Source organism: Cuculus canorus, chromosome 2 (genome assembly GCF_017976375.1).
Source record: "Cuculus canorus isolate bCucCan1 chromosome 2, bCucCan1.pri, whole genome shotgun sequence".
Lineage (NCBI taxonomy): Eukaryota > Metazoa > Chordata > Aves > Cuculiformes > Cuculidae > Cuculus > Cuculus canorus.
This window is the reverse complement of record NC_071402.1, coordinates 111143662-111248527: the sequence shown is the minus strand read 5'-3', so window position 1 is coordinate 111248527 and position 104866 is coordinate 111143662. Positions and strand designations below refer to the sequence as shown.

At 40.7% G+C, this 104866-nt stretch overlaps 1 protein-coding gene and 1 long non-coding RNA gene across 4 annotated transcripts; both read right to left on the bottom strand.

Annotated features, from left to right (window-relative positions):
- Nucleotides 1-18900: 18900 nt before the first annotated feature.
- On the bottom strand, nt 18901-43958 carry LOC128851327 (uncharacterized). Its single transcript, XR_008448669.1, has 3 exons — nt 43801-43958; nt 36428-36500; nt 18901-20608 (listed from the first exon to the last, which is right to left on the bottom strand). It is a non-coding gene; the product is annotated as an uncharacterized LOC128851327 (long non-coding RNA).
- Nucleotides 43959-53498: 9540 nt separating this feature from the next.
- On the bottom strand, nt 53499-90491 carry DCLK3 (doublecortin like kinase 3). Of its 3 annotated transcripts, none has more exons than XM_054058254.1 (5): nt 90320-90491; nt 74415-76294; nt 66804-66936; nt 65750-65917; nt 53499-64901 (listed from the first exon to the last, which is right to left on the bottom strand). In XM_054058254.1, exons 1-5 carry the CDS (start codon nt 90378-90380, stop codon nt 64708-64710), a joined length of 2436 nt encoding a protein of 811 aa, XP_053914229.1. In that variant the 5' UTR covers nt 90381-90491; the 3' UTR covers nt 53499-64707. The 3 variants fall into 3 exon arrangements, with proteins under 3 accessions (XP_053914229.1, XP_053914228.1, XP_053914230.1); XM_054058253.1 differs by having other exon boundaries at nt 53500-64904; nt 90320-90488; XM_054058255.1 differs by lacking the exon at nt 90320-90491 and adding an exon at nt 89619-89638 and having other exon boundaries at nt 53500-64904.
- Between the last annotated feature and the right edge of the window lie 14375 nt (nt 90492-104866).

The following is a 104866-nucleotide window of genomic DNA, read 5'->3' as shown; positions in this document are numbered from 1 at the left end:
ACAAGCACAGTTGGGAACCAACTTCTAGGCTGTTCCCAGTGTGCCCAGCCCATGCCAGAAAAGCCTCTTTCCAGCCGCTCATTCTCCCAGAGATCATGCCAATTTTGTTGCTGGCTGGCCAGTGCTTGCCCTTCTGTCCGACAGGAGAAAATAACCAAAATTATCCCAAGCAAATGGAAGCCAGACTAAGGAACCAATGTGGCAGCAATCCAAAGGTTTGGATTCTGGCTTTCAACTGCATACCCCTGCAGTGTTGCAAATTACACCGTAGAAAATAGTCGTTCTTTGTGCCTCCCTGCACTATGTTGCTCCTCTCTGGTGCTAGTGGTCCTTCTCTGCAACCTGGGCAAGCTGCAGTGCCCTTCTCACTCACACACTGGCCATACACATTTTACATCCACTGAGTCTCACTCTATCTTGCCAGGAAAAACCTTTCAGGCCCATGCATTGCATTCGCTCTGTAAAATATTTGCTGTTAAGCAAGTTGCCCCATAAAAGGCAAGGCTGGCCTTGGCTCTAGCTCAGCAGCCTTCCCACCGAGGCATCTTTTATGAATCAGATGGAAAACATCATCCAAAAGGATATGGGTCTGCTGTGAGCCACATCCTCTTCAGCACTGGGGATGGAGAGGATCTATTCCCTTGTGATCAAGGATGGAAGGGGAAAAAGAGATGCTACTTTATCTTGACTCTTTGGGAGAAGTCTGGGTCTCTAAAGCCCAAGTATAAAGCAAGTCATACTAAACATAGGAGAAGAAGTTCCATTTTCAGCCCACTCACTTTTTTTATTACTCTATCTCCTCATTTTGGCTCAAGAAATGCAAAGTGAATGCAGAGCTCTTCAACTCTCTCTTTCACTTACTCAACATCCTAATCAGCTGCTGCCTTGTGTCTTTGTGCTCAGCCTTGCAGAAGTCTCTCCTCCCTGGCTTTTCTCCTCCTACCAAAGGCAATATTTCCTGTAGATATTAGCCAAGGTACAGTGAGAAATTCACCTGCTGCAGGGTGTTGAGCCCAGACTTTTCTCAGTTGATATTTTCCTCTGGTAAGTAGCAGTTTCCTGCAGACACCCTTGTTCATGTCATGGACACCAACACCCAAGCAGAAGGAAGGGAGGGAGGACAATAATCTTCATTAGTTTTTTTGTGTTTTGGGCAGGGTCTGGAGTGACTTGACGCCTGACGTCCAGCTGGGCAGCATCCAACCCCATTGATGTACATGTACCACAGTCAGGTTTGAAGATGGCCAACATAGAAATCTGGTTTGCAATTCATTCCTGCTGCAAGGAAATATAGGGTCATGTTTGGTTTTTTAAAACCATAGCGGACCACTTAACCAGAAACCACTAGATCTCAGATGAGTACTGGGAAGTTGAATTATTTGATTAGTGGAACTGAGTATGATCAGGCTCCTAATCACCTGCAGCAGACTCACTTGCCATTCTTTCGTGCTTGTAGACGGGCCTAAAGTACATCATCCTAGATTAGTACGCACAGGGGAGACTAAGCTGACAGTGCGTGTGGTATGATGTATTATCTAAGCACAGCTATCCACATTGCTAAGTATTGGCTGAATTGACTAAGCCATTTGAAGCTCAGTCTTGCCAGGAATGAGGTATCAGCTCCACAGGGAAGAGGTAAGTCCAGGCTATTACAGTGTAAAGACAAGGCTACCCCATAAAAATGGAATTAAAATTCAGTTTCTTGCTTAACTATGGACAAGGTCATCCATCTAATAGTTATGGAGCTAAAATGAAAGTTAATGCTGTGGTGGGACAGTCTTGAAAAGCACACTGGAGCAGATACATTTTTTTCAGTGTATATATGTATTTAGTTTGCATCATTTTGCTTCGTAAATAAAATGGTGAATACACAAAAATAGCACAAGACAAAATTATTAGCTTACTGCTATCCATCATCTTATACGTGCAGCTTTTAAACCATCTGCTCTAGTTTTTCTGTAGAGTTCTGTGGCCTCTAGAGGATGCTGTAATAGGAATTATTAGTACAAATTGCAGGCAAATCCGCTTTACTGACATCCTCAAACTGACTCACAGGTGTTTTATGGAAGGAACAGAAAATTGGTTTAATTCCTGTACATAAACTTTCATTGGACAGTAAGACATTTCCTACAGTCTTGCTTAGAAGGGCAAAAGGTCCCACATGCTCAGACTGGAAGAGACAGATTTCTTCTTGAAGACTGCAGCACCAAGATCACTGCTATCCTCAACATAGCTTGCAAGGCTCTGCTCTTTAGAGACATCAGAGGCACCACAAAGAACCCGTGCTGGCCTGCCATACAAATACCAAGAGCGCAGTGGGATACACAAGCCTGCATGCAATGTTAACTGGGACATTTATATGCACTTTGTGACCAAAAAAAAATTAAAGTCTTGGTCATAAGCTAGGTCTCAGCTGCTTTGCCGCACCATTGGTTCACAAGGTGAATCCTAACTGGGCAGAAAGCACCACTTCCCATTCTGTTTTCAGGTAGTGTTTGCTCAATGTTGACCATGTTGTTTTCACAGGTCACAATACTCTAACTTGGTTCCTCCAAAATCCCAGCAGCCTTTGTATTGAGTTGTGCAGTATTACTACGGATTGTAAAAATACAGTCATCTTCTCTGCATAATGACCCTCGCCCAACACACAAACCCAATTAACGCATCAGCTGAGAGATCAGATATTGGAGCAGACATGTGGTTCTTCATCTGACAGCACTGTGTTCAACTCAGACTCCAGTTACACATAAACTGCTAATTGAGAAAGAAGCTCCATAATTTCTTGAAATTTAAGAGCTCTTTAAGAAGTCTTCCTGCTTTAGTGCCCCAATTAACCCCCTCACAGATTAAGCACAGTAGTCACACTTAATGCTACCAATTAATGAAACAATCTGCAGCAGACCAGAGGGATTAAAGAAGCTTCTTGCCTGCAGTGCCATATCTGTGAGTGAACTACTCTGCCTGACAGATCAGTGCAGCTGTGGGTGGTGGAGGTAAAAGGAATAGTCATTTTGGCTCTTGTCCCTACACAGTGATTCCACCTCCTGACTAAGCCAGGTTATCCTCAGCCCCAAAGAATGATTTTTGCAGGCAGGCATCACCATCTTTGGATGTTTTATCTTAAAAACCAGGATGATACTCCTTGGCCCTTCACAGTAATACCACTCTCACAGCCAGCTTTCAAAGATGTTATCCTTTTGTAAATAAGATTTCACCGTCTTTTTAAGCGGCATTACTGTGGTTTCGGACCCAGACCAGTAAAGGAAAGACTTGATGGAGCAGCATATAATGTAATGTTCTAGCCTCTGAGTTTCTCCACAAAAGACAAATATTCAGAGCCTGCTTAGTGAAAATCCAGACACAGATGGGGTAAGTGCCTTCCTCACATTGTTTTGGGAGCAAGAGAAGGAAGAGCTGTCAGTGCTAATGAGATATAGAGCAGGTGATGTAATTATCATCTGAGAGCCTGAGTAGGATGAGACAGATGTTGTGTTCAGGATTCATTGCTTTAGTGGTGACACCTGCTAACCGGCTTACATGATACTCCCAGATACAGCCTAATATAAAATTAACTGGTTTGAGTAAAGCCAAAACACACTAGGTGGTATCAAAGTTATACCTCACGCTGCCCTTAAACAAAAGGAGTCTCAGCAGAGATTGAAAACGGAGCCATAAATTACTCTTAAAAAAAAGTAAATATACCGTACCTGTCTTCTGAGATCCTGTCTCCAAGCTTGTACATCACCACAAGTCATCTTTTCCCAAAACAGGATCTGAACGGAGCTGCAGAGGAATGGTGACTCTCTACTCATCTGCAGGCTAAGAGTCAAGCTAAGTAGCCATGGGTTTGTGCTCACTGTGGGAAGGGGGGCCCAGCCGACATTAACCTCATCAGATTAAGTGGTGCTGAGGAATAGAGGCATCTCTTGCAGCAGTGAGAGTGGCACAGGGGGATTGAGGGTATGTGAAAAACACAGCTGCATGTTGAATCATAGTCAAATACCTGCAATAAGGCCCAACATGACAGATTATCACACAAGTAGGCAGGATGTGTTTAGGAACCTGGTTTTGCCTTAGGGAAGGTGAAAGGAAGCAGTAAGAACTTGTGGACCTATTTAAACCCCTGTGGCCACAGTGCAATGGCAGAACAACAACTATATACTGTGTTGGATCTGTGTTCATGTAAGTTACTGAGTGCTGAGAACAAGTGGACAAGGGTGATAAAAATCCATTAAGCATGAGACAAGGTAAGTGATTTGAGACTGTAAAGTGCTTTGCGAGTTGTACCACCGGAGCCCAAAGTGTAATCTCAACACAGGCGTCTGGCAGAACCTGGTGCTCTTTAAATCACTGTAGACTGAACTAGATTAACTCCAAGGCGCACACTGATAGGTCTAAAATCAGACACAAAAAATGTGTTGATCTTGCTCTTGCTGTTGGTCTGGCTGGATTGTGGGGAGCAACATAAGATCTTACTCAAAAGGAGAGGGTGTTAACAGTGCACAGAAGAAATCTGGTTTTGGCACCAGCCCAACTAGACAAGAGAAAAGAACCATTTTCTTTTCAAGTTGTGTTTGCTCATTTAAATATTTTCAGGTAATTAACATGGGGCACCAACAAAGCCAGTGTTCCTTGCAGAGTGAAACATTTATTACCCTTCTCATCTTCCTTCCTGAAATGATTGAGGTGACAGAAAGGTTAGAATGAGTGTATTTTCTGGGTTGTCTTTTTTCTCTCTTGTCTTTCGTATTGATTCCAGGAATGGAAAGTGATTAATCACCTATCAAGATGGCAGATAAGAATTGCCTTGGGGTTAGCAAGGATTGAAAAAGATCATTTAAGCATGGCAATTAATTGAAATGAGAAAAAAGGGGGCAGACTCTTTATTCAAAGTAAGTAGCAGGTGATAGGTAACAGTTTTGGGCTGCTATTAGGAAAAATTGAGTGAGGAATCTTAGCTGACAAAGATGAAAAGTAGAAAATTAGCTATAAGGTAAAAAGAGAAAGAAGTAAATGAATGGAGAAAAAGGCTTATAGTGATAAAAGTAACTTATTTATTGTTTTAAATTATTCAGCTGGAAAACCGGCTCTACCTTTCCCCTTAGTTATATTGGCCATGTCAGCACTACACAAACAAAGCAGTGGGAACGAAACATCAGCCACCTTTGAGAGTCCAGAAGAACACTTCAGACAATGATTGCATTATGCATGTCCATGACAAAGTTTTCTCTCTAAGTTAGACTCCAGGGACACTACACATATGTATCCCGGAATGCAGGAGCTGTATAGTTGCATGGGTTCTTTTGCTGATTTTATGCATCTTGTGCTTTTGGCACAGGTGCCACCGTTCCACCAGTCTTCTCATATAATTCTTCCTCTGTGTGAAGGAGTCCCTGGGAAGAGTATTCTACCCACTCGTCTCTCCCAGATTTGGTGTAGACTTACAGCGTTGATTTACAGGGGCAGCCAATATCACCAAACACCTTCTGCTTTTCTATCTTTTCTGAAGGAGGTGCAAAAAGCTGATGAAATAGCCTGCTTTGAAAAGGCAGCACAACACAATAAAACGTGCTCTCAATCTGAAAATACCTAAAAGATTCATAAGGTCTTTCAAAGGTCTTTCCTTTGAAAAGTCCTGTGGTCAGAACAATTGGGGATGAAACACTTTTTACTATATGAAAAACAGTAAAAAGCAGCAAAAGCCTGCATTCATAAAAGTCTCTGGGAGCTATGATTTGACAAACATACAATCTTCTTTGCAATCGGTTTCCACATGGTTTACTTTTACCACTTCGCTAAGATCAATACGTTCTCTACTAAAGAGATTTCCTGTTCTACACCCATGCAGAAAAAATTCCTGATGGCATATTCAAAGTTGGAATTTCATCAAGCTAAGTAAAATCTCAAATCAAATGCTGCAGTTTCTACAAATTGCCATTTTTATGAGAAAAAGGCATTAAAAAAATTAACATGGCAAAAGATGTTTCTTATATACTTAGATGTTGTTGAAGATGCAGTAGGGCCACAGGGTGTTGTGGTGTCTCATGGCAGGGTCTGCCATGCTTGACTGTTGGATTTTCAGCCCAGGTCTGGTGCAACACAATGAAAACACACTGGATAGTAAACAGAATCCCAGTGCGCCATTAGAGCTTTCAAAACAAAAAGCCTTGATCTCTGAGGAAGTGAAAGATTTCTAGAATGAAAAATTGATCAAAGTCACAGATATTTCAGTGGGCTACAAATTGTTACTCCCTAGAAGAAAGGAGGACACAGAACTGAAATTGCATTTCAGAAACGGTCTTATGTTCAGAAGTGAAAATTCCTCTCTTGGCTTTTACTGAACAACTCATAGTCTTTAAGCTGGGGCAGAGGTAGCCAGGACTAAGTTTTCAGCTTCCTACTGCCCAGATTGTTCATTTCCTAGTGAATCCTGACATCCAACTGCCAAAGCTCAGGGCCTGTCAAAAGTTACACCTTGGAGCAGACTTTTGTCCTGGAATAGTGGTTTCCAGATAAATTAGCAGCCTTGAAATGGCACTGTTCATGTGACAGCTAGCAAAATAAAAAAGCCTTTACCTCCTGCAGATGAAAACTGATCCCTGTGCCACGTGTTAAGCATACAGCTATGACTTTTTGATTCTTGCTCAATAAAAGAGAAATTTTAATGAATCTTTGATGCCTCCTGATCAAAGTTCAATATTTGGTGCAATAATTTTTTGGTATAAATATCCTGTTCATCTGCTAGCTGGAGCATGCGGAGCCAGGTTGATCTAAAGCATCAATCTTCAGGAAATTGGAGAAGTTCATAATAAGCTCTCAGTCAACTCAACCTGTGAATCAAGATTAACTCCATGTCTGCATGACGTGACTTAGTCTAAGACCAGGAACACCAATAACACCCAGAGCAGCTATGATTAAAGTTCACGCACTGGGCTGTCATTTAGTGGAAGCTGTACTAATTACAGTCCTGCTGGCTTCAGAGAAGAATTGTTCTGCTGTCTTTTAAGGTGTCAAGGCTGTTGTAATCACATGTATTCAAAATAAATCTCAAAAAAAACTGAATAAATCTCAAAAAAAAAATTGTATAGATTCATCAAGACTGAGAACTTGAAACTAGCTCTGCTGTAATAAGGCAGATTCAACTTTCCAAAAACAATGTTTTCTTCAGATACGCTGGCTGACACAATTCTCTCTGCATGCACTATTACTGCTCAGTGTATGAGGCATGACTCATGATCCATCACAACACAGAGTGATAGCTAGAGAAAATTGAGCTTCTGAAAGCTGAGATTAAAGGGGAAAAGCCACAGGAATAAATAATACAATAGACAGATAAGGCTGGAGCATACAAATGAGATGTCTCAAAATAGGTTTTGGCCTGTCATCTAGCCCCTGGTAGTGGGCTGTGGACATGTTTTAATCTTCCTAACACCCTAAGTGAAGTGCGAGATAATTAAAAGATAAGCATGAGGCCACAAGCCAGTTCTACCCACTTGCTACCTGCAAGGAGAGACAACTATAGCAATTCCCCTGCGACTCCGGTCTCAGGACTGCAACCCATTCCCCAGACCAACCTTTCCCTTGGTTTCTGCAGCTTTGCCCAGCGAGCTGTAGATCCAAGCATGGCCACCCACCTTCCCGTGGGAGAAGAGCTGCAGTCCTACTTTGCCCCTTCAGAAAAGATAATGTGTTACTTCCAGTATTTCATACTCCTCCACATCTACAAATGCGTGTGCAGGGAATGGTGCAAGAGCTGATCAGAGCACGCTTTACCACCTCTGCCGCTTCCTTTTGGGAACAGAAGACATAGCAGGTCTGGCAACCAGAAGGAAAACAAAAAAAGGGATGGATAATTATCAGCGAGCACAGAGAAGAAACGGTCTTCTAAAATCTCTTGCTGCTGTTCTGGCTCTGCAGATAAACATACATACATAAGTTAATTATTGGACCTTTTTTTCCCCGAATTACTCTCTCTGTAGTAAGATGCAGAGGCTGATATTATAAAAGCATCAGTGTTTTTAAATTAAATTAAAAGAAGACAATAACTTCATAATGGCTTTCCCGGAACATAAGCAACCTTCCAGCAAAAAATAATTTGATGTTATTGTAAGAGATGTTAAGATTTCACACCCAAATGACCGCAACATCGCAAACTACATCCATGCAAGTCATATTGTTTGATATTCTTAGCCTTACTAGCTTTGCACAGAGCATGCCACCTGCCCTTTTGTTCTGCCCTGCATTCCACAGTCAGAGGCAAACTGCTGAAATACATCTCAGAAATGCTGGGATATATGTACCCAGGAAAGTGATCTTGTGTTGGCCCACCTACACGCCCTCCCACTTGACAGACATCTTTTGTTAAATCAATACCACAGAAAAGCCAGCAGAGAAGATCATATCTTTCCTTGTGCAAGTGTACGTAGCACTTCAGCACTGATCACCTTTGAAACAACCGGGAGCAAAGTAACACTTGCAACAGCCTCTGTTCCTCCCGAAGAAAACAGTGGTGTCCCAGAGAAGTAAATGAAATATCTACACTCCATTCTTATTTTCAAATGATGGCCTTCGTCCCCAGTGATTTGCGTTCCAGCAGTGCTGGAGAGGTTTTGCGTGGGCAAAATTGTTTAACTGCCAAGAACTCATGGTGGGATGAAGGTCAGATTAAACAGGGCCTAATCTCATTTCCATTGAAGTCAATTAAAAGACTCTAATGGAGAATCTGATCTGAATTCTTGCCCCCTGTGTTTTAGCGTTGAACAGAATTAAGGAACAGGATAAACAAGACAGATTAAGAACAATTAAAAAAAAAAAAAAATAAAGTAATGGATGAGGGGGAGAAGGAAGGGACAGACACTTTAAATCCCTACAGCATTCTGTGTTTTATGCTCCGAGTCAGAGAAACTACTAATCTTCAGGTCAGGATAGTTAGATCCTGAAAGTCATTGAAAATTATTTAACCTATACAGGTTACCCCTTCAGTATGAAAGAAGCTTCAGCAGGATGCTATAGGGATTTAAAAAAAAAATAAAAATCTTAGGATATATTAAAAAAAAGAAATAGGTGGCCTACTAGACATTGTGTTACCTGTGCAGGTAACAGAAATAAGATGAACAATAGATACAGAACGTGTTGCAATTCCAGGTGCTGAAAAATCTGATGCTGGAAAAGACATCAAAAATGGTACCAGACACATCAAAAATTACTTTCAGTCAGGTATTTACCTCATAAAAAGGATGGTTTCTGAGTAATTTTTTTACCTGATGTTATTACTTTCAGAGAGCAGGCCAAGGACAGTGACAATTTTTTTTAGTCAAGAAAGACATAAGAAAGCACCACCGACAGAAAGATAAATGAGGCAAATTTAGACCAAAAATAAAGCCCATGTTTTGAGAAGCAAGAGTACCTGACTGGTTGAACAAGGCACTAGAAGAATGGCAGAGTTTCATTCTGAGAAAGAGATGACTGGGAAAAATAACTTTCACCCAGCACTGAAGCTACTAACCTTGAGACAGCAGAAACCTTGCAAGATAAGGAATAACCAGGAGATGTGGAAGATGATGTAAGGGTCACTTTACCTCTTTGAACCATTGTTGAACATTATTGTTATTAACCTGAATTATAAAATGAGAAAGAATAATTTAAACTCTTTGAGAGGCTTTTTACTGTAAGTAGGTATCCTTGCACTAAGTTATTAAATATACTTCAAAGAAACAAAAAGGAGCAATTGTGCTATCCAGAAACAAGGAGTTGACATTATTTTAAGCATTAAAACTGGCACTTCATTTTTCAAGAAGTGTTGCCCAACTGCTTGCAGCATTAGTCAGAGTTTTCAATTGTCTAATCACAGTTAATCTCAACCTCAAAACCCATTATTAGTCAGCCAGGCGCTGGGAAAAGAGAAGAGAGGAGGGGAAGGTTTTGGTATCACACAGGTGTCAATTCAAAGCAACACTAAAAAGCCGGGGCCACAATAATATAAAACACAGGAGGAGGCATGTTCTAACTGTGGGGATTGCATCCATGTCTGTGAGACTGGCACATGAACGAACAGCAGTGAGAAGCATCTTTGCGTGTGGACAGACACCTGCTCAACCAGTCCTATAACATGCAAAGAGCTCCCTAAAACCCACACTGCTAAACAGGGAGTGACAGCAAACACTTGGAAAAAATAGCATATAAGTAGCAGAAACTAATCCAACAGTCACTTGTGCTCTCCCATACCCTGAGGCACTGGTTTTTCCTAGGAGAAGATGGTAATTTTCCTCAGTGGCCAGCCCTGTGACCACATGTGGAGTCACGACCACCGTTTCAGAGATCCAGATGCTAACTTGGGCAGATGTGAACCTAGAGTAGAAGGGCACAAGGGGAATAATAGTCACTGTGGGTCGGGTACATGCACATGCTCCTGTCACTGATACTACGTGTGCCTTGAATAACACAAGTGTGAGTGAGACTAACATTTGGGTAGTGCCAGTGTATTAACTTTGCATCTAAATTTTGCAACTCCAAATATTGATGACCAAAACTGGGAAGCTGATCTATGCTAAAGGAGCTACCACTGACTTAATCTTTTAGCGTAGGAAGACAGGCCCAAAAGGTATGACCCTAATTCTTCCAGCGATAAACTTACCACCTGGGAGGAGGGTTGGAAAAAAACATTTTAAACTACCCCATGAAATCCCACCTGTTTTTTAAATCTGGGCAGACCTGACATGTAGTGATCAGCCATATGAGTCGATATGTGAGCAGAAGACATGCTGGTGTGTGTCAGAAATAACATTCCTGATCAGCTTTGAAAGTAGCTTTTCCCCTCCTCTATATGACTATGTAATCTTTTAACATGATCCTCAGAATTATCCTTTTTCCAGTACCCCATTTGACTTTGTTGTTGATGTCATGGAAAAAAAGCAGTCGATTGTTTACCAGAGAATTTGATTTCTTATCAGCAGATCTGGCTATGAATAATTATACCACATATTAATACCATAGTAAGCCATCTAATGGGCTACAGATGCCTAACAAATAACAGGATGAGAGAAGAAAGGGCAGATTGGCAGGAGGTTGTTTGCCTTTGTGAGGGTTGAATTATAGAACTGGCTGGGCTTCAAAACTATGAATCATTAAGAACATGCACACAGCAGTTTTACATCAGTGAGCTCTATTGACTGTAGAGGAGCTAATATTGATCTACTAAACATATGGGAGTGGGGAAGCAGGTCCCACATAGTTAAAAACGTTATGTTTTAATATCTGTCCTTTGAATTGGGTTGGTTTCCTGAAACGCCCATGCATTTCTGACATCACAACCAGACCTTTATCCAGAGCCTTTGAAATGATAGTTGTTCCTTTTCAGGTTCACAGAAATATGAAATATGACTCAACTGAAATACGATTGAAAAAAAAAGATGGTTGTGAGTTACCATGTTTATCATATCTTCTATCTCCCTTATCACATTAATTCAGTTTGCAATACCTACACTGATGTCTATATTAATGGAGATGTTTCTAAATGTCACAAAATGCAGGACTGACTTGCCTGTCCTTAGTGGTTGGGATTTATCTTAATTTGGGCACATAGGGCAAAAATATTGCCTCAGAGCTTTTAACTGTTGTATACCATCTTCCAAACTATGAAGTGAGCAGCAAGGAGCCACTGCACAGAACTTCATTCTTCACTCCTGCGAGGAAAGAAGAATGACCATTGCAGAACATGAAGCTCTGCTGACCCAAGGGAAAGGAAATCAGGCTATGTTTGCTTTTCTACCCATAAATACACACCATTGTCCATTATAGGAGATGGCACAAGTTAGCCCATTGGCTTCTAGAGACTCTTTCATGGGGCAACAAAAATAAAACTTAGGTAGAAATTATACTTAACCTGGTTTATTCATGAGACTTAGAGACCTTGGACCAACATCAAACGCAGTGTGACCATATGGGTTTTCACTAGTTTGTTTTATAACATATTTGCATAAAAATGACACACAAACATTTTGCATGCTGGCTAGTAGTGTGCAAACATTTAATTTAAGATCTTAACTATAACATATGATTTTTCTTTATGTTCTCAGTTCATGCCACTGATCATACATGCCTATTTACAAAATATTTGCATCTCTAACTGAATCTTAACATTTTCTTGAATTTGGTCATAATGCCTCTTGGTAGAACCATCTCCCATCCCTACTGACCTGTTGCTTACAGCCTCTGACTTTGTTTTTCCAACTACCGCAGTCACATCCCTGTTACTGTGAGCTATAGCATGGGGCTAAAAAAAAAATGGAAGCTGAACACTGTCCTCTTCCCTCATTCTGACAAGCAGGCACAAAACTACAAACACTTAACTGTCTTGGCAGCCTTCAGTAATAATAATCAGACCTGCAGCCTATTGAAATACAGGTAAGACTCTCTCTGCAAGGTAGGGTTACATGAAATACAAGACATTCTTCAATTCAAATGCTGATTTTCCATCTCTCCACTGTATAGAAGTAGAAGGTGTGTGATATGTATCTCTTTCAAGGAAAAGTCTGTTTGCAAGATGACCTCCACACATTGTGGCCCATGCACCAGTAAACAAAATAGGTATGACGGAAATCTATCATTTCAGGTTTGGCTATTGAAAACCAAGAAAGTGTGCAATTTAATTTTCAGCTGTCTATGAAGAGGATGAACAAGGCACATAGCTCTTTAATTTCTCGTTACTCCAACCCCACTCATGGAAAACCTGATCTGTGGCCCTTTGTCATCCTTTTCCTTCACTTTTATGTAAGAGAGAGGGATACAAGAGGAAATTAAAAAAAAAAGAAACAAGAGAGATAAAGTGATGTCTCAAATGACCAAGGCAGTGAAAAAAATTCAAAACCAGCATCTCACCTTGAAGTTTCCAAGTCTACAGTTCCTCACATGCTTCCAAGGAGCCAAACTTCATACCTTAATCCTTAATATGGTGCACAACACTATTGGCCTCTCCTCCTTCAGAGAAAGCCCATGGGGTTTAAAACAATGCGAGACAAACAAATATTTACTCCATGGTTAATCTTGAGAGCAAGATCTCAGAGAAGGACAAATTTAGGGCTGATTGGCTGCTTGCCTTGCTTGAACATTTGGTAATTTAAAATTTGATCACTCTAAGTCACTCAGTGATAATAAAACTGTAGGACAAATTACATACTTTTTTTTCCTTAGAGTGCTTTTGGAAGCAAATGAGATCACTGAAAATATAAATTAGTGCAGAATATATAAGATATTTACAATCAATGTATGTGTGGTCAGTAAATTATTCCACCACAGGAAAGAAAGTGTAATCTAATGCAAACAGACTGGAAGTGACAGAAGCCTTCATTTAATATCAAGTGTATTTAATACAACTATTCTATTTCATACTTCTGAATGAAACTCTGTCTTTCCAGCTGCTGTTGGCCTGCACCTACACAAATGAGGAAAAAATCTGGCTTACAGAGCAAGGTATAGAAAAATAAATAGAAACTCTTATTTCCCCGAAATAAGCTAGTATACTTGAATCTTAAGGAAAGTTGGCAGCTTCCAGTAATTGAAAGTTATTTATGATACTTATACAATGATCAGGTTCGCACCTTTTCCTTTATGATACATTTTTTTTATCATTTTCATTCAAGACCATTTTAAATAAAAAGCAATCTTTAGTTTAGTGTGAATTAATTTCTTTTGAATGGGACTTCTAATTATTATTGTAATAATTCTAGCACCTGTTAACTGTCTTCTCTTCCAATTTCACATTCTTCAGTTTAGACAAAATCCTGGTAAAGTTTTCACATTGACCCTTGACAAGCATTGTGGCTGTTGTAGTTTAAACTACTGCACTGCATTATACATCCCCAGCTTAACAGGTTGTGCACCTGCTGAAACTTGAGCAAGCTCTATAGAGGAAGCCAAGTCCAACAGGAAATGGAAAATTGCTTGGGCTATAAGTTATCTTCTCACACTGTGCAGTAACTCGGCCTGCTGAAAGGGAAGAACCGATGGTGGGCAGAAACTAGAAGAGTAGACCTTCCCTGTTTTGCAGCACAAAGCACTGCAGTCCTTTAATAACCACAGGGTTGGAGAAAGCTCAATTTAAAAGGGATACAAGAATTTCATAGTTTCATAGAATAATAGAATGGTTTAGGTTGGGGAAGACCTCTAAGATGATCAAGTCCAACCCTTAACCTAACTCTACGAAGTTCACCATTAAACCGTGTCCCTATACATGCACCATATCTACATGTCTTTTAATAACCTATAGGGAGGGTGAATCAACTGCTTCCTTGGGCAGCCTGTTCCAACGCCTGACAACCCTTTCAGTGAAGTTGTTTTTCCTAATACCGAGTCTAAACCCCCCCTGGCACAACATGAAACCATTTCCTCTTGTCCTATCACTTGTTACTTCTGGGAGAAGAGAAGAGACCAATACCCACCTTGCTACAACCTCCTTTCAGTTAGTTATAGAGAGTGATAAGGTCTCCCCTCAGCCTCCCTTTCTCCAGACTAAACAGCTCCAGTTCCCTCAGCCACTCCTCTCAAGACTTGTGCTCCAGACTCTTCACCAGTTTCATTGCTCTTCTTTGCACACGCTCCAGCATCTCAATATCTTTCTTGTAGTGAGGGGACCAAACCTGAACACAGTATTCAAGATGTGGCCTTACCAGTGCCAAGTACGGGGACATGATCACTTCTCTAGTCCTGCTGGCCACATTATTCCTGATATAAGCCAGGATGCCGTTGGCTTTCTTGACCACCTGGGCTCACTGCTGGCTCATATTCAGCTGGCTGCTGACAAACATCACAGGTCTTTCTCCACTGGGCAGCTTTCCAACCATTCATCCTCAAGCCTGTAACACTACGTGGGGTTGTTGTGACCCAAGTACAGGACCTGACACTTACCCTCATTGAACCACATACTGCTGGTCTTGCCCCATCAATCCAGCCTGTCCAGATCCATTTGTAGAGCCTTCCTTCCCTCAAGCAGATCAACACTTCCACTTAATCTGGTGTCATCTGCAAACTTACTAAATGTGCACTCAATCCTTTATTAATATTAAACAGAACTGGCCCCAACACTGAGCCCTGGGGAACATCACTTGTGACCAGCGACCAACTGGATTTAACTCTATTCACCACAACTATTCAGGCCTGGCCATCCAAATCATCTGAAAGAAGAACCAAGTGTTTGAGTGGTCATGAAGATGTGAAAGAAAACAAAGCCAGACACTTGCTCTGCGCTCTCTGAGTTCCGGATACCATGAGGCTACACCGTTTTAAGTTTTGTCTTTCTCACCATCAGTTTATTCAATGCTGTTTGAAGTAACACAGTCCAGTGAAATACTATATCCTCACTGTTTCTTTTCACACTGGTCCTGCACTCTGCTTTGAGCTCAGATTTCAAAGTTTTATATTTGTTCCTTGCACATAGAGTTAATTACCTTGGCTAGATGACAGACCACATTTCTCGCAGATCGACACTGGCAAACTCAGTGAATAAACAGAAGATCACATAACTTCACAATCTCCATTTCAATGAGATTTTAAAGTGAAAACTCTTTTCAGCGTTGTCATTCTCTGGTCCATTTCTACATCCTAAAAGAATTTTGCCCAAGAAGATGACTGCAGAATGGAGATTGCTATCAGTAAAATCAAATTTGCAAGAGAAAGGGCTATATTGCTAGCTTCTTAATCGAAGGCTTCAGTTACCTACACTGTTCATTTGGGTTTTTAAATAGCAATAAATATGGAGAATTGGAACAGAGATCTGATCATAGGAACGAAGTTGAAAATAGGAGCCTGTACAGTAAGTACTGATGTGGCATTGTCCTTACTAGAAGCAGAGATACTGCCAGTATTTGAATTAATGACCAAGAAAAGCTGAAGCTGATCCCCCAAGGAAAAGGATGGACAATCCTTTTTTAAGACTCAAACTGGTTTAAACCGCTAATGGGATAAATATTCAGCATTGTTCTTTGCTCTGCCATCTACCTCTCCTATTTTCACCTTGATAGGCCTCATTACCATGACACAGGCTCATGATGTTGTGGCTGAGCCCATTTTTTAATGCTTAGTAAGAAATCCTCCCTTGTCCGTGTATCAGTGTCAAGCCCAATGGGACAATGTAGTGTGTTTATGAACATAATTAAGGGTTGTTTTACAGGATGTGGAACTGATTTGCCAACATGTTCCGTGCATTTAATAATTATTATATTAATAAATATTAACATATTTATCAACCAAGTCTATATGTTGAGGCTTATCATAGTCATTATTATTTCACTGTCTTACAACAAATGAGGGAGGCAGAAGTGGGGGGGGGGGGGAGAATCCCATGCTTAAAATAATCACAAGGCAGTTCTCAGAAAAATGGGAGGAAGGAAAGGAAGGAAGACATCAGACAAGTGGGACACTGTTACTGTTAAAGATAGTTCAAATTGCTTTGGATGTGAACACTGTCATCTAGACAGAACCTTGATAAACCAGCTGTGAACTCAGGGTGATGACAGCAAGCAGCAACTTGAAGCTGAAAGATAAACATATGGTCAGATTCTGCCCCAACCTGAGGTTTTGGAAGCTTGGATACTGTGGCAAGGTACTACAGAAATTAATTCAAAAAATGAATAGCAATTACTGATTTAGAAAGGGCAAAAGGTCAATGAGGAAACAGAGCAAATATTACTTAATGGGAACTACACATGCCGCTCAGGACAGAAGCACACAAATCATTCACTGTGCAGGACTACAGTGGGCACAAAGTGAGAATGGCCACTTGGGGGCCAGACAATCTAATGAGCCCAATAACTCATTTCCAGAATGTGGGAGGACCAGTGAGAGCAGAGGTTGGCAGACGGTGCTTGAGGAAGGCAGGAAGCTCAAGGTACGCAAAGAGTGGTCCTTGCCCTGGCTTCATCCCCAATGAATCAAACCTCTGATTCACTCCTGGGCAAAGCATCCTACTTCTTTCACATTCCCAGGGAGGTTTTACAATACCTGTCCACTCAAGCATGCAGAGAAAATGTTGGGTAACCTTTTCCAGGATGCAAGGAGGACAGACATCTCTGGTATGTCCTGGTTTCCCCCCAAGTAGTGCTACCCCCTGCAACAGTGACTCTGCTGAGTAGAAAGTCTCTCTGATCTTCCTGAATTTGTTTCACTGTCTGATTCAGATATTTGGAGAAGGCTTGGATTTTCTCTCCTGGTTGCACTTGCACATCTGGGGACCCAGGCACCAGTACTCATGGGACAATTAAAAATTTACATAGCCCTGTTGACATCAGCCTGGATTCCTGCCTGGTGGTGAGAGTCAGAGCAACCACACACTCTCTGTGAATAGGCATTGAAACTGTACACACGGCTCATACATGTACAAGCAGACCCAGCTCTGGAGACCAGATCCACACACATCTGCTCTGGGATAGCTTTAATTAGGCTGAAACCCAAGAAACAACAACAGCTGTCTCTCCTGAAAGCCACTGCTCCTGGGGATAGTATACACCACTCACAAACATCAGGTGCACGGTTTAGACCTGTTGCAGTATGCTTACCTATGGGTATTTTAGCTCTGCTAGTGTGACAACATTACATCTTATTTAGTTCTGTAACTAGAAAAATCAGGTTTCCTAGCCAGGTTGCCTAACTACCTTCCCATAGACTCACAGGGAACCACCGCAGACCCAAAAGCCTCACAGCCACACTCTGGCGTCACAGGCTCCTGTCTACCTCCTGCCCTAGGTCATCATTCATTCAGTGGGGCATCTCTCTGCTGTCCAGGTCAGTCTCATACCTCCCTGCTGTGCATCAAGGACATGTTTCTTGCCATCTCTGTTCCTTCCCTCTTAATCACCACAGGTCATCAGGATCAGGTCTGTGCAAGAAGGTTTATCCTCCTCCTCGCCCCAGGAGATAGTGGCTGTGGGATGGGATGTCTTGATGAGAGAAGATAGGAAGGCATATGCCCCTTCTCCAGCTTCAGTGACTTCCATCACACTAGAAGAAGTACTCCTCATTGGCTCCTTTCACACATTCCCACTGGAGGAACTGGGAAAAGAAACAGAGAGAAAGCAGAAATTAATTCCAGCTTGACTTCAGTATACTTGCTATGAGCTCCATGCTTGCCAAATAAAAGCACCATGGTAACAGCGACAAGCAAATTAATGAATTAGAAAACACTGAACTTGCAAATTGTAGCTGTAGCCACAAAGACCCATACAAGGAAAAAAACCCATAAAAATTCAGAGGTATGCAACACAGATCTAATACAACTGCACGGTTTCGTCACCCAGCCAGAGAAGGGTGCCAGATTGCAGCCATACACAGAGATCTGAAGGACTGATTTCAGAGGGGAGATTGGTGTTTCATCCACTCTAATTTTCGCTGTTGTTGCCATTACACTTTTGCAATGGGAGCCCTTTGGGTATGAATTTGATCTATTTTTATTCTAATGGTAGGTAAATTTACAGTGAAAATCAGGAGACTGTTCTCGATTCCAAATCACACGGCTTTTACGAGTGCCAGCTACTTCCTCAAATAGCAATACAAGAAAATTTCAGGAAAATTCTGAATAATCTAAGGCTCAGTTTAGGAAAGCAAGCACAACTAAAAAGTCTCGATATTTTAGGAATTAATGAGGTGATTGCTCCTTTTTTTTTTTTTTTTTTTGAGGATTTTTCCAGCAAATAAGTGTTTTATTGCAGGATTCAACAGAAGATTAGAGATCATTTTTTTTCCCCATGTTTAAGTAACTATGAAGAAAGCATAGGACATGTGAAGAAACAAAGGACTAGCAGCAGCCCAAAGCATTCAGAAAAACATAAGAAACTGGCAACGTATCAAACAGCAGACCTACCCCAAAAGAAGGAGAGACCGTTGATTAACAGCTGAGTTGTGATGAAGGATGAACAGCTGAGTTGTGACGAAGGATGAACAGCTGAGTTCTAGCTTTCTTGAACTGGAGCTGGGGATGACACATCGAGAGGAAATGCCAGATAGACAGGCTGAGATCTCATTTGGACACAAGCAGATGGGTATGGAACAGAAATTGATCTGAGGTTTGTCCATATAAAGACAGTAATTAACTTTGTACCTACAGATAAGTCAGGAATGGAAGAAAAGAGAAGGAAACCACTGGCAGACTGCTCTACAAAACTCAAAATATGAGCTAATATTTTCCTTCCCTATTTCCATGCTGGTGTAATAACATGTGCACTTTCACGTCACTTGCTTCAATTTTAACACAGAAATCAGATTTTCCACAGCCCAAAGCCTTCAGAGGCATCCTGCCATACTAATATATAATTACTGACAACAGTATACATTTTCAGAAAAACAAGATTTATTTCAGTTTTGGAAATATAAAGCATTACTGACATACCTACAAACAATAGTGAGTTATGCATTATGTATTTCATATGGGTGAGAAACATTTTATATGACACTTTGAGAAGAGAAAAATGAATTCTCACTGGTGTACCTTACTGACAGACCTGGAGACTGAAGCTACATTTCTTTTTACTGATCAGATCTTCAATATGACTTGAAAGTTTTTTCTAGAGAGCCTTCCAATAGGGCATCCTCCTGATTTAAATCACAGAAGGTAAGTTCTTTCAATACAGGACTTGTGTGTGAGATGTAGAGGTTCTTTGGATCCTGTGGATGCTCAGGAAATGCCATGTCCATCACAAGACGTGATCTGCAATGGTCTGTGATCAGCTTCGTAGAAATACAGTTGTTTCATTGTAGTTCCCAATAGCACATGAAAGATGTAGGATGACTCTTCATATTAGCAGTAGGACACCTTGACTGCTACTTGAGCAAAGACCAACAACCAACAACTTATTCAGTGACTTTTTGATACCCCACACTTGCCTTAATCACTGGCCAAAATCAGTGCTGGAGAAGTCCTTGGACAGCTCAGAGATGAAGAGAATCTTCAGGCTGGTGCTTGGAAATGTAGTCCAGGTACAATACCTCTAAAAATCTCTTCTCTGTCAGAAAGATGCACATCCATGCTGACTCTCATAATTTCCTTGTATCCTTCTTCCTTTTTGCCAAAGCTCCAATATCCACCAGCACATTGCAGCTGTCAGCTAATTTTGTCAACAGCAGTCCTCAGTACCCACCAGCTAGTCAACACAAACAAATATTCTCATTGCTGTTACCCTTCTGCGCATCCCTTTTGGTGCCTCTCCGATCCGCAACATCTTCAGGTAAAGGCAATGCTGGGTTCACTGCCCAGACCTGTTTGCAGACGTTCACAGCATACGCACACTGGCTGCTCCTCAGGCAGTACCGCAGCAGCCATAAAGGCTAGGGAGACACTACAGCTGTATGACAGATAGGGTGTATGGGTGCACCTGTACTGGCACCTTGAAAGGGAGATTCTGTTTCATGGGAATACGCATCAGTTTTACCAGACCCAAAAGAAGTATATATTGCTAATTCAGTTTACCATTAAATATATTTCACAGTTATCTTTATTAGGATGTGAAGTATTATTAGGATTCCGTTGGATAAACGTAGCTATTTTCACTCAAGTACCAGAATTTTCTTCAGCTTCTTTGTCTCCTCTTTTCTCTTCAGGTCATTTGCTGATTGACAGCTCAATGTACTGCAAAAAAATTGGAGGGTAAGAGATTACTGTGTGCTGCAGTTAGCATGTCCACGATGTACAAAAATTTATTTTCTTCATTATTACCTATTTGACAAAGATTTAAGAGGATTTCGCAGCTGAGGGCCACACGCAAAAGGACTACGAATAGTTTCCAAAAGACAAATTGCAAAAAGCCTGAGTAATTTACAATGAGATGTACTTACCTACATTAACAAGGTGACAAAAGCACATCTTTAGGGTGCACTGCTGGGGCACATCGCATCATGGGAAGGAAATTGGAAATAGCATGCAGCAATACAGCTGGTTAAAAATTCTAGGGATTGCATATTCTTCCCCTGCAAAATGGGATTTTGTTGTACTGGGAAGCAGTAAAATACCCAATGTTTGTTTATTTCTCCGTTCCTTTCCTTGTTAGCGGAAGGAATACATACATTGTATTTGTTGCTTTTTGCTACAGAGCACTGCTGGAGTCATAGCTCATTTTCCCATTGCTCTCACTTCTCCCATGGGTCCTGGGTCCCATCTGGATCAGACATCCCTGGAGCCACAACAGCCTTCCTAGAGACCCCCATGAGGAAGCATTTACCGCATCGCCATCTCCCCAGGGAGACAAGGGAGAAAACATGGGATCAGAGGCACAGCGCATCTGCCACTGGTGCCATGAGTGAAATACAATCTCCTGTCCTGCTCTCCTCCTCTGTCCTCACCTTCATACCCTGGTGCTGAACCTGAGCATTTGTAATTCATACTAGACAGGATCCTGTGAGACACAGCATGAGAACCAGCAGGGGAACAGCAGAGAGGAGCACTGAGGAGCTGCAGGTCCCATGAGGGTAGTTCAGGCAGATGGAGAAACTAATGACAGTTCATAATGTGCAAAGCACTCAGAGAGAAAGCCAGCTTTACATTCTTGTGTGTTGATCCAGATTATGGGAATCCACATTAATCTCTTATTTAATGCATGACTGCTCTGCAGTACCAGCCATAAGGAGCCTTGTATGCTTCCTGGTTCATTTATATAATCCAAAGATGATAGTAATGACCTTCGATGATCTGAAAGGTCAAAGAGGTACAAAACCAACACCGCAGTAAATCACCTTATATTTTACAGAAAATGTAAAATTAGCTGGTTGGTGAATGGTCAGATAATAGAGGTGAGAAACTGTTATCAACAACCTTTTGAATTTAAGCTGATCGCAGTGATACACACATCTTAGTCTATGGGTTCCTTTAGACAGTGTTACTTGTTTAGATAAGAGACACCAAACACAGTCAATGTTCCAAGGAGTTCTGCAAAGGCTGTATTACTTTAACCCGGGCTTGCTTTGCTTTTAGTGTTTGGTTTTGAACAGCACTGAAGATATGGGCTTTCATCTTTTCCACTTTACACCACCAAAACACAAATAACTACTATAATCAATATTATAAATAAATGTAGAAGAAAATAAGCACATCATTAGGAAACTCTCTCTCTTGCCTAAATGGGAATGATTGTTCCCTAAATGTTGTTCCTATAAACAGGATTTCCACCACCTCTTTCCCTTAGTGATTCTCTGATGCCTGTGTAGCACAAGCTTACTGCCTTTTCTTTGCAGATGTACCACTCTTCTCCACCCAACACTTATTTCTGCAAAATTTTGATCTCTGAGACACATACATGCCTCTGTCACGTATGACTGATGTTGACAATGTACATGTCATTGTACACTGTACATTGTCATGGACATATACATTGAGAGTGTGATCATACAGCTTTATTTCCACAGGGAACCAAACTGAAGAGGGCAAATCCTCGAGGTGGCAGGCACTTGCAGCCAGACCATGATGCCACCCCATCAGGCTATATATCTGAAGAAGGTGAGACGCTTGGTGAAACTACAAAATATGCAATAAAGAGGCAAAATGATGCTGAGAAGGCAGAATGAACAATTACTAAGTTGTTTGCTCTGGCAAATGCGAGGAAACCCACAAATATCCTGAGTCCTATCTCACTGCACACACAGGACAACCAGGTGATCAGTCCCACTCAGTAGGGATTTATGAAAGGCAGGTCCAGACAAACTAGCCTGATCACCCTCTAAGGTGACCCCCTTGATGGACAAGGGAAAGGCTGTGGATGTAATGTACCTAGAATTTAGTAAAGACTTTGACATGTTTTCTCACAGGATTCTACACAAGAAACCTCTTGGCTTGTATCACAAACAGCATGGCTAGCAGGACCAGGGAAGAGATTCTGCCCCTCTACTCAGCACTGGTGAGGACACACCTTGAATACTGTGTTTGGTTTTGGGCCTCTCGCTGTAAGAAAGACATGGAGGTCCTGGAGCATGTCCAGAGAAGAGCAACAAAACTGGTGAAGCGGCTGGAGAACAAGTCTTCTGAGGAGTGGCTGAGGGAACAGGCGTTGTTTAGCCTGGAGAAAAAGAGGCTGAGTGGAGACCTTATCACTGTCTACAACTACCTGAAAGAAGGTTGCAGAGGAGTGGGTGTTGGGCTCTTCTCCCAGGTGATAGGTGATAGGACAAGAGGGAATGGCCTCAAGCTGCATCAGGGGAGGTTCAGACTGGACGTTAGGAAAAATTTCTTCACAGAAAGGGTTATCGAGGACTGAAATAGTCTGCCCAGGGAGGTGGTTGAGTCACCATTCCTGGAGGTGTTTAAAAGGAGGGTAGATGAGGTGCTTCGGGACATGGTTTATTAGTAGACTGGTACAGTTTGAACTGATGATCTCAAAGGTGTTTTCCAACCTAATGATTGTATGATTCTATGCTCCTTGCTCACTGCACTCCCAGTGCCTGGACCAGCAGAAATTTTGCCTCCCAGACCTTAGGTAATCAATGTTCATCTCAAAGCAGAAAAAGGGCAGGTAGACTCACCACCTGATCCCATACGTGCAGCTCTCTTCATTGTCCTGAGTGGCCAGACCACGTACAGAAGTGGGACAGTGGAAAGCCTTCGGAGACAACAACACTTCTCTCCCTCCCATGGCTTTGCTGTGCCAGTGACCTACTCCAACCTCAGTTAACAAATTGGAAAAGGAACATCTGCTGGGGGATGCTGGGGGACTGGTGGTGAGACTTGGGCTGGTGCAGCACAGCTGTGAGGCTACTCAACAGTAGGGAAGACTGGCGTGATATGCCAGACAGGCTGTCATAGGGCGGCTGAGCAGCTGGCATAGCCCAAAAGGCTCTCATGCAGGTAATGTCTTGCACATAGATTTATGCAAGGGTTTTGCTTGCCTGGGACCTCATGCTGTTTGTCTGTTCATCTCTAACTGAAAAGAAGGGAAGTACACAAAGAAAGAAAAAGATGGTGAAAGAAGAACACCTGTAGTGCAAAGCAAGCACTGAACCACCTGGGTGTCCTCATCCTAAGAGGAAGGACACAGTTCAATTCCCTGCCAAGTCACAGGAAAGGCTCTCACGCTCTTATCCCCTTTTCCTTTGCTTAGCAAGCTACAGCTCTGGAGTCCAGTTTCAAGTATTTCCATTCTGCAGTTTTTAGAAACTTCTCTGTCATCTTGTAGTCAAACCAGGATAAGACAGATGTATTCAAACCCTCTAAAAATGTCACACAGAACTCCATGGCTTAAAGACTGGCAAACCCTCTATAGGGTTCACTAAGCAGGTTTCCATCTTTCTCATTTTGACTGTGTATTTCTGCCCAAGAACGTAATCCTGTCCTGCCTTTTCCGTCACACAAAGAGGTGCAAATAAACAAAAACAGAGTGGTTGTTTTCTTGGCGGAAGAGAAAGGACATGTTTTCTGTAAGCCACAAAAACAAATGAAGTTCTCTGAAAAAGCCCAAAAACTCCAAATTTAGTAAGTGTCAGAGCATTGCTTATACAGTGCTCAGCTGATGGATGAGATGCTGAAAGCAGACCAAACCTTAGTGCCACTTTGTATACCATCTACCAAATAAACTACTCCTGTCATGAGCAACAATAGGCAGATGAATTAATGACAGTGCCTTGCCTTGCTTAAATCAGGGGCAAGCTTTAGTCAAGCAAGGGCAGGAAGAGAAATTACAGCCTGAAAGTGCTACAGCTTGTAGCCAGAGTCTAGCACGATGGCCTTACAATGCAATGAAGCAGTGTGGAGGTAATCTCCTAGCTTCACCCCAAGTCCAGTAAATCCATACTCTAAATTATAATTACATGATCCTAAGATAATCTTGACAAGATTATTTCACCCAGGAAAAGGACCACACTACTGCAGGTATATGTGCTCCATTATTGCAGTGTATAAGTGCTATGTAGAAACAACCTCATCTTGAAAAGTTTTGAGCACTCAATCACTGCAACAGAATGAAATTTGGAGTTTTCTCTGCATCCACATTACAGTTCCTTTTTTTTTCTTAACCCAGAATTTGGTAACAGAAAGCAGAATCATAGAATCATTAAGTTGGAAAAGACTTTTGAGACCATCAACTCCAACCGTACCTGTCTACAACTAAATCATGTTCCTAAGCACCCCGTCTACCCAACTTTTAAAGACCTCCAGGGATGGTGACTCAACCACCTCCCAAGGCAGTCTGTTCCACTGCTCAATAACACTTTCAGTGAAGAAAATTTTCCTAATGTCCAATCTAAACTTTCCCTGACGCAGCTTGACGGCATTCCCTCTTGTCTTGTGCCAGAGAACAAAATCAACCAATGTTAAATAAGGGTCCTACTGACAACCTCAACACAGAGTGGAGGGTTGGAATTGAAGTCAATCAAGCAGTGAATTAGGATGGAGTGGTAGGAAAGCATAGGCAGTTCACTTTACTGCTGATGGTGCCAAAACGGTAAGAGATCCGTGACTGGTGCTTTCCAGGACTGCTCCATTCACATATCACAAAAAGAGAAGAGCTGGAAAAAGACGAGTACCAGAAGATTCACTTAGGAAAGGAGTAAAGGATACAAACATTACCACAGCAGTGCTCTCCATTGCCTAGATGACAGAAAAGAGGTATTTAGTAAGGGGAGAGTTTTAAAATTTAGTCAGAGAGTGTGAATGTCATGTACTGTTTGTTAGAAGCCTTCAAGTCTCATCAGGAAACAGTTCATTAGACATTCCTCTGCAGTTAGTACTAAATGTCTGTTCCGAATGACTCAAATATTCTTTAACCTTATTAGTAAGCTCAGACATAAACATGGTCCCTCTCGAGTTGCAGTGGTAGACATTATAATAGTTACAACAGTGTATGTATGAGCTGTTATAAGACAGATATTGTAATGTTATTGATTAACCAGAGTGCTATTAATGATGCAATTCAGACGATATGATAGTTTGGACTTTGGTACTTCTCGACAGCTGTTTATTCTACTTCTTGACAGACAACTGGGATACCACCACTGAAACAATATACCACCTAAAAAACACCTACTGGATATTAAATGTCAGTTATTTTTAACTTTCTTTTTCCTGGTGCCAGTGTCAGATTCTCCAGTCAAGATAATTCACTCAACTCTTTGACAGTGGAACTAGATCTTAACGTCCTTGCTTCCAGAGGAAGGATGCGGACAGGGGCTAGTAGCCACATTCCAGGGGCTGTATGTGACAGAGGCTATAGTCCACATTCCCACACACCCAGGTGTCAGACACGTATGCTGTACACCATGAAGTCTGCATTGCCAGGTCTGCTTTCATCCTCTTTCCTTTCAGCTTTGAAGGGGAATCCAAGTCTCATTGCTTAACCTCCTAGTACCTACTTCCACAGAGCAGATTTACTTCCCTCTTTAGCTGTGCTGACATCTGTCAGATGCCTCTGCTACATCACCAGTCAGTGATCTCCAGGACTGCAAATGACACAACTGTGAACTTGTGAATCTTTGACCTTCCTAGGCTAGTGCAGAAGAACAGTTCTCTATTTCATATTTGTCTTTGGACAATAAAAGTAGTGAACAATAACCTTCATATGACAGCATTGATTTTATGTTCCTCCAGAATAACTTCTGCCTAATCACATTTTTGGGGCACGGTGGGAGGGAGTATTCAGTGAAATGCAGCACAAGGTCTAGCATGCAGATATCTTCATGCATTAAAGCTTACAAAATCAGATCCTTTTGCCATTCATTTTATCTTTCCTTTTCAAAGGGAAGAATACAAGAAACAACTCGCTATGTTCAGGGTAGAATGGACTGCTATTCCTTGTAAAGAGTACTTTTTACACTGCTTTCAGGCTTTTGTCTGGTGCAATTTCATTTGGATTAGAAAATACCTGTGTTTTCAAGGAGCTTTCATCCCATCAGCCACCAGAAAATTATTTACATACTGCTCAAAGATACAAGTCATATTGTCAAATGTCTCCTTTGTTCTTTGTAGTCATCACCTGATAATCAAGATCCATATACATATACCCTTTTCACATACCTGGAATGCCAATACTTATTTTCTTCTCATAGACAGATCACAAAGCAATAGCAGTATAACATCCAGAGCAGCTTTCACACATTACACTAATCTTCATCTACCAGAGTTCAACAAGGAACAAACAAACACCTATGCAACGAGGCATCAGACATCCAATTTTTTCTTTTAAGTGTATTCACCCTCCATCTAAATTCTCTCTAAAATTTGAACAATGGATATTTTACCTTTATTACTCATCATAGATTAGTAGAGCAAGGGCTATTCTAACTGTCATTCCTGTAACCTCTATGAAGACTGCTGGGTAAGTTTTCCTCCCAGATGTAAGAATCACCACTCTCAACACTGGAGAACCCAGGAACTAGAATAAAACTCCTGTGAATGGCAGCTACATGACAACTATTTAGATCAAGACATGAAGAGGAAATTGGATAAAGATGAAGGTCCAGGGGATGTTAAATATGGATGGAGTACCTTGAAAGAGAAAAGACAAGATGACATGTCATGGTCTTATAAAATGCATTGGGTTGAAAGACCCATTTCTACAAGGGAGGGCATAGTCCAGTACAATCAGAGACCTGCTGCATTACCTTGTGAAACGTAACTTGACAGTTCTTTGACAGATTTCAGGCAAGACCTATTCCTTCTGAAAGGATGAGTCCAAAAAAAGAGAGAACAAAAATAACCCTCCTGCACAACCTGGAGTGCTTTTTTTAGTGCTTACCATTTCAGAATGATGACAGCTAATTATAGCAACTGCTCTCATTATGGGTGACCTCTGCTCACACCAAGTGGTACCTTATTACTCTAGCAAGTCTGGGAGACAAGTTAAATCTCTCAGCATAAGTCCTCACCCATTCAAAGAACAGCAGAACCTGGTGTCTATTTAGCTGTGCCACATATTCTGTCCCACAACATTTCCACTAGAAATTACTTACTGCTGTAATGGAAAGCACTGCAGCAGTACATCTCTGTGTGGGCTATACATGACCTATCAGAGCCTAGAAAGATACAACCTCTCCCCAAGCTGACAAAAAAGAAGAGATAATCAACGTACCTATGTAGTACTTCATGCTACTGTCAGGGATTCAGTCATGATTGGTTTTCTGTTAATTCAATAATGCTTAAAGGAACAGCTGCGTTCCTGACTTGTTTTCATCTCCATGAACACATTCATGTCATAGATGGCTTGGTCAATGGGCTACTCATAGATATCAAAGGACACAAGAAACTTCAAAGGAAGTGGGGGAAAATACATCACTGTGAAAGGTGGACAAGAGATATTTCTCTTGCATCTTTGCTAAATAGCGATAGGAATAAAATTAAAATGTGTTATCTCTTTTCTAGACAGAGAAGGAAAGTTCTTCCAGCCTTCCAGTAAGCTAAGGAATCAAAACCCTTCCATCACAATGCTGTCTGCACATTCAATCACTTCATAAGAAAAAACAACCCAATCCTTTTAAATCCCAAAATGTATTTTTTCTTGGAGAAATGCTTTAAAGTTTATTTAGACAATGTGATATTTCTTTCTTGATTTTTTTTCCATATAGAAGTTTTTCATCTCTGCTGCAATTTTTCTACAGTCCATTTTGGTCTCCATTCTTTTTCATAAGAATCTCAATTGAGCTCCAGGCTTTACTTACTCATTCAAGTTGAATTAATTTAATAACTTTGCAGAGCTGTAGCTCTTCTTGAATATGGCAAAGGAACTATGATAAAGTTAAAGCAGTTTGAATTCTGTGCTACTGCACACAAAATTACTTTGCTAGCACAGAGTTCAAAGGCTGTGCAAATACAGACTTCTTTGTACAACTCATAAAATAGCAAAGAAGCTTTGTGTAATGTTCAATATCTGTATTCACTGATAAAATACTCAAATATGATGATGCACATGTGTACTTCAAAAGTAGTTTCAGAGCTTTGATGGAGCTCTTCTCTCTTAAAAGTCTTTGTGTGCAAGCAATGTGAAGGGTTAAACACCCTAGCAATTTGACCAAAAAAGGGAACCAAGAATATTTTTGCTTTTATTGTCCTGCACAACAAAGTAACACGCCTTCTCTTCTAGAAAGTCTGGGAGCACCATGTTCACAAAAAATATTAGCAATGCTATCATTCCAAAAAGTAAAGGGAAGGATTTACTTATCTGTCATGATTTATGGAACTGACAAAACAGTGTACAAATGGGGTAGGAAATGCATGAGCAGAAAATATTAGAAGGAAATCATTGTCAGGGCACTGAGCAGATAAATCCTTTCTGTAATGAAACAAGTGTTCTAATTCATAAATCATGTTTGTCAGGAATAAATAAAAACACAAGAAAAGTTGGTACCTCTGTCTTTACCACGCACTACACTAAAAGGTTCTCTCCCTGGAGTATAACAGAGAAGGAAGCGTTATTCGTTGATCTGCCCCAACAAGGCATGTCTGAATGATGTTTTCCACCCTTCATGGGATGTTTGTGCTGTATATTATCAGTATTGGCTGCTGACGCCAAGGTCTCAGTTGTCAACTAAGTGTTCTGCTGTGACTTGGGTTTTAAGCAGCAAATTGTCAATGTCCCTCCAAGAGACAGACACTGCAGTAAAACCTGTCATTTACTTTAATGGCCCAGATGTCAGAGAGAAGTTTTGTCATGGCAGATGAAGCTGTCTGTTAATCCTCCCACTCCACACTAAGGCCAATGGAATTGCCATGCTTACCTATCTATCAAAGCTCCCCATGTAAATTAGCCCAAGCAATTTTCCAAAGTGCAATAGTTAAACATCGACCTCTCACTGACATTCTCCAGATAGCATTACAGATGACCCAAGGGCATATCTTATTTTGGTGCAGCAAATTTCAGCCTTGGGGCAAGAGCAACACTTGACACGATGTAAGAACTTATCAGAAAATCTTCCCAGATACACAAAGGATAACCATAATTTGAGTGACATACTCTTTATATATTTAAGCTATAGCACTGATATAGCTCAGATCTCAGACCATTGTTAAGTCTTCCCCTGCCATTAAAAGAGAGCAGCTGATAAATGACACTACAAAAAGGTATCATCTCTCCTAACTTTGATGATCTGAAATTTAGATGCCTGTGTTAAGGCAGTCATCTGGTTGCCCTCCATAGCTGACAGAGAGTTGTCTCCACATACAAGTTCATGTCACCTGTTTTAGATATTTTTCCCAAAGTGTTCTTCAAAGGTGTTTCCTTTTTACCTTTAAGGAGGAAAAAAATTCACCCACAGTGTCTAAGGTTCTTTAATATAAAAATACAACTGTGTGGTTGAGCAAACAGACGCATTGTGTTTGCCTGAGATTGCTCACACTCTAGAAAACTTTGAACAAGAAGCTCAAACAACTACACTGAAGCTATTAAAAGTGAAACAAAGATAGTTAGTCAGACCAAAAGTCTAGCTAACATAATCTAACTGTGGCCCCAGAAAATGGTCAAGAAGACTTATGAAATCCAGGATGTAGCATGATATGTCCCTGATATGTCTAACCAGCATCTAGCAACATTTTATCCTCAGTACAGTCTTACGTCTCCAGATATCCTTTGTGTCACAAGACTTAAACCAGTAAAATTTTAATCAAAACATGCAGTTTTCCTGTATATCTAATTCAGCAATAGTATAACATATTGTCTATACAGGCAGCCTGCACCAGACCCTCAGTGCAGTTGAACATTCAGGTTGAGTTAAATAGTGTGTAGGTGTTTCTAAAGGTCTTTGCTAATGCAATAGGATTTCCATCTGTATGTCCTTATGCAAAACTGAGGTTAAAAAGACTACCTATACAACAGATCACAGGGCAGTATCATGATTTCTATACATTCAGCATAATTAGCAGTGTGAAAATGGGAAACCAATACTGATGGAAAGTGTTCAAAAAAGTAACTACCCTGCAGTGCACTTTGGTTTGTGGCAAAAGTAGACTCAAAGATGAAGGTGTTCACTATGTATCACTGTTTCAAAAGGGCTCACCTATTAGAAGGAGTAAAAAAAAAAGTAATCTTTCAAAGTGAATATCAGCTTCCAGTTGGGAAAATAATTGCATACCATGCAAGCCATAAGCAACAGGGAAGAGGCAGGTTCATGCCATACAAAATTACCCCTTTTTGTAAACCCCATGTCTTCATTGGACATGCTGCTCCTAGTAGAAGTATGTCTTTAAAAGCACAGCTTTCCAGGTTTGGGCATCCATCTCTTCTATTTCTGTGTAAGAGTGAGAAAAATGAGACATCCTTCCCTTTCATCAAAGGAAAACTGCACACTGACTCCTGCTAGCTTTGAAACAGGTCTGTCTGAGGAGTTCACAGAACATACTGCGAGCACATACAGGTGTAGACCTAGCTGAAGCTGAAGGTGATGATGCATCCTATCTTTGCAAGGGATGTGAATATATACAAAAAGGGCAGAGGGTTTTCTGCATCGAAGGAACAGAAACAAATACCAGGAGTTAAACAAAAAGAATGACTAAGGGTTGACACTTTTACAAGCAAGAGACAGGAGAATGAAGAGGCAACAGCTCCTCACAGACACAGAGGTTTCCTTGGCGTAGACGGAGGAAACACTGGTAAATCACAGCACCTTCTGCAGGCTGTTTCAGCTTGCTGCCTCCAGCAGCAGCAACGCAGTTCACAGACCCTCTGACAATGCTTCCATGGATGATTTATAGCGCTGTTGGCAGAGAGTGTCAACACGGACACATCACACTTTTCAGTGCAGGACCAACAGAGCCATTACGGAGAGCCATACCTGTCACCTTTCTGCAAGGCACAGAGCTGCATTCAGTGTTTGTGGCAAGCAAGTAAGAGAAATGGGGCTTTTATTCCTTTCCATCTCTTCCTCAGGAACTTTCAGTGTTTAGCAAAGGCTGTGAAAACTAACCAGGGTTAATGCTAGGAAGTGCTTTTTGTTGACTGTGTGTGGGGATGCGCTGTATCAGTTGGGTCACTAATGTTTCAATTCCATTTTTTTTAGCAAACAAATAGTAAAAAACTTTGCTTTCCCCCAGGCTGCAAACTACATGCAACTCCACACCATACATCACTGTCTTTCATTGGCTGCACTTTATTCCAAATAGCACAGGCCTGTTGCAAGGGTGACTCAGCCCAGTTAAAAATTCGACTCAGGCTTAAAACTATTACAATACTATACACTTCATTAGCATTTCAGAGCAAACTGAGTTGATGGATACATGAAAAGAAAGATTTGTCTGAAGTACAATATTCTACATTTCTTACATTTCCTACAGTACTTTGTGTCTAGAGACCTCAAACTGGTTTTCAGATATAAATAAATTAACCTTATTCATTCTAAAGAATGTATTTTTCCCTATTTTGCAGAGGCATGAATACACCAAATGGCCTTACCTCATTTCCACTTCTGAAAGAGCTAAGAACAAACTTGGTCTATTCCAGTTCTCAATCACATCCTTGGGTTACATGGAAATGTTTTTGAACTAGAGTACAATAAAGGGTTAACCACTCTATAGTACACCAGATCAAAAGGAATCCTTCTCTGTATGTAAGGAGTATGCTGGAAGATTCCTGTGTTACTTCCAATCTATTTGACATGAAAATATGAAGGAAGGATGGAAATTGCTTCGCACAGTCTCAACGAAATAGTTCCACTTCCTCGAGCCTCAAGCTCTACAACAATAAAGACAAAAAATTCTCCAGGTCCAAGAAATTTGTTATATTTTACTAATTTTGCTCCTATCTACTTTTTTGTTACATATACAAGCAGAAAGGGGGGGGAGGAAATAAAATTAAAAAAAGGTCTTTTTAATATGAAGAATTGAAAGCTTTATAATTCAGCTCATAATTCTCAATTTATGTTGGTTCTCAGTATAGACAGGGTAGTTCATCCATTTCTAATCCTACCTATTGGACTAGCAGTGGCAGAACTTGCTAGCTTTCTATCAGTGAAAAGCAGGAATCAGAATACAGTTTATATCTTATATGGGTTCTTCTTCCATTTTGCACTTGAACAATGGTAAATATATTATTTTTATACGTTTCATCAGATAAAAGATATCTATTCCTTGTTTACCTCTTCCGAAACTAATTGAATAATTAGTTTTCCAATTTAAAACCCAGTTCTGTCAGATACAAAGACGTACAGACTGCAAAAACACAAAAAAAAAGCCTCCAAATCTTGTCTTTTGCAAGTGGATGGAGAACTTTCCCCTTCTGTAGAGCTTTCTGGAGCCTTCGCTAGAGGAATATGATATTGAAACAGGCTGGAAGATACTCATAGCTCATTTTTCCCTGATATCTTTGTCATCCTTTGGTAAACACAAAGTTCTATATGTATATTTTTATCTCACAGTCAAGGGTGCTGAGCATTAGTACCTCCATATAAAACCACAATCATAGTGCTGGAATAAAACAATAAACCTACTAACTAAAAACACATACACACAAAGAAAACCAAAACAAAACAAGGAAAACCAAACAACAAGCATTAAAAAGGCAAAACATAGTCCCAAAATACCCAAGTCAAAAAAAGCCTACAGAAGTGTAAACAACAAATATGTTGTACTATCTGCATCCCTTTGCGGATATCTCTAAGAAATTATACTTCGTCCATCTCAACGCTCACACAGCTCTGGAATTATTACAAAATGCTAAGGAAACAAAAATTTCTATCAGAGATTTGGTTACCCAATTTATGACCAGATGCCTTTATGCTTTTGCATGTGATTTCACATCTCAAACTGCTGGGACCAGTCATCAATTTTTTCTGTCTATTGTTGAACACAATAGTCAAAAGTTTGCCTAATTAAATAGGACAAATGCCCAAAGGATAGATGCTCTTCAAAAAAAAGTAGGTAATTGGTAATCAGTAAAAAAAAAAGTAATCACATCAGTATGTATCTTGAGAGTTGTTTTTATAGATAAACTACAGATGAACTGTCCTCAGAGATAAATCCTTTAAATGTTCCTCCAATGAAATACATTTCAATTCCACCTCACCTCAGAACTTGCTCTCTCCCTTTGGTACTCTCCACTGGCAAATCATAAAAAGAAAGCGAAAGAAAGTAAAGTGAGCAGCCAAACTACACCTTCAAGATACATTCTGATTGGTGATGCACACATGCTGATAAAAATATAGCTGGAATACAAAAAACCTTCATGAGGGCTGCTGGCATGGGGGAGCACAAGGCAGCAGCTACCTGGGACAGCTGTCCCAGAGCCTGAGAGACTGACAAAGAAGCAAGGTTTACATCTCCTCCTGGGAAATAAAAAGCCTGCTGTACCGTAACTTTCTATAGCCTCACAGTCTCGAGAAGGTAGATGTGTATGCAATCCATTCCTGTGACAATCCCTTTGCCGAGAGACAAAAATGCCAGAGGTGATCAGCCACCCCATGTGGCTGTTGCTTGTGGATCCTCGGTTTCCTGAAACCCTCACATGAACCAGCTGCAAGGGTAACACCTGCCCAGGAATCCTTACTGCTCTAAAGGATATGCCCTGTCTTCCTTTCATGCTAGTGCCAGGCATGAAATTTAACCCTTCACATCACTAGATGCATGCCAAGTCACCAGCTCCTCACATCTGGCAATGAAGCATCCTTGCTGATCAATATAACTGTGGCCTTTATCTGCTTCCCACACAGGGAATCTGAGACCAGATATTTGGAAAGTGTTGACTTGTGTTGGAGGAGCAGGTTTCCACTTAAAAAAAAAAAAATAAGGAAAAGTATTAATTTAATCTTAAGGTTTGTAGGGGGTTTTTTTGTGGCTATACTTTGGATGCCCTGCATCCTTATTTTTCTCCAGAGTTTATGCTGCCTGGATCAAGTCGCAGTTTCTATGGTTCACTAGAGCATCTCTTGCTGATCTAGAGGGATTTGAGACCATGGCAATTACACAGCAGCTTTGAGAGACAGATTAAAACTGTGGTGCTGGAAAGGAGTTTGGAGCAATAATGGCTCTAACGTAGCAAAAGGGTGGCATTCCAGTCATGCTTCAAGTTTAGGGAGAAGCATTTCTATTTGGAAATCAAAAGTGCATGTGCGGGATTTTTAACTTTAAGTTGCCCCATTTTCTGCATAAATAAAAGGTACTGAATGACATGCATGGAAAAATTCAGCCCAGCAGAAATTTGTGCAGCAAATCAATATTCTTTAATAATGTATTTTCAATGACTGTTGTTCCAAAAAAACCCAAAACCCAACCAAAACCCAAAGACTGCAGAGCTTCCTTGCGGAGCCCTTTCACAAAGTGGATCATGTGCTTCCTCCTCCCCACTGCAAGCCATTGCATAAAGAAACTACAATTGTTGATGGAATTAGAGTGACATAGCTATCGTGCTTAAGAAGGCAAAAAAGAAAGATATTTTCCTGAGCCTGATCCCTTCAGAGTTACTGCTGTGCCTGAGCAAACATCCAGTGCCCCCCCGACCCCAGTTAATCTCTGAGAACACTAATCTCACCTGTGAAGTTTTACTCAGGGATTTTGTCAGTCAACCAGAGTGCCTTTTCCCTGTTGCTGGATGGGAGCACCATCCTGTTCCACCCTCCATGCAGCCCACTGCCTCCATCCACAGCAACCACTGGGTTTAATTCAGGAGTACCGCTCTCCACGATTTAAGAAAGTACCGCATGCTGCGAACCTTAATCATTGCTGATACATAAATGCAACTAACTCATTCAGTGTTTACATGACAGATCAGTGGTAAATCTGGCACTAAAACCTTGGAGTCCTGATATCCAGCTCCCAGTCACCTGCAGTAACACTGCTCTTTCCTAGGGCAGAGCACATCCATTACAATGAAACAATACAGTTCCCCATAGTATTCATGGCACAGAAAGCAGTAAGATTACATTTAATATTAAGTTTTCATCTGTAATTTCACTTACAGAACTTCTAAAGAGATGTTATGTCAGTAACATATCTGCCTGTTCTACCGCAGTTATAGGGAAAGTTTATAAGCAACCCATAAAGTTACTAACTTTCATGCCAAGTGACAAATTCCTATTAAATTATCACTTACTGACACTTTATGAACAAGATGCTCTGTGAAGTGATGACAACAACCTCTCAGATACGTGGCTTACCTGGGAGACTTCTGGAAAATTCATCTGTGCAAAATGAGGAATAGAAATTTAGAAGTGTTGATAAAAAAATTCTGGTTTGGGGAAAATGATGTTGCCATCCTGAGGTTTCAGTACAGAAAAATAATATTTTCAAGGAAGATTTCACTAATATTTGGTTTACATTAGACAATCTAATGGCCCTTCCAGCCTTCAGATCTGTGAATCCGAGTTGATACTAAGGAATTCATTGGAAAGCAAGAGGAAAAAATTCAGTGAATGAAATTGTGCAGCAGATTAGAAAATACTATTCTCAATTAAGGTGTTGAACAGTGATGCTGTCATCTCACATTTTTCCAACTGGCTAGGGCACTAATGTTTCAAAACATTTCTAACCATTAATACACACAGTAAAATTAAAACTGACCTGTCAGAAAATATCCAGGACACCAGGGAGAACATTTTGTTTGAAGCAAGTGGTTGTGCTACCCCTGCAATTCCTGTGAAGGCACAGAAGCCGTCAGAAAAAAAAAAAAAAAAACAAAGACTAAAAATAAAGAGGCCCAGCTCAGTTTAACAGAACAGAGATTGTTTTCTTGCTGAGCTCAGGCATTACCAGCAGAGTGAATCGTACTCCTTTAGAGGCTCACAGTGCATTTGGGTCATGGGTAGCATCACTGGACCAACCTTGCACCTCAAGACATTTGGATGCACCATGCTGCACCAAACGTGATGGAAGAGGACTACAGCACACTCAGTTATGAGAGCTACTTTACTCTTCTTGCTCAATCCATTTTATTTTCCCCTTCTTTCCTCTCTTAAACAAACATTTAGGGAGACTTTGTTACTCCGCAGCCATGAGGTAAATATGATTTTGCTGTTTAATGCATGCATAGACAACTTGCTGACAACAGCACTTCTTCTGCTGGGCATGAATTATGTCCTTCCAGAGTTTTTCTTTATTATGTTTTGTGTTTGTTCAAATAATGAAGAAGGTTGTAGCCTTCATAATAATTATCTCAAATAAAGGCATTAATGAATCATTCATGGAATGAAAGGGAACAAGTGTTATATAAAATGCTTTAGAAAACTTGCCTTTGTTCCAGTAATTTAGCAGCTGGCAGCTGCCTCATCTTCACACACACATAAATGAGGATTAAAACAACAAGAGAAAATTTGGGCTTAAAACTATCATGGCCAAAGGCTAGAGGGTAAAATTTTCAAAAGTTCCAATGCGAATTATGCATTCACATCTTACCCAAGAGCACAAGTTTCGAATTTCTGTGACACTTCTCCTCTTGCAAAACCATTTTGCAGAAATCCAGTTCCCCTGCTGGGGCCACAGCTCCAAGGCACAAAGGCAAATGCACAGCTCTACCCACAACCATACTGAACTGGCACCTAGACATGCTCCCCACAAGGCGAGGCTCTTTTCAGAGACTGGTCCCTAGAGAGATAAACCACTGTGACCGGAACAAAAGCTCTGTTACGCTCCATGCCCAGAGCCCATTCTGCAGGCTGAATGTGAGAGCTCTGTTTTGCACACTCCAATCAAATACTGCAGCTGATGTGTTCCTTCTACCAAAGGGTCAAACCTGCGCGCTTGGGCAGCCTTATCTGCTTGCTTCATATATGTGCTTTATCATCCTTAGCTGCTTAAACATAAGGCAAATGGCTGCCTTTGGGCAGGTTTGGGGATTTTTCCATTTCTTTCCATATTATGATGGGTAGCATGTTATTGAATAAACAGACAAGCCAGATCCTGGGAAAGGTCAGGATTCATTATGAGTAAGAGGAAACAACTTATCCCCCGCATGCATCTAATTGGGTCTGACTTCCCATTAACACAAGGCAAACAGGCAGCTTCCGACTGGGTACCACAAGGGAGTGTTATAAAAATAGCTGCAGGGTCAACCAAGTTTAGCCAGACAGGAGAGAAGACTAGTGCAACAGCCAACAGGGAGAGGGAAGGAGATTAGAAAGAGGCACAAAGGAGACTGCAGGTGAATGCTTGCCACCATACATGTGATGTGCGTCATTCAATATGAAGCCCCAAAGTTAGTCCGGAAGGGACAAAAAAGGAAATCTTTCCAAGTACTTCAGTGGCAGCTTTTGTGAAGATCTGATACTAAAGCAATACTGTTCTTCTGGATACTACACACAAGTTTTTGACATTATTCTTTTCCAGCTGTTAATTTTCATACTGAGTCTAACTCAGTAGTCATTGTCTCAGGAAGGTCAGCTGGTCAGAAAGGTGTTCATTTCAGGAGGGCAACAGGTCAGCACAGTTAATGCCACAACCAACCTTCCATTCTGATTGAATGTTCCATTCGTGCCTCCAAAAATTTAACTGAGATCTTGTGATTACCCTGGAGAAGACAGGCAAGAGCAGTGTTTCACCAGCATGTTCCTACTTTGAGCTGAGACAAAAGACAGAGAAACTGAAGCACGACCTGCCACAGAGAGCCAATATGCCCAAGGCCAGTTCAGATCAGCCTAATTGCTCTATTGTCACTCCCAGGATAACAGCTACCACAGTTTAAGTTGGTTTAATTTAAGTTTGCTCGGCAGATGTTTCAAAACAGTGCAAGAACTCAGCGTTAAGTCTTTGCAGCACAGCCTGGCTTTGCACCAGGTCATCAGGACCATTCTTGCATAGACATGTAGATTCAATATTTCCAGCAGTACAACCTGCCAGCTTTACCCTACTGCTTCAGGAGCCACTGCCAAGTGCTCAGATACCAACCACCTCCCGTGCACAGCCACACCAAGCAGTTGAGGCACCTTCACCTCCCTGCAGCTGTGAGGACTGGGATGTGGAAGCTCAGTTAAGCATCTGTCAAATCTCCACACACAGGTGATGGTGTTAACTGAGATGTATCTATCTGTAGTTTGTATCACTACATTTTTAAAAGTAGATAGCACATTCCAGTGGAGGTCTACACCTGGATTTTCTCACATCTTGTGTAGTTTTTCATCTCTGTGCAAGATAAAGACCCTGCCACAAAAGCTAGAAACCGATTTCTCATGGGGGAAAAAAAAAACAAACCAAAACTAAGACCCATGTTGTTTCACAAAATTCACTTAAGAGAAGAAATCAAAGACAGACACGCTTAATGAAAAACCTCTAACTCATTTCAGATGAGATCAATACATAGAAATCAGTACTGAATGTAAAAAAAAAAAATGGCATTGTAGAACAAGTAAAAGCTCAACCCACACAGTGCAATTTCCAAATACCTAGAGGTTGCATCCCCTACTCAGACCTTAAAAGACACAAGACTCTCCTCTCCTGCAAAGTTAATGGGGTGATGCACAACAATAATGCCTATACTATGAATGACTGTGGACGAAAATACAGGCTCTTTGGAATATAGGTATATGTTAATAGCTCTCATTCTAATTTACCCCATCTTGGAAATGAGACAATTGCAGAGTTAAAGCCCAGTTGCCTCACCTAGTCACTTTTTTCTCATGCACTCATTATTTTATTTCTTTTTTCCTTCTATCTAAGAGCGTTCAAATTTTCAGAACTTGATCTGATGAGTCTACAAATAATAGTCTCAAGTTTTAGCAATCCACATCTAATTGGATGAATGCTAAGTAAAACAATTGCTGTAAGCCACATGTTGGACAGTGAAGAATCCACCCAAAGAAGTGAAAACCTGCACTGATCACTCCCTTTGCCAACACCAAGAATTTTTGAGATGAAAAATGCTTTCTTTTTGTTATTTCATATACCTGAAATTATTATAGCCTGTTAATACAAAAGCAGAAAATGGCACCATTCAGGAATTCATGGTTGTTATATAAAGTGCCATAAATACACCATTAAAGTTAGACTACGCTTAAGCCTTATCAGTTTCAGAAGAGATTTGGGTACTTATCTAAATCGATGCCTAAATACACTGTAAATTTTGCAGGACACCTGCATCCCCAGAGGAGATCCAAGCTGGCTGGAAAAGCACAACCTTCCTGCAGAGGAGCAGCTGCTTTCTTGCTTAGCCTGCACACACTCTTGGGACACACCAGAGATGACCTGTGGGTCCAGCCTCATGTGTCAGAATGCTCCGTTAGGTACTAAACCACAGGCGTCTGAGCCAGACTGGCTTGTAGAGCCCTGACACCAGGAAAGAGTATGGCAGATCAGACATCACTGTGGTTGAACAAGCGTGCTCCTCTGATGCTCTCCACAAGTATAAGGGACTGGAAAGCACAGCAATGTGTGACAAGGAAAGTTAAGGGTCATCTTTGATATATAATTATTAACTAGCTCCTCCATGCAAGGTGCTACCCTTTCATCTCCCTCCTAGATGTAAGCTACAGAGAAATTGAGGCAGAAATTGGCACTTTGTGCTCCTAGGCATTGCTGTCTTTCACAGAAGAAAAAGTGAGCTCCATGTCAAAGGCCTGGGCTTTTCCTGGCATTCTCCAAAGTTCATATGGCTTTCCACTGAATCAATTCAGACAAGGACAGATGCAAAAGGCTGGCTCTGACTCCATGTGTGTCAGAGGGACTGCAGCTATCACAGTAGGAACTGCAGGTAGTCCCAGATTACCCACTTCCATAGCCATAGATGTGGCATCAAGCGAGAGCAGAGATACTAATTAATTGGCAAGACTGGTTTGATAAAACAAGTGATAAAATGATGGAGCTAAAGAACGTCACTAGCAGTAATAACACTTGCAACCGAGATAAGCAAGGTCCTTCCAAACAACAATGGGTATGACTAGCCTAGTTTAGACTGGGAGGAAGTATGATCTGCTCAGCTGATTTAGCAGAGCAGAAGAGATTAAAAGGTTTTTTATATAATTTCTGTAGTTGCTTGTGAAGAACATTGCTAATGCTTTCAAATGAAATACAATAAAACCTTGATTGTTGGCTTAGCTACTACAGAGAAGACTCTCACACTGAGAAACTGAAGCAAGAACTTCCTGCCTGTCTCTCCCTGACAAAAAATACTGGTAGGTGAAAAACAGTACCTCATACACAAATATCATAAGAAATGCAACACAGTATTTTGCCAATGACAATTGATTAGAGACATTGCTCTGCCCTCCAAAACACCTTTGCAACTTTCCCAGACAAGATGTGATTTTTTAAAAACTCTTTAATGGCTCTCAAGTCATGCAAGAGGCCGTTCATGTAATTCACTAAGGTACTTTGATGCTTTCCCCGCCAGCAGCAAGCAGAAAAACACAGACTTGCCCGTGCACCATTTCTGCACCTATTGATTATATCATTAGGTAAGCAAATTGATTACCTCACTTCAGACTAGTGCTAAATTACTATCACTAAGGTTTGTCATCACCTTAACAGAGTATCGACTGACATGAAAAGAATACATTGAAAATCCCTGTATGTCAGGAGAAGTGATGGTGAAGGAATATTCCTAGCTCGAACATACTCTAGAGCATAACACACACTGTAATAATTTGTAATTTATAGGAAGGTCAAAATTCAAGCTGTTGTGTATGCTGCAAGCACTCATTTTAGCAGATCAAATAGGCTACTCATCAAACACAGATTTCCCTAACACGTAATAATAGTTAATTTGCTCTGTCAATAGACAACAAACTGGCCTTTCTGCAGACAGAAGTGCCCCTGATGTGTTAGTGATGGCTGAACTTCCTAGGGAACAAAGATAGGACAGATTTATGGAAGCTTCCCATGTCAGGGATGCTGATCTGGTCCTCAAGTACGACTCCTGGATTTTAGCTCTGTCTCTACCACTACCTTTACTGAGGACTTTGGGCTCTGCTCACCTCTGTCCTGGTTAGAAAAGGAGTTCATATTGCTATCTCTCACCTGCCGAACACCCCTGATAAGGAGGAAAATTGGTCAAAGAAGTGATTAAACTTCATCAGATACAGGAGTAGCCTAACCCCTCATCTAACTCTTCTTACTTACAGGGTGCATGCTTTGAACAGAAACTACAGCCAGAAAATAACCTACTTCAGCCTGCTCTCAGACCCGCTTTTCACCTTATAGCACAGATATAATGAGAATGTTTCCATTCTAGGTAGGTCAGCTTAAAATCCTCTAAAAGCCCCAAAAGAATAGATTGAGTCAGGGCCAACAGCATGCTCTGACTTCAGCTGCAGGCAAAGCACATTACCACCTCTGCACAAAATGCTCCAGACTACATTAAAGGGGCAAAGTCACAAGGCAAGCTTGTTTAGGTCCTGAAGGCAGAAAGATGGGCAGAGATGTCTCTTGTTTTGGTCGGGGAAGATACCAGGCACCCTGGAGATAAGGTCTGCATCCCACAGCAGCCCATGCAAACACATAACCTGTTATATCTGGGCTACTGCCAAATGAAAAAGTAGATGGTCTTCTGGAAGCATCACTCTCTTAGTCACAGAAAATGTTTGTTGACTTCCATTGGCTTTTAGATTAGGCCCTTAATTACTATTAACTGGGGCTTCCAAAGCAACTTAGCAGTAAAAAGGCTCTTTTTTCTCCTGGCAGATACCTAAACGACTCACTCACCCCGCCAAGCACTGTGTTTGGGCTCTGCTCAGGTTTGAGACAGGCATACACGTTCTCACCTGCATAATCTAGAGAAAACAGATTGTCTGCATTTTGGTTTGTTCTGCGTCTCACACACACATATCAGTATTCCTTCTCCACACTCATGTGCACTTTTCATGGGATGGTGCTAGAAAAGAGAGTTAGCCAGCAAGTTATTTATATGTCCCAGGAAGCATTGTTAACTGTATGTGACATCCCTGCTTGTCACTGCCTGCAGCAGTGTGATTAAAATGCTCAGCTCAGAAGGCTCTGCAAGCAGATCGCACAATGTGAGAAGGAGAGTGGAAGGAGAGCAAGACATGGAGGGAGAGGAGGAAATGGAGGAGGACTTTGCATGATCACAGTGCTAAAGCAGCCACTTTGCCATTCTCTAGTATTTTAGCTGTCATTTTACCGAAGTAAGTAGAGCCGTGCATTTCCCTCTGCAATGGAGAAAAATGGTGGAGGACAAAGCACAAGGAGCTCTCGTCACAGGACAGGCCACAGGTCCAAAACAGGACAATGAAATGTTGAGATCAGGGCGGTTTTTCATTCCCTGTATCTTTGCTCTGAGCTCTTAACAGACATTATGAGAACCCATCATTAGGAAGGGCTTTATCACACCTGCATAGCCCCTGAGTACTGCCAGAACACTACATTGCAGAAGAAGTAGATCCTTAGTGCACAGCTCTCTGGACCACAATAGCTCGATGGTTTTAGTTAGGTTTCTTTGCAAAGATATTAAGGAAGCTTATCATCATCTTGGGCACTGAATTCAAGGAAAGATTCACTCAAGCACACACTAAAATCTAATCAACTCCAAGGAAAACAGATGACTTAGAAAGACTGACCTGTACCATAGAAATTAAAGAGTTTTAGGCATGATTATTCGTGGAACATATACTGCCTTAAGAGCAGCCCAGTGTTTATTAAACTGATGTCTGAAAAGGGTTATCAATACTGGATCTATTTAACGGGCATCTTTTATGAGTTCTCTGGAGCAGAAACATTACACTTCCACACTTACATGGGTACTCTCAGAAGACTATTCTGTATGGTAAGCTGACATAGATCAGATAGACTCATTCCTTGCCAAGCAAATTCAAAAGGAAATTCAATTTTTATGTTTCTCATTTCATATGCTTCTACATTCTCATGAAGTTGCAAAGCTCAGTACTTTTTCTGGCAGGACATCCTCACCCCAGAGCAGAAAGAGCCTCTTGCACTCTGTTTAAAAATGAAAATGCAAACACATACACCTGCACAATCAATCTGTAAACACTTACCTCTCTCAAAAATACACCAGGAGAAAACACTTATAAGGACAGCAGCGCTGGTGCCTGGGGACCTGTTCATCTTCTGGGTTCAGTAACACCTGTGCAACTGAGTATGTAGTTTTGTAAGGAAGCCATCTAACACATCCTTGCTGCACCAGAGTTTATGCAAGGACAGTTTACATGCTAATTGGGTGCTGGCACAAGGAATCAGTCCCTGCTGGGATTTGGCCAAGGCTCTCTGTTTCCAGGGGGGGGAGGGCATTTTGCCACCCCAAATGAGAGCAGTTTCCTTGAAATGTCACTTGCAGTAAAGTAGCTCCTTTCCCATCTCCAGCCACAGAGCACAACGTGCACAGACCAGCGACCCCCACCTACCATAACTGCCTGAATTCAGGCAACAGGAGGAAATGGCTAACAGCTGGAAAGGACAGGTTGGAGGTTTGGATATGTAGTCTCAGCAACAGCAAGAGCAGTGTGTGTGCTCTGGCCAGGCTGAGTTGTTTTTCTGAGAACAGATCTCTACATTCTGCTTTAGGCTCCCATGTGTAGCACAGAGAGATGGTCCTCCAGCTGAGACTATAAACATGAAACTGCACACTCTGTGCATACACTGAAGAGCCTGCAGCATTTTTCACTTGCAGCATTTTTCACTTGAGATACTCTTTCTTGCAAAGGTCCTTAGCACCTTGGGAACTTGAGTCCCGGTTTCATAAAGTGACACTGTTCGGTGTGTCAAAGCCACTCAGGTGTTTTAAAATACTCTATCAACAGATATTTTTTTTTTTACTTCTAATTTAGGAAGAAACTAAAATCACAGCAATATGTGAGTACCTGCACCTGGGTAACAGGATGATGTGAGAGGGATGCAAAAGTTAACAGTGCTTGTGAATAAATATCTGAGACAGCTGTGCTGAGAGGTCACCTGTCCCCAAATTCACCTTGCCAGAAGGAAATTAACAATGGCAAAATTTGCCAAAGGCAATAATCAGATGGATTAAACAGAAAAGTGTGAGGAATTCCTAAGAGACTTGAGGAAAGGCATTAGCTTGAAAACAAGTTTGAAAGACTTATGAAAATTAGCAGCAGTGGGGAGAGAAGTGGCAGCAGGCAAACCTCAGTCCAGCACTGCCAGAAGGTTAGGAAGGTTAGTTATGAAAGGGAGTGTGGGCATTTATAAGCATTAATTAACATCTTGTAAGTATCTATTCTCTTGATTAGTCTGTTGTATTGCTAATACTGATAACTGAATATAGGATTCACTGTTTGCCAGTCTATTAGATGCCAGTAATCAATTGACAAAACACTTTGATCCTAATTTGATTTAAAACATGTGAGTCAAGCATTTTTTTCCCTGTGACACACCAGAAATTTTCCTGACTGCAGGGGAAAACATAGGAGAAGGATCAGGCTTATGGATCCAAATTCTTCACTCATGTCAAAACGTGACTCACCCAGGAGTAATGGTCTCCATCATCTGGAAGCTTAGAGCACCATTTCAGTGCTTCAGGGAGTGCTTTGCGATAAAAGATGCCATGTTAAAATATTTTATATTGAAACACTTTGGCAGGTGTCGTAGTCCATCTCATAAACAATAACCAGAGATATATGCAGGATAACACATTACAACTTTATCTTATGAATCAACCCCAGCAGAGCTCAAGTTCTTATCAAGCTAGTCAAAGCAAAACCAGAAACCACCCAGATGTTTCCTTTTCAGATGTCATATGTTATTTCTTCTCAAACCCATTTTGCTTTATTTTTTTTAAGAGCTGAAAGAAGTCAGATTATGTATTTAAACTCAGGTGCCTTTTCAAATTGGAGCAGATAAACTCAGATCTCAACATTCAAAGCCTACATAAACCTTAGGGGTTTCTATAGTTTCAAGCAGAACCACGTTGCCATTTATGATCCATTCAAGGCAAGACAGATGCAGTCTTGAACACAAACGTGCCTGGATAAGACAGACTGCTATAAGCCTAGACTTTTCTGAACTTGTGTGATCAGCTGATTCTCTAACAGAGGCTACTCGGCAACCTCCCTCCCCCGCCCCCCGCCCCCAACACGTCTATATACACAGATTAAAAGAACTAATACTGAAGATTTTATTCTTGTGAACTTGTGAACATGGCTGATCTCAACCCTCATAACTATATGTTACGCAGTGTCATCTGCAAACCCTTAGCAAGTTTGCAGATGACACTAAGCTGGGTGGAAGTGTGGATCTGCTGGAGGGCAGGGAGGCTCTGCAAAGGAATCTGAACAGGCTGGACTGCTGGGCCGAGACCAATGGGATGAGGTTTAACAAGGCCAAATGCCGGGTCCTGCACTTGGGGCATAACAACCCTGTGCAGTGCTACAGACTGGGGGAAGAATGGCTGGAGAGCTGCACAGAGGAGAAGGACCTGGGGGTGTTGGTTGACAGACAACTGAGCATGAGCCAGCAGTGTGCCCAGGGGGCCAAGAAGGCCAATGGCATCTTGGCTTGTATCAGAAATGGGGTCACCAGCAGGTCCAGGGAGGTGATTCTCCCTCTGTACTTGGCACTGGTGAGACCGCACCTTGAATACTGTGTTCATTTCTGGGCCTCTCACCACAAGAAGGATGTTGAGGCTCTGGAGCGTGTCCAGAGAAGAGCAACGAAGCTGGTGAAGGGGCTGGAGAACAAGTCTTATGAGGAGAGGCTGAGAGAGCTGGGGTTGTTTGGCCTGGAGAAGAGGAGGCTGAGGGGAGACCTTATTGCTCTCTACAACTACCTGAAAGGAGGTTGTGGAGGGGAGGGAGCTGGCCTCTTCTCCCAAGTGAGGGGACAGGACAAGGGGGAATGGCCTCAAGCTCCATGAGGGGAGGTTCAGGCTGGACATCAGGAAAAAAATTTTCACAGAAAGGGTCATTGGGCACTGGAATAGGCTGCCCAGGTTGGTGGCTGAGTCATCTTCACTGGAGGTGTTTAAGGGACAGGTGGAGGAGGTGCTGAAGGATATGGTTTATGGAGTGTTAGGAATGGTTGGACTTGATGATCCAGTGGGTCCCTTCCAACCTAGTGATTCTATGATTCTATATATTGAATTTTTTTTTCTTTACACCATCATTTTTTTTTCCAGGGGATTTATAAAGCTAACATTAAAAAAAAAAAGGACAGAAAGAGAGAAATTTGTACACATAAGCCAGTTTATCAACTGAGCATTAATCAAGATTTGGAAAATGATAGGAGTCAGTAAGATTTGTTTTTTTCTTCTATGTAGGAGACAAACTGCCTGAGAGCTGACAGCTACCAATGAACTTTCAGGTGCTGCAGTGACCTACTTTTAAATAAAAACTGCACAGCAGGTCTAGGAAGCTCACCCTCGTCATTCTTCTGGCCTGAAGGATCAGACCAGGTAGCAAATGCCTGTAGTGCAAATATAGATATTTTCTTTGTGGTTTCATAGAGCCACTTTTGCCTCAAGGTGTGCAAAGCAAATTATATTTCATATGTAGCTTTTTTTCCTTAAGCTATGCATGAGAAGCTCCCAGAACTTTCTCAAGACCATCAGCAGAATGTTATTTCTCATTAAAAGTATGCTCTAGATAGGAAATTTCTTTTAAAGCAACCTACTTACCAATTATTCAAATTAGGCCATATAGTTACCATGCACCAAATCAGTGCAATTATGATTCTTTTCAGTACTTGAGCATCCTCTTATTTATGCCAGTACTACACTGATGTAAACTTCATCTGCGCATGCATAAGCTTCAGCCTCCAGGGGAAACATTTAATGCCCACCAAAATGTTTCTCAGTCAACCCTCTGTTTAGAAAACCCAAGATCTAAATGTTGTGCCTTTTATCAAGAAAAATATTTGAATGCCAAGAAGAAAGACAAGATGCTGAAGGACTCATACCAGGGAAGACAAAGTGTGGTTAGCCAGGAGTAAATCGTCCTGCCAGCTCACCTCCCACAGGGGAAGCAGGTCACCCCAAGGGCCAGTGTCTACAGGACTTGTTCCTTCAGGCACTGCCAGCACAAGAAGAGCTCCAACCTCCACCTATAGTTGAGAACAGAAAATTTTAAAACAAGCTCCATTCTACTCGTTCGTCCGCAGAATTTTGTCTCCCCTCGCTTGTATCATTTTTTCACAATGAGCATTTTCACAAGAATAAGGATTACCTGTGAGGAGTTCATCACAACTTATGGCTCACAGTCCACCTCAGGTCACAACTCTGCCTCTGACTTCATCATTCCAGCTATAGCTCTATACAGGGTCTCCATCAGAAATATTGATGGTTCAGGTTCTTGGGTCCTGCTTTTGGGTACATGCTACAACTAGTAGCAAAGCACGAAGTAGAGACCCATGGGAAGAGCAATTTTTTACAACCCAAACTAGTTTCAGTTCCTGCGGAGCCACCATCACTGTCATTTTGGTAGTTCAAGTTTCTGGAAATATGACAAATATTTCAAACAGTTGCAACTGAACAGTACGTTCAGTCCCAAGAACTGAAAAGTCTTGATCTACTGGAAGGAGAGGGTCTTCTAGATCACGTGACCAATTTCCTTTCCAAGCATGATCATTTCAGTTCCATTTGGTTTTAAAATCTAAAAATTCTAAGGATGCATATTGCTAAAAGGGATTATCTATGAAGAAAAATAAAAGTTCAGAGGAGTGTACTTTGGAAGAAGATAGAGGGACCTCTTGTGAAAAGAACAATATACTGCAAGCACACATACGACACCACCTTCTTGGTACCTTCCATTGTCTTTTCTGCTCTTTCCATGCAAATAGGCTCTTTAGTGAACATACGCTTTTCTTCTTCCTCAATTTCATCTCAGCCACCAGCATCATGATGGGAAGAATACATCAATGTTCTGCAGCTGATGGGGATCACATCTTCAGGAGACCCAGGAGAATTTGGACCCTGACCAAAGTTTTGTGCTCAAATAACAGAGGAGAGCACCCTCAAGGAATCTGTTCTTCCTTGTAATGCCCCTTTGGAGGGCCAGTATAACCAAAGAAGGTGAATGAATTTTCATCCATCATAAAAATTTCCATTTATTTCAACAGACTTGAAACCAGATCCATATAAGTTTTCAAAGTTTTTCACAAGCATGTGAAGGATTATCTTTTATAATTTTTGCTTTTAAGGAATGGAGAATGTGAGACTATAAACAAGTCAGAGCCAGTGAAGGAAAACTAAACTATTGTGACAAGCCGTAGACACAAAAAAAAGCCAAAGATGATGCATAGAAACTTATTTTCTCCAAAATGAGAAGCCTTTCTGCCTCTTATGGAACATCAGATCCATGTGGTTGGTTGCAGAAAAAAGTGGAGTTGACACAGAGTACAAGTATATTTGCAAATCTAGCTTCTGTGAGGGATCTCTACACATGCACCCTTAGTAAAGAGAAGCTATGATCACATCAGGTGAGTTATCTGTACATCAGTGCTCCTAGAGACTGCATACCCTGACTCAGCTCTAAGAATAGTTTCATTGTCTTCACAGCCTTCCTCATCAGAAAGGCTTTATACAGTGCAAGGCTAATTCAACAAGCCTTACAAAACAAATGCACTCCACTGAGTTTGGTGATGACCCTTACTTCCACCGGCTCAAATCCCAGACTCAGGTGTGCACCCTCTGTAGTCAGTGTGGGACAGGGATTTGAACTCAGTGACTCAGTGATGCCTCGTTGCAGCCATTGATGGCAGCAACAGTGGGATGGCCTAAATCTATGACTTTGGAGATCAAGTCTCAAAACTTGGGCTAAAATAAAACCCGGCAGAATTCCTGCATGCCCCAAAGAAGCAGGGAGCAGAGGTGGCTGCAATTGTTTTAACAGCCATTGCAAGAGAAATATGAGTATCTGAGGCTCCCTAGATATAGCCTGAAAATAAAGGAAGAAATAAATTTGCTGTCAGACACTGTCTGATCATTTGTTAAAAGCAGTGATGAACCATTAAAGGATGACTCTGCACATGGTGTTTCTGTCTGGCGTCTGTTCATTTTTAACATAACTCACTACGACAGATCACAATGTTTTCTGTATTGGGACAGCTACTCCAAGGCAGTAACTTGGAAAGACCAGCACAGTCACAGCACCTGTTCCATGCCCAAAGTGAAAGCTAGTGACCACATACTGGGATGCCATCACCTGCAGCAGGGAGAGACTTGCTCATTGGTACATCAAAGACATTTTCTCTGTCAGGTGCCTCATATTCTTGTGCTAATGTTGAATGATGTGGGGGCAAACCGAGCACAGGAATTTGAAGAGGCAGAGTGAAGTCAAAGTCAAGCATTTGCTCCTAGTGGATGGAAGACATCAGAAAGAAAAGTAAGCTGAAGTCTGGGAGGGAGGACCCTTTCCTAGATAGAGTTGTTGAGATCCGAAGTCCACCTCTGAGACCCTTCCTGAGGCTAAAACCTCCCTTTCAGCTGCCTCCTGCCTACCCCAGCAGCTTCATCTGCTCAGAAAAGTTGGTCCAGGACCAGTGTCCAAGCTTCAACAACACAGGTCATGCTTAGCACAGCACAGGAACAAAGCTCCTCAGCTCTGACTCAGAGGAAAGAAAACAGCCCACAGAGCTTAGTAAGACACAGAACAAAATAACATGTTTTGTCTCCAGCATCTCCACCCACCTTCAACCTATTTATCACTCAGAGACATGACTTACAGGACCATCCCTTGTTCACTTCTGTCTGGATCCTTCTGATGACACCAGATGACACCAGTTGTCATCACCATGCTGACAACTCTTCTGCTCCTCTCAGCAATGGGCAAAAATCTTGGTCTTTTTCTCAAAAACAGAGAAGCTGAATGGGAGGTGAGGGCAAAATGGTGACCAAAACGGCCAAGCCTTCAAATTGTAAAAAAAGGAAGATGTCACTTTCTGTTAAAGGTTGAATGTTATAGGCACAATTTGCACCAGTGAAACCATGACAGGAAAACACAGTATATGGTGTTTCTTAACAGGGAAACCTCAAGGCATGTTGATGGGAGGAGAGAAGACTGGCTTTGCAACCACATTCAAAGGAAGCCAAGGGGTCTAACTGGGAGATGACGTGCTTCTGGGAGAGCTGGAACATGCCTGCTGGGACTGGGACCTCCCCACTGGAACCTCCTCACTGGGACTGGTGCTGGGTGAGGTCCCACAGGGCAGCCCCTTGGGACTAGCAATGTGAAAAATGATTCCCAAAGAAGCAGGCGGGGGGAAGAAGTCTTCTCAGCATTTTTCCCTTGGGAGTCTGAGAACAAATATATCAAATTTCCACACCCACTGGCTGCTTTCAGCTGTGGCGCATGTCCCAAAAGTTACGCTCGTGCACCCAGGCACACAGTCCTCTCTCACACAAAAACAGAGTCATCATCACAGCCATCACCCCTGCTGATGGGGGTGTCAAGGAGATCCCCGTTTTAAAACTTTTTTTCCCCCCTTTGGAGGCACTGGAAGAAAATGACAGTATTTAAACTGCCTTTTCTGGACTCATTTCAAAGTCAAGGGACTTCTGTGCATCCTGGAATGAAACAGCTGTTCACGTCAAAGTTCATCCTAAAATTAATGCCGCAGCCAAACCCAAATCTTTCTATGAAGCCAATGCCAGTGCAGAGCCCAGCACCCTGCAGCTCCTGAGTCCTATTTCTGCGCCAAGAGCACCACCCGGTGGCCTCCCTGGCCGCAGCTCTCTCCTTCAGAAACAGTAATAAACAGAAAATCTTTGGAGATAAAGGAAACAATCAGAAGCCTGAGGCTCTGCAAAGAGCTGTATGGATAAGCTGGGCAAAACTCCTTTGTGTTTATTGAATGAAACCCAGACAGTAAAGGAGCACTAAGCAAAATCCTGTATTGTAGACACCTTGTGGAAGAGGGAGAGTGGGTTTTCTTGGGACTGGCTGAAAATGCAGGGCTGCAGAGGCTTTGACAGAGCAAACCTCTGGCCTCTCTCATGGCAAGTAGCTATTCCTCCAGTACCCCACCTCCCAATATAGCAGCCCTGCTGCTCATGGGGGCGAGTACCACCATCCCAAATGTGCTGCATTGCACAGCAATGTGCCCCTCCTCCATGCACACCTCCCCAAGCCATCAGCAAGACAAGGCAGGTCCAGTACCGCTGGTCTGGGCAGCAATGGGCACCATCTCCTGATTTCTACCTTCCATCCACTATCAGTTCACTTCTACTCAGAGTGTTTCACAGGCTTGCTAGATGTTTCTCCAAAGCTTTGAAGATCTGGGGGCCTGAAACTGAGCATTTAACACGTGTTCATTGGTATTTTTTCATATACAGCTCCCAGGCTTTGCCTGGAGTTGTGCACTCATTGGGTTCCCTAGGGCATGCTCACCAGAAAAGACCTCCCTGAGTGCAGTGGGGTTTCTGTGTGTATCCTCCAGCTGCCTGAAGCAGGAATACGCTAAATAAATCGATCCTGGCAAGGGAGACAGCCCTGTGGGAAATAATTCATACAACTGTTACTGGCTGTTCATGGAAGTCTTCAGGAAGAAAAAGAAAATGCACACTTCTATTAAGATGAAAAAGATGTGTGTCCATCTAACAGATAATTCCCAGCAGCTATGCCATGAGATCCACATGCAAAGGAAGACAAAGCTCCAGTGCTTTTAGTACATTGCTTGGAGGAGTTTTTATAAGAGCTGAATGGATCCAAGGGAAAGTTGAAACGGTTGCAAGGAAGCCACATTCTGCCTGGCACAGGAGACCTTATCAAGCAGGCAAGTGAACTCACCGGTTACCTGAAGTACTAATAAATAAAAAGATCTCACAACAGTATGAGCAGGAAGGAGGAAAAGGTCAGAAAGGGCTAACTTGGGAGTGAGTAGCCTTCACTAAAGCCCTGTGAGCTCAGCCTGGCAGTGCAACGTAGGCCAATATGCAAGTCCGATTGCACATTTAGCTTGCCAGGCTATGGGAACTGTGGCAATAGCATTCACTCAGCTTATGCAGTCCTTCACACCTCTATTTTTCCTCTTTCATTTCTCTTTCCTTTCCCCTTTCATTTTCCTTATGAGCTCAGAAGGAACGGTTTCTATAATCTGTAATCAGACCAGCTGGCAGGTCCTACAGCCCTAGCTGTGACAAATACTACAAATGTGTGATAAATACATCCAGCATGTACTTGTCCTGCTTATCTTCTGGATGTCACTTCGCCTAAATACAGTCACAACATGAGAGGCAGTTTTTTTGCTAAAATACCAGAAGTGCTTTAGTAAAGCTAGAATTACCTAAAAGGCTCTTAACTTCGAGAGACACTTCAAGACACTGCAGCACTGTAAACCTTTGTCATTTTAGTTAATAGAAAAATCCTTTTTGAGTGTTTTGCACTGTGAGAAGTATAGTTTCTGGGACTAGTCAACATCACTGGAAAGAATTATGTAAGTACAAACATATGCAATCACTCGAGTCAACATGCACGCGTACACATGTGCTGTGTAACAAAATGTAACATCAAGCTTTAGTTTCCTAAAACTGCAAGGGCACAATTTTAGAGAAACACTGAAAAGGTAAACCAACACTAATTCAAAACTTTTTACCCGAGTACATATTTTTTCTATTTTTCCACGTGTTAGCTGTCATTTGATGAGCATCATCATAGACATTTCATCCGAATACAAAAAAAAAGAAAGAAGCCAAAATTAATTGTCTCATGTCTAAAGCTCTTTTGAAATTTGAATTTATTCAGAAGTTTTTGTTTCAAAACACTGTTCCTTTGTTCGTAAGAAATAAGTGATCACAAAAGCATTTGTTTTTAAAACATGGTAACATTATTGGATTTTACTTTGGCATAAACATTCTCTATGTCACAATATATAAAGCAACATTTTCAACAGATTAATATAGTTTTCTGAGCCATATCATTTCCTAAACATAATTTTTCATATTGTCATTTTTCCCCACTGGAATGCATTTCATGTTGTAACACTCGACAGCTTGAATCTGTAGCCACATCCATTTTTTAAAGCCAAGTTTGCAGATTCTAGAACAGGATACAGAGAAGAAGATGGTTTCTCTGCAGCAACTGAAAAAAATCTAACTTGCTGCTCACTTTCACTCTGAATTTCCACAGGGATTGTTTTCAGTAGTGAAATTTTAAAGAAAGACACACTTTTAACTGCTATTTACATCCTGTTTGTACCACCTCTAGCACAACAGTCCACCCTGCAGGGTCTCTGTGCTGCCCCGCAGAAGGTATTTTAAATAATCTTTGTAGACCTCCTTTTTCTTAAAGCTCATACAACTGGTCTAAGTACTTAAATCTTCATATAAAGCGCCACCAAGCCCCAGTTCTCAGAAGTATTTCTCCAGCAGCAATGCCCTAAGTTATGAAGGTCTGTATGTGCTGCAGCCACACATAAAGGAATGAGACTGGTGAAAAACAGGAGGCAAGACCCAACTTGGAAAGTGTTTGTAGCTTACACACAGCGCTGAAATGAGGAATAAGCAGTGAAATAAGGTGAAGTATAGCTGTCCATCCCACTGCAAGCTTGATCAGCTCATGCCATCGTTAATAGCGGAGAAAAGTAGAGTAAAACTATTGTAGAACATGACAAAGGATGTCAAAACTTTTATGCTCATGCCATTGTTAATAGCTGAGAAAAGGAGAGTAAAACTATTGTAGAACATGACAAAAGATGTCAAAACTTTTATGCATCTCCCAAATATTCTTTAGCTGGAGGCAGAAGCCAGCACTGCTACATCTCTAGAGAAGTGACTGTGGAGAGAACAGCCTTCAGGTGCAGAAGGAGAAAGGGAATAACCTGTTCTCTAAACTTCTTCTCAATATGAGCAGAAGCAATGAGCCAAGGTTTTGGCAAGAGAGACTCACTTGGCAGAAGCCAAATTAGGAATCACTTTCTGACAGTAAGAAGAGCAAAATACTGTCACATATTGCCTGAAAAGCATACAGGATCTTTTTTCATGCTTCTAGAGAATAGGCAAGCGAGGAATGCCACAGGAGGCATCTTAACTTGTAAGAAGATGGAGTGGTGAACTCCTGAAACATCTTCTAGTTCCCTGGAGAGCTACTGAAAATGTTTGGGAGAGAATATGGCAGGTAAGCAAGCCCTTTGAGCCTGGGACTTTCCTTCGGCAACATTTGCCTCCTTAGGTGTCTCACTTGTGACTTTTATTCCCCTTCTGCACACCCCTGCAGCAGACAGCCTGGACCTGTGGCGCTTGGGCCCACAGCTCATGGTGCTGCGTCTCACAAGTGTGCGGTGTACAGCCCAGGCTGCACAAAGTGCAAAGAAGGGAGCTGACTACACGAGGCCTAGACTTGCTACCAAAGTCTGGTGGATCTGTTCAGTAGTGCTCACCGCAGTATCTGGCTGGCTAGGAAGAACGAGTAATAATGGTATCCTTTCACTGTATCATCTGTCATATATAAAATGCTTATAGTGTGCATTCATATATGTGGTTATTAGTAAAAATTGCCATTTGTCATTCAATCTCCAACTGACCTTAAACTCACTTGTCCCAGACAGAAGATGTTTCATCTTTTGAGTACCATTTACTGCCACTTCAGACGCTAACTACTACTCACGCATCAGTAAGAAATGTTTATGTTGGTGCATGTCAGCCTCAAGCAGGTTACATGCTGACCTGCTGCAAGATATGAAGAGAAACACCCACTCTCTAGAAAAAAAAAAAAGTCCAGATGAGGGAGTTGGAATCTTGGCTTATGCAAAGAGTAGCATCACTGCCTCCCCTGGTGCTCTTTCCTGATTCCCTAGGGCACAATTGCAACAAAGGAAATGCCACAAAAGCAAAGCAGCACAAGCTCAGTAAGTACTGCTGAACTGGAGGTTCAGTCTGGAGGTAGCAATTGCTTAACAGAGGCTTATAAGCTCTAACTAGGCTCTTTGCCTAGTTAGAATCTCAGACATTTCTGCCTCAGTGCTGCTAAAGGCTCAGCTCCATAAACTTCTTATGCTGAGCCACACTGTAACATCTGCTTTGAGAAACTTTTACTCCTTGCTGCTACTAGGGATTCTCTCTTAGCATTTCTCCTGTTGAAACAAGCCCACTTACGAAGACTGACTTTTTAATTCCAGGTTAATTCAAGCCTCTTGGAAGATACTTTGCAGTAATAACAAAACAGCTCCTGTCTCCCTGGCTGCTTTTAAAACCACCACTGACAGCTGTCTCTGCCTTTCCCTGACTGAGGATTTCCTCTTGCACTCTGTTTTTCTCCTCTGTATAATTGCCTTCCCCAGGCTAACCTTTTTTAAACTGAACTTACTTGGAAGAATCTAGCCAATTAGACATTTAAGTCAATTAGGCTGATTGACAGCAGGATTATGTCTGGCATATTCTTAATTGTGAATGCAAACACTCAGCTGGAATAAATACCTGCATCATAAGGACTTGCTGAGGCTTAATTAGTTAATGTTCGTGAAGAGCTTTGAACACATGAACTGCTGTGTGTTACTCAGTGCTATTCTCACTGTTCTTAGTAGCAGAGGTTTCAAAGTTGGACACGGCAAAAGTGAGGTGGAAGGGTTTCAAGGACAGAGGGTGACCCTGACCCAAGGCCACAGGGGACCACAGCTGCAGCAGTGAGACAACAGACTGATGTCAGGCAGGGCTTTGCTCTAACTAAACATCGCTGCTGTTCTGCGCTCATAAAGCCACTCTTGTTCCTCAGCAGGATGGCAGCAGCCCCTGACCTCCAGACCTCCACACCAGCCCTTTTGCTCACGCCAGAGCCACCCTGGGATTAGCTCGGCTGGCAGAGCAAGAGTGAATCCTGAATCCCAGCTGTCCTGCACCCCATGCTCCAGCATTCCTCTCAGGAAGGAATTTAGGTTGCTGTGCTTTTATAACAGGCCTATCGCAAAGCCATTCGCTGAGGCATTAAGACATTCGTACCCAATAATAAACAAGAGCTAAAGTTCATTTAGGCCTCCAAGGATCCCCAGAAGCATCACTCCTATTATTACTAGCTAACATAGATGTAGGAAAACTTCACGTTAACAAAAAACATCCACACATCTCAGTAATACAAAAGATCTCTTTCCAAAGAAACGTATATAAAGTAAATGTCACCTTAAAAACCTAAATATCTGTGGTTACGTGGGGTTAAACATAGATCCTGTCTTGCAAGTTGTATTTTTCACTAAAAAAAAAATAGCACACCTGAAAACCAGTGAAATAACTAAGTATAATAGCTAATATACCAATGAAAATAAGGATTTTTTTTTTTTCAGGCCACACAGAACCGTCCCATTCAAAATTGTAAATGTATATGCACGTGTGAACTGAAAAGCTTCTAGTTTAGGACTCACAAAATATAGTTTGGACAGGCATGAAAATAAAATTTCCCCAGAATCAAAATCATTGTGGCCTGCCAATAAAGTGGCTTCAAAAACTTAAAAAGAAAAGACTTATAAAGCAAAGCTGTTCCCTCTTTACTCTTCTACTGTCAGTGTATTTGACATTGAAAGCAAAATCAAATCCAGGTTCCCGGTGATTTACCTTGCCAGAATGAAGCTGCTGAATTCTTTGTCGCTTCCCAGGATCCTCCCTGCAAGATCTGTCCAAGAGTTCATCCAAAGTATCCTCCTTGTAAAGGCTGTTTAGCTGTTGGTACGATTCACAGCAGTTCTATCACTGATTCATTAAAACAACAATCTGATGGCACTGGTTTTGATAGCACATTTTGAATGATGTATTCTTTTTTCTGCTACATGGAAAAATAATAACACTGGCAGATAGCTCCAATAACTAACGCTACAGAAGAGCTAGCACAGAATACAGCACTTATATTATTAAAGCATATGTGCAGCCCTAAGGAAGCTGCTAATCTCAAAAGCCTCAAGCAATAGTTATGTGCAATTAAGGAGCAAAAGTCTCCACCAATGTACACCAGCTCAAATCCATTGAAACACTCAGGAATACCCTCAGAAGGACCAGCAGAGCTTGTAATATCAAAATATGCATTTCGGAAGATGTATGGGAGAATATTTGCTGATAGCACGCACATGGGAGACTAGTATAATGTCATAGAAATCTTTTTTTCTTCCTATTAAAAAATTGATTAATAGCCAGCAGAAAAAAAAAATTAAATGGAGAGTAAGATTTTCAAAGATTTATTAAAGGCATAAATTGTACCATTATTTCACAGAAAGTGATAATATAAAACCTCTATTTGTGGCTCTTAAGAACCCATCCTCAGAGGTTAAAATAAAGAATTATTTCATCATAAAAGAAATACAGGATCATTTTCAGTGACTATCACATTCAGTGGTCTGTTTTAGCAGTTAGAGAACCAATTCATTTTCCTGTTCAATAATGGTCTTACCCCCACATCTTTGTTCAAGTTTTCCTCATATTTCCTGAAACTTTTCCCCAGGTCAACTGTGTACCTAAATACAGGGTTTGTAGTACTTTGATTTTGCAATGTTACCAGTCATTTGCCATTAATGTACGTGAGGTTTCATCTGTCAGGAGGGGTTTATTGCTGTCGCATTCTTACCTCCAGCTCTGACTATTTGTCCCTCAAACGTGAACTGCGCGAGTTATGAAAGCATTAAAAATAAACTTCCATAAAATTCTTGAGTGGCTGCATAATTGCTCAGTGTTCTTTATATGGTGGAACAGTTTTGGTTTTATTTCTTTTAAGGGATTCTCCTCCTGTCCTGTTGTTTTGGAATAACGATCCAGGTGGGATAATGCTAGTGGTTGCTATAGTATCTGCTTGGAATCATCTGTCCCCAGACACACAGAAATAACCAAGGAACCATGACAGCAATGTCACATAGCAGCAAGGAAAAACACATTTTTTTTTTTATTTCACTCATAAAGCTTTGTTAGACTTGTCCACGGCACTGATTTACTTAAGAAAATAAAATATTTTGGAAAAAGATAAGTTTTTCTTCAGCTTTCCCCCCTCTTCATCTTTTTTTTTTTTTAACTATTTCTTTCTTTGATAATCATATCTTCTAACAGTGAGGGGCTACTTTACACGGTATCTTTCTCTACATACATAGAAATAATACCTCACCAGGACATACGTTGGCCTTTACCCAAACAGGCAACATGCTTGCATTGTTATGGACACGATATTATACTTCCACTTGAAATACTGGTCAATAAACCATCTTTCACCCATCAGTCACCACGTGAACATAATTTCGGCCAGTGTGTTCCCAGCAAAGCTGAAGGGAATTAAACTTATTTGACCCATTTAGTTCCATCCTTACACTAGGCATATTGGTTTCTGCTGAGCCTGTTAAATATATACTTATGTTTATATACTGAAGCATTACAGTGTCATTAAAACTGTCAGTGTTGCAAGGTGGGTAGCTGCAAATGGTGGTTAGGATCACGAAATTGCACTTTTTTTTTTTTTTTAAATGCAGCAATAAGGTTTGCTTGACAACTTATGATGGCAATTAATGATGATACACTTCATTTTCTAGAAAAATTGCCTCCATTGCTGAAGTCCTTGACATTAAACATTATCTAAAACATTCTACGCTGAAATTCTTCATGAGAAATGCCTTCTTAAGATACAGGAGTTTTCACCGAACTCTATATTTACTAACACAATGACAACCCAAGAATAACCTTTTTTTTATGATGCAGCACATTTTTCCAGTGATTAGGAAGAACACTCCTTACTCAATATGGTAAACTCAACTCCATAAGTTGGCTGTCATAGCATGTACTCAGCAATGTGCTGCATAGCTTAGTGTTCTCACTACATCAAATATTTGTATTGCTTTAATTGCTTGAAACACTTATTGTAGGAATAATAGGGCATTTCTATAAATGTTTAGATGGTTCCAGCTCTTTTTTTATTCAGTTTCTGCACTCAGAAAACAAAATATATTTCCCAGTGAGAGTTTAAGGTTATCAGCATTACTTTTTCTAGATAATTTCAACATTATCAAAATAGCTCTAATTTCAAAAGAGAAAATTTTACAGGAATACAAGACCTGTTCATAACTCAAAGCAACAGAATGAATCATCAAACTGGACTATGCAAGGGGTCATCTCTTCTTTTCCAAAGAAACAGCATGTAACAGTGATGACTTTAATGGTCCATTTGAAAAAAAAATAATAATAAATTGTACTGACTTAAACAAGTAGTAACACGGGAAACACAGCTAAATCTCAGTCCTAACAGCAAAGCATTAAATCAGGTTTAATTAGCTGTCCATGCAGACTGTTAAAATGCATTGCAATAAATTTGTGTGATTATCATAAAAGTCAGTCATTCCTAAAAGACTACAGTTATTCTAAGAATAATGGGGAGGCTGTGGCCTTTTTAATTACCAATATGTAATAAATGACAGTCTGTACTGGTGTTCACTGGCAGCCACTTTATTACACCTGCTCACATCCAGAGAAGGCAGCTTCTTCAAAACCACCATCATTTGTTTGATGCATTTTTATTTTCCACTGCTTCAGCTGATACTGCAGGCCTGCAGGAAAATACCATTTTTAATAACAGAACTGAAATATACACAAGCAGCTAAGAAACCGTGTCCTTTGAAAACACCACTTTTGCATGAACCCAATTTCAAGTAGAATGTCTGTTTCCACAAACAAATCAAATGTTTTTCTAAACAAACTTGAATTTTACAGAATTAGTATTAATGATAGGAGAAATTAGTTCTGTGTGCATTAATCTTTAATGAAACTAGCTCTGCTTGTCATGATTGCTCTAATATAGAGGACACGATTAATGCAGTACAGGGACAAAAAAGGTGTTAGAATGAATCGCAGCTCCAGTTTTGCAAATAATTGCATTGATTTTAATGAGATTTCACACAGTAACAAAGAAAAACACACCTGTAAGTTGTTCTGCAGCATTAGAGGGGGTCCTTCTAAATGTAAATGAAGGTACACACAATACTTAATGAAATCGCAAATATTTTAAAACAAACACTTCCCAAAGAGATAAAATGTCAGGATAAAATTAAAATATCTCAAAATACTTGGCCACACATTTTTTTTCCGATTTATTTAAAAGAATATTGAATTATAACATCCACTATATAGTTTGCCTGCATTGGGGGGAAGGGCGGAGGAAGGAACAACCACTTTTTTGCTGAAGTCTATAAAATATTTAATTTACAAGATGACATCTTCATCCCAATTGCAAATAAACCATACAGTAGAACAAACAGTGCAAACACACACTGTTAGCCCAGTTAAAGTGCTCACGTTCCCTTCAAGAGCAAGGATGTCAACAGCAAAGAGTTGTACTGGTGGACTCAGAAAGGACAGAAAAATACATGCCCTGGAACATTAAAAGCATTTTCTATATTTTGCTTAAATTAAGAGAAATCTAGGTGACAGAAGAAATGACAGGAGGAAGATTTCAGAATGATACTTGTCTTCGGGAATACCAGTTTATAAGCACAGCAAATTTACTATATTCTCAAGCAGACTGAATACCATCCTAGTCTGGATACTCACAGAAAAGCAAACAGTCAACTCCAGAAATTATATTTTCACAATAGGACTATAACCCAAAAGGCCGAAGGTCAGAGGGTAATATCCCACTATCCCTCTTTCAAAAGAGCCAAAACTCCAGTAACAAATATGTGGGAATCCACCTATAATGCCAGTCAGAACAGAGATGGCAGGTACATGGGATTTGAGTTCAGCGATTCCACAGAGTAGCTAAACAAATCTTAGATGAAGAAGAGGGGTCCCTGAATAAAAGAAGTTAGACTGTCTGTGTCCCAGAGGAAACACAGTCTCTGCTCTACTGTCCAGTTTAAATCACAAATCTTGAGGACACATTTTTAAATATTAGGGGAATAAAGATACAAGCAAGGATCAAATTTCCATTGTTCATTTTAAGGAAGTTATGCACTATGCAATTTGAAATGCTAGCACGTTTTGCACAGTTTCAGATGCCTAAACACTTCAAAAAATTTTTGCTCATTTCCTGCATTGGCCCTATTCCTATTTTCCATTTCTAAGGCCAGTATGTCCTGAAGGAAAACATTAACATGTAAAGAATTCACCATCTTTCAGTAGAAGGAGTCAACCAGGGGAAGAAGAGAGGTAGATAAGAGTAGGTAGATGATAGGTGATAGAAAATAGGTAGGTGAGGTCGAGGATCAATGAAACATAACAGCGTAAGTGACAGTGAAGAAGTTGACCTAGGTGGACAAATGGAGGGTGGACAACGGAAAGTGTACCACTGGAGAGAGTTACTGCTTATTAGTCACAGGCGGTCACTAGAAGTCTGGACTCAATGTTGAGAAACTCCTAACACAGTGAAGCAAAGTTTATGACGCATAAAGCTAGCAACATTGGCTTCCAAAGATGCTGAAAATGTTTCACCATTTTTATCAACAAGCAATGGTTGAGGCTGAGCTCACCAAAAACATGTGTTCTCATTGCTTTGATCAACTTTAACCATAATGACTGGCGACATGGACTCCTTAGAGCAGCAGAGAGGCAGAGCAAGAACACTGGAAGCAATGGAGGAAAGAATATCTAAAGAGAGAAAGAAAGAGGCAAAAACCCTGAGAAGCACCTGGAAGCTTTTTCAGCCTCCAACCTGAAGAAGGAGGGCCTAATGCCACGGGTCTGTTAGCGACACGAACAAACAAGTCCCTCAACACTGTCACAGCAGTGTCTGAACTTACAGATGAGATGCGGTGATTGCACACAGCGCAGTCTGTGCTTAGTCCGTCTGGGGCCCAGAGAACTTGAGAGAAAAACAAAACCTTTGAAAAAATAATGACTTTTATATTCATTACAAGAAAATTCTCCATCTTCTGCACTATGAATAAGGCTGTTGACAGGTTCTTAAAGGTGAAAAAGGCAACTCGTAACACAATCCCTAAACTGTCAGATTCATTGCTGATAAAGAATTCTTTTTGTCACTTCAAACTTTATTCCTAAGCAACTGTATTAAAAATAAGAGAATTACAAAATATAATATTGCAAGTCACAAGCTATTTTACCAATTTCCTATCAAAATAGGCTTAAATTAACAGAAAAGAGGTTATTACTAGTACTCAAAGACCATGTAATGCATTTATGAGGTTACAAATATGAGGTTACACATAGCCTTAACCCAGGAAAACACTTAAATCCGTTCCTGCTTTCAAGAAAAGGAAAAGTCTTCCTGACTCAGGGCCTCTAAAGCAGAGGTATGACATATCATGTAAATAATACTTGGGCATACAGTAAAGATCTGACTGGTTTGTTCCACAAATTCTTTAACTCCACAAGAAGTCTTATTTCAAGATGTATTAAAAAAGAAGCCAGTTCAACTGAAAGTGTAATTTTCCTCTAAGAGCCAAGTTGTCTCTACTTTCATAAATCATTCTCACAGCAAAACTGTCACAAGTTGAAACAGAAACATGACAGTACCCCACACTTTTTGGTAATTCAGAAAGTTCACACAAAATATTAGCACTCACCAAAAATAATATTCTGGTTCATGTAGTTATTGAAATGTTCTACTATTCTGAAATGCTTCAGATATTTCTCATTATGAAACACACAAGCAAAGCAGCGGCTCTGCAATTGTAAAATACCCTCATTCTTTTCTACAAACTACGAATTCAGTGCTAATACCACTGATATTTTAGCAACAACATTATTCGCTAGCACGTGGAACTCATGGACAAAGCATTATCAAACAGACAACTCAAGTGCTTGTTGGATTTGATAAGTTAACCAAAAATTCTGAGATTCAAAAGCTGCTCTAGGTCACAGCCCTTCTCAGGACTGTATTTCTGTAGCTTCCCCTCTCCTTCCACCCCCCTGGATTTCTTTAAAACTGCATCCAATCAAATTATCAAAAACATATGAAGCATCTGACACTTCCCTGGGGAGACCTTTCCATAGCCAACAAGTTGTTGTTTTTCCCAAAGCTGGATTTAATGTATTTTCATCCCATTTCCCATTCTCATGGAAGCAAGGAGAAGAGTCCTCAGGGAAGGCAACAGGGAAAAAAACCAAACTACACTGAAAAAGTATATAAAAGCAATTCAGCTGTGAAGTGTGTTAATGAAAGGGGAACCGCGAAGGTAAGGATTAATTTAAGTCACCAAAGCAGCTTCCCAGCTCTCTCTTCTCCATTAGTATGGAAGAGTCACAGATGCACATGGATAGGTTCAAAGAAAAAAAATAAGAATGAAAAAAACGCTTTGGTTATCATTCCATAAATAAACCTTTGGGAAAAGAACCAAAGTTTCCTTAGAATTGCTTAACTTCCTACTTCACAAAGTACTACTGCACAGCACTACTATAGTTTAACAGAAACATTGTACAGTCTATTGCCCTGTCCATGAGAACAAAGATGTTGTCGAGGGAGATAACATAAAATATCTGACTTAGTCTATAAGAATTTTTCCTACCTCACAACTTAATCAACAGTATCTTGCTGCCTATTTAACATATCCTACATCTAAAAAATATATGTACATTTTTTATTCTTTCACGTTCTCCATTGCTAGCAAGAACTGGTGAAAAGACAGTTTAGAGAAATAGTACAGGATGTGTATGCAGACAGCTATTTTGAAAACATTATAAATACAAAACATCATAAATACAAAACCTCTGGAAGGTATCGCACCAGAAAAGACAAGAGAAAACATTTCACAATCATCGCTAGTGTCAGCCACAGAAGCAGACATCTGCTGTCTAAAAGACATACATTTTGTCACATAGTAGCCCAAATTAGTATTTAAAGAAAATAATAGCTGCTGTCCCAGAAATATCTAGTCCCCACTGTTGTCAACAGAGAGGAGAGACTCTCAAGTAACATCAGAGGGCAGTGGATGAAATTTGATCTCCGTCATTCTTCAGAATCTCAGAATAAAAAAAAAAAAAAAAAAAGAAGCATGTCAGTGGACAGCAACAGCTATAAACTAAAGGCCCAATTAGTTTAGAAAAGAAAAATTAAATAATTAGTTAATCAATAAAAAGAAGACTAAATGAGCTTGAAGAGATTTCAAGTGTCCCCATCTGCAACTTCCTTTCGGCGCTGGGCCCGGAAATGACGCTCAATATTTATTGTCACTTCCCTCTGCAAATTTCTGCTGTTAGTTTTTCCAGCTGTTCTTATCCAAGGGTGCTGAAGTACTTGTCGTGCTGTGTAGCGCTTCTGGGGATCCACTATCAACAGCCTGGTTATGAGGTCTTTTGCTGCTATTATGAAAGAAAGAAAAGAAAAGAGGGATAAACAACAGTGATGTGATGATGCTGACAGTTATACTTACACAACGTCTTTCTTGTTTATTCTTAATAGTTTTACCACGATGACTTTTGTGACTATCCCAAGGAGATAGTCTGAAAACTGGATTTAGAACTAGTGACAAGAGATGTCAAGACTCCAACATATCTTTTACTGATATCATTCTCCCCTTCACAAAGAGAGGAGAAAGTGAAGGGAATTTAATCTTGAAAGTACGCTGAAGGCATCAGGCTAAGTGTTCAGATTCACAGGAATAAGCATTGTGTATCTCATCCCTCAAGAAGCCACAGAATGCTGTTGAGCATATTCTTCAAAAGACCATATAGGGAGAGATGAGGTTTAGGGTTTCCGATCATGAAGTGTGCACAAAAGACACTGTACTAGCCTGCAAGAAGGAAAAAACTACCACATGCAGACTCCATTGATCTCAACCGAAAATCTATACTGTGTTCTGCAGAGCAAGGATTTCATTCTCAGCTCTTGAGATTTTTGCCTGTATCTTTACAATCTAACACAACCCTGGAGATTAATTTGGTACTGTTTTCTCCAGAGATGATTCATATAAGCAAGGTGAGGAAAATCCTTGCTTTTGCCTCAGAAAGGGAGAAAAACATTAAATCAATCAGACCTAATTGATACTACCAGAGAACTAAATTCACATTTAAAGCAAGCACATACAAAGAGACTGCAAGATACCTCCAGGTTCACTGAGCTCACCGCCCTGAGCAGAAGGGTGTTCTTCCCACTCTGGGGAAGATGTCTGTCACTTCTCAGATCTGCTATGTATCCTGAGTCTTACCTGCAGAAATATTGTCCCAGTACGGGGAAAGGAATTCATAGTGGCCCAGCTGTATGATCTGAAACAGCTCTTCCTGATCACGTTCCTGACTCCGAAAAGGGGGAAAACCACAGAGCAGAATGTAAAGGATCACACCAGCTGCCCACATATCCACTTCAAGCCCATAGCCTAAGGAAGAGAAGAAAAACTAAAAGTCCTGTTTTAGAAAGAAAACTCACAACCCTTTCATTCTGTTTTCCAAGAAGCACAGCTCTGCTCAGTTTCTCAAAAAATACGTTCAGCAGAAGAATAAGTGGCTGGTACATCACACTTCCAAGCTCTGCCTGTTAATAACTACAGCTCTCACAAAATGCCTCTTCATAAATATGTTTCACAAACACTGTCTCACAAGGCCAGTGTCAATTGGAGACTAATTGAGAAAACACAGCATATATTTCTAAAATAGTCCTCCTCAGATTCCCTTCAAAAAAAGCAGTAAGAGAGTGCCAAGTTTCCATTGAAACTGGATATAACTGGAGATGTACAGCCCAGCTCCACAGAACAAAAACCAGAAATAGCTTTGCTTGAGTCATCAACAAAACTGACTCCTTTTCAGGTCTAAATCTTTTCGGGTATGAAATCTTCAAAATTTCTTCTGATATGAAACATGTTTTGGCTTTTCACATAAGTTTAACATATACGTTCACAATGTTTTTGCATTATTAGTGGCCTTGGAAGGTTGTTTGCATCATGAAGCCAGTCATGAAATGGGGCTGACTACCCTCAGACCACAACATGAAGTTTTATTCATTTCCCCACTTCAGAAATTACCATCTACATTTTTTTATGGCTTGTCTGTTTGGAAATTAGTGTTATATTACCATATACATTAATAATGCAAACATGGCTGATGCCATGCTTGCGTTTGTCAAAAACTAAAAGGTTTCCTTTCCTTTCACAGATTACACTGCTAGCCAACCTCCTACCCTGCACAAACACATCAGTTGGTTGAAACATTCTGGAATATTTCCATGATTAGAAAGCTTAGAGTCATTGTATAAATACATACACTCACCCTTCTCAGCAAGTATTTCAGGGGCAACATACGTTGGTGTTCCACACACAGTAAATATGGGTTTTGTGACCTGCTTTGCAAGGCCAAAATCTGCTAGTTTCAGCGTAGTAGATTTGTCTGCATTATGCTGAACCTATACTCAACAAAAAAACACATATATTTAGTTCAGATGCATTTTAAGACAGCAAGAGACAAAGGAAGAAGTTAATAATAAACAGGAAGAAGTTCTAATAATAGTGCCTTCAAGTAAAGCAACATGAAATAGAAACAGTATTTTGATAAACAGTATTCAGAAAGTATTTTTTTCCCCTGGATATACTAAGAGGGTGCATATTTTTAAGAGGACAAGCAATAATGGAAAAAGAAAACTTCACTCTACAAACTCTAGTACACTGTAATTTCCAAGAAACTAAAAGAGGAAGACCAAAAATAACCCAAGAGTCAATGAAATATTATTATCTCTTCTTGGGAAAGCAAACTCTTCTTTTCTCCTGGGAAAGCAAAGAAGAATGCTATGGGCATCTATGTTTAAATGCAATATTCGCAGGTAAGTTACAGACTTTACAGCATCATTTGAAAAGCATATCTCCATCATACGTGTCTAATAACAACTAAGAAAAAACCCAACAAAACAAAGAAACCAAAGCTTTACTTCCTTTGCAGTTTATTCTGTTATTCTACCTGCTGCCCTGAAAATAATGAGTCACAGTCTTCATAGAGTAAGAACTGGAGAAACGGATCCATGCAGAATGTCCTCCTAAATAGATCTTTTCAGCTGTTCCCATCTCTTACATTCACCTTGAAAGTAACTGAAACACATTTCGTATGCATGTGTCTTTAACATTAATTTGTAATAAAGTTAATGCAATATCATTTTAAGAAAGAAAATATGTCAATGACATATGTAGTGGGATCAAGTGCACCCTCAGGAAGTTTGCAGTTGACACCAAGGTGAGTGGTGCAGCTGACATGCCTGAGGGACAGGCTGCCATCCAGAAGGACATGGACAAGCTTGAGGAGTGGGCCTGTGTGAACCCCACGAGGTTCAACAAGGCCAAGTGCAAGGTCCTGCACCTGGGTCAAGGCAACCACAAATATTGATGCAGTCTGGGGGCTGAAGAGATTGAAAGCAGCCCTTTGGAGAAGAACTCGGGGATACTGGTGGAAGAAAAACAAGACATGAGCTGGCAATGTGTGCTCGCAGCCCAGAAAGCCAAATGTATCTTGGGCTGTATCAAAAGAAGTGTAGTCAGCAGGCCAAAGGAGGTGATTCCACTCCTCTACTTCACTCTGTTGAGACCCCACCTGGAATACTGCAGCCAGCTCTGGAACCTTAGGCACAGAAAAAACATGGACCTGTTGGAGAGGGTCCAGAGGAGGGCCTCAAAAATGATCAGAAGTATGGAACACCTCTCCCACGAGGAAAAGCTGAGGGAGCTGGTCTTGTTCAGCCTGCAGAAGAGAAGGCTCCAGGGAGACCTTCTGTGGCCTTTCAATACTTAAAGTGGTCTTGTAAGAAAGATGAGGACAGGCTTTTTAGTATAGCCTGTAGTGATAGGACAGGGGGTAATGGTTTTAAAGTAAAGGAGGGCAGATTCAGACTGGATATAAGGAAGAAATTGTTTACAATGAGGGTGGTGAAACACTGGAACAGGTTGCCAAGAGAGGTGGTAGATGTCTCATCCCCAGAAACATTCAAGGTGAAGTTGGACAGGGCTCCAAGCAACTTGATCTACTTGAAGACGTCCCTTCTTACTGCAAGGGGGATTGGACTAGATGACCTTTAAAGGTACCTTCCAATCCAAAACATTCCATTATTCTATATTCAAAGGCCAAGTCACGAAGACTGTTGCAGTATAATTGAACACATCAGTATTCTGAATAGTAGTGACTAATTATTTGAATATTGTTTAAGAGGTACAAAGTGCCCTGAATTTGCTTTAAATGAAAAAAATGCTCTGCCTCTGAAACAATGGGGAACAGATCAACAGATATAATGCCTAGAAGAAAGTCAAGGAAATCTGGACTCTGGTTTTGAAAGGACAAACCAGACTATACTGAGACAGATATACTCCATACTTTAACATCTCATATTTGCCATCAGACAGTGCTCAAGAAAGCCAAAAATTCAAGATGGTCTACATTACAACTAAGATACTTATGGGACAGAAATTGCTCTCCTACATTACAGTAGACTAATCCTCGTTTATCATCTTTAAAAAAACTGTAAGCACTCGTCCAATTTTTCTTAAGCAAGAAGATGGGATTTTTTAAATGAAAAAAATATGTTATGACATGATACATTATAGCCTACTAATCCTTTTTAATCTTCTTTATAGAAAATAAGCACTCCTCTAGTTTTTACTAAGCAAAACTTTTTGATTTTTTTCCTGTTTTTCCAAGAAAAAATATTTTTCCATTTCAAACTGAAAATAAAGCTTACTACAACCATGCAGTCAAAACTTCTGCAGGAAAGCATTAAAATGCCATAGTCATTTGCTCTATTATATTAGTCTACATCATGATTCTTTTTTGCCATCATGCGCAGTGGACACAAAAGCTGACAAAAATGAAAAATGTATTACAAAGGTAACAGTTACTATCTAGAGTAGCATCTGTCCACAGGATTTATATACTAGCAATAGGGGTAATAGTGGTAGAATACTACCAAAACTCACAGTTGAAATGATCAGTTTTATACATACTATGAAAATACGAGCATGAATATATTTTCCTGTTGTATAAATAAAGCTATTAACATTATATAAGAAAATTGGTCACTTGGAATTTCAACCAATATCCTGAATGGTACCTGTACTAATATAGTACTGAAATGCTTATATGAATTTTTAGAACCCAGCAGAGAGGTGGGGAGGCTGGAGAATATACAGGTCCTAATCCCAGTCACTAAATTAGCAGGAAGTATCTTGCTTTGTAAAACACACCGCTTTACTTTTCCTCTTATCAAGATGCTAGACTCCTAATCTCCCATCGCAGCACAAGGTGGCAACACTACACCACGTGTTCTTCCAGGATAAAGCCATGAAGTTTTCATTTTACTCAACAACAAAGCAGGCAGGAACAGTGTGGGGGTATACTTCTACAACTTCGTGACAGTCATTTTAAAGACAGCACGTAACCTTTTAGCATGCCTGAAAACCTCAGCTTAGAACTCTTCAGCATCTTCACTAACACAATGCTCAGAACAACTGAAAGTCAGCTTGGAAAGACTAAGCATCCCCTGCATTCCCATCTCTGTACTCTCCAGTCTACTTTCCATCACCTGGCATTGCCTAGAGCATGCAAATATGCTGCACTGTAGAAACAAAAGCTTCTCAGGTTACTTTTACTCTTTCCTGAGGCTAGACCACTTACTCATAGCAGTATCACAGAAATGTACAATCATTTCAAGAGAATTCTAGCCTCTGACATCTACAGTATTGTGAAATGCTGAGAACAAAGCAAAACTGATAACATTAAACGAACATACCAGCCTTACTCTCACACCTAAAATGCAGCTGTTACTGCTTCTTCATACAAAACTACAAAGAATGGTTCCAAAAGCAATTAAAAATTATTGCCTTTTCTTACCCGCTCAGTAATTTAACTGCGATACTGAAAACCAGTATTCAGTATACTCGCTATAGACAGCAGTTTAAGCAATGCAACTACTCGTGTCCTTCAGCTGCAAGGGAAGCCAGAATCTGGTAGACTTGGACTAAAGGCTGTAAGAATTGCTCACTGTTCTCAAATGCAGATGCAATAGCAGGACATTAGAACACTGTTTGGTGATTTCTAGCTATCCCAGTCATACATCCAGAAGATTATAACACACTAATGCGAAGCCAAGTTCCTCTTCCAAAAAAAAAAGAATAAATTGATCTTTTCCTTTTCTTCTGTTTTTTTGAGGACTCCCAGGTCTTTGTGTTCTCGGTTTTTTCATACCTACTGTGTGAAATTCATTGGGGTGGTTAAGATAATGATCTACAGCATTAATATTCATCTGTATGCACATATATATGATGGCACAGATTCTTTGTATAGACGTCATGAAAGCAAGCTAGCCCATTGGACTTTTTGTGTATTAGAAATAGAGCTAAAGAAAAAGCTTTGCTTACAGGTTGAGTTTCAGAAAACCCTTGCTTCTAGCTAGAAGAATCTCATGAAGAATCTTACAGAAAATTCACTACGTAGGTTTATCATACTGGAAGCTCTTTACAAGTTAAAGAGAATTTTAACTCAAATTCACTTGGAAACATCTGACAGCAACTTGTGTACATGTAAATAGTGTCACAAAAGCAAAGTTAAATGAGAAACTTGCTATACTTTAAGTTCTCACACGTATATGAAAACTTAAAAGAGAGAAAAAAGTTGGGGGGGAATTCAAACTAATAAAAAGTCATAACACTTATTTATAAAGTGGAACGTTAAACAATTCCCACATTAGCATATTTGACAAAGTGTACAAAGAGGTGAGTTTAGAATCACAAATACAACCACCCCCCCAAAAAGGAAGACAAAGACGTGGCTTTGGATCTCTTGAAGCTACAACCTGGAAAAAAAAAACACTGCAATTTGAAATTCATTTCTGATCCACAAGTCAAGAAATGACACTACCTGTAGAATTCAACAGTGCCTTAGTTAAAAACCTTGCCAGCAAATTCTGCTCCTCCAGGTAGCATTAAAGAAGTGACTGACTTCCTTTGTGGGACCAAACATACTACACTGCTCATCCTTGGTAGGAAAGGTTTTCTTGATGAATACCTAGTCTTGAATCGAGTGATACTGTCAGCAGATGGGAGGGAGATGGAGCAGCTGTCTTCTCACTAGCTGCCAAGTAGATTTTGGTTTTGTAGCTCATGTCACAAGCCTTCTGCCTCACATCTATGCTACAAGGAGCCTGACCATTGTAAGCATACACAGTAGTGAAAGAGAGACAGGGGAATAAAAAATCCTTAGTGGTGAACTGTTACAGAAGTTTGTAACTAAAGGACAGTTCCATGAGGGAAAGAGTAGTGCAATGAACTAATAATTAAATCAGGTTTCCAATCCTCTCCTGTGTCAATAATTTTACAATTCACTAGATATCAAAGAGTATTTCCACCTTTTCCTCTGCAGGAACATAAATAGTTTTCCTTCTTTCTATGGCTGCTAATTTCCATGAAAGTTACGGAAATGTTTTTCCTCAGTTCGCTGTTTCTCTGTCAGCTCTGATGGAAATTAATCAGTAGGTTGAAAAGTCATTAGGTATATGGTTAGATTCTCACACAAAGCAGGTTTACAGTAGACAGGTGCATTTCCTTAGTAAAACAGATCAAGGATCTTTTATCTTCCATTTCTCATTTCCTGGAAATAGATGGGGAAAAACTGTTCCCAAGAAAAAGAAGGGATGAGACTCACCAGACCAAAAGAAGACCCCAAATTAGGGCAAACAAGTCAACAGCCTGAAAGTACATACCTGTTTCTGTCCTTTGTGTACAAAGAAAGCCTATAGAGACTAATTCAGACTTAAACATCTGCAATGCAAGAATCTGAAGTCAAGCAAGAGATCCCACAACCAAAGACATGCCTGCACAATGCCAGCACTTCCAGCATTGTGCTTCCACTCCAGAAGGCTGTCCCCAGCTCCTGACCCATCAACAGCAGATGAATCCATGAAATTTGCTTCACTATTGTTTGGTATTGTTCAGCACTAGCTGACATGAAGGTAAGTAGCAGCTTTCCTTCCTACTCTGCTGCTACTACTCCACTGTGAGGAGTCGGAGGCAGCACATTAAAAAGTCAGAAAAAACAGAAACTTGCTCTTATGGCCTGTATTTATAGGGATGCTTATTAGATAGCATGTGAGATATCTAATACTGTCAAGAGCTTATAAACTCATTTGGCTAGTTGAACGGCTAACGTTTCAAAAAGATGTTTTATGTAAATTATATCTAATACAGGTGTTCACAACCAATTGACCAGTAGCAAGGTCAAACTGGAACTGGTATTATTTTCCTTCCCATAGTGTTTGGGTAACACTGTAGCCATATGACAAAATACCTACAGGCTGGGGGCCAGTTTGTCCTTGAAAAATATTTTCTGCCTGTCAGAATGGGCAACATGATTATTTCAGTGCTACACAACTTTGACACTGCCCAGCAATCTCTGGTTTGCAGCGCTGTGAACTCAATGTGAAAAATAACCAGAACGGACCTGTCTCACGCCTCTCTTTGCTTACCTACACCACTGTGATGATTGCATATCATAGAAAGAAATGAAGCATCTGGTCTCAGGTGTTTCACAGGCACTAGCTTATTTTCAGCAAATAGGAAGGATCAGAGCCTGGTTCGTAATGGAAAATCAGCTTCTGGAAAAGCCCTGCAGTTTTAAGCGAAGTTTGTTCCAATGGCAAAAGAAGGCATGAAGGCAGAGCCCAGATGCGTACTTCTTCCTGCAAACCAGCCGCTTGGCCTCACTGTATTTTATTTACACACAGACCACATATTCCTAAGACTAAGCAGCATGCATTGCAGGACCTAGTATAGATGCTATTGGTTAGTCAAAAAGCTTGGGAGCAAACCTTTCAGGCCCAGCTTTGTTCAACCTCTGCATGTCATACAGACTACACTGCTGCTTTTTTTTTCCAGAAATCCACACTTATTTCTTCCCAAAAATAATTCCCTTAAAAAATTGAATGGCACAGTGGACCAAATAATTTATTACCTTTTTTTTTTTTGGCTAACTATGATCTCCATCAGCAGATCAAATCTGATTTGTTGGAGACTGGCAAATACTTGGCATCTATGAGGAAATTTTGAACCCTAGTACAAGAATGTAACACAATTAGCAAGGGAGAGTTGGTTACTGTTACTGTTCTACAATGGGTGTCTTGTAAAGTGTCAATACTGCAAACATTTCTATGAATATTCACACATGTGAGTAACTCTATTGACCTCAGTGCTCGATGCAAAGAATGTAGCCTGATAAATGCGTTGGAATAAAGAACTTTTCTCTTCAGTTGTGAAGTTGGTATTTGAGCTGATTTTATGCTATATTTCATCAAAACACTCACATTTTACTGTCAGGTTATTTCAATCAACTGTATCTTACTTTTGTTTCTAAGCAAACAAATTGTCACAAGATAGAAATCACTCTAGTAGAGGACTAGCACAGCAGCCTGCAGGATGTGTGACTGCAGTGGACAAAAAGCCCACTAAATGAATGAGCTAAATTAGCAATTTTAATAAATTCTGGTCTGCGAGGAAGATGCTTTATAATTCAGTGCATGCCTCACACAGAAAAAAAATTAATTCTGGCATACCTAAAAGTCAGATGCTAAATAACAAGCCTAATTTGCAGAATAATACAAATGCTCACTACTCCTGACATCCAGGTTATTTTTATTTGACTTTTCTATCTACATCCATCATTACCTGCAATGCAAAGCAGATCTACGTGAGGTAAACTATAATGGTAATTTCACTTCAGAATTGTACCCATTTTTCCCAACAGTCCTGCCACAGCACATTATCTCTGCACAGTATTTGCTTAAAAACATTCAAAGATCTATAATTAAAAGGAAAACAAATTCAACTCCTGCATATATCCAATATGTTTGCCAATACTTACCAAAAGATTCTCTGGTTTGAGGTCCCTGTGGACAATGTTCTTGCTGTGAATATAAACCAGCGCTTCACACAGGTCAGTGATCATGACAGCAGCATCGTGCTCCGTGAACTTCACACTTTCTATGATTGCATCAAATAAGTCCCCTCCTGGGACATACTCCAGGATTAGGTAGATTTCAGCTTCTGTCTCATACACTTCAACTAAGCTTACTATATTGGGATGAGAGAGACTCCTAATGATCAGAATTTCATTTTCCATCATGTCCTCTTTCCCCTTCAGCTTGGATTTATCAACAATTTTCATGGCATAGATCTGATTGGAGTCACAGTGGCGACATTCCTTCACCACTGCAAAATTCCCATCCCCAATAGTTCTGCCAATCTCATAGTGCTTTTCCACATCAGTTCTGCTTTTAATGGCATACCTCCGGCTTGCATTTTCCAACCCCTGAGTCTTGATTTCTTCTTTATTCACTCTGCGCTCCCCTGTTTTTTCTCGCCGTGTCATGTCAGTCTCTCTATGCATGATATTCCCCTCTCTTCTGGCACTCTCCTCTTTAGCCCTTTGTCCCTCTCGACTCTCCCTATGCATTTTAGATGGCTTCTCAGCATCCCTCGGAGTGTCTTTCCTTAGCCAACCACTTTGGCTCATCACACAGCTACTTATATTCTCTTCCTTAACTTCGTGAGCTAGCTGCAACCCTTCTACAGCATTCTTCTTGATTTTTACTACTTCCTTCCCAAGGCTTTCATGTTTCTCCACATCCCTTTCCTTCTCAATGCTCCTTTTTGGCTTTTCCAGCCCTTCATTAACATGTCTTTGTAAGGGCTTCCACATCCTCCTACAGCCAGTATCTTTCCAACCCACTTCCTCATCTCCCAGACAAGTTTCTGAAGATTTTTGACAGTTCCTGACTTTTGCATTTCTTTCTATATGGTACCTCTGACACGCACCTGTGCTCAGGTCCCTGTTCTCAAATGAGGCTTCAGCCCGCCTTTCCCTTTCTAACTTTTGTCTGGCCTGCCTTTCCTGTTCACACTTCTCACACCTCACCACTTCCTCTGAACTCTCTTCTAATCCCTCCTCAAGACTCCTCTCATGGTTAAGGTACCTGTCACTTTCTCGGGTTTTTCTAGAAGGCTTTACTCCATGTTCGCCACCCCAGCTCTCTCTAGTCCACTTTTTTTTGGTTCTCATTTTTACCTCTTGCTTTATCTTGGCTTGACTTTTTCCTTCATGTCCAGCTACCAGATTGGGAGACATGCCATCACTGCAGTTCTTGGCAGTTTCTGTCTCATCAAAGCCACTGTCCACTTTTGAAGCCTTTTCATACAGCCTGCTTTTCAGTTGTTGGGATTGCTCCTCATTCTGCTGAATGGCAGCACTAGCAGCATAAGGATTTTCGGGATAAAGTTCCTGTAATACCACTTCCAGGTTCTTCAAAGTGAGGGGTTCCCTCCCCATAGCTATGAACGCATCACCTTCCCTGAAGAAGTCAGAAACGCTTCGGATTTCTCTGCCTCTCAGATTGTAAAGCTTTCGCACGCGGTCATTCTTCCAGCGTGGAAATCCCAGAGCTTCTGAAATGTCAGCCATCAGCTGTTCAAAGGTCTGGACTGATCTCCTGTTGAGAAGCAAGGTTATCCTTCTGAGTGTGTGTCCACCAGGTTTCACCACTGTAATAATCCTTGGCTTCACAGGACTGTGTTCTGAATGTATGGTGTGAAAACTGTTCCGGGGATTAAAAAATGGGGACCTATGACTGCTTTCACTCAAACATGGTTTTCCACGACCAATAGGAAGATAAGTTCCTTGTAGTTTCCTCTCTTTTACTTTTGAGCTTGCATTGTGCGATGAATGTTCAAACAAGCCTTGGCGTCCTAAAGCAGACAAAGAGAAGGTATATTATTTATTTCATATCATCAGATCTTTCTCAGTAATAGTTTTCTAGATATCATTCTATGCAGCCTCAGAGAGCAAGGGTAGGTGTATTCAATGCTATAAAGAACTTTAGATGCCTCTAAGAAGTAACTCCATGTACATGCAACTACAAAAATTCCCAAGTATTTCCAGAAAATGTAAACGCATCTTGAGAAATGGCATTAAAAAATAATGATACTGGAAACAAATAGATCCTTCTCCTAAATCTCCCAGAAATCCTAAAAAAAGTGAGGTTACTTTTACCAGGACTGCATCCAGATTGCTTAGCCTTATGAATGCACCTACCATGAAGTCACCCAATCCCCTTCTGAATCCAATTACAGTTCCAGCCTCCATAAACCCCGTGGCAACAAGTCCCACAAAGACATTGCATGAAGAAATTAATTACTTCTGTTTTAAGATTGCTACCAGATGGCTATGTGCATTCTACCTTATATTTTTATAAATAATTTTGCCCTCTTCAGTTTCTCTGAACCATTCATTCAGTTTCCAGACTTCTATAACAAATTAAGTAAATGAAAGTCTTTTTAAGAAACAGTACTTTTGCTATAATTTTACAGCAATTTTATAGCACATTTAATAGTGATGTAATTTATTTTTTTCCTTTAAAGAAAGGTCATCTTGGTTCTCTTTGATATTTGGAGTCCCGGTTTTCTGATATTTTGGTTTGACATTTTTATTTTAAAAAATCATGTGAAATCACACAAAGTCCTGAATATCCTCTAGGGAAATTAACAATTTTCACTCCAATATTTCATCTCAGAACATCAGTCAACAAAAAACAGCACCATCCTTTATGTGCAATTCGAAAAAGGAAGAACTGAAAACATAACGTGGTTATGACAAGCCAAGCTATAAAATAATTCACTGTTATAAACACAACAATAAGCATAGGGGGAAAAAAAAGGTCCTTAAAGTACTCTGATTTCTTGTATTTAAGATTAAAACTTGATTACAATGCAATTCATATCAGCCTCAAGAAATAAACTTTCAGAATGACATCACAGAGTGCTTCTAAGTCCATTTAACAGTCTTGCAGTTCTGTTGGAAGCAAACATTTTAATATGTGTGAACTAACAAGATCAAGCTAAAACAAAGCAGCCAGAATGATTACTGAGCCATTACGAGGAAATTCCCATACACAAATGGCTTATCTCCCAGAGAATGCCACCCATTTTCACACATTACTATGACTACATAGTCAGTGTAGTAGGAAAATCCATAAAGCAAAATCTGCACAAATGAACATTTTTCTAGGTGCTAGGGTTAACACACGCATGTTCAAGAGTTCTGGCAGGATTAAGCCTATTACATTTTGGTTTTCAGGTGCTGAAAAGCCATTTTCAGTATTTCAAGTGATGTATTTTTATTTGTCCTTTTCATCAAGGCATAACAGAGTGAAGAGGAAATACGCCTCTTCACCTAGAATAACAAACAAAAGGGAAAACTACAACAAGCGCTGCAGCATTCATTCATGCTGCCTCAAAAACAGTGGATCCAAAACGCCAGGAGTTGAGTGGGGAAAGCACACTGCTACAGATCTCCACTCTGCTGTTGGCTTTGTTCAATGCACAATGATGCACAATACTCTCGCTAGCTAAGGGCTGTGTGCCTCCCCAGCATGTCCCTTAACTCTTGGCTTCATTTTTCTCCTGTGCCAAATGAGATAGATACTTTTTCTCCAAGTAAACATTACAAAGAAGCCCAGCTGCCAGCATGCTGATGGAAGACGTAAGCATTATATAAGAGCTACGTGTGACTAATGCTTGGTGGTTGTGCAAGTTATTTCTGTCTTCATTCTGCTTTTTAAGGGTGATCTCTTATTATCAAAAGATATCTACGTATGTGCTAGTGGTTTTTCAGTAATCAGATATTTACCTGCCACTCAGAATAAAGTCTACTGTGAATGGAGTGGGGAAAAAATTAAAATTCAGCTGTAATAATAGTTCTCCGAAATTTAAATCAACTCCAGAACATGTTGGTTACCAGGAACTGCTGAAGCTCTGAATTTAAGTGGGTTCTCGCATACCCACTGCCATCAAAGCATTATCTTGATTATGGGAACAGCATGTGACATTTTTAATGCTTATAATCTTGGTACAACACAAAAACAACGCTGCACTAATGACGACTTTTCCCCACAGATAATATTTCTCTCAGCTATGCTGCTATTATCACACCTTTCTACAAACCATTCATTTCAAATGCCTGGCTGCACTGTTAATTGTTTCAGTTACCCAAACATCAATAATGTTTCCTTCCTTCACTAAGTAAGGTAAGCTTTAAACAGAAACCAAGTTTATTTTTCAATTCTACAACTAATGGAATAACAGCAGTTTTATGTAATTATTAAGAGCAATCCAGGAATGAGGTTTTGTGCCTTTCAAACTTGCTAAATTTCTAGCCAAAACCAGTCTAACGCAAGCCAAAGGTTAATATGTAATCATTTTAGGAATAAGAATAATATTGCATATTTTTATAAGATGAAAAAGGACGTTATCAATGCATAATGGAATCTCCTAATGTTTTCTGGGAAAAGAAGTGTCAAATTTTGTCAAAGTGGTGGTCACAATGACTATATATTACATAAAAGAAAAAATTAATTTCAATTGCCCATTACAAATATTTCAGTCATGATTTCTGTTATTTTCCAGTTATGCTACATTTATTTTAACTGATATACATGAAGCAAGCCTCAATCTGTCAGAAAAGTGCACACACTTAGAGCAGTAACGAGCATTTCTAGAAAGCCCTCAAAGGTCACATCTATACAGAAATCTTATAGCTACAACATATATAGCTTCAAAATCTTGTTTCCATATTTATATGCAAGTGGGAGAGGGAGGAAGAAAGAGGTGGGATCAGAAACACTTCAGTGAGTCTGACTACTGGCAAACTATACATCAGAGAATAAAATGTGTTTTTCTCTTTTACCGTCTTACTGAGAGCTAATGGTTATCAAATATACGTACTTCTTATAAATGTTAATATGGATGCATGCATGCCACCTATCTTTTTATCTATCTAGATAGGTTTGTGTATCACAAAGTATAAATATGATGCCTTACCCCTGGAGGTGTTCAAGGCCAGATTGGATGGGGCCTTAGGCAGACTGATTTAGTGGGATATCCCTGCCCATGGCAGCGGGGGTGGAACTAGATGATCTTTAAGGTCCCTTCCAACCCTAACTATTCTATGATTCTATGAATACATAGGATGATGCAAAACATTAAGGAGGCAGAAAACTGTAGAGAAGCAGCACGGCTGAAGAGGACTGTTGTTGTCATGCATCATGGTCAGTCAAGGGCACCATGCGTGCCACCTAAGCTGCACATGTGGACAGAAAGAACAGGAAACTGTGTCTTGCAGAACAATACAGAGCTCCAGATGATGAAGACATGATAGGATAGTCTTGTGAGGTAAACGATCACATCAAGTCCTTAGAGAAGCAGGGACGATGGGACAAAAAGGGGTCTAGGGGCTCAAACAGGTTGCAGAAACAAGTACTGACCAGAAAACAACCTCCTGACTAGAGCATGAGTGCTCCCTGGGGAGAAAATGGTTCTTCCAAGGAGAACAGATTCTGCAGTTCATTTATAAAAGCTAATTCACAAACTCTTTGCAATGGTCACAGTCAACACCACTGAGTGGGCAAAGGCATGGGGAAATCACAAAAATTCCACTGGAAGCCTTTTCTTGTTGGGTTTTGGCTTATACTTTGAACCTGGAGTAAAATAAAGTGAATTCAGAAGACTTAAGTGCTGAACAGGTGTGTATACAAAGCTTCAACCTATCTATATCCTAAGGAATTCACTTGCTACACCCTTTACACCAGCAAAGTAATGGGGTTTGCCAGAGGTCACCTATTCTTACAAATAAAAAGTATTGTTGCCATTTGTCCTTCAAAACTTACCCCTTCCGTTGACCAGTCCATAGGTTTTTGTTCATTAATTAAAATACAACCAATCATCTTGCATTCCTTCTTGGCTCTCCTGCTTGAGATCACGGTTTCAATAATTAACTATATGGTTTACCCAGCAGCTAATTCTGCTGTCAAGTCACAGGTTGCAGTGGAATTAAATTTTTACAAGGAGCGTTACAACACAATTTAAAACAGAAGGCAACATTGAAATAGGATCTAATTATGACATTGCTTTCTGTGCATAGGATGATGCTATTTAAGCCCTACAATTTCTTTAGAGGGCTTTGGATCAATATGAAAGCCTCCACAATATGAAAGCTCCACTCCCCAAAACATTAGAAGTATTAGCAGTCAAGTTGCACATGACAGAAATTGTGTATCTGGGAGTTATTTTGATGCATTAGTCCCAACACAATGTAAACTAAATACTGTTTCAAATGGGAAGGGAAAGTACAGCACTAAAAATGTCTAGTTTCTTTCCTTAAGGCCCAGAAATTCCTGCTAAGGGCATGAAAAACAAATACCATAGGGAAAAATAATGAATCTTAATTGGAACTCCAAACTTTTAATTCATGTCAAAGTACCAACAAGTATCTTAAAGTGCTTGAGGGTGGAGAATGTCTCTGGCCTTTAACTTAGAGCAGCCAAGTACATAGCTCACACAGGTTACCAATGTGCATCAGCAGTTGGCTCCAGGATGCAAATTGAGTCCTCTAGAAGGATGCCATCCTGACCTCCTCTTGCTGTAAATTATTAAGTGTTGCAATTGTCTGGGCTAGTGCACACTTAGTACCCAAGACTGAAGCAGTAGTAAGACAAGTCTCAGTGTACTATATTAGTTACACGGAAACAAAATATGATCACAGGCATCCTTTTACAGCAAGTAAATTTTACATGGGCATTATTTACAGCTCTACTGTTGGAAACACTACTGGTGAATTTTTCTTTAAAGAGCCATAGCACGCTCTTTCTTTCCTTCCTGATCATTCTTGTCTCCCTGCCATGCATTTTAGGGTAGAGATTTTGTTCCAGTCAGGAAAAGGAACGGTGTTAATTTCAGCAACAACAAAAAGCAGTCGCGCTGTGTCAGTTTGGTCCAGATAAAACCCAGAGTAGAAAACCAAAGTCAAATTTCACAAGGACTGGATTGAGATGGTGTCAAACGTAACAGGACAGTGCCTCTAGTTCCAGCCTGAGCAAGCATCAAAGGCTCGGAGTTACGGTGGACCTTGAGAACCCCAGCATGCTTCGAGCTAAGTTTCAAAAATATCTTTCCCCCACAACAGCTACTTTAGTAACTGCTAGAGGAGGGTCAAGCACCAGAACTGAGAAGACAGTCTCTCCATCCTATTGGCAATGCCAATGCTCCTCTGTGTAGAAGCTGTTTAATTCAGGCAAAAGTAGACAGAGCAGGTCACAAAGGAAAGGAACATCTGAAGATGGGGGATTCAGAGATATTATCCAAGCCATTTTGGTTGGAGGTCAGTGTCACTGCTTTCAAAAACCCCATCAGCTATCAGGGCAAGGCAGTAATGTTAATAGTGAAAAAGTTTAAGTTGAACTGTTGTATCAAAAGCTTGGGACTGAGGAAAAAAGTGGCTGGGCTTCTCACATGGAGGCTGAGAGTTAATACGGAAAGCAGAGGAGACTGGAATTGCCTTGTTAGAAGGGAGACCAGAAAAAAGAAGAAGAACAGGGATTTTGCTACCAAAGGAAATTAAGAGTATAGACAAACACGTACAGAGACAGATAAACAAGACTAGGGAAAAACAGGGGTCACACCGTTCTCCCACATTATAGAAGACAAATTGACCCAGCAATGAGATAGGATTAGAAGTTTCTTATAAAACAGGGTATGGGAAGGGGATTAAAAATGGAAGGTGGCTGGGGAAATGCAAAGGAGAGACACAATGCATTAGGAGCTGGGAGAGGGAGCTGGAACTTGCAGGAAAAGGAAAGGAGGGCTAGGAATAGAAGTGGAAGGGGAATTGGTCGTTAGGTAGCCCTGTCCAGAAGCCAGCCAGTACATAGCAGGGCCAGACACAAACTGAAAAAGGAAACCAAGTGAAGGATTAGACTGAGAGGATAAGAGAAAATAAGTTATAAGAGGGACTGGAACAGGTTTTTTTGGAGAAAAAAAGGCTGTAGTAATACACATTCTGATAGCAATTCCTATGAACTTTGATACTGGCCAATAGCAATTCCTGTGAACTTCACTGACACAATGGAAGCAGATGGAAACTGTGATAGGGAAGCAGAAAAATGTGAAGATGAGAATAAGAGCAGTTTGGGAAGTCAGATTGAATGCTGAACGCAAGCAAAGGGACAGGACTGGGAGCCAGCAACAGAACTATCCTCATGGTCTTCTCCTTTGCAGTTCTTCATAAAGGACATCTACCTGCTTTTGTTGTCACCATATTAGTTCATATTGATTTTTTTTTTTAAAGAACAGAAAAAACTAGATTCACACAAACAAGTGACTACATTAAGAGAACATTACAAAGGTCATCATTAAGTCAGAACAAAATTAAATTTGTCAGCATGACTTCGATTCACTTCCTCCTTGGATAAAACACAGTTTAAATGTGCACACAGTTCTTCCTATGTCTGCTCTGGTGCACAGTGGATCCTCTTTTACAGATAAACTGGAATCGGGACTGTGCTCTAAAAAAATCTATTCCCCATAGAGACCTTATCCTCTGTAATTAAGAAGAGCTGAGAACTATGTGTGAAACCATACATGAAGACAAATAGTTTCTCTGTGCAAGGTAGTGCAGCCCTGAAGAACTGCATTTTCTCTCAACCAATTCCATAGGTTAAAAGCAATCGACTTAGTCTAGATTTCTCAGAAAGGACTACCTTTGGATAGCCAAAACAATATCCCAGGACCTGAGTCACAAAACTGCTCAGTGCTCACAGCTGCACAAGAATATACTGGAAGAGGTATTTCAGACACAAGGTAATACAACACAACAGAGATAATGCCAAGTCATCCCAAAATTCAGGACCTGGGCATCTCAAGTTGCACACTTCCCCAAATTAAAGTACTTTTGGCTTTATTTTTTGTACCCTGATTCATATTGAATGAAGTTGATGTCCCCTCTTTATAGGTATTATGGAGAGGCTAAACCATGTTTGTTGCTGTAGCAATAACCATGACAGAAAAGACCACAGGTTAATAAGCCTGTATTAACAGCAGGGTTCAAAAAGCATGCAGTGAAAGGCATAAGCTGCCAGGGTAAACAGTAAGTAGATGCTCATTAGGTAAGCTTTGTCCATTATATGCACTGATGGAGCCAGACACCCTGGGGGTGAGGAAAGTAGCATCTGATAGTGTAATTAATGTTTATATCTTAACACGCAGGAACACAGGTTGAGGGGACAACACTACTAGTCAATAGTCATAAAGGTTTGACATTGTAACCTGAATAATGTTAGATTATTAAGTAGCTGGCCTCACAGAAATAAATCTTTTTAATACATTGAACAAATAGTATGTGTGCATTTGATGGTATGATTATAAAATACACTATGAAATAAAATATTACTATAAATCATCTGGTATTACGACTGTGGCTTACAAAATCAAATAAAATAAGCACAATATAAGTATTTTTAGAAGACCAAAGTGTATTTTATACTATTACATAAAAGACTCCCTCATCATGGTATTTGCACAAATTTTATCTTCGTTAACTACTGGTGCAAAAGGAAAACAAAACAGTCTTCCATATTACAAATATCATTTACTAGCTGGAATCTTTAAAAAACAGTTTTAATACTGTCATAAAGAAAGAAAGAAAAAAAGGGAGGGGGGAGCAGTTTAATTTCTATAACACCATTTCTGCTACCCCAGTGGGCATCTCAAATCATACTCATGCCACAACATTCATGTCCAATTTGCACTACTGTAATGGAGATCAATCACTGACTCAGTCTAACCCAATGTAAAAGAAAAGTAAAATCACTCAGCAGCTCAGGTATTGCTTTAAGTTCACCAATGAAAAAACTGATTTGGGCTAATCTACAAAAAAGAAAAAAAGAACATAATATCTCTATCTCCATGAATCTACAGTTTTAGCCCTTAAAGAGCCTAAAAATTAGTATGATGGGATTCCGAGTTCATTATCTTTCACAACTTCACATCAAGCATGCTTAAATTCACATGCAATATAATTTTTCCTATAACTGTCAGTCCTGCAAACTCAGCTGTGTGTCAAGTTAGTTTCCTTCTGTCCCACATGCCACCAACAGAAGTAAAGTTTCTCCTGGCCAAATACACCGGGTCCCATTAAGTGAGTGCCAAAGCATCATCTGCAAGGAAACAAAATGTCGTAGTGGCTAGAGTGCAAGAGTATGTGCGACGTACACCTTTGTACCCAATCCCTGCCCTCATTAGAGAGGGCAAGACAACTTCAAAACTTGGCATTACGCACAGTATCTTCAAGATACCTGCTTTTTATTTTGAGAATAAAATAAACATCCATTATGTCATGCAGACTGGAAACTAGACATCTCCAAATCTTTCAGTCCCATAAATGTCCGTTCTGGTTCTTGCCTAGTCTTTCACTCTAGAAAGAAAGAAAGAAAGAAAGAAGGGACTCTGCTCCCTCCTCCCTGCCCATTTTTTCTCACTCCCTTCTCACTGTCAGTTTTGGGACACAGACTTCTGGCTTAGTGGGAGATCCAGAGGGCAAAGAGTGCCCGAGTCGCTAAAAAACAGACAGATGATGTAGCAAAGGAGTTCGTAAGTTTGGAAGTACTGTCTGGAGGGACAGCTTGGGTAGAAAACCTTGCAGCTGGTTGGACTTCATCTGGGGGAAGGAGCCTGAAGGATGCCCACATTTGATCCCTTGCTATGACTAGATGAGCTCTGGATTTTTCCATTCTGAATATGATGTTGCCTCTGTGTGACCCCTCACCCCACTGTGGGTGCCATCCTGAAATGAAATGCATGTAGGAGGCTCAGCATGCAGCAACACGTGACTATATTTACTGTATAAGAACCATGACAAATAAATAACATTTAGCAGCCACCTTTCCTTCTTTCTCCTCAAAAAAGATAAACTCAGGGTTTTCCTTCCCTCTTCTCCATTGCTAAATATTCAGGGCACCTTTGCAGCCTGTCCTGACGGTCTCTGGTCCAGCTCCCCCCCAGGATGGAGCAGCAGCATCCAGACTGCCACAGGGCAGCCTGGTTTGTTCTCTCAGTGTTATGCACCCTTTTCTGACCTGGCAACACTGGCAGGGCACAAACTACCTTGTCAGGCACTCAACTCCTTCCCCTGCAGGCCCACAGCCACCCCACTGTACAGTTTAGGATTTTCTAAACCAAGCCATTTGTAATTAAAAAATAAAATATTTACAGCAAACACAGATGGCTATTGCCATGTGTTAGTGTTAAACTGAGCTGAATCACCCCCAGAGCAGCAGATGAAGGTAAAGACTTCATGTAGTCTGGTAATGAGTCAGAAGTGCCATCACTTTCACTTTTTTTTTTTGTTTTTTTTAGAGCAGAACCTCACTTTCATTATCTTCTTTCTGACATTTTAAGGGTAGCAAATTATAAAGAAAGCATAAAAAAAAGCCTTTTAACGAAGTATACAGATGCATAATCTGTAAAGACCAAGTGAAATGTAAGACTGCACGTGAAATGAATCAGTGCCTTTGGAGGTGTGAGGCTCAGTTTAAGTTGTTACCCTGCATAAAACCAAAAAAAGAATATTATGAAACTGCTGATTTACTTAATTTCCTTGAAAGACGACAGGCTGCGTCTTTTATTGGGAACAGCAATGGCTGCCTTCTGCAGTTTGACAGCTTTAGAGTCTGCCCCAGTAGCTCTGCAGTTCAGGACCTTCCACGAAGAACCTTTCAGGAGAAGGGCAAAACTGACAGAGAGAGAGAAAAACATCACACACAGCTGAGATACTTGCCAGAATCCATCTGGCAAAGCCCTCTGTGTGTTTCTCAAAGCTGTGTACACAGTTTCACTTTCACATTGATGCTCTTGACTCCTGAACTACCATATATTTCAAATTAATTATTCATGTTTAATCATAAAGTAAGCCTTCATTGCCTTTTAATCCTGCTAGCCAACGTTGCCTCAGTCAAAGAAGCAGGATTCCGTTTCTTCTTGCAGCAGATTTTATTTGCATCGCTTCCCAAATCTCAACTTGATGACTCATTGGTTGCAACTGAGCAAATCCAGTGAACATAAGAGAGTTTGCAGAGGTGTCACTGAGGGTTTAATTAGGCTTCCATATCCTTTATTACCAATAACCTTGCTGCACAAGTAAAGGAAGGACCGAGACATAGTCTGATTCTCCATCTGGTTTGCAAAAGGGGTGATGACTCAAAAGTTTTCTTTGGAAATTTAGCACATTGAAGAGAGGTTAACTTGTATATAAGTGTACATTTCCAAACACCATTATTACAGAACCACACTTTCAGAAGAGACTCGTATATTAAAGTCAACATTGCAAAATAAATTGTTTCGCAGAACTTATAAAACAAAATGGGTTTCTCAGGGAAAACTCTAAGCCAATGCTAATTAGGTATAACAGCACGATGACAAGCAGAAAGATTAGGATTTTCACGCCATCAGATATTTCTCAGCATCTCCATTAACTACATTATTTGGGGTGACAATAGAACTAAAAAATGCGAGTATATGCACAGGCTAGCAATACTGATTGAGTAGGAGACGGTGTTTTCAGAATGTTTACTGAGAGCTTCATCTAAGAACATAGGACATAAATAATTGGTTTGCATGCTTACAATTATTAGGCTGAGTAAACTACACTAGCAACAGAGGTAAGGTAAACAAGTCTGACTTTCATTTGCAGTAAAAGCAAACTACTGCTACGTAAGACAAACAATTTGCATGCATTACCAAAACTCCAAATTTACATTAGACTTAACTGGGGCAGTAGCTCCCCCTTCTCTTTTCACTGTCTCCATATCTGGTGGGCACTCCAAAAGGTCAGACCCTGCATCCTTAAAATGAGGAAAACCTGGAAAATGGCATACCATTAAGAAGAGAAAAAGTGTCACAGTCACCCCTTTCAACTACTACATTTTCAGCTCTGATCCACGTTGCACTGAAGCTAATTAAAAGATTCACATTACCATCAGTGAGATCTGGATCAGATCTAACCGAGGCTGCTGAAGTCACCATAATGTTCTGATGCTAATTATATTTACAAGAAAGTCTATGTAATGCTAATTTGAAAAGTTATTAAACGTTTAGGAACCGTCAAGTCAAAGGAAAAGAGGAAAAGCGGTGACAGAAACCAAGCCAATTTACCCTAGAGCTGTTGAAAAAGAAGGAAGGACCACCAGCTTCCCTGATTGTTACAAAACTATAGATGTTGCTACAGAAAACAAACTAAGCTAAGCCGTCTTAGAAATTGGGGAAATGAATCCCACACAACTTCCCTTAGTCACCACATGCTGAAAGTCCTGCAGATGCCAAAATAGTGAAGCTCTGCAGAACATGACTAGAAAAAGCAACAGTGCAGACAGATAGAAAGCATAAAGTGATACTAACGGGTAAATATACATTCAAAACTCAGGTTAGCATGCCCAGGGTAGTCAACTTGAGTATAAAAAAAAAACAGTAAAGAAAAGGTAACTTTAGCAGAGCTCAAATTCAGATGCTTGAACAGCTGCCAATATCTTGAATTAAAAGCAAGTTATCTTCTCTTTGCTGACAGTTTAAGTCCAATTAACCAATTCAGGTTAACGAGCTACAGATGGAGATTTACAAAAGCTAGCTCTCAGCTGGTGTGTCCCAACATCCTATAAAATTTCTCATGGAAAGATTTACACCATTTCAGGAGATCCACATCCATTACACTACAAGAAAGAGACTCAGCTCTGAAGTATGAATTTTATTCAGAGACCTGCAGGACAGCTTCCCAAGACATAAAATGCATCCACCTCTAGAGAAAAGCATGACAGAGTTGTTATAATAAATCCACTTCTACTACATAAAGTAGCTGTTTTGTAAGCTTGGCTTCACTTGCTGACTGTTTTGGGACTCTGCTGGTTCTCAACCTCTCGAAGTGTCAAAACTGCATTTAGACCATATTAAAAAAAAACCAAAAGAAGTGTCAAAACGAAAAAGGAGACAAGGATGTGGCAAGACAAAGTTGCATGCAAACATGCATACACATACGTTTTCACTTTTATCTAAAGTTAGCAGCAAAAGCATGCATAATGAACTACCTGGTTTCGTGATAATCTCTTAGATTATCCCCTCACATAATATAGGTTGCAATCTAAATGCTCATAGGGAAAGCCAGATTTTTTTTTTTTTTTTTTATAATATGGGGAGGGGTTGGTTTGTTTGGTTTTGAAAAGGAAACCTTTCAGTACAAAGTGTAGCAAATGTTTCAGTTTATAGGGTTGTTCCCAAACATAGTGTTTAAAAATCTGAAAACTGTTCCACTGTCTCAAACCAGCGGCCCATCCAGTCCTGCTGACATTGTGTACTGAATGTCCCTCCAGAAAGGCAAAAAATAACACTGCACAGTAAGAAGTTATGGAATAGTTTTCCTATAAATATCTGTTCTGTTATTAAATAGGAGCAAACATAACCATTATAACTACAGAAGTTATATGGAGCACCTCCCATACAAGGACAGGCTGAGAGAGTTGGGGTTGTTCAGCCTGGAGAAGAGAAGGCTCTGGGGAGATCTTATAGTGACCTTCCAGTACCTGAAGGGGTTACAGGAAAGCTGGAGAGGAGCTGTTCACAAAGGCTTGTGGGGATAGGACTGGGGGCAATGGGTATAAACTGGAGAGGGGCAGATTTAGACGAGACATAAGGAGGAATTTATACACAATGAGAGTGGTGAGGCACTGGCATAGGTTTCCCAGAGAAGCTGTGGTTGCCCCATCCCTGGAGGTGTTCAAGGCCAGGTTGGATGGGCCCTTGGGCAGCCTCATCTAGTGGGAGGTGTCCCTGCCCATGGCAGAGGGGTTGGAACTGGATGATCTCTAAGGTCCCTTCCAACCCAAACTATTCTATGATCCTAAGTCAGGGGACACAAAGGCACAACCGGCACTGTGCTCCAGAGAAGTTTGGCTACCACATGTCACAGCATCTGGCACAGCAGCTCTCCCCACCCTTTGAGCCTGTGCCCATAATCCACACAGCTCCAGCTGTAGCAATTTCCCAGCGCAGGGAAAATTCACACCCCTGAGGCGCGTTTTATCACACAGATGTGCAGAAGCTTAAAACCCTCACATCACGCGCTGTTTACTTTTTTCCTCTGCCGAGCATCAGCGCTCCCTCAGCAGCCCACGAGCTCCCATTCCAAGCGAGCTGTACTCACGCCAACTATTAAGAACTTCCAGTCTTCCACTCTTGCTGCAGTACGGATGACACCGCCTTTCGGAAAGGTAAACACTAACTTCATTGTCAGACTTCAGAGCTTGCTCTGGCCCCTCGCAGGGACGCTGAGGAGGTCTCCGAGCCCGAGGAAAGGCGCACACAGCCCGACCCCCCACACACACACCCACCCCCCGGCGCCCCCGGCGAAGCTGCAGACATTCGCTTTCCCTCTCGCGCCGCTTCCCAAAGGCTGCGCAACGAATCCACTTCGTTAGTGCATAGAAAAGCAGCGCTTCGGGAAGGCTTTCATACAAAAAAAAAAAGGAGTAATTGAAGGAGCGCGGTGGAATAACCACGCCGGCTCCGCGCCTCCGGGGACCCCGCATGGAAAAGCCCCCACCAGGCGGGAATCGCTCCTTCCTCCGCCCCTCTCAAGCCCCCGTTCGAAGCCCAAACGCCGCGGACAACTCCCCCTGCTCCGCCGCAACCCCAAGAGACACTCGGGGACGCGGGGAGAGAAGTTTTCCCGGAGCATTCCCACGCCGCAGCCGGAGCGCACCAAGCTCGCCCCCCATCCTCTCAAAACGACCCCTCCGGCCGGCGACCTGCCGGGCAGGGGGGAGCGGGGGGGCGGGCAGCGGTGCTGCGCGGAGGCTGAGCCTCCGGGAAGCGGGGCTGGATGGGGAGAAGGGGGACACTCACCCGCGCAGTGGCAGCAGGACCCCGCCGCGGGGTGGGGCGGGGGCGGCGCGGCGGCCGGCATGGTGCGAAGGGTCGGCTCGTTCTGCTCGGGGGGCTCCGAGCCCCGGCGCACGGCTGGTCCCTCCGTGCCGCCTCCCGGCTGCCAGGGCACGGAGAAGGAGGGGAGCGGGCGGGGAGGCGGTGGCAGCAGCGGTCACACCTCCGCACCCCGCCCCGCAGCTTGCGGGACGCCGCCTCCCTCGGGGCCGCACCCGCTGCCCGCAGGGAAACAAACGCTTCCCGCCTTCCCCCGAGCCCTCCTGCTGTCACCCCCCCCACCCCCAGCGGGCACGTCGTGATCGGCCCCGCACACCGAGAAGTCCCCGTTTCGCAGACATGTATTCAACAACTGGTTGCCCAACGTCTTCATTCAGTATGAGGAGATGAGGAAGAGCAAAGAGGTGGTTTCACCTTTCTGCAGCATCCAGGCTGTCCATCCCGGACAGCCGCTCACCCGGCACGAGAGTTTGTTATGATGAGTTTATTATGATGAGTTTATTATGATGGGGCTTGAGGCTTCCCCATGGTGATTCCCCCGGTGGCAGGACTCTTTGCTGACGGTTTAAGTCCAATTAACCAATTCAGGTTAATGAACTACACATCACAGAATCATAGAATCACCAGGCTGGTAAAGACCTCTTGGATCATTGAGTCCAACCATTCCTATCTGCCACTAAGCCATGTCCCTGAGCACCACATCTACCCGTCTTTTAAACACCTCCAGGGATGGGGACTCCACCCCCTCCCTGGGCAGCCTCTGCCACTGCCACACGACCCTTTCTGTGAAAAATTTTTTCCTGATATCCAGTCTGAACCTCCCCTCGTGGAGCTTGAGGCCATTCCCCTTTGTCCTGTCCCCTCTCACTTGGAGAAGAGGCCAGCACTCCTCTCTACGACCTACTTTCAAGTAGTTGCAGAGAGCCATAAGCAAGGGAATCATAAAATCATAGAATCTCTAGGCTGGAAAAGACCTTTGAGATCATCGAGTCCACTACTAAACCATATCCCTAAGCACTTCATCTACCCATCTTCTAAACACCTCCAGGGATGGTGACTTAACCACCTCCGTGGGAAGCCTCTGTCCCCTGTCACTTGGGAGAAGAGGCCAGCACTCTCCTCTCTGCAACCTCCTTTCAAGTAGTTGTAGAGAGCTATAAGGTCTCCCCTCAGGCTTCTTTTCTCCAGGCTAAACAACCCCAGTTCCCTCAGCCGCTCCTCGTAAGACTTGTTCTCCAGCCCCTTCACCAGCTTCGTTGCTCTTCTCTGGATGGAGATTTACAGAAGCTAGCTCTTAGCTGATGTGCCCTAATCTCCTATAAATTTTTTTCACAGAAAGAATTATGCTATTTCAGGCGATCCACATCTATTACACCGCAATAAAGCGACTCAGGCGCAGCAGCAAGTGCAGACACTTTTGTTGTACCCCATTACACACCAAGTAGACCTGGCAAGTCATTCAATTTGGCTTGGATTTAAAAAAAGACAAAGGCTAAGAGATGGCCCCAAGTTGCACCAGGGGAGGTTTAGATTGGATATGAGAAAAAAATTCTTGACTTAAAGAGCATTGAAGCGTTGGAGCAGGCTGCCCAGGGAAGTGGTGGAGTCACCATCCTTGGAGGTATTAAAAAAACGTGTAGATGTGGCACTTCAGGACATGGTTAGTAGACATGGTGGTGTTATGTTGCTGGTTGGACTTTATCATCTTGGAGTTCTTTTCCAACCGTCACGATTCTATTCTATGAGATGCGAATAAAGCATACGTCGGGTGTGTGAACAACTGGTTGCCCAACATCTTCGTGAAGTATGAGAAGGTGAGTTAGAGCGAGGAGGTAATTTCACCTCCCTGTTCTGCAGCATCCAGGCTGTCCATGGAACACTGGCTGTGCATGTGGCACATATAGTTGCAGGGGCATGTTTCAAAAATATATGAGAGTCAAGTCATGAGCCTCAAAGCTGACTTAAGGGTTGTATAAAAAAAAGTTGGACCACTTACTATGCTAAGAAGGAGGTGCAATTTGGTAACAGTGTGTACATGCCTTCATAAAGGAAAGTGTCTGGGAATTAAAAGGCCCATTAATGTTGTAGAGGGAAAGAATAACAGAGAGTTGACAGCTGGAAGCTGAAGTTGGACAAATTCAAATTAGAAATGTTATCAATCGGAGTGAGCAATCATTGGCACAAATTACAGAGGGAAGCCGTGCTTTCTTCTCTGGAAATCTCCAAATAAAACAATATGTCTCTGTGCAAAATACAGTGTATCCCAACAGAAGTAATTAGATTTACCACAGGTATAATTGGATAAAATTTGGTGGCTAGGGATATATATAGTGGGTCAGATTAAAAGACTTAATGCTTCATCTTTTCTGGCCTCAAATTGTGTGACCAGGACAAAGCAGAACATGCTAAGCACATATCCCTTATGCTCAAATTTCTGTCATTTACTGAAAGTTTTATCCAGCTGCCCTATGTAATTAACCTGTCTTCTATGATTATTCTTCCAGAGTATTTAATCATCTTTGAGGCAATACCATCTGACGCAAACATCTTTGTAAATGTAGACCTTGATAAATATCCTGAAATGTGTCTCACTGTGCTTTTTAACAGCTGAGTTTAAAGACTCTGACAGAAATCTCATATATCTTTTCAGGCTCTTTAACACGGAACACATATTTTACTAGACTATTGGATGAATGAAGCCATGTAAAATAAAAGTATATATAAAAACTGTTAGGTAAACTAGTCAAACGCCAGAATGTCAAAACTTGCAATACATTATGTTACAAAGTTAGCAAGTTGCTATCTTAAATGTAGCATCATTTCACTTCCATTTTTAATATTCTAGTTTGTTAAAAATCTCAAGTACCCTGTAATCCCATAATTATTATCTTGGGTTTGCGTTTCCCCGTTGTCTAGAGCTTGTTAAGCTTACAGTCATCTGTTTGCCTCCCAGTATTTTAGTTATTTTGAAATAATAAGTCTTCAGGATTAGAACTTCTAGAGGAGCGTAACATAAGTGTTGCTTTTTGGTCATTTTTTGCATGCGCAGCCAGGTTACCTCTGCTATCACACTCCATGCCCATGTGATATCCTGGCTTCACTAAAGTTAAGGGGAGGAGTCAACTGCCACTCTCCATCTTTCAGATGGTTCTTTGAACAACGCTACAAGTAATTTCTGCAGTTCTTGGCATCTCAATGACTTAACACTGTCTTAAGAATTCAGGGACTGTGTCCAGTTTCTGCCTCTGGGACCCCTCCATCAGATTATTCCACATTTCTGTGTGACCTTTTCCACCTGTGAAATGTAGATAATGACACCGGTTTAAAGGGATTTTCTGTCTACAGATGCAAAATCCTTAGAAGAGCTAAATATCAATCCTAATTATCTGGTATTACTCCCTGCAGTTGGTTTCCAAAAAAAGAACTCAACATGACTCAAAAGTCAACACTCATCAGTAGTACTCACATGTCTTATTACTGAATGAAAAACAGATAGAGAGTGAATACAGACTTTGTTTTTAAATGGCTAGTTAGCAGAAAGGTGTCAAAGATATGTCTCTGTGTGTTGCACTCCCAGGTCATACATAGTATCTACATATTCCTATGGCTGACAACACGTGTGTTGGTGTACCATTGCAAATGGATGCTAAGTCTCTTTTAGGAAGAAATCCTGCTTTCTTTTGACCTTATCTGAAATTCAATTATTTCCTTCTGCCTTAGAAATCCCATGTTTCCCCCGTCCCTCCTTTTCCTTTGAGACCCAGGATTCTGCAGGTACCTATTATATTTCAAGTGCTGTACTTAAATTAAAGGAGATTTGTGAAATAAAAGATCCTATTGATCATCTTGAGGAATTATTCTTTCTAGCTGATCATGCTCAGAGATTGCATTTTGCGTGTTTCTCACCGCATTCTTAGGAAAATATCATTAAAATAAAATCCACATTTTTTTCATGGTGGATCTAATGAATTATACCCCTGATACAATTGTCCCTTCCCATATCACAACACATTGCTTCTGAATTACCGTATCAAGTAAGCAAAAAGTAGCAAGAGCGACAACTGAACTATACACACTTATTTGCCTGTTTTATCTAAGTGATAAGACATTATGATTGCCTGTTGACAAGAAAAAAACAGCTACTTTAAGCTTAATCAGTTTATTCACAAAGTCTGATGAGAGCTGTCTTTCTAATGTCCAGAAATCTAATCTAGAATATTGAAGAAATTAACATAAAAATAGCAATTTCATAATGTGGTTTCAGTAATAAAAATGTTGGCATGTCATGAAATGCATTCACACAGAGTGGTTTTCCAGCTTGCTAATAGTCCCTGAGGAGGCAAATAAAGTTTGAAGTCTTGAAGCCCAGTGCTACAACATAGTCTGTCCAAAGTTTATAAAGAAAAGTGCGTATCCTTTGCAGATGAATCTGAACCCCCCTTCCCATGGTGCTGGGATATTCAAAACACCCAAGAGCCAATGGCTGTTTTGGGCACATTAATCTTTGTTACGTCACGTGGCATAGAATAGCTCTCGGCAACACAGAGCTTGAAATACACGTGTGACAGGCATCCTGGCTGCAGCTACAGGCAGAAACAACAGAGATGATTTCATATTTGCCAAAATATCTATATTGTAAGTAAGACAGCAACTAATACGGCTACCTTTAAAAAGAGAAATCCAGTGCATTTAATATAAAGACAAAAACCCTGACCTTTCTACAGAACTGAAAACAAAACTGAGTTGTCTCCAAACCACATTTCTATCTTATGTTCTGCGACTTGAGTATATGAAATACAAGGGGTAAATGATGAAGAAATTAATCCAAATAAAGGAGATATTAACTAAAAGTCAGCTGATATTAGAAATCCAGAGGAAAATCTTTCAGATCTCCTCAATAAGAAATAAAGAGCCATGAGTAAATTAATGAAAATGGCAGGCATTATTCAAACCACAAAATATAAACGCCAAAGTATATATGAACAATACAGGTTTTAGCCTCAAAAATACATTTTGAAAAAAAAATTAAAATTAAAAAAATTACATCCATGCTACTCCTTTGTTCTGTGCTTAGTGTTATGAAGAAAACAGCTCTTGGTAGAAACCAAGTCCTAATACCTGAGTGGAACCAAGACAATTTAACAGTTTGCCAGAACAGAGAAATTACAGTCATTTACACAACAACAGCACCGAACAAATTTGCAAGATCAAGAAAAAAGACCAGGATCCAAATCTTCCTCAGTCTCAGTCAGCAGACCAGCAAATACTCAAAGCAAACACCAGACTTTGGCAACTTCTTATTACCTAATCAAGAATAATGATAATGAACATAATTCTGCACTTCTTTCCAGAATTAACTTTTTGTTTAAAGGGCGTATTTAGAAAAAAAAAAAAAAAAGCATTGTAGTTTCACCAAAGTAAGTTGTGTTATCTTCTTCTAACATACTGCCTTATTTCAGTTTCTAAGTCATGAATGTATTTAATCAGTGTCAAATTTAGATAATTAGAAGCTGCAGTGGAAAAGGGCACTGATAATAGGTGTATTATAAATGGCAATGTTTTAATGACGTGGGATAATTCTCAAAGGCTTGTTTTAGAAACTGTTATAGTATTATTTTGAGAGAGACTCATTTGTATCAAATGAGTAGAAATTGTGACCGCTTGACGTCCTGACACTCTGGATTTATACTTTAACTGTGCTAAATTACGCAGGATTATGACTCTTGTCTTCTAAGGAGACTCAAAGAATGGTATGTTCATCATTAAGATACTTCTCAAGGTAGACAATTTATGTACTAATAATGCCTTTCATCCAAGTATCTCAAAGCTCTTCAACATTCAGTGAAACCTCACACAATGGAGGACCTTCATTAGTAGCTGACCTTATCAAAACCTAGAGCTGGTGAAAAACAGTTAAGGTGCATATATTTTAATTTAATTTAATTTAATTTAATTTAATTTTATTTTATTTTATTATATTGGAGGTGAGAAGACTCAGGGACAAAAAAGCTCAGTGAGGGCCACACAGCAAGTGTAGAAATAGAAATAGAAATAGAAATAGAAATAGAAATAGAAATAGAAATAGAACCTAGACTGCCTGATTTTATGTGCCTCAATATTTACCATTATTATTACAATAATATTTGATGCAGGATGCATTTCTTGAAAGAAAACCAGGTATTTATAGGCTAACATATACACATAAGCTCATGGATTATTAAGAAGCCAAAGGTCAATGTCCAAGCGGAGACTGGTAACAAGTGCTGTTCCTTAGGTGTTGGTATTGGGGCTGGTGTTGTTTAACATCTTTGTTGCAGACATGGACAGTTGGATTGAGTGGTCCCTCAGCAAGTTGGCCAAGGACACCAAGCTGCATGGCACAGTCGACACGCTGAAGGGAAGGGATGCCACCCAGAGGGACCTTGACAGGCTGGAGAGGTGAGACTGTACGAAACTCGTGAAGTTCAACAAGGCCAAGTATAAGCTCCTGCACCTGAGTCAGGGCAATTCCAAGCAAAAATTCCCTGAATGACCACATAGCTTTGAAAATAAGCTCTCTTCCTTGCTTAGAAGTTTTGAACATTCTCCCCGCTGTGAACACCTCTACTTGCTACATCATGGCTTATTTCATACTCTCATGTAAAGTGAAGAGGAACCTTAGCTTATGGGAGACAATTTTCACTGCCACTAACAGCTCAGGCAACAGAGAATTTAGCTGCAAACAGCGTGAGACAGTGTTTGTACAGATACATTTTTAAATGACACAATTCATAGCGTTTGGAAGCAGTTTCCACTTACTTGTCATGGCTATATTCTTATTGTAGAAATGGAATACTACCAAAAAATTAAAGATGGATGCGTAAAACAGATCAGTAAACCAGAAATAACAGTGCCACTTTCACACTATCTTTTACCACAAGGTCATTTAACCTAACGCAGGTCGGTACTGATGAACATGTCAGACTTCTGAATGCCACTAGAGGAAAAGAGCTGCTTCTGACAAGGCAAGAGAGGCATCGCTGATTTTCTGGACACCTCTTCAGGTAACTTGATCAGCAATCTATGCTCATGGTTCATGTTCAGCAGCTGAGCTTGAAAAAAAATTCAATTCCTCACTTCCATATTGAATTAAAAAGCTGGAACAGGGGAAGTATTTGTGTTTCCAGGAGTAGGCAAACTGGACTCAAAATCTCAAACTCTAAGCATCTTTGGGAAATATGGCCACAGCTGGTCATGTTCATACATGCAAAAGGGAGGGACTTACTGAGATACTAGTCAGTCTTCTGTGTAATATGGCTGTAGATCTTTCTTAAATTAATTCCCACTTAAATTAAAGCCTATGTTTTTAAATAAGGACTCGTCACATAAACAATGGCCTGGCTTATGGTTGCCAGAACAAGCAAGAATTTAAAAATTGCAGATTTGATCTGAGAAACCTCCCCAAAATACAAAATGTGGGCTTTTACACCATCCTTAGAAACACCGTATCTTCTGTGCCTTCATTAACAACACTTGAAAAGTGTCTGTTGCACAATGTCCAGTCTAACTAATAATGCTTTTGATTCTTAGGAAAGATGGATAAGGTATCCGTATTTTCCTCCTCACTCTTGAATACATTCCAGCGCAGTTAAGATTCAGACACGAAACAGGGCACTGTCACCGCTGTTTTCTGCTTGCTTGCAATATCACTTTTCCCTTCTTCCCGAAGACAGAACTTGTTACTTTCCCATGTTTTGTAGTGCTGACCATGATGGAGTTCCTGGTGGCCTTCTCAGTCTATCCGTTAGAAGCACAAATGACATGGAAGGAACTCAGGCACACAGGGACTCATCATTTTACCACCTCTCCCCAAGGAAGATGCATGGGGTAAACCTACAGTGGCAGCGATCTCACGGATACAGACCTAAGTGAGACTCCTCAGCAATCACATTAGGCAGGTCAAACCATCAGGGAAGACCGGCTGTGGGACCAGCCTGCTCTTACTGTGTCCTTATGAGAGCTGAAAAGAGCCAGACCTCTATACAGAAATATAAAGCCCCTGCAACAGGAGGTAATTTGTTGTTTGTACCCAACGGGGAGAAGAATTCAGAGCATGTAACTTACCTTCACTTGTACTACCCTAACACCCAAAAGATTGCCTTGCGATCCCACTTATTCAATCCATTCTCATCGTAGTACAGTAATACTGAAAGCTGGTGATGGAAAAGTGGCACCTGGAATTACACTGATGTATTGTGACAAACAGGTCTAAAAGTCCGGTGAGCTAGGTCCAAAATGACACTTTCATTAATTGTGGTTTGTCAGTTATAATAGGAAAAATAAAGAACAAGATTAAACCACAGGGAATAAGAATGTTTCCACTGGATAACAACCCACACAAGGAGAAGTTGACATATTTTTGTTTGTATGACTCATAACCACTTTCATATCCACGGGAACCTGCATTTAGCTATTTAGTTCAGAAGAACAGGGAAACAGAGACCCTTTGTGATCCAAATCAGTAACAAAGTAAGAAAAGTTGTACAAGAAAGAAAAGTATCTTAAAGAAAAGAATGTGGTGTGGGGGGAAATTGTATCACTTTGACAAGGCCAAGAGAAAAGACAAGCCTGTGCATGGTAAATGCTTGGAGCACTCAAGTATTTTATGCTAAAGACAATGTAAACACAGATACACTTAATGAGAGTATAATTCTCATGAGAGGTCACAGCAGCATGACAATTCATGGGTGTCAGAAAAGCATATGATGAAGCAGAATCCTTGAAATAAATTACTTTTTCCTCCCCCATTCTTCCTCTTGTCTTAATAAAAAGGAAAATAGACAATAAAAATAAACAACCTTGCATAAAAGAATTAATACTGCTCAGCCATATCCCAAGACATAGTGCATTCTTCGTGTTTTTTACAGTTTTCCATATTTATTAAGTATTTACAATGTTTCCTTAAAACTTTGAGTTTCATAACACCACATTAAAAATGCAACATTTTATTTCAGACCTTGCAATGTGGTGGCAGGGGAGTCTAGGGAAGAGATTCCGATGCGGAGGCAGGAGGCTGAGCTCTATTCTCGTCTCAGACACTGATCCGCTCTGGAGCCAGGCACAAGTAACCTCATTTTGTGGCGTCTGTCTTTCCTCTTCCACCCTTTGCCTAATTAGCTATGACATTTCGCAGGAAAGGCATAGAGGGGAACTGGAGACAGTATGATCTCCTACAGCATGTAGATACAAAAAAATAGCACCTCCAGGCTTTACTTTCAGCTAGGACCTCTTGGTATTACATTGCAAAACACCCTCTAACATTTAGAGGAAGATGCTGTGTAAAAACAGTCACGAGCTGTTCTTTTCTGCATGCTTAGGGCGACTGGTGCCACTCCATAACTTTTGGCAGCCCTGGTTAAAGTTAGCTATTTGTACTGGGCTTTGATGGACAAAACTCAAAATCAGCAAGAGAACCAAAACAAGATAATCTGTTCTGGCAACTTTTCTTTTTTTTTTTTTTTTTTAATTAATCTCACATTATAACAATGGTTTTTTGAAGCCTTAGCCATAAGAATTTGTATTACCACAAAAAAAAAAAAATTCCTCAGCCCTCCTGATTGAGAAAAAGTATCTTGAAACTGTTTAACAGCCTTACAGGTTGAAGAAGGAGCACACAAGTTCACAGTACAGGCACAAATTGTTTCAAGCCTGGATTCCCAAGGAAGAAAGAGTTTTGAGGCTGTAATTTTTCTCTCCCATTTATTGTCACTTTCCCTCTCCCCACCAAACAATCTTGAAACCACTGGCTAATTCCTAACAAAATTGACAAGATGGTAGACATTTGAAATATAACTGTTTTGTACCCGTTTTGTGAAAACTTAAAGCTGTCTAGCACACAACAAGCCAAACAATTTTCCCTTATGAAGGCAAAACAACTAGGATGTAGCTGCTCTTCACATATGTAACTACTGACAACCAAAGGCCATCAAACATTCGTAATCATCCGTGGGTAGCTTAGCTTTAGATTTGGCCCTGGGTTTCAGGGCAAACATTGACAGCTGCTGCGTCAACCACACATGGTGGAGATCTAATATAATTCAAATTGAAGGAAAGCACAAGAGAGGAAAATAAAAGACTGGAGGCAAAGGGCAATTTATAGTAAACTAGGATTGCTTAGTCCCACTGCTTACAGAACAATTTGCTTAAATATCACTGATTTTAAGACAGGGGCCACACCACAGCACAGATACTGTTAATTTTAGAACATCAGAGTAAACTGAGCACATGGCATTAATTCTGGCGACTCAGAGAAGCACTTTAAAAGTCTTGCAATCTTTTTTTGATAGCACTTTCTTTTGCTTCTTGTACCAATATGCAGTATTACATTATTTACAAGTTTTTGGTATCTTTATGCACTAATTTTATTGCTTTCCTGACTTAGCCTTGCAAGACAAGAGGGCAAGAAATGCATACAACTGGACAATGTGAAAAATCATGAGAAAGTGTGTGGTTTTCTACTGGCCCTAATGAACTTCGCTCAACCCCAGAGAACACAGGGGAAGCTGAAGTACTGAAAGTGCTTCTACATAGTTGCAAATCTACCCATACTCAAGTAAAGGACAAAGATGTAGAAGGCAAGAGCTGGCAAGTAAGGGCTTTATCATTATTTTGATGGAGGTGGTGTTCTAGCACACAGCCAACATGGCAGGAAACCTATTTTCTTCTGGTTTTGCCCTTCTCTTTGAGGTGTGGTGAAAGAAAGGGGAGAAAAAGTTGGAAGGGCCTGCCAAATCATAGCTACTCAGCCAAGAGGACTGTGCCTAGTACAGCCTTTCCTTTGCCGCGTGTCCTTCAGACACAGTCATAAGCTCCTTGAGAGGGAAATAATCTCATTTCCCTGCTCCTGCCCACATACATTAAATATCAAATGGTATGGGAAACAATGCCACGTCCCCAGTCCCAGCTCAGCGAGATCCACTGATCTGCCTGTATCTCAGAGACATCTTGTTGGAAGAGAACTTGGTGTAAGATCTTCTGGACAAGAAGCTTTCTGTCCCTCCTTCCATGGCCCAGATTTGTGGGCCCAGCTTATTCTCTAGTATATCCAATGCTTTGGATATATTTGTAAGGCCTTGTTTTCATGGGAGATCCAAACTCAAATGGTTACTGTAGGTGAGCTGTCGCAGAGATGATCTGCTATGGGGTTAAGTTAGCCATTCTGCAAGAGATGAATAATCTTCCTACCAGGCCTCCACTCAAATTCCATTCCTAAACAGCTAGGCTAAGCTTTTAAACTGCTTTGAACTGACAGAACTACAACTTAGATGAATTTTGCTCCTGCTGAAAGGAATGAAATTTTTCTGTACATGCCAAACAATGAGGAACAGCGCATTGATGTGAACACTTTTTCAGTCTCCTCAGGCAGAAGACATGAATAAAGTATTAAATTTACAGACAATGCTATTTATTGTTACGGCTACAGATGGCTCCAAAGTTTTATTTATACTTTTCTCATTCACCAGTATTCTTCACATTGTCTGTCTAAACCAAGGGAAATGAGGCTTGACATTTCAATGGTGAAAATGTGACAAAAGAAAAACAGGTAACAATTTCCTTCCCTCAGAGAAAATTCAGACAGTGTCTTCAAAGTTATCTTAAATCCATTGCAGATTACTTCAGAAAACCCCATGTGGCACTTCATGCAAAGGCACCACAAGTCAGTGGGGGCCAGATGCCTGTGTCACTTCATCTAGTCGAGCAATAATTTCCCTGGAAAACATGCTATGTCACCCAAAAAATTAAGTTTGCTTCAAAAACGTCCCTTGTAAATACCACTTTCTCTCCTTTAAATGATCTATAAATCTCTTTTAAATAAGGAAGTAGGAGCAAAACTGTTCAAAGTAAGTATATGGTTTCTAATCCCTTTGCGCTTGTTAGGAATGGGCCTGTGACAGAGTATTTTCTTGCAGCCTGGGAGCCTGGGGACAATATGTTGCTACCTAGGCAACTTATTCACATCATCAGTAAAGCCCTGTGGATAGTATCTGCAAACTAATCTGAATGAAAAATGCTGCATCTCATCAGCTATGTCTTTTATTATTTAACAAGATACAAATACAGCATCTGTCTGATGCGTTTTTTTTTTAAAGAAAGGGGTGAAGTCTACAATGAAAATTTGATTAGAGCTTTTAGACGGTGCTTTATACTCCCATACCTGTGCTGAAGATCACCATAAGGCTGTCAAATGCACTCCAAGAACGCATTTCTGTTACATGAAGCTGGTGCTGAAATATGGCATCCCTTAGACCTTCGTGTGAAACTCAAGATGTGATTCAAAACACCATCTTTGTATCAAGGAGTAATTGAAATTATATGTTCCGTTTTGCTATCCAAGATGAATAAAAGAGCGAGTCAGCCTTAACTAAAGATGTAAAATCTCGTAAGTCTATTTGCTGAAACCAACCAAGTGAGATGCTTTTATGGGTAACCTTGCTTATTTTAGGGAGAAACCTAGAGACTCAACTTTTTAAAAAGAAAACGGGTGTTCTCTGTATAAGCTCTACCCACTTAAAGCAGTTGATTAAGGTTATCTGGAGTTTCAGACATTTTAAAATACTGAATGTCTTAAATACCTAGATCATACATTTGCCAATGTATGCATTGGTCATAAGTCAATACTGTCCACTGCATGACAAATTCCCAAGAAGCAAAGCTGAAGAAATTAATTCAGTCTGTGCAGAACTGTCTTTAACATTATGTTCTGAAAAGACTGTTGGTTAGCTGTTCCCCTGCCCTTTCCAATGGAAGATTTAAGGAGGCTACCCCCACTATTTCACTCTACTCGGTGCTTCATGCTCTGTGGTGACTGTGAACTGCACTTGAAAAATCAAGATTGTAGCAAAATATTGCCTCTCCAGCAAGTCGATAAGGTAAAGAGCATGAACAAATTCTTGTTTTATGTTTTAAACCATTTTTTAAGGCAGGAGTACATTTATATTAGCATTTAAAAAATGTTTTAATCACATTTCTGTGTTACAGTAATACATGCACCTATACTGCAAGGGCATTGAAAATATCTGGACGCAAACTTATCAGCTTAGCAGTTTTAAATGTTCAGTGAACACTTCAATCGAAGACAATTAAGAGGAACTGCACTGTGGTAAATACTGAAAGTTTTCAGTTGGAATTCTTTCCAAATAGATTCTGTCTGAGCCTGGGTTTTTCTACGGGCACTATCTGAGGTGAGATTTTAGAGGAAAGTTGAATCCCTCTGTTATAAAGAGCCCAATGTGTGGGTGCTGTTAAGAACTCCAGTAGGTTGGGGTGATTGCACATGACTTACAGTTTTGTTTATTCATTGCATACTTTTTTAAATGACATGGCGTAAATCCGAAGGGAAACAATTAGTATCCATGTGCTGAGAAACAAAGCAGTGCTAGTTCTTTTACTCCTAAACTCTCAGAGGAGTGACCAAGAGTTAGAATTAAGAAAGAACTAAAAGTCACAGAAGTGAGACTTCAGTTCACCAAACTAAAATCACATGCTTGAGCATCTCTCTCCCCCTTAGCCACCTCAAAATGCTGCCAGCACATTCATTTTATCCAGAAGCGGTTTAGTGTAAAATGCAGAACTATTGAGAGATGTTCAGGCTTCATAACCAAGTGATCCCAGTGCTGTACATTTTAGCTTATCTCACAAATCAGTGTAAATGGCTGCACCAGACTGCATCCTGAAGAGTTTTATTCTCTACATGAACTGCATATGTTTCTGAACAGAGGATTTTGGATTTCGTTGTGGAACCAAAGATCTAGGATTTGAGTGCCTAACACGTTCACTGCACATATGGGCTTTAGTATGCTTTCGTTAAATAGGAAAGAGGGAGAGGAAGATGCATATTTGAGGTCACAACATCATTTGAGGTCATCATTAATTGTTCATTACTCAGCTGATACCAGAAAGAAAACCTAAAAAAAAAATAAATTCCAAAACCAAAGCTATCATCAAATGCACACAAAGCCTACAAGAGCTCAAATAGAAAGGTAACATATGGGTAAGGCTAAAAAAAGCTAATTTTAAACATTATTTAGTTCAGCAAAGAACACATCCTGATTCAAAATGTGGATTTATTCTTATCGCACATTTTTATACTTAGTTATTTTTCTGGAGATTGATTCTCACTTTTAGCAGTTATTAAGACATGCTGTTTTACTAAATCTGGTACTTTTTCTTAGGTAACTAGAAGAATGTAAAATTACATTGCTTAATTTTTAAACTGTTCTATTAGAAAAAGGCAGATAAAACTTCTTAGTTCTAGGGAGACTCCTCTTTATTCATTGGCTAAGGTAAGCTAATTTGGATGGAAATTTAAATTACATATAAAAGGCAAAAACTTGATATAATCAATTAAATATAATTATATGGAATACTATGAATAATAAAAAAGCATTTATTGACTTAGATTTGAAGTTGAAACTATTTGAATAAGGAATTCTTCCTGGCCATCTGTCCTTCAAGATATGTGGAAGCAGGGGA

Coding starts and splice junctions, on each gene's coding strand:
- DCLK3 (XM_054058253.1), bottom strand. CDS start 90,380: ATGCCGGCCGCCGCGCCGCCCCCGCCCCACCCCGCGGCGGGGTCCTGC. Junction 76,295..90,319: donor GTCCTGCTGCCACTGCGCGG/GTGAGTGTCCCC, acceptor TGTCTGCTTTAG/GACGCCAAGGCTTGTTTGAA. Junction 65,918..66,803: donor TGAAATACTTGCTGAGAAGG/GTGAGTGTATGT, acceptor TCTCTTCCTTAG/GCTATGGGCTTGAAGTGGAT.